This window comes from Mustela nivalis (genome assembly GCF_964662115.1).
Source record: "Mustela nivalis genome assembly, chromosome: 7".
Classification (NCBI taxonomy): Eukaryota; Metazoa; Chordata; class Mammalia; order Carnivora; family Mustelidae; genus Mustela; species Mustela nivalis.
In genome coordinates this window covers 88,705,477-88,844,051 of record NC_139026.1, presented here as the reverse complement: position 1 = coordinate 88,844,051, position 138,575 = coordinate 88,705,477, and the positions used below count along the sequence as shown (strand labels likewise).

At 40.8% G+C, this 138,575-nt stretch overlaps 3 protein-coding genes and 1 long non-coding RNA gene across 14 annotated transcripts; 2 read left to right on the top strand and 2 right to left on the bottom strand.

Annotated features, from left to right (window-relative positions):
• The first annotated feature begins 17,391 nt into the window (after positions 1-17,391).
• On the top strand, positions 17,392-55,550 carry SLC11A2 (solute carrier family 11 member 2). Of its 7 annotated transcripts, none has more exons than XM_082741263.1 (17): positions 17,392-17,483; positions 34,421-34,492; positions 36,178-36,326; positions 36,865-36,990; positions 37,420-37,539; positions 39,023-39,129; positions 39,664-39,734; positions 39,843-39,910; positions 41,287-41,442; positions 42,129-42,287; positions 43,581-43,667; positions 44,382-44,501; positions 44,661-44,810; positions 45,364-45,437; positions 46,015-46,168; positions 48,134-48,187; positions 54,300-55,550. In XM_082741263.1, the coding sequence occupies exons 1-17, from the start codon at positions 17,438-17,440 to the stop codon at positions 54,375-54,377; spliced, it is 1,791 nt and encodes a 596-aa protein (XP_082597389.1). In that variant the 5' UTR covers positions 17,392-17,437; the 3' UTR covers positions 54,378-55,550. The 7 variants fall into 7 exon arrangements, with proteins under 7 accessions (XP_082597389.1, XP_082597391.1, XP_082597392.1 ...); XM_082741265.1 differs by lacking the exon at positions 17,392-17,483 and adding an exon at positions 18,595-18,794; XM_082741266.1 differs by lacking the exon at positions 17,392-17,483 and adding an exon at positions 18,596-18,799.
• A 2,463-nt stretch (positions 55,551-58,013) lies between these two features.
• On the bottom strand, positions 58,014-97,790 carry LOC309869733 (HIG1 domain family member 1C). Of its 5 annotated transcripts, XM_082741324.1 has the most exons (5): positions 75,228-75,311; positions 74,636-74,685; positions 73,813-73,914; positions 69,136-69,270; positions 58,014-58,926 (listed from the first exon to the last, which is right to left on the bottom strand). In XM_082741324.1, the coding sequence occupies exons 3-5, from the start codon at positions 73,904-73,906 to the stop codon at positions 58,862-58,864; spliced, it is 294 nt and encodes a 97-aa protein (XP_082597450.1). In that variant the 5' UTR covers positions 73,907-73,914; positions 74,636-74,685; positions 75,228-75,311; the 3' UTR covers positions 58,014-58,861. The 5 variants fall into 5 exon arrangements, with proteins under 5 accessions (XP_082597450.1, XP_082597452.1, XP_082597449.1 ...); XM_082741326.1 differs by lacking the exons at positions 74,636-74,685; positions 75,228-75,311 and adding an exon at positions 96,982-97,790 and having other exon boundaries at positions 73,813-73,912; XM_082741323.1 differs by lacking the exon at positions 74,636-74,685 and having other exon boundaries at positions 75,228-75,805.
• On the top strand, positions 71,892-75,488 carry LOC309869742. The gene is made up of 3 exons (XR_014314341.1): positions 71,892-73,333; positions 74,460-74,613; positions 74,939-75,488. It is a non-coding gene; the product is annotated as an uncharacterized lncRNA (long non-coding RNA).
• Positions 97,791-108,814: 11,024 nt separating the features above from the next.
• Positions 108,815-136,632, bottom strand: TMPRSS12 (transmembrane serine protease 12). Its single transcript, XM_082741314.1, has 5 exons — positions 136,381-136,632; positions 135,515-135,710; positions 128,803-129,074; positions 111,547-111,689; positions 108,815-109,326 (listed from the first exon to the last, which is right to left on the bottom strand). The coding sequence occupies exons 1-5, from the start codon at positions 136,607-136,609 to the stop codon at positions 109,075-109,077; spliced, it is 1,092 nt and encodes a 363-aa protein (XP_082597440.1). The 5' UTR covers positions 136,610-136,632; the 3' UTR covers positions 108,815-109,074.
• Between the last annotated feature and the right edge of the window lie 1,943 nt (positions 136,633-138,575).

The following is a 138,575-nucleotide window of genomic DNA, read 5'->3' as shown; positions in this document are numbered from 1 at the left end:
CTACAGGTCAAAGTTCACCGTACGTCACGTTTGTTGGAGAACGCATGCGCCTCTCCTGAGTGCTGATTGGTGTCCATGGACGGCCTGTCTGGCGCTCCTCAGGCGAGGAGCCAACGCTAAGACTAAGTGGAGAAAGAAGGAGCACGATTGGACGCAGCCAGGACTTCCTGGTTTAAAGGCGCCGGAAACTGGCTATCCCCGAGGCAGATGAGGACGTATGGTGGTGGTTGGGTTTGTGGTCTTGAGGACGTCCTCTCACTGAGGGCCTGCTGATCCCTCGCGATTCCCTAGGGCTTTTTGGCGCCGCCCTTGTCCTCTGTACGTACCCCGGGCTTCCGGGCCCAGACGCGGTAGGTGCCGGGTGCCAGTGCCGCATTGCCTGGGGCCGCGGCGCCTCCTGGGGGCTGGGGAGACCTGCTGCTCCCTCTAGTGGTGGCGGCCGAAATAGGCCGGGAACTGTCCAGTGCCAGTGAGGTGGTCAGGGTTGGAGGCCTGGGAGCGGCCCCTGTGCACACTCAGTACCTTTTTGTTTCGACGCCGGTTTCCAAACTAGGTTTGTGGGGATATGCCCTTCCTTAAGCGCCTCCTGAAGACCAACGTCGGGTTTCAAATGTCACCTTTCTGAGAGGCTTTCTCTGACCACCCTATTTAAAACAATGTCCATAATAAGGCACACCCCCCCCCCCATCATCTTGTATAGCACTTACCTCTTAACACTGTTTATACATTTGTTTCCTTCTTTGGCCCCCTCCAGGAACTAGACAGGGCAAGTACCTTCTTGCCTTGTTCACTGTTGTACCTTAGCCTTAATACTAGGTGTCATTCCTAGAATGTAGTAAGTACTCAATAAATATTTATTTTTTTAAAGTGGCCAAAACCCCAGAGTGGAGCCCAACACCGTGATCGAACTCACCACCCTGAAATCAAGACCTGAGTCTTTTTTTTTTTTTTTTAAGATTTTATTTTTTTGACAGAGCAAGATCACAAGTAGAGAGGCAGGCGTGTGGGGGGGGGGGGAGGAAGCAAGCTCCCTGCTGAGCAGAGAGCCCCATGCGGGGCTCAATCCCAGAACCCTGAGATCATGACCTGAGCTGAAGGCAGAGGCTTAACCCAATGAGCCACCCACGCACCCAAGACCTGAGTCTTAAGATCAAGAATCCGGGTCTTAACCAACTGAGCCATCCAGGAACCCCTAGGGGCTCAATAAATATTCTTGAATAAGTTAATTAATTACTGAAACTGGGAAGGAGTCTTAGAAGTGGCACTTAGCTGCCTCTGAGAGTTTACAGCCTCAAGCACATAATACTTACCTCCATAGAGTTGTAAAAAACATCACACTTGGAAACAGGATCCAGGTTCAAGTCTTAGCACTGCCATTTCCTTTAGTGTGTGTGATCTTGGACATGTCACTCATAGCTCTGAGTTTATTTCCTCTGTAATAGTACTTATAACAATTCTGTGAAGATCCAAGAAGAAAATGGTTATGAAAGATCCGTATAATGCTTAATAGGCCAGGGAGCTTTATACTAGCATGGGCTGTTCATGACTGTACCACTCATGAAGTCAGAGACTGTTCTGTAATAACGATCTCTACAAGTGTTGGGGAGATGAGGTGCGTGAGACAAGAAGTTGACTAAAACATGATCTCTGTCTTCAGGCAGTGTCTTAAGTTCTCTCAACCTCTTTGTACCTCAAGAATGTTCAGCTCTACAATTCTAGAACACTCCTGGAAAGAAGGGGAAAAGATCAATCAGAGACAGTTTTGTGGAGGAAATGGGAAGGTATTGTGTCTGGAAAGATGGAGTAGAGGGAAAGCATTTCATGCAGTATAACAATATGGCAGGATCAGAGGAATTCCTTCCTTCCCTAAATACGTGTTTATTGTATAGTGCCTCTCCTTCCATGCCCCCTCACTGCAGCATACACCCAGTGAGTCTTGCTGGTTCGGTCTTCTATTTTTTTTTTTTTTTAAGATTTTATTTATTTATTTGGCAGACAGAGATCACAAGTAGGCAGAGAGGAGGAAGCAGGCTCCCTGCCGAGCAGAAAGCCCAATGCGGGGCTCGATCCCAGGACCCTGAGATCATGACCTGAGCCGAAGGCAGAGGCTTTAACCACTGAACCACCCAGGCGCCCCCTGTCTTCTATTTCTTTAGTCATCCAGTTTCCTCCTCTCTTCTGTGCCACCAGCCGCCTCTGATCTAGAAGACTGGATCACCTTTCTTACTGGTTTCTGTCATCTATTAAATAGAGGCCAAAGGCCTCTTTCCAACAAGTTTTCCATTCCAAAGCCAGAGAAAGCTTTGAAAATTGCAAATCTAAGCTTGTCACTCCCCTTTATAAAACCTTTCAGGTTTCCTCACTCTTAGGATAAAGTTCAGACTCCTTAACCCAACCTACAAAGCTTTGCATTATTGACCTCAGCCTATCTTCCCAGCCTCATCTCATATCTCATGGTATCCTTACCCCCTTGGCTTTCTATGCTTTGAAACACTGGCCTTTCAGTTCTACTGTAGGCTAAGCAACTTTATGCTCTGGGCTTCTCCACATGTTGCTCTTTGCTTAGAGTTTTTTTTCTTTCTTTTGTTCTTTCCTTCTTTGAAGATTTTATTTATTAAGAGAGAGTGTGAGGGAGCTCAAGTAGGAGAGAGGCAGAGGGAGAGGCAGTAGGGAGAGGCAGATTCTATGCTGAGCAGAGAGTTTCATGTGGGGCTCCATCCTATGACCCTGGGATCATGACCTGAGCCAAAGATAGACACTTAACTGACTGACCCACCTGAGCACCCCTGCTTGGAGCTTCTCTCCTTTCTCTCAGCTAGCTGAAATGACAATAATAGCTGGCATTTATTAAGCAGGTGCCATGTGCCAACATTGTTCTTAATGCTTTACATGTGTTAAGTCATTTGAACTTCAGTATAACTTTATGAGGTAGGTACTATTGTTAGCTCCACTTTATAAATGAGGCAAGTGAGGTTAAGTAACCCACTCAAGATCTGAGTCAGTATTTGAACCCAGATAGACTGGGTACATGAATTACTGCCGCACTGTATATAAATAGCTCTGTTGGAGAAACTATTTTATAATCCCACAGATTTAGGTTCCTCTATTACTCCTCTATCTTGTAGCTAGGTACACTTATCCTTAATGGTACTTAAATGATCATAATTAATTAGTTTTGGCCTTATATGTTGATTGACTATCTTCCCCACGGGATGCTAAGGTATCTAGTCCCTAGCACAGTGCCTGGCACACAAGAAGTGCTTGTTAAATATTTGTTAAGTGAACAAATGTATTATATATCTGAATATAAGGTATACTTTTCCTCTCAAAATAATTTTTCAGAAAGGAAGTTGCCTTGTAATTTGTGTTCTCACAAAGACTCTTGTTCTAGTCCACGATGTCTGTTTTATAGATTTTCTTTTGAGTCAAAGGGTTTGGGGAGGATGATCCTGAAATAACCTCATTTAATGCTAGTTCTTTTTTTTTCCTTTTAAGATTTTATTTATTTACTTGAGAGATTGAGAGAATGAGTGGGAGGAGGGGCAGAGCTGAGAGCCCTACTCAGAACTCATTCCCAGCACCCTGGGATCATCACCTCAGCTGAAGGCGGATGCCCAACTGACTGGAGCCACCCAGGGCCCCAGCTGATGCTAGTTCCACAAGCTTTTAGCAATTGGAGATCACTGGATGGAATTACTTATAAACAAAAAAGAGGCAAAAAAAATTTAACATAGATTTAAGGAATTATTCTTGGCTTAGGACTTTACAGTTTCAAGTGTTAGATCTTATTGTGAGTAAGCCTTTTAGAAAGCCACAGGAAGAGGTTATATTGTGGATGTCAGGAATATATATGCAGAGTATGAATTTAGAAAAAAAGCTGTCCTCAAACAATTTGGATATATGTGAGGATGGTGTGAGCTGTAAATTGAGCTGAGTTGATCATCTGAGTTGATGTAAAAATGGCTTGAATGATGATAAAGTTTGAGTGAAAAGCGGCACCTGGTGGCTCAGTGGGTTGGGCCTCTGCCTTTGGCTCGGGTCATGATCTCAGGGTCCTGGGATCCATCGAGCCCTGCATTGGCCTCTCTGCTTGGCGGGGAGCCTGCTCCCCCCCCCGCCCCGCCCCCGCCTGCCTCTCTGCCTACTTGCGATTTCTCTCTCTGTCAAATAAGTAAATAAAATCTTAAAAAAAAGTTTGAGTGAAAAAATGTTCTTTCTAAATAAATATTTTATGTGCGATTTTAAATATGTGTTGCTGAATAATATTAATATTTTCACTAAATTAATAACTACTTAAAGTAGACATTTGACTATTTCATATATGTGAAGTTGACCAAAACCCTTTTTTTTTTTTTAGTTCTTCTCTTTGGGAAAACAAGGCATTGCCTTATATTTGGGCACATATGTTAAAATTTGCAATACATTTTATTAAGTGTTGTTTATTAGGTATTATCAGACACAAAGATGGGCCCAAATATATATAGAGAACAAGAAGAAAATTAGCTGAAACAAATGGTTGTGTACTAGGAATAGTTCATCTGTTCATTCATCTCACAATTACTGAGCATCTCCCACAGGCCAGCCATTGTTCTTACTGCTCAGAATAAGTCAGAGGTCAGACAGGTAAAGATTCTGGCCCTAGTATAGTTCATATTATAAAATGATCGAGAAATGTGTTTGGAATACTAAAGTGAGGCTTCATTTCTAGGGGCCTCATGTGTGAAGACTAGAGGTTTAGATTGGAATGGAAAGGATTAGAGAGTCCTACTGCATTTTGCCCAAAGGAATGACAAGATGAAGATGATGTTTTATAAAAATTAGTCTGCAGTGGTGTCAGGGATGGATCAGAATGGGAAGGGACTGGAGGTTAAGGATACCAAAAAGGTTATTATAAGGATCTGGACAAGAGAAAGTGAGGAACCACTAGAATATCCCAAAATGGTGACCACCTTTAAATGCTCCAGATTTGCAGTGTGAAAATGGGAATCAGATTTGAACTCCCAAGACCCATGTGATTTAGTTAGTCATCAGAATTTGGTGTTCATTTTACAAACATTTGAGAGTCTACTCTACAGTAGTTCTGCTAGATTCTAGGAAAACAAAGGCAAATTAGAGGCAGAAGTTTCAAAGAGTTCAGAGATTTAGTAGAGAAGACTCCATTCAAAAATTATTGTGCTATCATGTGTTAGGTGCTATAACAGAGAAATGTCCAAGGCACAGTGAGAATTAAAAGAAGGAGTAGTAGTTGATGAATTCTGCCGGTCAGGGGTGGGGCATCCAAATGAGAAGAAATAGATCATGGAAGATAAATTGGAGATTGCCTGGCGGACAAGTACTGAAGGAAGGGCTTTTTGAGAAGAAGGAGCAGCATGTCCAAAGATAGGAAAGAAATGAGACTTAAGGGAAAGAGAAATCTCTTTTGCTAGGAGAAATTCTAATTGCAGTGATTTGCCAACTTTAGATACTAATTCATTGAGTCTGACAGGCTGCCTTTGGCAGGTTATTCTTCCCAAGGTAATAATAATAAAAAAAAAAAAAAACCCACAGGATGAAAGACTTTTAATAACCAGTGCTCAATACAATTTTATGATACCCTATCAATTCTGAACAAGATGAAAACTTAATTGCCTTTTTTCTTATCTATTAAGAATGTTGTTGTGGGGTTGGTGCCTGGGTGGCTCAGTTGGTTAAGCCTCTGCCTTTGGCTCAGGTCATGATCCCTGGGTCCTGGGATTGAGTCAGGCATTGGATTCCTTGCTCAGTGGGGAGTCTGCTTCTCCCTCTCCCCCTTCTGTTCCCCTGTTTGTGCTTTCTCACTCTCTCTCTCTCTGTCAAATAAGTAATCTTAAAAAAATGTCAGGGGGGCATGTGGCTGGCTTAGTTGGTAGAGCATGTGACCCTTGATCTCAGGGTCATGAGTTTGAGCCCCACATTGGGTATAGAGATTACTTTTAAAATAAAATATTAATATTTATATATACATATATGTATTTTTATATACTAGTTAATATATATATTAAGTAGACTCCACACCTAACATGGGGCTTGAACTTATGACCCTGAGATCAAGAATTGTGCACTCCACTGACTAAACCAGGCAGACATCCCCCCAAAATAAAAATAGAGAAAATAAAAATGTTTGGGGGGCACCTAGCTGGCTCAAAGAGCATAAAACTTTTGATTTTGGGGTCATGAGTTCAAGCCCCTCATTGGGTGGAGAATACCAAAAAAAAATTTTTTTTTAATTTTTTAAAAGGAAGAGAACACAATACTATAACATTCATTTATGTATCTACCACCTAAAGTCCCATTTCATTCCCTTTTTGACCATCCTTTTTATATCAGTCCCCTTTTAATATTTTGAATATATATATTATAATATATATTTGCATATTGAATATATATTACATATGTATGAACACATGGATATAATATATAATTATATACTGACTATATCTTATAATGTATAATATATATTTTTGAATATACATATACATCTGCACAAATAATATATGGACTTTTATTTATTTATTTATTTGACAGAGACAGAGATCACAAGTAGGCAGAGAGGCAGGCAGAGAGAGGAGGGGAAAGCAGGCTCCCTGCTGAGCAGAGAGCCTGATGTGGGGCTTGATCCCAGGACCCTGAGATCATGACCTGAGCCGATGGCAGAGGCTTTAACCCACTGAGCCACCCAGGCGCCCTGTAATTGGCTTCATTTGGCATTTGTTTTTTCACTTTTATTTATTGATATATTTTCAGAGAGAGAAACAGAGATAACCACAGAGATAGCGAGAGCGAGCATGAGGAGGTAGGAGAGAGAGAAGCAGGCTCCTTGATGAGCAGGGAGCTGGACATAGGGCTTGATCCCAGCACTGTGGGATCATGACCTGAGTGGGAGGCAGATGCTTAACTGACTGAGCCATCCAGGTCCCTGTTCATGTGGCATTTGTTTTCATTTCCCTCAAATTTGTTTTCAGAATTTATCTATGTAGACTAAATTCATTAATTTGAGCTGCTGTGTGGTATTCATCACACGAACACACTCCAATTTGTTATTCTATTTGTTACTACAAAGATTTATGTTGTTTCCAATGTTTCATTATTACATTACAAACATTCCCTTATAGGGAATGTCCTTGAACAAATCTCCTTGTTCTTATGTTTTTTTTTTTTTTTTGACATTTATTTTTTTATTTTTTATTTATTTATTTATTTTTTACTTTAATAGCTTATGTATGAAAGTTTCTGTTAAGCAGTGTTTTCAGAGTGTTTTTTTTAAGCTGATAAGAACAGATACTACACTTGATCTTAGCCAAAAGGCTGAGAAGCGATCAGAGTGGTTTTTTTAAACCATAACTCATAGGGGTGCCTGGGTGGCTCAGTGGGTTAAGCCGCTGCCTTCAGCTCAGGTCATGATCTCAGGGTCCTGGGATTAAGGCCCGCATCGGGCTCTCTGCTCAGCAGGGAGCCTGCTTCCCTCCCTCTCTCTCTGCCTGCCTCTCTGTCTACTTGTGATCTCTCTCTGTCAAATAAATAAATAAAATCTTTAAAAAAAAAAAACAAAAAAACCATAACTCATAGTATGAAATACATTTTATATCAGACTCATTTCCTATACGAAGCAAGTTTAGTGAAGTAATATCTACTTGGGTTATATGCACTCTATTTTCTATTCTATTCCATTTTTGTAAACTGCTGGACATGACTCACTAAATTGATTTCATGACCCACTCATGGATTGAGAACACTTCTCTAAGACAATAGACTTTCTGCATCAAAGGACACGTACGTTCTAGACTTGAGTAAATATTTCCAGGTTGCTCTCCAAAGTGGTTGTGTCAATTTTATAGGATACGCAAGTCCTAGCTTCTCACCAACACTTACAGTGGTCACACTTTTAAATTATTGCTAATCCAAGTGATGTGAAAGGAATCTCATTGTTAGCTTACTTTGTATTTTCCCAAGTAGTGGAGAGGTGGAATAGTTTTTTCCATGTATTATTGGTTATTTGAATGTCTCCTGGTAATTACCTATTTATACCTTTTGTTCATTTTTTCCATTGGGTTGTTTATCCTCCTTTTGTTATTACCGGTTTATGGAATTCTTTCCAGATGCTAGATATCAATCATTTTCTGATAGGCATGTATGTTGCAGATACCTTCTCCCTATCTCCCCATCTGTCATTTGTATTTTAACCTTGTTTAGATATCTTTTGAGGGACAGCTTGGTCAGTTGGTGGAGTATGTTACTCCTCATCTCAGGGTGATGAATTCAAGCCCCACATTGGGTGTGAATCCTCCTTAAAAAAAAAGAAGTATTTTTTTCCTTTTTTTGCTAAGCAAAGTTTAACATATAACACATTATTTGTTTTAGGGGTGTAGGTCTGTGATCAGTCTTACACAATTCATAGCACTCACCATAGCACATACCCTCCTCAATGTCCATCACCCATCCACCCCATCCCTCACACTCCCCTCCCCTCCAGTAGCCCTTCGTTTGTTTCCTGAGATTAAGTGGCTCTTGTGATTTGTCTCCCTCCCTGGTTCCATCTTGTTTCATTTTCCCCTCCCTTCCCCTATGATCCTCTGTCTTGGTTCTCAAATTCCTCATATCAGTGAGATCATCTGATTAATTATCTTTCTCTGACAGATTTATTTCACTTAGCATAATGCCATCTAGTTCCATCCACATCATTGCAAATGGCAAGATTTCAGGTTCTTTGATGGCTGCATAATATTCCACTGTGTGTATGTATATATGTATGTGTGTGATATATGTATATGAGATATATATATAGATATAGATATATATATCACATTCTTTACCCATTCATCTGTTGATGGACACGTAGGCTCTTTCCATAGTTTGGCTATTGTGGACATTACCGCTATAAAACATTTGGGTTCACGTGCCCCTTCGGATCACTACATTTGTACTTTGGGGGTAAATCTTTAACAGTACAGTTGCTGGGTCATAGAGTAGCTCTATTTTCAACTTTTTGAGGAAACTCCATTCTGTTTTCCAGAATGGCTGCACAAGCTTGCATTCCCACCAACAGTGTAGGCGGGTTCCCCTTTCTCTACATCCTCACCAACACCTTTCGTTTCCTTAAAAAAGAGATTTTTTTGTGTACAAGTTTTTAATATTTTTGTTAGTTTTATCAAAATTGGCTATTGTAACTTCTACTTTTTCATAAATTGATCTTTTCTTTTTAATTTTAAAAGATTTTTATTTTTTTGTCAGAGGGAGAGCGAGCACAAGCAGGGGGAGAGGCAGGCAGAGCAGGCAGAGGGAGAAGCAGACTTCTTGCTGAGCAAGGAGCCCAATGCTGGACTCGATCCCAGGACCCCGGGATCTTGACCTAAGCTGAAGACAGACGCTCAACTGACTGAGCCACCCAGGCATCCCCCATAATTTGATCTTTTAAATTCTATCTTAAGATCATAAAATATTATGTATTTTTACAGATAATTTTGAAGGTTTTGTTTTACAATTTTAGGTCTTTAATTCACCTGGAGTTTCTTTTTGCCTGTTCCTTTTCTGTCTTCTGAAACGTGGTAGTCATTTGACTCTACCACATGTCTCATTTCAGTAATTGTCTCTGGAACCCTAGGTACCTTATCTCCTCCTCCGTCTAAGTCTTTCTCTTAGAAATATCAGAACAGGAATATAAATGACCTCCAGGCTAAGACAAGTAGCTGTTTAAAGCCCTGTGAAGAAGAAGTAAGGGGCAAAAATGAGGTAAAGAGAGTCCTTGGGAGGAATCTTTGCAAGAGATGAAATGCAAGGATGGTTCATTCTTCACAGCAGGAACCTGAGGCTCCTAGAAGAAGAACTGGGCTTGCAGGGAGAAAGAAGAGTGTCTCAGAGAGCTGGCCCTGACGGAGAAAGATTTCTGACAGGATCCTTGCATCCTACTTTTGAAACCCTTCCACATCTATCCCATCTGCTCTCTCTTTTATTTAATTTTATTTATTTATTTGAGAGGAAGAGTGAGAGACAGAGAAAGCACACTCACAGGGGAAGAAAGAGAAGCAGACTCCCCACTGAGCAGGGAGGCTGACCTTGGGCTCAATCCCAGGACCCTGGGTTCATGACTTGAGCCAAAAGCAGATGCTTAACTAACCGAGCCACCCAGGTACCGCCCCCCATCTAGTTTCTTATTTTACCTCTCGTCCCTACCTGAAAGTCCTGTGAACTTCTTCTGTCTTGCACTAGAAGACTGTGAAGCTAAGGTATGTTATGAGTCACATGGAAGTTGGTGAATCTGAGATTAGAACCCAGGTCTCCTGGCCATCAAACTGAAGGTTTCGGCTGAGTCCAGTGGAAGCCAGTTTGCAAGAAAAGACTTACAAGAGAGGAGGTTGGCGTGTCCAGAGGAGTTTTAGTCCAAAATTACAACAGGTAGCCTTTGATTTCTAGTGTAATTTACAGTCATAATCATCATCAAAAAGCCTTTATCAGTGTCTCCTTGTAATGGGCAATTAAGGTAGACATTAAACTAAATGGAGAATATATATTTTCATGAAATGGTCTAAGAATTCATATGCTATGAAAATTAATAGAAACAGATAAGCAGAGGATATATCCATCTGACAATTTAAAAAAAAAGACCAATCTAGCTTCCATGGACAGTAAAGAATTAACATCAAACATGCCAGAAGTCCGGTCAATTCAAGGAGAAGGGCATCGCTAGATGAAGAGCAGTGCCAAGTAGGGATTGGTTATAGGGGTTCCAAGTTCAGGGAAATTGTCACCAATCAATTAGGGAGGGCAGGTGTCTTGCTTTCTGACTTCTCACACTCCTTTCCACACCCCCCCCCCCCACGCACACAGGCCCCACCCCAAGCTTTTCTTCTTCCAGAGGACATAACCATAACCCTTGCTAAGGACTGAGATCAGAGGAATTTTTCCTTTGTATTAGTCCTTGACTTTGGATAAGGGACCTTTACCCAGCATCAGCAGGAACCACCCTCAGGAGCCACTTTGTGCTGCCTGGCACGTCCACAGCAATCAGAGCAAAAGGACGGGGTAAGAAAACTAGAGGGAAGTTCTCCCCACCTGGCGTTGGTGGGGTCACCCAGGACCTCTGCCACCGGTCTTGCTATTCACTGTGGTACATGGGTCATTATCCCCACTGACACCACTTACTGAGCTTCCCCTGGGTCCAATATCTTCTGTACAGTGAGGTTAAACAGAAGAAACCATGAAGTCTTTCTAAACTAATTCTATTCAGCTTTAGAAACTTGGTCACCCTGAATCTCTGTCATTCTGAATCTCTGACCCCACCCATACAGAAGACTCTCCACAATCTCTTTTTCAGTCCAGGTGACTCAGGTAGGGCTGACCACAACCCCTAACTCTAAGGGTCAGCTTGTGTCCTAGGTACCCCTGGGCCCCGTTTTCAGCTCATGATACCTACCTGTGCTAGGTATCAGACAGAGCCCTCCCTGACGCTTCTGCTGGAACAGTAAGGAAACCTGCAAGTTGCGAGGATCACATCAGTCCAGAGCTGATGGTGGCTATGGTTCCACTATGCAAGGAGAACCTGCATGAGAATGAGATCATGCTAGGACTGATGCAGAGTCCAGAGTGAGAGGGAGTTAGAAAGAGACAGGTGGATGGTGGCTTGGCGATATTTGAGTCCTCAGGTCCAGCCCAGCTCAAAGCTGGATGTGCCATTAGATTTCCCACTCATCTGAGGATGCTCAGTTCCCTTTGAGCACAACTGGCCTGAATGGGTTATGGCTGTCACTCACAGTTAAAAGTCAAGATGAAAATCATGCCTAGTGCACATTTATTTCCCCCCCCCAGGACACATCTAACCGTATAATTTGTACCACATCAGTTTTCACTTGTTTACTGGATAACACATGTAGGTTTTTACCTAAAATTTTGTAACATGTCTATACTTCACAAAATAATCTTGTGTGTCTGTGTATATAAAACTTAACTTTTAAAAATGATTTTATTTATTTATTTGAGAGAGAGAGCAAGCGTGCAGCATGCACACGATGAGGGGGGAGGGGCAGAGAGGGAAGGAGAGGCAGGCAGACTTCCTGCTGAGCAGGGAGCCAAACGTGGAGCTTGATCCCATGACCAGAGTCTAAGTCAGACACTTAACTGACTGATGACGAAGGCACCCCTGGAACCTAATTTTAACATAGTTATGTGAGGTGGGATATATGTTATTCTTTTAGTTGGTCAAACTGAAGCTTGGAGAAGTCTAGCAGTTCATTCAGCATCACACAGCTAATAAATGTAGGTCATCTGAATCTAAATCCCAGGCCTATTCTATACTCTTCATCTGCTTAAGTATTTGTAGGGTTTCTTCATGAATTTATTTTTCCATCTCTTGTGCTCACTTAAGATATGACCTTGGTGTTTGCCTTGAGTCCCTCTTTTACTCTCTTGGGCAGCTTCGTGCTATGAGTCGGACTCAGAGTAGGGGGTTGGTTCTCACTGATTATAAGATTAAGGGTTTGCCAGATCTGCTTTCTCTCATCAAGGAGCTTGTAATCAGCTGACTGAAATAATGCATATGTATTACAGTGGTGTTTTTCCACCTTTTTTGACTGCTAAGGTAAGAAACTACACGCACATTATTAAAGTTTAACGAAGCAATATCTACCTTAGTATGTGTGACAGTCTTTGATGTTTCCTGTTTCTTTCTTTTCTTTTTTTTTTTTAAGATTTTTTTATTTATTTGTCAGAGAGAGAGAGAGGGAGAGAGAGCGAACACAGGCAGACAGAATGGCAGGCAGAGGCAGAGGGAGAAGCAGACTCCCTGCCGAGCAAGGAGCCCGATGTGGGACTCAATCCCAAGACGCCGGGATCATGACCTGAGCCGAAGGCAGCTGCTTAACCAACTGAGCCACCCAGGCGTCCCTCCTGTTTCATTTTTTAAAAATTCTGATTGTGACCCACTAAATTGATTTTGTCACTCAATAAGATGGATTGAAACCCAGTTTGAAAAGCACGGTTATGGGTTACATATATGTAAAGTCAAATTTTAGCTGAAGCTCAATATCACAAATGTTTATTGAGTGCCAAGGATGTGCTAAGTGTATTGCTAGGTGCAGTGAATGATATAAAATAAAGCATGTATAGCTATATGATGCTCATAATCTAGTGATAGAAAGTAGAGAATAAACTCAAATAATTAATAAAAGGAAAAATACGAGCCAAAAAAACCCCTACAAAGATTCAGGAGCAGTAGAAGTCACATCCTGTGAGAATCAGGAAAGGATTTAAGGAGCAGGTAGCATTTGAGTTAGGTCTTGAAAAGTGGATACTAGAACTGTGAGTCAAGGTAACAGACCTCAAGGAAAGAGGATACAGGGAATAATGGCCTTTGGGAATCACAGTCAAGAAGGAAATGATGCTATGGCTATGAAGGGATGTGACCATAGCCTTGGAGTCCTCCCTGAGGATACACTAGTGAACAATACGAAGTCCTGACTCTCAAGAAGAAATCAAATAGCAAAAGCAATTCAGTGGGGATAGTGCTGTGGAAAAGGGAAGAATACAGCATATTTCCCTGTGCATCATAGGACTACATAGAAGCCAAGCCTCACTCAGACACTGGGCTCATGGAAGGATTTTGGAGAAAGAAGCATTTAAAGTGAGACCTCAGTGGTGAGTAGGAGTTAGCCAGATGAAAGATGCATAAGCCAAGAATGTTCCCACAGAAGCACAACATTTTGAAAGGATGGGGAGGCAAGAAAGAACACTGGTACATTTGGGGAACAAAAAATTAGAGGGAGCATCCTTATGAGGTCGGTATCATACCCGACCTCTTCAGATAAAGAAACGAAACACCAAGATTTAATAACATGCATGGTTTCCTAGCTGGCTAGCCCTGGAATCAGGATCAACTTTACTCTTAAGAGTTTGTTCTTTCCATTATTCCAACCTGTCCCACAAATGTGTCTAATGCTGGGTGGGCCCTGGTACTATTACACTGAAGTTGCAGAGATTAGATGGAGTTATCAGATTAAGGACTGAACCTAAGGAATGCCTACATTAAAGGAATAGGAGGAAGAGGAGAAATATAGGAATTGAATAAAGTCAAGGAAGATCAATCCAAATAGGAGAACTAGGGGCACCTGGCTGGTGCATTCAGTTAAGCGTCTGACTCTTGGTTTTGGCTCAGGTTGTGATCTTGGGGTTGTGAGACCCAATCCTCTGTCAGGCTCTGCGCAGAGTCAGCTTGAGGTTCACTCTCCCTCTCTGTCTCTCTCTGCCTCTCCTGTGCATGCTCGTTTCTTTGCTCTCTAAAATAAATAAGTCTTAAAAAAACAAAACAAACAAAAAATAAGATAAATAAGTCTTTAAACAAAACAAAACAAGAGAACTACCCAGCGAACAGAGTATGATGGAATCCAAAGAAAGAGTTGGAAGAGCAGTGGTACATTTCAAATGTGACAAGAGCTGAAGAATTTCTGACCATAGATGGCCAATGATGATATCATTTAGATAACATGAAAGTAATTTCCACAAAGGGTGGAAAAATAAATGAGTGTTGAGGAAGTAGAGTAAGTGCAGATCACTTTTTCAGAAACACTGATTTTGGGTTACAGGAAGAATTAAGAAGGGAAGTCAACTTAGATGGAGGCAGCAAATTTATTAGGAAGTGATCTTAAGATCACCAGTAAGGGAAGAGAAGGAAACAAATCTTCACAGAAGGAGTTCGGCTGTGATGTAGGACAAAGGCTTAGCTAACCTTTAGAGCTGTCCCTGTTTAGGGATGAGAAGTTTGAATCATCATACTCTCACGTAAATCAGTCATTCAGTGTGGGCTGCCTGAGAAAGGGGCATGACAGGACAGCTGAGGGCCATCTGCCAGCAGCATTCCCACTTCAGACAGCTGGTGTCTTAAGTCCTTCATTCTCAAAGGGAGTCCTGCCTGTGCATTCCAGTGTTTATCACAGGAATAGCGTTACCAGGCTAGCAGAAGTCAGGGGAGGAATATTTTTAGGATAGGTAAGACCCAACTTTGGAAATAGATACACACATAGAAACAGATGTATCCTAATTATTATTCTGTAATGCCCTGTCAGGCAACATGTCAGCCATAACATATTAAAAAATGGGCTTATACATTTATGAAACACTTCCCATGGAGCTGGCCTTTGGTAGCAGCAGGTGTACAAAGATAAGATAATCACCCCTGTTGAGAAGCATACAATTTAGTGGGAGAAGAATGCACAAAAGCAATAACCTTGTAAGGGGCCGTGCTTATCTTTTTTGTGGTTGTATCTGTACTACCCCACGTAGGCCTGGCATATAGTAGGCTGTCAAATATACACAAAATGAGCCAGTGATAGAGTAGAATAAGAAGTCCTTGGGTAGAAGACAAAATGTAGGGCTAATGCTGCCTGGAGGAGTCAGGGGGGTATATTTTAAGGAAAGCTTAATATTAGTGATGATGATGATGATGATGATAATATTATTATTAATAATAATAATAAATAAAAAGAAGGAGAGGGGCGGGAGGAGTTAAAATCCAGGCAGCTGTTTCAGAGAAAACAAAAGCATTAAAAAGAATACTTGGAGAGTGAGTAGAAGGTAGGCATGGAAAGAAAAGTCTTCTCTTTCAATAAAGGGCACACATGAGGCAAATACATATTAATATCTATAAAGAAATGAGTTGCCTAGGGTGGTAATGTGGAATGTTCGGGGAACTTACAATAGGATATTATGAGAGATCATTTTCAAACTAAATTTGCATGAAAGGGAATTGTTTTAGTTGTACACAATACAGGCAATACGGTGTGGTAGTTGAGTGCTGGTTCTTGAAGAACAGATTTGTGCTCAAAGCCCAGTTCTAACTAGATGTATGTACTTAGGCAAGAAACCTCCTTAAGACTTAGGTTCCTAAACTGCAAAATACAGTTCCTGCCTTACAAATCTATTGTGAGGATAATTCACATTCATGACATTAAATACGGTGTTTGATATAGATACGTAGTAAGAGTTTAATTAATGGCATAGGAATTGCAGACCCGCAATGAGTAGAGCATATATATTGGCAGAAATTGCTGAGTAAAGGAAACAGGCGCTATGGTAGAGTCTCATTGTAAAATCCATTCCTATTTTTGGAATTCCTAAACGAAAATAGGGCTTTTTCCTCCAACGTTTTAGCCCGTGGATGACTGCATATGTACTTCTACTTTCTTTTGAAGGGGATTAAATTGGTGGCCTATCCCATCTAAGGCAGCTTAATATTAGGGAACTTGTCTGAGGCAGAACAAGGATAGAGAGCAGGTCAAGTTGTCATGATATGACTTTAAGTGCTTGTGTGCATCCTGGAGCAAAGAGATCTTCATCTGGGTCCAGGGCAGGAGATCCATAGATTCTTCTCCTGACCCTATGGCTGTTCTGAGGAGGAAGCAGAACCACTTGCTAGAAGCTTACTCTGACTATATAAATCTTAATAAATATATACTCTTTTCTTTCTTTTCCATTCCAAGATATTTCTTTCTATCTTATTGCATATGTTTCTCATGGCATTAAGCAGATTTTTTTTAAAACTATCAGGAAACTTTCTGAAGGCAGCAACTTCTTCCTCCCAGTATCCCACCTCATTCTCCTCACCCACCCCCTTCTCTCTCCTTTCCACCTGTGCCTCCAGCTGGCCTACTAAACTATTTGCCAGAGGCATCATTTCCTCATTCTTTCAGTTCCCCTTCTCCCAGATTGAGAAATTCTTGCTCTGGATTTGTTTCTTTCTACTGTCTCGGGGTTTTTTTGTTTTTTCTTTATCTTTTCCATCAGGCACCCCAGTCCTGGGTTTGCATGGCTTTGTGGTCCGTTTAAGGATCACTGATTAACCAGGCTGATGCCAGCAGGTCCCTCAGAGCCCAAGGAATAGGCTGGGCGGTATTTTTACCCACACACTGAGACTCCTCATAATTGCATCACTGCTGCACACACCTATGGAAAATACTGGTAGCCTGTCGGGCTTGGGGTTAATTGGTTTCAGCTCACACCTTAGGGGAGCAGAGTCCTTGCACACATGCTGGCCCGGTACCAGTGCCCCAACTAGCTTCACACTAAGGGGAGTGGCATCCTGAAGGAAGGCAATTCCTTTTACCCCACCCCTTTCATCCACTGGTACTCACAGGTTGGCCTCCAGCTCCTCCCAAACTGATCAAAGATGAAATCTTAGAATAAAAAAGACTCAATTAGTTGTTCATTAATATCCAGGAGTGGCTGATATATGATGCTTCCTTGTTCATGGCAGGTCAAAGATGAAATGTGATCAGGCTTTGAAGGTGTGGCTTGCCTCTTGAAACTCCCCGCGGTGTTTTTACCAATGTGCTATTGCTCAGGGCAGCCAAAGCGCCCTTATCTAACCCAGGGAGGCACGCTTGTCTGCATATATAGGGGCAGGAGCCGACACTGGGAAAAGTCTAATCCAGTCTGCACAATGAAGAGGCAACCTAAGATGGAGGAAGCTCCACACTGTGAGCTCAGTAAGTAGCCAGCAAGTGTGCAAAAGCCCAAGGAGGTTGCTCAGCTGAGCAGAGCTGGCAGGGTGACAAGAATGGCTCTAGCCATTTTACTTTCTAGTTGCAGCGGAGGTTCCCAAAGGAGGGGTTCTGGTCTGGAGGGACTTCATCAAGTCTTGCTGAAACTACCCAGATGTTTTGTTGAGAGATTCGCTGAACTAATTTGTGCATTTTCTTTTTCTCTCCAGGAGAAATTCTGTATGGAAACCAGCCTGTATCAGATAACTGATGATGCTCGGCCCACTTTTTTTGTCCCTGAGGTTTTTTTTACTTTGTTCTTGATTTTGATTTTTCTTTTTGCAGTTCACTCTCCTATCATCCTCTCTTGGACTCTTTTTTACTACCTAATAAAATTTTCTCCTACCAGTTTTTACATGAAGAAAGAAGTTGGAGGGGGTGATGCTTTTCCTTTCTAGGTCTACAATTTGGTTAAATTAAGCTTGGGTATCTTTAATGCAAGCTGTAGGGAGGTGTCGAAATGTTTCTGGATGGTCTAAAGGACACTGTTTAAAGTGAGGGTGGCTTGTCAGACCCATTTTTCTTGCCTCTACAGCACTACTAGTCTGGCCATTATCTTCAGGGAAAGACTGGCGCGTGAGATTGAGGCTGGGGCTGGAGTGGGACTGCTTTTAGGTTGATAGAGATAAAGCCTGGGCGGGGGTGAGGGGGGAAGCGAGATAGACAAGATGGGAGCAGGGCACCTGATTCGCCGTAACTGGCGGCACTAGCTAGTGTTTCGCGGTTCTCCCAGGTGTGGATTGCTTTTGGTGAGGCAGCAGAGGCTACGATGTGGCTCCGGGGACGACAGGAAATGGTCCTGCGGGGTTGGCTAAACTTTAGATGGTGGTGACGTATCTCGCAGGGCAAAGTCTACAGAAAAAAAGGGCTCCACCGCCAGTATCTAATGTGAGGCAGCGGCTAACTACGGTGGGAAATTTACGTGTCCCGGGACCGCCCGCGCCGTGGGAAGCTCCAATTCCACACTCAGCGATTCTGCCGCGCGCAGGCAAAGGCCCCGCTGGAGGCACCTCCCGCCGGGGCTGCCGTGGCCCCGCCTATACTCTGACCCCGGGGCAGGCGGAGCCTCGGGACGCCGTCCGCTGGCCACGCGCGCCTGCAGCTGCGGGGAATACGAGGAATCCAGCCAATAGGAATGTGCAACTGCGGTCCTGTCGGCCAATCGCGGGGCGTGTAGGGGGTTGGCCGGCTTGGCGCTAGCTCCCGGGATATGGAGCGGCCAGCGTGAGGGCGTCTCGTCAGGTGGTTGCGGAGCCGGTAAGGCGAGGGGCAGGCGGGGTCAGGGGTCACGCGGCCGCACCACATTCCCCAGGCGGGTCGGGAGGGCGCAGGGCGGTCGGACGGTGGGAGCAGGCGCCGGGGCCAGTGTGGGGCGCGCGGGGCGCCTTGCGGAACAACGGGGGGCGGTACGGGTCGGGAGGGCCTGAGGCGCGGGGGGCCAGACGGAGCAGCATTCTTCCGAGAAAGATGGAGAGCGGGGGGCGGGAAGCGGACGCTGGAGGTTGTGGGGGCCTCGTCCCTTCCGCGCCGAGGCCTAAGAGAAATGGCCGAACCCCCGGCTGGACCTGCCGCCGCGCGGGAACCCGTGACCCAGGGTGCGCTAACCCGTTTCAGGCCGCAGAGGAGGCGACGGGCACGGGGCAAGGTCCTGGCAGCTTCCTTATCTGCAGAGCCCTGGGTCCGCGCCCGCTCCCGAGGCCTCCAGCCGCTCCTCTCCAACAATCAAGTTCACTGTAGTGCAGCCGACACCGTGGAGCGCTTTCGAGTGCAGGGCCTCGGGAGGCCGCTGAGTGCTCGTGTGTAGATTGGTTGTAGGGCTGTTGTGCGCCTGCCAGGCTCCAGGTACTACTCCAGGGGGCATTGTGGCACACGGTGTGTAAGTGGGCTGTACGCTCTCCGGCCGGTCGGTTTCCTAGATCCCTACTTTTAAAGCTATCAGTTGTATTTTTTTTTTTTTTTTTAGGATCTTATTTATTTATTTGACAGATCACAAGTAGGCATAGAGGCAGGCAGAGAGATAGGAGGAAGCAGGCTCCCCGCTGAGCAGAGAGCCCGATGCGGAGCTCGATCCCAGGACCCTGAGATCATGACCTGAGCTGAAGGCAGAGGCCCTAACCCACTAAGCCACCCAGGCGCCCTGTCGCTTGTATTTTGATAGTCCGTCTTTGGATTCCTTTACACTTTTGATATCCCCAATGACCCACCTCATGGATCCGACGATTTCAAAGAGCATCATTAGGGGAGAAGTTGAGAAACCTGTGCGTAATCCTATTGTCTGTTGCCTTCAGAGGAGTGCTGTGAAGTTAAAGGAACGGGGTGGCATATCTTTTTCTTTTTTTTTTTTTTAAGATTTTATTCATTTATTTGACAGAGATCACAAGTAGGCAGAGAGGCAGGCAGAGAGAGAGAGGAGGAAGCAGGCTCCCCGCTGAGCAGAGAGCCGGATGCGGGGCTCCATCCCAGAACCCTGGGATCATGACCTGAGCCGAAGGCTGAGGCTTTAACCCACTGAGCCACCCAGGCGCCCCTGGGGTGGCATATCTTTAAAGTGGAAGACAAAAGGTAAAATTATGTGGTAGGAGAGGCAAGGGCAGATAGGCTTGCAGAAACTTTGGCTGGCCATAATTTTAGTGAATATTGGTGAAACTGGGGGACACTGTTTATCTTGATCCTGTGAAACCGAAGGCCCACCAGTTTGCACCACTTCTTGGCTGTGTAACCCTTTGAGCAAGTTGCTTATTAGCTTCTTGATTCTTTTGTTTCCAAGTACTTAAAATGGGGATTGATAATATCAGTCTTACAGGGTTGTTGGTGAGTGTAAAGTAAAAATACACATAAGGTGCTTAGAACAGTTCTTGGCATGTAGGAGTTTTTATTATCTGTGCCTTCCTTCCCCTAAAGATTCCAAACTAAGAAATTCTGACATTACTACTTACTTAATCTTTGCTCAGAATCCTGAGCCTATCCTGAAAGAACCCTTAGGCCCTTGTTTTCCATCCACGGCAGTAATGCTGACCTGAGGGTATAGTATAATTCCATATGATTAGAGGCTTTTTACTGGGTGTTTATTTTTAATCATTAAATAAGGTTGGAAACTATCGCTGTACTAGGAATGTCTGTGATAGCTGTGTCGGGTAAATGAAACCTCAGAACTTCTTTGGCTGTTTAGTTTTTTACTGGAAAATATTTCATTTACAGTCTTAGGCTAGGCACAGTTTATTTTGGATCCAATACCAGAAAGGCCTGGATTGCAGCATACTTGGTTTCTCATGTTTCCGGGATGGCTGTGGGACTCAGGAGGGGAATTTCTGGGCAGCCTGGCTGTATTTCTTGTTAATGAATGGGGAAGCTTGGTATGAACCTAATCTTTAGTGTTAGGATGTCAGCAGTGGTTTCTTGGATTACTCTATACAGCAACTACTAAGCAGCTTTACTTCAGTTTCGACTCAAGGAAGTGAGGTTAGTGGTTAGAGAATGGTATGGATAAAAATAGCATCTTTTGGGTGGGTGCTGTGGAGTCAAAGACCTCTTTATTCCTTGTCGTCTCTCCATGTACACAAATACATATATCTGCTGACAGATTTATACCCTTTCTATGAGCTTAAAGTTCCAAGTTTTCTTGGTGTTATCTGGAAGGCGCTAGTGGAAGACTGTACTGTCTTCTGATTCTTTCCTTCCGTGAAAGCTGCTGTTTATACACATATCATAATCACAAAAGGAGAAACTCTATATTTATGAAAAAGAGCATCGCTGATTGCTGCAGTATGCTGGCCCGATTTGGGTGAAGTAGGGATGCTATAAGTTCACTTACTTAGCTCTAGAATGAGACAGTTTAGTAGTTCTGTAGGGTTGAAATTCGAATGTTGGCTTGTTGAGAGTAGAGAACAGTGTCTTTTTGCTTGTGCCTGGATAAAGAGGAAGGGGTGTGACATCTTCAAAGAGTTGAGTGTTTGAGGCAGAAAGGGAAGCATTTTTTCCCAAGTATTGTCATTTTTGTCATCTGAGTCTCTCTGGTTTGAATAAAATATTTTGGAAAAGAAGGTAGGGAGTATTTGAATATGCAGAATATAAGAATTTGGAAGACCTTGACCCTTGTCATCTCACTCATCAGATGCCATTTATTCTTTTGATAATTTAACAAACATATATTGAGCAATTAACATTTATTGGCCCATGAAGACACAAAGAAGAGCCCTTCAGGTATCATCAGGAATATGGTGGATAAAATGCAACATTGTTTGTGTTATAAAGTATAATAATACCAGAATGGAATATAAAACATTTGGCTGGGAATGATAAAAATGTATTTATTGTCTAATTCTTCCACTTTTAATTTAAGGCTGAAGTAATTTACATTTTACTTATTTATTTGACAGAGATCACAAATAGGCAGAGAGATAGGCAGAGAGAGAGGGTGGGGGGGGAAGCAGACTCCCTGCTGGGCAGAGAGCCGGATGTGGAGTTCAATCCCAGGACCCCAAGATCATAACCTGAGCTGAAGGCAGAGGCTTTAACCCACTGAGCCACCCAGGCACCCCAGTAATTTACATTTTTTAATGTAAGGACCAGTTTCCAGTGAAAACTTAAATTGGGAAGTTAGGGTTCTCAGTCGTTTCTTTGTGCTTATTGCTAGTAGGTCATCTTATATGGGTTGTTTTTGTTAGGTCTGGTCCATTTGTCACTCATGATCAAGTGTCTGTTAAAACTCCTTGGTAATGAATGGAGAAGGCTACAAGTGAATTATTAAAAATTTAACAGGCTCCAGAGAGCAGAAGGAGGCATATGTGCAGCCAGAGAATCTTGTAGTAATCTTGTAGGAAATGTTGTCTGTCTGTGCATATAATTTTTATTTGCTTTAAGAAAAGACATGTCAAGGAAAATATGTACTCAAATTGTTAAGGCCAGGTTACATTCAAGGGGATGATGGAATAAATGAGTAGTTCAATAATAATCATTCTTCACATTTGCGAGAGAAAAATTGAGCAAATGTGAAGGCAAAATATTTTTTCTGAGGCATGAGTGGGTATAAATTTGTTTAATAGACTGTGTTACTTCAATATAAAGGGGTCTTTGAAATTGTTCACAGAGCTGAGAGTTGTGTTCTAGGATCCATGTTTGAGGCCGTGAGGTCAGGGTGGTTCCCCCAAAGGGAAATACACTGCTATGTATCTCTGGTTAGGGGGAAATCAGAGGAAACTCTCTATGAGAACTGAGAGGAACAAAGACCAAGCTATGTAGAAGGAAGACTTCAGTGAGCCTGACGTATGAGCCATCAAAGAGGTATGAAAGCTAGTTAAGCCTCAGCAATGGTCAGGGAAAGTTCTGTTTCGTAGGTATCAAGCCCTTCTAATTCTGAAGTCTCTGGTGGATGAGTGATATTTTTGTCTAAGCGATCAGTACTTCTTGAAGCCTGGCCACACTTCTCCCAGCTGTTATCATCTTTGACAGCCAGCCAGCCAGTTTCATTATCAACTGTCCTCTTTCTCCCTATATCTGACTCTTTCCCTCTTTGCTGCTTAACATTTTCTTTTTCTTCTTTTTTATCGTTAGATGTTCTCAATGTCAGGTTTTTCTTTTAACTCTAAACATAGATTCACAGACGTCCAGCTCAGGTGACAACCATAGACTTGATGTTGATTTGAAATTGTAGTCTCTGGTAGATTTGAGATTCTCTCAATTTTGATATTATTACTCAGTATACAAAGTCAGTAAGACAAAGAACAGCCTAAGCTGGTATCTTAATGGCCATTGTGTCAGAGTGAGAAAGACATACACATACAGAAACCCTGGTGTGTATTAAGCACATGATGCAATAGGAGTACTGTTTGTACCTTATGAACTGGGTGTGTTCCTGTAGCTTTTGGCTGAAAACATTCTAATATGAAGACATTCTCTACTTAGGTAGTGAGGATTAGAATTTTGAGACCTTTTTCTTAAACTGACACCACAGGGACTTTTCACTTTGTTCCTTCACAGAAGTAGGTGTAATCAGTTCTCAGCCTATCTTTTCTTCATTTTATCATTTTTTATCAAATTCATTTTCATAAGAGAAAAATAGGACACTTACACCTAAATTTTAAAAATTCTAAACTTTACATCCTCAAGAATAATTTAGAAATTCACATGGCTTTTTAAAAAATTAATTATCATAATTGACATACAATGTAGTGTCAGGTGTACAACAGTGATTTGACAATTTTATACATTATAGGATACTTACCACTGGTAAATGGAGTTACCATTTGTCACCATATAATGTTATTACAATATTATTGACTATATTCCCTATGCTGTACTTTTCATCTCCATGACTTGTTTTATAACTGGAAGTTTGCTCCTCTTAATCCCCTTTCACCTATTTTGCCCATGTTCCCTCCCACCTCCACTCTCATAACCATCAGTTTGTTGTCTATATTTAAGAATTTGTTCATTGTTTTGCTTTTTAGATTCCACATATAAGTGAAATCATATGATATTTGTCTTTCCCTGTCTGACTTGTTTCTCTTGACATAATACCCTCTAGGTCCATTTGGGTTGTCACAAATGTCAAGATGTCATTCTTTTTTATGGCTAAGTAATAGTCGTGTGTGTGTGTGTGTGTGTGTGTGTGTGTGTATTTATCACCTTTTCATTATCCTTTCATCTACCTATACACGCTTGGGTTGCTTCCATATCTTGGCTGTTGTAAATAATTTTACAGTAAACCTAGGGTTGCATATATCTTTTTGAATTAGTGTTTTCATTTTCTTTGGGTAAATGCCCAGTAGTGGAAATACTAGATCATTTGGTATTTCTATTTTTAATTTTTTTTTAAGATTTCATTTATTTATTTGACAGAGGGAGAGAACACAAGTAGGCAGAGAGGCAGGCAGAGAGAGAGGAGGAAGCAGGCTCCCTGCTGAACAGAGAAGGGGCTCAATCCCAGGACCCCGGGATCATGACCTGAGCTGAAGGCAGAGGCTTAACCCACTGAGCCATTCAGATGCTCCTCTATTTTTAATTTTTTGAGGAATCACCGTATTATTTTCTACAGTGGTTATACCAGTTCATATTTCCACCAACAGTACACAAGGGTTCTCTTTTCTCCACATCATCATAAACACTTGTTTCTTATATTTGATACTTGTCATTTTCACTGGTATGAGGGGATACTTCATTGTGGCTTTGATTTTCATTTCACTGATGTTTAGTGATATTGAGCATCTTTTCATGTGTCTGTTGGTCATCTGTACTTATTTGGGAAAAATGTCAGTTCAGGTTCTCTGTCCAATTTTGATTTAATCAGATTATTTTTGTCTTCAGTTTTTAGAAGTCCTTTATGTATTTCGAATATTAACCCCTTATCAGATATATCATTTATAAATATCCCTTTCTGTAGGTTGCCTTTTTGTTTTGTTGACATTTTCCTTTGTTGTAGAAAAGCTTTTTATTTTGGTATGTGTGTATATATATATACACACACAAAAGCTTTTTATTTTGGGATATATTATATATATCTCCCTGTAACCATATATATACATATATGTATATGGGGATCTGTATCCATATATCTATATATCTATATATAGATCTCTAGTTTATTTTGCTTTTGCTTCCCTTGCCTGAGTTATATCCATAACTATGTTGGTAAGGCTGGTTGTCCAAGAGATTACTTCCTGTATTTTCTTTTAGGAGGTTTATGGTTTCAGATCTCACATTTAGTTCTTTAAATCATTTTGAGTTTATTTTTGTGCATAGTGTAAAATGGTCTAGTTTCATTCTTTTGCATGTTGACTGTCCAGTTTTCCCAGTGCTATTTGTTGAAGAGACGGTCTTTTTTCCATTGGATGTTCTTTCCTGCTTTGTTGAAGATGAATTGATCATATAGTTGTGGGTTCATTTCTGGATTTTCTGTTCTTTTTTTTTTTTTTTTTTAAAGATTTTATTTATTGTGCTCGCTTCGGCAGCACATATACTAAAGATTTTATTTATTTATTTGACAGAGAGAGATCACAAGTAGGCAGAGCAGCAGGCTGAGAGAGAGGAGGAAGCAGGCTTCCAGCTGAGCAGAGAGCCTGATGCCAGGCTTGATGCCAGCACCCTGGGATCATGACCTGAGCCAAAGGCAGAGGCTTAACCCACTGAGCCACCCAGGCACCCCTGGATTTTCTGTTCTGTTCCACTGAACTGTGTGTCTGTTTTTGTGCCAATAACATCATCAGGGAAATGCAAATCAAAACTACAAGGAGATATCACCTCACAGCAGTCAGAATGGCTAAAATTAATGCAGGAAGCAGGTATTGGTGAGGATGTAGAGAAAGAGGAACCCCCTTACAGTGTTGGTGGGAATGCAAACTGGCGTGGCCTCTCTGGAAAACACTATGGAGTTTTCTCAAAAAGTTAAAAATAGAGCTGCCTTGGGCGCCTGGGTGGCTCAGTGGGTTAAGCCGCTGCCTTCAGCTCAGGTCATGATCTCAGGGTCCTGGGATCGAGTCCCGCATCGGGCTCTCTGCTCAGCGGGGAGCCTGCTTCCTTCTCTCTCTCTCTCTGCCTGCCTCTCTGCCTACTTGTGATCTCTCTCTGTCAAATAAATAAATAAAATCTTAAAAAAAAAAAAAAATTGAACTGCCTTACGATCCAGCAATTGCACTACTAGGTATTTATCCAAAGGATACAAATATATAGATTCAAAGGGTTCAGTTAGGGATTTCATTGAATCTGTAGACTGCTTTGAGTAGTATGGATATTTTAATGATATTTCTTCTTCCAATCCATGAACATTGGTGAATCTTTCCACTTTGTGTCATCTTCAGTTTATCAGTGTGTTGTAGTTTTCAGAGTACAGGTCTTAAACCTCTTTGCTTAAATTTATCCCTAGGTATTTTATTCTTTTTGGTGCAATTTTAAGTGGGATTGTTTTCTTAATTTCCTCTTTTGTTACTTCATTATTAGTGTATAGAAACACAAGAGATTTCTGTGTATTAATGTTGTATCCTTTGACTCTACTGAATTCATTTCTTACTTGTAATAGGGTTTTTGTTTTTTGTTTTGTTTTTTTTTTTAATTTGACACAGAGAGAGAGAGATCCTAAGTAGGCAGGGAGGGAGACAGAGGGAGAGAGGGAAGCAGACTCCCTGCTGAGCAGAGAGCCAGATGTGGGGCTTGATCCCAGGACTCTTGAGATCATGACCTGAGCTGAAGGCAGAGGCTTAGCCCACTGAGCCACCCAGGTGCCCCTGTGATAGTTTTTTGCTGGGGTCTTTAGGATTTTATGTATGTAATATCCTGTCATATGCAGATAGTGCCAGGTTTACTTATTTACCAATTTGAATGCCTTTATTTCTTGTCTGATTGTTGGAGCTAGGACTTCCAGTACTGTGTTGAATAAAAGTGGTTATAGTGGACATCCTTGTCTTGTTCCTGATCTTAGAGGAAAGGCTTTCAGCTTTTCAGTATTGAGTATGATATTAGCTGTGGATTTGTCATAAGTGGCCTTTATTATATTCTGAGGTATGTTCTATACACACTTCGTTGAGTTTTGATGATGAACAGATGTCATATTTTGTCAAGTGCTTTTTCTGCATCTATTGCATCTATTGAGATGATTGTATGGTTTTATCCTTCTTTTTGTTAATAAGGTACAACTATTTTCAGATATCCAATTGGCAGATATCAAACTACCTTTATATCCCTGAAATAAATCCCACTTGATCATGATGAATAATCCTATTAATGTATTGTTGAATTTGGTTTGCTGATATTTTGTTGAGGGTTTTTGCATCTATATCCATCAGGGATGTTGGCCTGTAGTTTTTTGTGTTGTTTTTATTTAAGATTTATTTACTTGGTTGTGGGGGTAGGGGCAGAGGAGAGGGAGACCATGAGAATTTCAAGCAGACTGCCTGCTGAGCACAGCCGGGGGCGGGGGGGTGGGGCGGGGGGGGGGTGCTTGATCTCATGACCCTGCGATCTTGACCTGAGCCAAAATCAAGAATTGGATGCTTAACTGACTGAGCCCAGGTGCCCCTGAAGTGTTTTGTTTTGAGTGTCTTTGGTATCATAGGGTTATGCTGACCTTGCAGAATGAAATTAGAAGTTTTCCTTTCTCTTCTATTTTTGGAATAGTTTGAGAATAATAGGTATTAACTGTTCTTTAAATGTTTGGTAGAATACATCTGTGAAGCCATCTGGTCTTAGACTTTTGTTTGTTGGGAGTTTTGATTACTGTTTCAGTTCCATAACTGGTAATTGGTTCACATGGCTGTTCTCAGCTGTTTGTTTCCCCCTCATTCCCAGTGAGGGCAAATTGAGTTTTGGAACTAATGAGGTAGATATCCTCAATGGAATGACTCCGAAAATGGAACTTATTTGTTGACATAGAATGAAAAACAAAGAAAGCAATAATCTCCTTTTTTTTAAAAAAAAAGTGGCTAGTAATCTTCCTTATTAAAATACATAGGGTTTAGGGTGCCTGGGTGGCTCAGTTGGTTAAGCAACTGCCTTTGGTGCAGGTCATGATCCCAGAGTCCCAGGATCGAGTCCTGCATCAGGGGAGTCTGCTTCTCCCTCTGACCTTCTCCCCTCTCACGCTCACTCTCACTCTCTCTCTCTCAAATGGATAAATAAAATTAAAAAACAAAAAAACACATAGCATTCAGGAAACAATTAGCTCTCTTCAAACCACTTGAATTTTTCAGAGTTTTGTTGACTCCCAGTCATCCAGGACAGGGGCTTACTTTCATGAAGAACGTCTTATATGACATAGGTGTTAGATTAATAATAGTGGTTTAATAGAAATATCAAGTACTTTAGCCATAAAGGAGACTTTTAGGGAAAAGGATTTTAGAAGGATCCGGAAATTTTTACATTTTCTTCAAGACAAATGGAATTTTTCATTTTATGACAACTCCTTGTTACTCTCAAATAAACAACTCAGGTATCACTTTCTAAAGCCTAGATCTCTTGCATCTGGCAGTTTTGACTGTGTCACCAGCATGTTGCTGGCACTGAAAAATTGTCTAAGAGAAGCATCAAGAGAGAGAAGAGGTGGCTTTGCCAGTCAACTTTTATTTTATTTTATTTTATTTATTATAATCTCTATTTTTTCCCCCAGAGAACAATTTTTGTTCAGTGTTTAAGGACTTAGCTCCCTACAATGCCCACTGGTCTAAATTGGGGTGGAAGTGTTTGGTCCTTCCCTCTTTTGCAAGAGTGATTCCTGACTACCTTGCTGTGAGTTTTGCCAGTCAACTTAAAAATTCCTGTTCACATTTATTTAACTAGTCGCTACCATGCAGACACTTCTGGTTCCCTCTATGAGAGTTCTTTTCCTACTTTAATGCGGTCTTTGATTTTATTCATATAGGGAAAGGGAGGTAAAAAGAGGGGATGAATTAGAGGACTGTTCAAAGACATTCCTCTTTAAACCTTATAATTAATTTTAGGGAGACCTTTGCAATGTTGGACACAGCTCTGAAATCAGTGAAATAATTTTGAGGACTTTGTTGTCCATAGGAGAATTTTACAAGAAGTATTTCAAATTCAAAAAAAATTTTTTAACTATATGGGGAAAACAATTTAAGTTACATGTTTTTTAGTATTCGGTATTTCAGTATTTCAGACTTTCTTAGGGGCAATTTTTAAAACAGATTTGGGCTATCTCAGTGGTGTTTTTTGTTTGTTTGTTTGTTTGTTTAATTTATTTGAATGAGTGAAAGAGCACAAGTTGGGGAGGGGCAGAGGGAGAGGAAGAAACAGGCTCCCGGCTGAGCAGGGAGCCCAATATGGGGCTCTGTCCCAGGACCTATCTGTCCCAGGGATCATGACCTGAGCCTAAAGCAGATGCCCAACCAACTGAGCCACCCAGGTGCTCCTATCTAATTTGTTGTTTTTTTTTTTAATTGTTTTTCTAGAGTTCTTGTGAGTGGTAAGAGAGCACATGAATTCATGTTAATTAGATGTTCAGAATCGATTATAGCTAGTTTGTGTTTGGGGGATACCCAAATTAAGGAGTCAGGAAACGCTTTCTTGATTACATTACATTAAGTTACATTCACATGTAACTCCAAGTTCATAATTTCCGAGCATGGCTCTTTGGGCACTAAGGCAAAGTAGTAGTAAGGTAAGTTTTAGACAGTGTATGCCTGCCAGCTGGATAGGTATAGATCTCTGATTAATTCACTATGGAAGTTTTGTCAGAGTTCAGCTAAACACTCTGAAAGTGTTCAGAAGTGTTCGGAAGCTGAGTGAATCCAGCTGAGTGAAACCTTTATATTTAAAAAAAAAATAGATAATACAAGTACATGACAAAGTTTTTTTTAAGTGCAAAATGGTATATAGTGTATATTCAATGAGAGGACTCCCTTCACCTGACCTCATTTGTGCTCCCCCTCTCCTTCTCTTTGGGGACAGCATTACCTGTTTTTGGCATGTCCCTGGGGGGTAGTCCATACATGTAAATGTGTGTATTCTCTCTCTTCTCTTCTTCTTCTTTTTTTTTTTTTTTTAATTTATTTGACAGACAGAGATCACAAGTAGGCAGAGAGGCCGGCAGAGAGAGAGGAAGGAAAGCAGGCTCCCTGCTGAGCAGAGAGCCCAATGTGGGACTCAGTCCCAGGACTCTGGGATCATGACCTGAGCTAAGGGCAGAGGCTTTAACCCACTGGGCCACCCAGGGGTCCCTCTTTTTTTCTTCTTAACATAAATGATTGTATACCATTCTAAACATTGGGTTTTTTACTTGAAAACATTTCTTGGAGATTGTTTCCTATCAGTACATTTAGATTTGCGTTATTATAATAGCTGCATGGCGTTCCATCCTTTATATGTACATAGTTTATTTAACCAGTCTTCAACTAATATCTAGGTTGTTTCTAGTCTTTTGATACTACAAACAATGTTACAGGAAATTTCCTTGCACATACTTTCCTTGTGTGAGTATTTCTTTAAGATCCATTGTTAGAAATAGAATTGCTGGGTCAAAAGGTATGTGCACTTTTGGCATTTTAAGACAGTGTAATTTTATTAGCCTTTTTATCTTTTTTTTTTTTTTAAGATTTTATTTATTTATTTGGCACAGAGAGATCACAAGCAGGCAGAGAGGCAGGCAGAGAGAGAGGAGGAAGCAGGCTCCCTGCTGAGCAGAGAGCCTGATGCAGGGCTCGATCCCAGGACCCCGAGATCATGACCTGAGCCAAAGGCAGAGGCTTTAACCCACTGAGCCACCCAGGCACCCCTAGCCTTTTTATCTTGCAAAACTTTTTTTTTTTTTTTTTTTTAAAGCAATCTCTACACCCAGTGTGGGACTTGAACTTGAACTCATGAACCTGAGATCAAGAGTCACATGCTTTATTGACTGAGCCAGCCAGGCACCCACTTGTAAATCATTCTTTTAACATTTTTTGGAGGGGGAGAGGGAGGAAGGGCAGAGGGAAAGGGAGAATCTTTTTTTTTTTTTTTTTTTTTTTTTTTTAAAGATTTTATTTATTTATTTGACAGAGAGAGATCACAAGTAGGCAGAGAGGCAGGCAGAGAGAGAGAGGAGGAAGCAGGCTCCCTGCTGAGCAGAGAGCCCGATGTGGGACTCGATCCCAGGACCCTGAGATCATGACCTGAGCCGAAGACAGTGGCTTAACCCACTGAGCCACCCAGGCGCCCGGAAAGGGAGAATCTTAAGCCGGCTTCGCTCTGGGTGATGTGGGGCTCCGTCTTACAACCCTGAGATGTGATCTGAGCTGAAATCAAGAGTCAGACACTTAACCGAGTGAGTCACTGAGGCACCCCCTTTCTTAACAACTTTTGATAAGGAATGGGATAAAATACTTATATTACATTTAACCAGGAGTGCCATTTTTTCTGTTGTTGATTGCTGTTTGACAGGAGGAAACTTACTGGATTTGGAAGAAGGTGACACTTTATGGTCGAGGGTGAGCTAGATATAAAAGCTATCTTTTTTTTTTTTTTTTTTAAGATTTTATTTATTTATTTGTAAGAGAGAGAGAGTAAGAGCGAGCACAGGCAGACAGAGTGGAAGGCAGAGTCAGAGGGAGAAGCAGGCTCCCTGCTGAGCAAGGAGCCCGATGTGGGACTCGATCCCAGGACGCTGGGATCATGACCTGAGCCGAAGGCAGCTGCTTAACCAACTGAGCCACCCAGGCGTCCCTATAAAAGCTATCTTAATCATAATTATCAAAGTATTGCTGGATTGATTCTGGTTGCTTGTATTTCATCTTGATCTTTGCTTTAATGTAGTTAAATGACTAAAACAACCTGGTGGTATGGTCCTGGAGAGCAAAACTGTTTCAGTACTAACTGCTTCTGTAGGGTCTTAAATTTTCATGGAAATTAAATACTGTGTAGCTCACCAAGTCTAACTAACCCACTCTGTTTCCTGCCCTAGTTATATTCTGTAGACAGTGGAAGCAATAGAGTTTATAGTTTGTTGGCTAAAAGTTTTGATGAGAAAGAGGGAATCTAGAATTGTTTTTTCTTTCTTGGAATAATTCATTCCTGAGATTTCGGAGAGAAGACCAGACTTCTTGTATTTATTAGCTGTGTATGTAATTAATATATAAATAATCCCTTAGGATACTAATAACAATTGTTTAAAATTTTATCATGAAATATTTCTGCCTAAAATTATTTAACTATCACTTTTTTTTTAAGGTTTTATGTTTTTGAGAGAGAGTGAGAGCATGAGCACAAGTTGGGGGAGGCAGAGGGAGAAGCAGACTCCCACTGAGCAGGGAGCCTGATGTGGAACTTGATCCCAGGACCCTGAGATCGTGACCCAAGCCAAAGGCAGAGCTTAACCAACTCACCCATCCAGATGGCCCTAACTACCACCGTTATTTGTTTGTTTTTTAAATATAACTTAAAGGCTTATTTTGGGAAGGAAATTTCCTCAGATGCACTAAACACTTCTGTGACTTACACAGGATGTCAATCATCACTACAAAAGTAATCTAATGTGATCAGTTCTTGGTGAGTAGGGCCACTTTAGAAGAAACTTGAGTTATGCGTAATATAATTAATAATGATAAAATATTAATAACATTATTTTTAATAATAATGTTCTCAGAGTTGATCAAAGTATAAAGAAGGGCTCTTTGCCTCATATGAAGTGGCCCAAGACCTTTTCCTATGAGAGTTATAAAGTCCCAGAGCTGATTTGTGATATCTAATTTATTAAGGCTTAGGATAACCTGATAACCTGGCTTCTTAGAAGTATATGTAAAATAAAAGTATAAGGGCTCTGGATGGGGCCAAGGGGCTGAGCTGTGATTGGACCAAGTGTCTCCTGCTGTTCTCAGTGGTCAGATACATAACTTCCATTCAGATGAGGTGCTAAAGAGGGTTTGAATGTAGACAGTGTTACTGGCATCCACTGGCTGGTGTTTAGTTATCTGGTGCCTTAAAACCTGATAGGAAGGACATGGCTAGTTGTCCACTGTAACAAAACACTTGATATTGGTGATTCTAGAGAAAAAAGATTATGTTTTCCAACTTAGCAAGTGGTGATATGTCTTATATCTGGGAAGATGGATGAAACCTAGAATGCTCCCACTCTGATAATTCTTTAAAACAGATACAGAATATATTGGTAGATTATTGAGAAAAAAAAAAAAGAAAGTAGAGAGGAAAAGACTTTCTACAGTAAAAGATAACTAAGGAGAGGCTTTTTAACTTTTTCAGTAGGATCATTCTTACTGGGATTTAAGTGGGGGTTGGGGCTAACAATAAATATTACCTCGTCTTTCTCCTTCTAAATTTTTTTTTTTTTAAGATTTTATTTATTTAACAGAGAGAGAGAGAGAGATCACAAGTAGGCAGGGAGGATCTCAGTAGGCTCTGAGAGAGAGGGGGAAGCAGGCTCTCTGCTGAGCAGAAACCCCAATGCAGGGCTTGATCCCAGGACCCTGAGACCATGACCTTGAGCCGAAGGCAGAGGCTTAACCCACTGAGCCATCCAGGTGCCCCCTCCTTGTAAATTTGAAATCAACTGAGAAGTAGATTCCTTAATCAGTAAATTGAAATGTAAAAAAAATCAGCCTTATTGGTGGGGTTGACTGGAGAATATTCCATAGATCTGTGGCCAAATGGGCTTATGACCATCCCCCCCCCACCCCCCACAGTTAAACTTGACCTAACAGGGTGATAGACTCTGGGAAAACTGCTCATCCTTAACTCCCTTCCACGATAGAATTGCTGGATGGCATCCTGCAGACTATGTCTAGTCCTCCTGATGCCTCATCTCTCCCTGAGTGGCCAGGAAGGGACAGCCATAATGATTAGTTTCTTCTTTCGGTTGTTGAAGGGTTAGGGAATGAGAAACATTATAGGGGAAGTCTCTCTCTCCTCAGGGAAATATGAGGCTGGGAAATAATGGCCCTCCACGACAGTACGGTGGTGAGGTGCTTTTCTCCCCCCTTTCCAGAAAATTGAATCATGAGCTTAAATTGTTTCTTAGATTAAAAAGAGTAAAAAAAAAAAAAAAAAAAGAGTCATAGATCTTTGTCCTTAAAAACTTGTAAAAGTTGGGGAGAAATCAGTCTGGTTTTAAATAAATATTTGACTTAATCTAGAAGCAAAGGCAGAGACTGGGGGTTTGCTTAGTAGCCTCTTTGTGGATGCTTATTAAAAAGTATTTGCCTACTTCCCTGAAATACTTTTGCTTCAGTTTGGTTTTAAAGTTGCTAGCAAAAAGTGATTAAGACTCTTTAATTTTTATTAACTATTTCTTAATAATGCTCTAAAAGCTGTAATTATTTTCAAGATTCTCTAATTTAGAAGAAGAATTACTCTTTTCATCTAGTGTGGGGTCAGTTATACAGAGTAGCAAAATGTTGGTTCTGAACTTACTATTTTGTTCTTGCTCATTCCTGTCTCCCTTTTCTCCTTTCTAGAATCCTATTCTAAGAATTCGGACACTCAGGCATCTACCATGGTGTTGGGTCCTGAACAGAAGATGCCAGATGGTAATTTATAGCTGTGTTATTGTCTGATTTTTACTTGGAATTTGGTTTAAATCAGTAATAGAAATTGACCATATTTTCCTTCTTATTATCTATCACAACAAAAATTGTCCTGAACTCTTCCCTAGCTAACAGTATCATCATAGAGGCCTGCTCCAATCAGGTCCAATCCAGTCACCATCCAGTAACTTAAGCTGTAAAAGATAACCATGAAGATCTGTCTCATATCTTATTTCCAATTCTGAGATGAACCAAGATTAGCTGCAAGTTTGGTTTCTGTAGCAGTAATGCTTCCAAGGGCAAGTGTTCACAGGCCTGGCATAAAAACCTTTAGAATGCTTTGGCTCTTCACAGCACTGGGATATTTACATTAAGGAACAGTAAAATACTGAGCAAACGCACTTAACTGTGTAATCCATTAGAGGGAGTTTTCTAATTCTTTCTAATCTAAATTTCCCCTTTAGAATTTTTATTCCTTTTCTTTAAATTTCCTCATAATTCAGAGCCACTTCACAGAAGTGGGTCAGCTCCCTATAGAAAGAAGCTTTTGTTTTTCTAGTTGGATGTTACAGGGATTTCTTGGAAACCCTGACATTAGAGCTCTTTGGTTTGAAATTGCCATTTGATGGCTACCAAACTCGGCTTTGTATTCTTCTGGCAGATTAGCCCTTTTCTCCCAGACCCTTCCCTTACCAGCATTTAAGATTACCGGCAAAATGCAGGACCTGGAAATGCTGATAAGCAGTCTAAGATGAGCCCTCCTGTCACGAGGGTGCCCACACCCCATGACCTGAAGCTCTTCATGGCAGGCCTTAGTCAGGAGGCAAAGGATTCCTGTTTGGTGGTTTCCCTGCAGCTTCAGATTTTAACCTAACTGTGGCAGGATTTTTCAACTTCTACATTTTTTGAGAAGCCTGACAGAGGTGTAAAGTCCGAGGACCATTCTTTGGCTCAGTCCTACCAAATAATGGATGGGGGTGGGGGCCGAGTAGGGTAGTAACTAGATGGATCTAGTTCTGTTCTTCTGAAAGTTAGGATTTTAGATTACGAGGGTGGCTAGACTGGGAATGTTATATTTTGAGCCCTAGGCATCAGTGTATTTAGAAGAAAATGAGATGATACTAAAAGTTGCCAACCAGGAATGCAGAAGTGTGAAAGTAGGAAAACCATTGTGAGATGAGTGTTAAAACTGACCCAGAGCAAAGTGACTTGGGAAGAGGAGTGAGAGGGAGCTTTTTTTACCATAAGCTTTTTTTAGTTTCCTGAATTTCCATCCATGTGAATGTATTGCCCTATAAAGAATTATAATTATTCTATATTAAAAATATAGATGAAAATAAAATATTGGAAATAAATTGAGTAGGGCCAGGTTGGTCTTGTGCATTTAGGTGTTAAAAAGATTTGATTTAAAAGTTACTAAGGAGTGGCGTCTGGGTGGCTTAGATGGTTAAAGCCTTTGCCTTCAGCTCAGATCATGATCCCAAGATCCTGGGATGGAGCCCCACATCGGTCTCCCTGCTCAGCAGAGAGTCTGTTTTCCCCTCTGCCTCTCCCCTCTCCCCTGCTCATGCTCTCTCCCTCCCTCTCTCTCAAATGAATAAATAGAATCTTAAAAAAAAAAAGTTACTAAGGACAAGTTGTTAGTGTATTTTGTTCATTTTTATTTCTTCTCAAATCTGTTAATTTAGATGATATTTCTGGAGACCATGGGGACTCTCCCAGTCTTGGTGCCCTCAACCCTGCCTATAGTACCTCATCTCTCCCCCAGTCCGAGGAGCACTCACAGGAGCCCTTTACCACCTACTTTGATGAGAAGATCACCATTCCTGAAGAAGAGGTTAGTGACAAATCCTTGGAGGAAAACGTTATTTAGGGAAGACTTAGGAGTGGAAAGTCTGCTGAACAACTCAAGAGCAGTGGCTTCAGATCTAATTTTGCAAGCAGTCTCTGAAGACAACTTTTGTAATCAGAGTAACTGTTTATAGTAACTTTCAGGAAAATGAGGACCTTGAGAACAGTTGCCACATTGTTCTAGTGATTATTTTTTGATCTAGAAAGTATGAATTTCATGTGTTTTACAGTAGCTTTTGTCCCTTTTGAGTGGTGGTTGGGTACAAGGGTATTGATACTCATACTCACGTTTTAGAATGAGAGGCTGGTGGATGGAAAGAGCAGGTAAGGGAAGGGCTCTTATTTGGACAGAGAAGTGGCCAGGTTATTGATAAGAAGTGGGTAAGATGAAGTTGAAGTTGGGCACACCCAATATGCAGAAGCTGATATTGTTGCTTTATATGTGAAAAAAACAAAACAAAACAGATAATTAGATCAGTATTTTGGAGGTAATAATTAGTTTGATCTCTTCCTCTCTTGTATAGTATTCTTGTTTTAGCTTTCGTAAGCTCTGGGCTTTCACGGGACCCGGCTTTCTTATGAGCATTGCCTACTTGGATCCAGGAAACATCGAATCTGATTTGCAGTCTGGAGCAGTGGCTGGATTTAAGGTGAACATCTAGTCCTCTCCCTGCCCCTGTTAAACACATGCAGTCCACCCTCACATTCTTTCCCCCTTCTCTGCCTGTTGGATATCATCAGCCTTGGCAGTTAGATGCAACTTCATTGGCAGGGACACTTGGGTGAAAAGTACCTTGCCATCTGGTTTTTAAAATTTATTTTATACACATAGTTAGCTTTAAATTTATTTTCTTTTATCCAGTCACATAGTTTGCCTTGAACAAGGGAGAAATTAAGGCTCAGAAAGGTGTGAGATGACCTAGCAGGTTATGTGCAGAACCTGATACAGATCTCCAGGTCATTTGATTCTTGAGCTGGGCTCTTTCCTGAATGTATTTCTCATTCACATTGCCAAACAACGAAATGGAAATACTCCAGTTGTATAATGAGTGTTATGATGGGATTTTTTTCTTCTCTAGTTGCTCTGGGTTCTTCTTTTGGCCACCGTCGTAGGGCTGCTGCTCCAGCGCCTTGCAGCCAGGCTGGGCGTGGTCACGGGGTTGCATCTTGCTGAAGTGTGTCATCGTCAGTATCCTAAGGTGAGTCATGTAGTGTCCTGTTTGTCACTCATCTCAGAGAAACGTGTGTGTCTGACAGAGTGTGCTGGCCTCATGGTATATACTGAAATAGTGGAGGACTTAGTGGTCAGGGGCCCTGCGGATCAGTTCCAGGGGAAATTCTGTAGCCTCTCTTGCTGTCAACTCATGGTTCTGTACTTCTTTAGAATTTAAATTGAGATTCATTTTTAGCCAGAAAGCTTCCTTGGAAAAATTCAGTTAGAGTAAATATTTACCATTCATTCCGCCTTCTGATATCTAGCAGTGCCCAGCGCATGGAGGGGTGGGAGTGCTTTAAGCACTTTCGTTCATACATCCATATTCCTAATACACGTTATTTTCTTTTTTGTTTGACTTTGTCATCAATTTGAAAACTAATGTATTCTCTTTTACTATAAACTCTATGTGGCAGGATCTTTGGATTTGTTAAGAATTATTTTTCAATTGACCCTGACTCTGGAAGTTACACTGTCTTCCACAGCTCTTTTCTGGACATTTTGGGCCTTTTCTTATTGCTGCCTAAGGCAGGAATGGACCCTATGTCTGGAAGATAGTTTTAATCTAGCTTCATCTTTAGATAAGATAATGATCTGCCTCTGGTTTGTCCTAAATGTATAATCTCCTTTTCTGACTCCGAAAAGCTATCCTTATCTGCTTTATCCCCCCTTATATGCTTCTCAGAAAAAACCTTAGTAATTTATAATTTCTTGTAGTTTCTCTTCACGTATATTAACAGTTATTTTTTTGTGACCATTTTTTATGTAGTAGATACCTGAAGCTGTTGTGTTGGGTTTGGGTTTTTGTTTTTGTTTTGTGTTTTTATTTTTTGGTTTTCTCTTGGCCTCTGTGAGCCAGTATTAACTAAATTTGTCTTTCAGCTGGATCGTTTGACCAGATTAGGTTCCCGTTTTGTTATATGCCACTCTGTTTCAACCAGTTTGCTTGGAGTCCCTTTACATATTTGTCCTTTTTCATTTGCTTATATATTATCATTATATTAAGGTTGACCCCAGCCTCTTCATTTTTATTTTATCTCTTCAGCCATGGTCAGGATAATTGTCTTCTGTGGTCATTTTCTCTTCTCTCCTGAACAATATTTTGACCAGATTAGCATCCTCATTTTCCCCTAAAACTTTTGGATTGTTTTTAGTCAGGAAATTAAGTGGAAATTAATGATCAGAAACCATTCCTCTATTGAATGGAAGGTAAGAGAAAAGATTAGGATCAGCTGCTGTCCTGACCTTGGCTCATAGGCATCACCACATAGAAGCACCCTTGCTTTCTCCAGCTTGGGGGTACAGTGCAGTGACAGGCCAGGTGGAGCCCAGTTCTGGTACTTCATCTCTAGACTGAAGCCTTATGGAGGACTGTTGATGGGTCAGTGCCAAATGTGAATTCCAAACTATAGGGACAGTTCTTAAAAATGATTAATTAGAACTATGTCTTTCTGCTGTTTGGTATTTAGGTCCCACGAATTATCCTATGGCTGATGGTGGAGTTGGCTATCATTGGCTCAGATATGCAAGAAGTTATTGGCTCAGCCATTGCCATCAATCTCCTGTCTGTAGGAAGGTGAGAGGGTTTTCCTCCAGAAAGTAATATTTTGCTAGATTTCAAAGCAAATGTAAAAACAAAAACCAAATTAATTTTCAGTTTTCAAGATTCAATTCAAGTATTATTTTTTCTGTGGAACCTTTCTGGAGCCACCTTCTCTCCCAGCAGCTGTAGGCTCTGTATGTTTGTGTTCTCATGTTGGGTTATGCATCCCTCTGTTTATACAGTGTCTGACATGTGTGTTACAATTATGTATTTGTATATCAGTTTGTCCCACTAGACAGTGAGCTCCTTGAGGGGTAAGACCCATACTTTTTAGCTTTGCATCCTAAATGTCTGACTTAGTAGACAATGTTTGAATGAATGTAGTTTGTTCATTTGGTGCTGTGATCCTAAACTACCCAAGGCCTGACCTCCTGCCACTGTCCCCTCTCCCACGAGTCCTTACTTCTCCAAGTGTTGTGTATCTGGAGAGCTGTTGGAAAGAAAGTGGTTTTCAACCACTAATCTCCATTTCTTCCCATTAATCTCCATTTCTTGTCTCTGACCTAGGGTTCCTCTATGGGGTGGAGTTCTCATCACCATTGCAGATACCTTTGTATTTCTCTTTTTGGACAAATATGGTAAGGAGACTGGGAATGGAGGGGTCAGTGAAAGGAGCTACTTCCCTTCATCTGGCTGGTGGAGAAGCCTGCCTTCTGTGAGCTCACTGTTGCATTTTTCCCCTTTAGGCTTACGGAAGCTAGAAGCATTTTTTGGCTTTCTTATCACCATTATGGCCCTCACATTTGGATATGAGGCAAGTGTTGCAGGCTATTCATTACTTTTATAACCAAAAGAGAGGGGGTTGTTTTGCCTTTTCTTTTAAGCCTGTATAATGCTAGGATGGTTTAATTTTATCACATGTGTTAACAAAAAGCCAGTTCAGCCTAGGCCAATTTTGAAGAGATATGATCTGTAGAGACTAGTCTCTGGGAAAGCCTGCTGGTCTCCTAGGTCAAAAATGACCAGATTTTGTAGGACTTCTAGACTAGACTCCCTGGTTCCAAGTTGGCTAGCCCCATTACAGAGCAGCCTTAGAGAGAGTTAGGGAGGGAGTGGAAGAGTTCTGGTTTTGCTTATCCTGGCTTATACCACCTGCAGCTTGAACTTTCTCTGTATTCCAAGTTAATGAACTATAAAGGATATAGTGGATGTTTCTTGGTTTGTTCCCCAACCCAGATACTCCTAAGAATCAGTACCATTATAGGCAATAATGGTAGCTTTCTTTATTTTTTAAGATTTTATTTATTTATTTGACAGCACAAGCAGGGGGAGCGGGAGAGAGAGATGCAGGCTCCCCGCTGAGCAGGGAGCCCCATGTGGGGCAAAATCCCAGGAGCCTGGGATCATGACCTGAACCGAAGGCCACTCAGGTGCCCTGATAGTAGTTTTCTATGTCCAATTGTTATAAACTCATTTTTTCTCATTGGCCTGGTTGAACTTCTAAAAGTACATCTAATCTGGGATGCCTGGGTGGCTGGTTCAGTTGGTTAAGCGTCTTGACTTGATTTTTTGGGTCGGATCATGATCTCAGGGATCGGATTCTCTCTTCCACTGCCCCTCCCCCTGTTCACACTCTCTATTTCTAAAAGAAATAAAATCATTTTTAAAAAGCACATCTAATCTGTGAGTAGATTATGTAATAGATTAGTCTAAGGCTTCCAAGAGAAAGGCTGAACCAGGAAAAAGTATGTATGAGAAATATTTATGAATGTGTCTCAGCATACATTAGTGGCAAACATATTTTTAGATAAACATAGGTGAATAGAGGAATAAGTATGGAAAATCAAGAATTGACTATATTCTTGGGTCTGCCTCATAGGAGCCGTTGTGAAAATAATGTCAGTGAGGCCCTTAGCAGCCATCTAATTCTTTAGAATATTAATGACATTCTCTACACATCTACTTTGTATATCTAAAATATGATGTGAAATACTTGGATATCCCAGGCCTGAATTCTTGGACCTCTGGAAGCAAGTCCCTCATGCTGCTTTGTTTTCTGATGGTTCTATATTCCTCATTATTCTAGGTGGTTGTTGAAGAAAGTGTTGTAAGGAGCAATGGATGCTGAGTGTTTCCTAGTACTGTGTTCCTCTCCTGGTCTCATATTCTAATAGTTATGTTGGTATGTAGTATGTTACAGTGAAACCCAGCCAGAGCCAGGTACTCAAAGGCATGTTCCTGCCATCCTGTTCAGGCTGCCACACCCCACAGATCGAGCAGGCTGTGGGCATCGTGGGAGCTGTCATCATGCCACACAATATGTACCTGCATTCTGCCTTAGTCAAGGTGAGTATGTCCCTTATATCTGTGTTGTCCGATAGTTTATGCTTCCTTTAGTTGCAGGGAACACACACTTAGTTGAAAAGCATTAGAGCCCTAAAGGAGAGAAAGGTTTTTCCATGGTTGGATGTTTATAAACTTTGCACACTCAGACTCTGTTTTTGTCACAAAGGTGACCAGAAATAAGTGACCCCACAGAGAAACTGGGACTAAAATTCTTCATAAAAGGTCGAAAAGTGCACCAAATCTCTTGTGTTTAAATCCCAAAAGATTAAAAAAAATCCCAAGAGACTCAGTGACCTTGAGGAGATCAGGAGTAAAGAGCCCAACCAAGATTTTATCAGTCATCTTATACTATAGTTTGCTGGGAGATCTCAGAGACCTTTATAATGAAGGTTGTTAGGACTGAAAATCAGGTGGTTTTTTTATGTCAGTGGTTCTTCTAGCCACAGTAACTGCGAGCTCAGTAGCACATAGTCATCATTTCCTGTTTGAGGAACGTGCAGTGTTGTCAGAGGGTCATGAGGTCCTTAATCACTGAGCCAGGATGTAAGTAAGTTTTCTCACATTTCTTGTGAGAAAATGTCAGTTGTTTGCCCTCTAAATCTTTCAGCTAACTCCAAACTTATGAAATAGTACAAAGAAACTTGTTCTAACTAATCAAAAAATGACTTTGACGTTTCTGTCTCTAGTCCAGACAGGTAAACCGAGCCAATAAGCAGGAAGTTCGAGAAGCTAATAAGTACTTTTTCATCGAATCCTGCATTGCTCTCTTTGTTTCCTTCATCATCAACGTCTTTGTCGTCTCAGTCTTTGCTGAAGCATTTTTTGAAAAAACCAACGACCAGGTGGTGAGTAAGCCAGGGTCATGAGTGGTAGTGAATGTGAGGGTAGTGAAGGCCGGAAAACAGGAAGAGTGACAGGGACTTGGAGCTCAGGGGAAACAGATCTCCAGGTTTGGGGCTGCCCCCTCATCATGGCACTATTCAGGGTCCAGAGTCTGGGGATAGGCCAGGCCTGGACCCATGTTTCCAAGCTATTGGCTCAGAAGGGAGTTTGCCTCAGAATAAAGATTGCCTCACGCTGTTGTGTTCGTGCCTTCATGTCTGTTTGGCTCTTTGTCATCATCCCCTTTTGTTTCCTGTTTATCAACTGCCAGCCTGCTTGCCAGTCCGGTATTTGGAGGTGAGGACCGGTAGGGAGGAGTCAACAAACAGAACGCAAAACTGACTAAGATACTCTCTTTTGTATTTTTTTTTTTTTTAAGATTTATTTATTTATTTATTTGACAGACAGAGATTACAAATAGGCAGAGAGGCAGGCAGAGAGAGAGGAGGAAGCAGGCTCCCTGCTGAGCAGAAAGCCTGATACGGGGCTCGATCCCAGGACCCTGGAATCATGACCTGAACTGAATGCACTGAGCCACCTAGACACCCCTCTTTTGTATTTTGAATACTCTATTGTCTTAATTCCTGATGGCCTATCTATAGGATCTCTGACTTCTTTAAGATTTTATTTATTTGGCAGAGACACAGTGAGAGAGGAAACACACACAGAGGAAGTGGGAGAGGGAGAAGCAGGCTTCTCACCAAGCATAGAGACTGATGAGGGGCTCGATCCCAGGACCCTGGGATCATGACTTGAACTGAAGACAGACACTTAACAACTGAGCCACCGAGGCACCCCACCATGCACACTCTTAACTCAGTATATTTTTTTTTCCCAAAGATTTAATTTATTTGTTTGATAGACAGAGATCAGAAGTAGGCAGAGAGGCAGGCATAGAGAGAGGAGGAAGCAGGCTCCCTGCTGAGCAGAGAGCCCAATGCGGGACTTGATTCCAGAATCCTGGGACCATGACCTGAGGCCAAGGCAGAGGCTTTAACCCACTGAGCCACCCAGGCGCCCCAACAGTAAATATTTTTGATAGCATGAGGGTGTAGAAGGATTATGGAAGAAGACCGTAAATGCCATTACTGCCAGTCCCTGCTCTCATTACAACCTGTATCCAGTGTCTTAACTTCCAGCCTATGTCTCCTAGGTGACTTGCATGTGACCTGTAGTTTGTGATCTGTAGGAATGCCCTTCTGGTCTGGTCCTTGCCTCAAAAATAAAAGTTGCTCCTGAACTGCTTTGTGTTCCAGATTGCAGTCTGTAGAAATAACAGCAGTCCCCATACTCACCTTTTTCCTGATGATAACTCAACACTGGCAGTGGACATCTACAAAGGGGTAAGCCTTTTCAGATTTGTAATCACTGCTCCTGAATCAGTATTTTTGGCATAGTATCTGATAATTTTCTGTGGGTTCACTTTGGAGCTAAAACTGTCTTCTCTGGAGTGTCATTTACTTCAGAGGTCTAGGTGCCAGGCAAGCATTTTTGGATTATGTGGGAGGGAATAGAGGATCAGCTAAAAGATGAACTGTAGAGTTATGGTGGTAGTATACTGTTTTATAGGATGTTAACTGGGGGGAGACTAAAGAAAGTGCTCCTGGTAAAGTATTCTTTATTGGAACCTCTCAGTCCCTTTTAATGCTGGTTACATTATGAACCTCCCAAGAGTAGAATGCATAATTTATGTAGTATTTCCCAAATGTATTTGACCTTTATCTTCACTCCTGTTACTATCTTCCAGAATAGTGTGTTAAGTAATATAATTGGGGAATTGTTGTGTAGACTTTCTTTCTTTTTCTTTTTTAATTTTAAACATATTTAAGATGTAAGTTGAGGATGAAGGCTTTAGGAACTCGGAGAAAAGACTTAAGCAGAGGAATGAAGGAGTATCCAGCAAAATTTAGGTCGAAGGCCCCTAAAATGAGGTCAGGTCCTGAGTCTGGCTTCTGCGGAGTAGGGCCCAGCACAGCACTTGCTACAGAGCAATTTTGTTTTGGTCATTGTCTAAGCAGATCATTGACAAAAACATCTTTCTCCCTTGCCTCCCCCAGGGTGTTGTACTGGGATGTTACTTTGGACCAGCTGCTCTCTACATCTGGGCTGTTGGGATCCTGGCTGCAGGACAGAGCTCCACCATGACAGGAACTTACTCTGGCCAGTTTGTCATGGAGGTATGTGCTGTTTTGACTGGTATAGAGTAGAGGAAGAAAACATTGATTGCCCTTTGTGACATCTTCTTAATCCCATGTTTCTAGGGTCTTCCTGAACCTCCCAAACCTTTTTCTGTTTCCTTTTCTAGACATTTATCCTGCTTCTGGGTTTTCTTCCAGGGATTCTTGAACCTAAAATGGTCACGCTTTGCCCGAGTGATTCTGACCCGCTCTATTGCCATCATCCCCACTCTGCTTGTTGCCATCTTCCAGGACGTAGAGCATCTAACAGGGATGAATGACTTCCTGAATGTTCTGCAGAGCTTACAGGTGAGGAGGGAGCTGGGGGAAGCCCCATCCCATTTAATCAGGCAGTGTTATATATTGCTGTTAGGTACCAAGCCTGTAGTGCTGGGTCCTGGGAAAAATTCAGAGGAAGAAAGAGGCACAGTCTCGGTAAATGTATGGAATCCCTGGTATCTGAAAAGCTTTTAGAAATGTTTTGGTTTGTAAAAGCCTATTGAATGGGAATTATCTGCTATAATTATATATGGAGTATAAAATTACTGTTTTTTAATCCAAGCAAACATTAAATAACATAGGACATGGCTAGGTCCTATTGAGGTTAAAAAAGCAAGACAGATAGGAATGTTTATAAAGACACTGGATCAGAATCGGTGTCCATCCACAGAATAAAGACGTAGGATCAGACGACTCCATAGGTTTCAACATAATGCATGAGCATCTTGGGATAATAGGAATAATTTCTCATGAGGTAGATGAGACAGGTTATTATGTATTTCCGATGTGCTAACAGTGCTACTCTTGGGATAATACCAGGATCTCCAGTAGCCCCATCTGATCTCCATTCTTTCTCTTCCAGCTTCCCTTTGCTCTGATACCCATCCTCACATTTACGAGCTTGCGGCCAGTAATGAATGACTTTACCAATGGAATGTGAGTGTACTTCTCAGTTCCCCAAAAATATGTGGGGAAGCATATCTTCATTGAATAGACCAGTGAGAAAATGAGTCAGGCGGGGGAAGCACATGTTTTGAGAGGTGAATGCTAGAGCTGCCCCTTAGTTTTTGGCTCAGAGAACAGAGACTATGAATGTAGTAAAGAAGGCAAGCACATTTTTCATTTCTAGCATGAGAAAGTTCCACTCTTAGGGCTTTAATTCTTTAGCTTTGGTCACTGAAGTGTAAAGCACCTTAATTCCATGTTAAATGAGAAAAGCATAAATGAATACCTTTTATGTACTTCTTGAAAGGGTATGGGGTATTTGAAATTATTTGTTGCTTTCTAGGTACTTGAGACTTGTTGCATTTTTAGGGACTTAAATATTAAGGATTACTTGATAGTATTTCCCCCCCCCCTCTATTGATGTTTTACTTGGGACATGGTAAGAATAATTTTCAGTGCATTTTGAGATGCCTCTTAACTCCTGTCCTGTCTACTCCACAGGACAGTGTCCTTTTCTGCTTGTGAATGGGTTAGACTATTCCCCCAGTGACTGATGATTCTTTTACAGAGGCTGGAGGATTGCAGGCGGGATATTGGTCCTTATTGTCTGTTCCATCAACATGTACTTCGTCCTGGTTTATGTCCAAGAACTAGGGCATGTGGCACTGTATGTGGTAGCTGCTGTGGTCAGTGTGGCTTATCTGAGCTTTGTGTTTTACCTGGTAAGTCTTTTCAGAAGGGGGCAGGGGTGTAGGTATCAGACATGGTAGAGATGGGGCTTATGAACACCAAAATGAAAGTATCCAAAAGAGCAAAATAGCAATCTTTTTTCTTTTTTTTTAAAAGCACATAACAAAAAAATAAAAAAAAAATAAAAGTCCTATCTCCAGGTTATGAGACTGTTTATGTGAAATTGTTAAGTCACCTGTGGTTCAAAATATTTTTAACCATAAAATTTATTTTGGCTCTTAAGAGCTGTCATGTTACTTCTGTCTGGTTTCCATTCTTAGTAATTCCTGATAAGAGGGGCACCTGGGTGGCTCAGTTGGTTAGGCATCTGCCTTCAGCTCAGGTCATGATTTCAGGGTTCTGGGATCAAGCCTCATTTCAGCCTCCTTGCTCAGCCGGGAGTCTGCGTCTCCTTCTCCCTCTGCCTGCTCATGCTTGTGCTCTCTTTCAAATAAATAAATTAATAGCTTTTTAAAAATTCCTGATAAGAGAGTATCGTGTTTTTGAAGAATTAAAAGAATAGTATATAGAAAGTAGAGAGTGGCACAAGATTTTAATAGCTGTCTACAAAAGAAAGAATAGTGATATTTTCTCATTGAATTACTCTAGAGTTATTTAAAAATGTTGGTTATAAAAGCATCACTATACAGAAAATGCAGAATAATGTATTCCAAGATGATCATTTTTTTCCCCCTAAAAATCAGGGGTAAATTATGTTAAAAATGGTGATAGTAGTTGTGTTAGGATATTTCCTTGATGGATATATTCTTTTGTCTTATTTTCTAAATCTTCTGTAACATTACTTATATTAATGGAAAATAGTTGTAGCAATAAAGACAACAAACCCACCTCCCTGTTCTCTACAGGTTTCTCTGAAAAATGCATATGTGGAGGCTTAGGGACAGCAGAATTTGTACCATATATGCTTCAGAGAATAGTTAAGGATGGAGGCTGGAGACCTGCTGATCTTTTTAACACTTACCTAGTCCCCATGCTAATATCTGACACAGGTTAAGTACTCAATTGAGAAAATAACTTTAGTGACTATTGAAAAATTAAGCCCTGGATTGATTTATTTTTTCTTCTTTCCTCCCTATAAACCTTGAGCACCCTAGGATTATGCTGAACCTATATTCTAGGGATTTACTCCAAGAAAACCCAAGTAACTGAACGTGTCCTTGACAGGAATTATTTTTAAAATTCACTGTAGAAGTTAAGGGAATCCTTCCTTCCTGCAGATTAGCTCTGAAGAGACTGAGTTGTCCTCAGGTAGCCTGAGACTGTTGAGGTTGTTGAAGACCCATTTTTAGGTTGGGGACTGATTCTAGGGTTGGTTACTGCTATTAAGCTCCCAAACACATACTTGAGCAGTTTGGGGTGCTGTCCCAGTTGTATTGGTCTGTCAATCATTACCTCCAGCTGCATCATGAGGAATGGGGTAGGACTGAAGAAACATGGTCTTCAGGGAACTCCCAGTTGGACAAAAGAAACAACAAACAAAGCAGTAGGAACAGGGAACTCAATATTGAAAATAGTAATAGTATGAAGAAACTTTGTTGAGAAAAGCAGATTCCAGGATGTTTTAATGGGGATGTGGGGTTGGGAGAATGACTTGTGCAAACTGGGTGGTAGGACATGAGCAGAGTTGGATGTTCAAGGAAGAGAGCAGGGGGACGCCTGGGTGGCTTAGTTGGTTAAGTGTCTACCTTTGGCTCAGGTCCTGATCCCAGGGTCCTGGGTTAGAGTCCTGCATCAGGCTCCTTGCTCAGCAGGGACCCTGCTTCTGCCTGCTACTCCCCCTTTTTGTGCTTTCTCCCTCCCTCTCTCTCTGACAAATAAATCTTTAAAAAAAAAGAGGAGAGCAGGTTTGTATCTTGAGCAGTGCAGTGTGAGCAGTCATGATGGGAAGAGGGATCTGCAGAGAGGTTGGCGAATGATGACCATACTTTATCTTTCAGGGTTGGCAATGTTTGATTGCATTGGGCATGTCCTTCCTGGATTGTGGGCGCACGGTAAGCATCTCCAAAGTCCTGCTGACCGGAGAAGCCACTGGCAGCTATGCTAAGTAGACACTGGATCAGTCTGTCTGTCTTCCACGGGTAGCCATCAGAGCCAGTGTGTTTCTATGGTTTACTGTGTGAACATAGCCAAAAGTATGTGCTGTTGCACAGAGTGCATTTAAGACTCAGCTCTTTGTTGGGAAAGACTTTGTTTCAGTATATGTTTGAAAAGATGGAAATTTTTTTTTTTCTTCCTGACCTTCTAACCTGGGAACTGCATTAGATAGAATCTTTGAAAAACTGACATGTGCTGCTATCATTCCAACACTAACTCTTAAGTAGCTGCCCAAGAGCCAGCTTGTTTTATCCTTTTGAGAGATAATCCTATATGCATTATTCTTAACCAGGCTCTGTATTAAAAAAAAAATATTTGAGAAATGTATTAAAGTTTTCATAAGACAAATTACAGAATGGGTATGCAGGTTTTGTTCATAAAAAGATAAAAGGCTGAGAAATACTTTTCTTATGCATACCCTCTCAGTTATTTTAATTATAAAAAAAAATAAAATCTCAACTAAACTGGTTTCATCCATATTAAATATAAAATTATGAAAAATCTACCTCCTTCGGGTTCAGGATTCTTTTAACTTATTTTCATTTTAAATTTCTTGGTGGAAGTTAAGAGGGATGAGAAAGGATAAAGATGGTGATAAACAAACAGCAAAGCTGGCATGTGGGTGTTGGTTATTAATCACCTTAGAAAGTCACTGAGCAGATTTTCTTCAGAGATTGAAAGCTTATCAGGATTTTCTTTCCAGTCCCGATTTTCTTAACTTTCGTGTTAATACAGAGCTTTCCTGATGATATTTACTCTTGAGTATATAGATTTATAAAGCTTTCACCTTCCTCATTCAGGAGGTTGGTTTTAGAAAAAAGATGGTAGCATTTATGAACTGACATTCTCATGAGATTTTGGAATGAGAAAAGACTTTAAAGGAAAGAAGAGTCATCTGTTTTATTCCTAAAAGACACCTCCTACCAGAATTGTCATGGTTTTCCGAAGCATGCCCAAGACAACCTGCAAGGCAATCTCGGGAGCTATGGACCTAACTGTTGGAAAGCTCTGTGTCTCTCAGCAAGTCAGTAGGAATCACTGTGATTGAAAGTTCTCTCTCAGCAAGGTTGCACTGGGCTACCTCTCTTCAGCCATTCCCTCAGAGGGAAAAACTTTGAGACCAGATGGTGGAGCTCTGGAGTCAGAGGACATGGGTCCCTTCAGCATGAAGCTGCTTCTCTTCAGCCACTGCTGACATTTTTACATATGGAGCCTGAGATTATGTGATTATATCAAAGCAAATCACATTTGTCTGGTGGAGATAAATAATCAAGTCTGCTCTAGCCATTGACTTGATGAGAACAGTAATGGGAATGGCATTGAATGGCAATGACTTCTCATTTTTGGAGCTTTCCTTCTAGATTCCTGGTTGATTGACCTTCTCTATTCACCTGAGCCCCTAAACGCATTATTGCTGATACCAGGCCAAGAGTATAGACTGGATGGACTTTTATAAGGCATTAAGGGTAAACCACTGTGTATCACTGACCGTACCTTACTTTAGGCCCTCAAGCACAGGATCATGAAAGAGAAATTTCCCTCACTGTTCCTCCTCACATCTGCCCCTGTCCCTGTCCCAAACTGGTCATAAGGGCACTCTGTGAAGATACTGGGGGTTGACATCTTAATCTCTCATCTGGCTGGGCTAGGTAGAGGCAAAATTGACAAAAAAAAATTCTTTGTAAAGACAGTATAATAACACACACTACCTTTGCCCTGAATCTGGGTGGGTCCAGTCACTCTCAGAGTCATAAGACTTAGAAGTTCAGGTAAAGCTGCTTGTTTTCTTTAAAAAGTTTTGTTTATGACTTGAGATGATGGAAAATTTCTTCCCAGTTAAATGGCATTTTATAATACTATGTGTGTAATGTTTGACAGTGTTAAAAATACTCAATACTGTATTTCATTTGATCCTGTCAGAAAGAAAGTGTACTTCAGCCAGTACTCTGGGTGCAATAAACAATGCTGTGAAGTCTCCCAGCGCCAGTGTGCGCGCTGTCTGTGTCGGATGTTAAGTGGTCCTTGTTTTCCACAAGTGTGACATGAAGTCATTGTGCTGTCACAGCACACTGGGAGTTAATGGATGGGGAAGAGCTGGAGTTTGGCTCCTGTAAGGTCCTGCTAGTAGTATAAGTGGTTACAACTGAGCTGTTAGTGCCCATTTAACTATGTAAACTTGGTTTGTAATTAAAAGATTTTTTTCCTTTTCCTGTTTGGTTTCCTGGGTATTTTTTTAACCTTAAAAATACTTCTGGGGATGCCTGGGTGGCCCAGTCAGTTAAGTATCTGCCTTTGGCTCAGGTCATGACCCCAGGGTCCTGGGACCAAAGCTCAGCATCGGGCTCCTGGCTCAGCAGGGAGCCTGCCTCTCTCTCTGCCTGTCGCTCCCCCTGCTTGCCCTTGCACACTCTCTCTTTCTCTGCCAAATAAATAATAAAAATTAAATCTTAAAAAAAAAAAAAAAGAAAAGGGACGCCTTGGTGGCTCAGTTGGTTAAGTGGCTGCATTCGGCTCAGGTAATGATCCCAGGGTCCTGGGATTGAGTCCCACATCGGGCTCCTTTCTCAGCAGGGAGCCTGCTTCTCCCTCTGCCTCTGCCTGCCTCTCTGTCTGCCTGTGCTCACTCTCTCTGACAAATAAATAAATAAAATATTTAAAAAAAAAGAAAAGAAAATACTTCCGAGATACTGCAACATCAGCCGCCACCTAGATGACATTTTAAGCCCACATTGTTAGTGATTTTCTCTTCTAAAGGGATGGAGATGCAAATAGTTTTAGTCCTGAGAAGACTTTCAGGACCCCAGACACCAAACAGTCATACCAGTTTACCCACTTAGTCACATAGTTTTGCTGCTTCTAAAGGTCACATCGTTGCAATACTTAAAGTCCAAAAAAATTGTTATTCTGCATTTCTTTGCCCTGAGTTGAACATTTTTCTATCTGTAGTCTTGTTTCGCCATTGAAGTAAGCTTTTATGTTCCGTATGTATGATGCCAATAAAAAGTATGAGTATTTGAAAAGAGAAACCAAAATTGTTTAGCTTAAAAACTGAAAGCATTTTGGCAGAACTGATATAAATGGAAAAACTGGCACCATTTAATAAAACAAAGACAAAGCTCAGGCATAGTAAACTGCAGTTCCTGTCACCATATAAACAACAGGAAAATCTAAGTCAGCACTTCATTTATCCCAAGGTTGGCACAGAACTGCATTTTCCCTTTCTCTGTTGTAAGCTTTTCCTGTGTGTCTTACAGGAGACAGATACTGAAACACGATAGAAGTAATCTGGGAATTTTGTTCTCCATGTTATCCTGCCTCATTTAGCTCTCCCTTCTTAACCTGGGTTTAAATTCAGAACTAAACTAGGAGGCAACAATTTGAAGATCTGATTTGAGACATTTCTTTTAGCTCCGCCCTCTGGAATGCTATCTGCTCCTTTATTGGACAGGACCAGTGCATCTAAATGTATCCGCTTCTCTTGGCATCTTAGCTTTTATGAATGTTAAAAACCACTACCATGTGCTAGTCCTGGTCTGAGCACTCTTATGACCTCGTTTAATTGTTAACAACAAGAGGATCCGCCTCTTTATTGATAAGGCAACTGAAAGGCCAAAAAGTAACTTCCCCACATCACATCGCTGGTGAATAGGCAATGGGCATTTCGACTTGAATAGCTTAACTCCAGAGCCTACACTGTCATTCCCAAACCATGCTATATAATACATAGTACACATTTTGTGCAGGGTTAAGACACCAAGCTGGGTGTTTGGCAGGACCAGGAACATATCAAAGCATTTGTGTGATACTCTAATTAGTGATAGAATATGTTTCAGCTCACCATTTGCCAGCTGGTAGACTAATTTTGTTTGACCTTTGCTATATTTGAAACAACTTTGAATGCTTTTTAGTAAGCACAGAAAATAGGCCATGGCCCTCTGTGATTCTACCTCAGTAGTAGCTAAGAACTATTAAGCTTACTCATTTGCACTACCTCTCTGCCCCTGACAGTATTTAGCCTACTCCTGGGTCATTTGGCCCCATTTCTCAGTGTCTCAGAGCAATATGACAAACTTCTCCGATGAGGAGGTTTTGTCTAGTAAGTCATCTGAGTGACTCTGGGGATCACAGGACTAATAATGCCACTCTTGCCTACTACATAATGAGGAAGCCCACCACCTCAGCTCTTGTGAAAAGGCTGCAGTGAATTTATAGTGTATATGACAATCGCTCTTGGTTACCAACCTGAGATGTAAGACCCTGAAATGAATAAGGAGGCTTGTCTGAAGAGTTGTCTCTCTGCCCCCAGGCCACTCTTAGTCACTGTTCTTAGAACAGTTTTATCTTGGGCTTCATCTGGGGTCATCTTCACACAGCCATCACAAGCCTATGAGGTATACGGGACAATTTGTAATACATTAAAAAATTACATTTGTTGAAGACTAACGGCGTATTAATGTACTTGGTATTCTCAAATGTAGCATTTATTCCTATTTTTACAAATAAGTAGGATAAGGCTCCAGAAGTGTACATGAACTTGCTCAAGGTCTGCTCCTCTCAAGTAGCAGAATTGGCATTTGAACCCAACTCTGGTGACTTTTCCACTATACTATAATAGGGATGTTTTCCTTCTATGGATTTATAGTCTACATTCTGCATTAATATACAGGCTGTTGATGCCAAGGGGTGATAACTTTCCTAAAACCCTAAGTAATAACAGTAAGGCTAAAATGAGATTCAGTGATTGTCTCAGTGTATGTAGAGGAGAGAAAAGGAGTAAGCAATAACTTCACAGATCTCAAACAATAGGGATTCAGAAAATAAAGGGGGATGTTGCCTGGGTGTCTCAGTTAAGCATCCTACTCTTGATCTCAGCTCAGCTCTTGATCTCAAGGTCAAGAGTTCAAGCCCGGTACAGGGCTCCACACTGGGTGTGGGGCCTACTTCAAAACAAAATAAACCATAGGGATTCAGGTTTCCAGGAAGGCGGTCTGGCCATATTTTAAAAGCAGTCCAAGTAATTTCAGTTCAGCCTGACAAACATTTGAGACCCATAGGTCATTTCCCTCTCTCAGCACTTTTTTTTTTTTTTAAATGAAAGGCTGTTCTCTGCTCAGGTGCCAAAAGATCGTGAGGCCAGCCTGGATAATATGGCTCAGGATTTAGACTGAGCTCAGGGTTTAGAATTAGTGTTTAATTCTAATAATTTAGAATTCATATTTCATTCTAATATTTGATTTTCATTATTTAGAATTTATTTGATTTCTAAAACAGTACCAGAATACAAAAGCACTTGGTGTGTTGGCTCTGAATGTCCTTATCAGAAGTAGCCATCCTGGGATGTCTGGTTGGCTCAGTCAGTTAAGCAGCTCAGGTCATGATCCTGGGGTCTTGGGATCCAGCCACAGAGTCAGAGTTGGAGTCTGGCAGGGAGCCTGCTTCTCCCTCTCCCTCCACCCCTCCCCCTGCTTGTGCTCTCTCTTTCTGTCAAATAAATAAAATCTTAAAAAAAAAAAATCCAGCAGCAGCCAAGTGTGTCAGAAGAATAGTCAAAGTGCAAATTTTGCTGAGGGCATTTGGCACTACCTCAATTCTTAACTATTTCAGTACCTAGCTATTTTATGTGCCATAAACCATTCATGTATCTATCTGCAAGCCATTTCTTTTCTGAAATAAAAACCAATATAGTAGTACTGGAAAAAAGCGTCTTTTGATGTGCTGATTATAGGTCCTCATGCACCAGTTACAATATTTAAATACTTGCAAATCACGGGCACCTACGTGGCTCAGCAGTCCATTGAGTGTCTGCCTCGGGCTTTGCCAAGCTGGCTGTGGTCCTCCTGGAATAGAACACCACCCCCCCCCCGCTCAGCGGGGGTCCTGCTTCTCCCTCTGTCTGCCACTCTCTCCTGCTTGTGCTCTTTCTCTCTGTCGAATAAATAAAATCTTTCTACATAAATAAATAAATACTGGCAAATGAGTCTAACTCTTTTCCGTTTTTTTTGTCCTTAGTACCATCTGGGATTGACGGCTCAGCCTGAACTCTACCTTCTGAACACAGTGGATGCCGACTCACTTGTGTCTAGATGACTGACAGCCCGCGAGACTGTATAAGAACTACTTTGTCTTAATCCTTTTGTGCCAGGTGTCCTGTTAACATATCTCTGTTAGTTCAGAGGTGAGTTTTGTTCAGATGTTTTGAACAAAAGGTAAAGATTTCCTCATGGGAAAGGACATTAAAAGCTGACAGCTGTTAAGTGTAGGACAGAGACCCACCCACCTCCCCTGTCCTACAATAGCCAGAGCTCAATGATTGGCCTCTTGTGGCCACACACCCTATGGGCTTGTGTCTTGACTTCTGGCATTTAAAAATATATATGTGTATATATTTATGTAAACCTGAACATATCAGTTTGGGTAGAGTTTTAAGGTTATATAAAATTGATAGGTCTTATTTTTTTCAAAGACAGTATTCAGATAAATCAGATATTTGTTTTTCTGGGTCACAGGTGAGAAAGGAGAGGGAGTAATGCTCTTTTTTGGAATGACCTGGTCAAATTAACTTACCTTTTAAAGTGATACTTGACTATGGCCGGTTAAATTACATGTCAGTTTTAATCGACCAGACCCTTAGCAACTACTTCATACCAGCACATCATTTCTAAGGAAAACATTTCTTCTTTTCAGCATTCATATTTGGTCTTGGTTATTGATGTGCTTCTTAATTATAATTATCTCTGTTGCTTTTCTTGAAATCTTACTGGAGGAATGATGATATTTTCCAAAGAGCTTAATACCTTGTAATAAGATTCAGAAACCATGCTATAACCAATGATCAGTTTTCCATGTGACATTGTAACTCAGCCCATTTTACCATTCAGGTTTTTATGTATAAAAAGAAGAAACTTCTAACATTTACTTTTATAAAGATGTTGATGGACCTATTTGTTTTCTTTCTAATGTTTAGAGTCCTACCATGTGTTTTCTTCCCATTTTTCCCATCAAAACGCCAAACACCATTTCTGGGTCCAAAGTCTGTTTCCAGGAATGGCTAATATTTCTAATGTTGAATTTCCCTGAATGCTAAGCATTTTATTGTGAGATATTTATACCAAGTAATAAGAGATTAGAACTAGACTAGGACCAGTTCTCATGTCATAAACTGCCTGTCTACATGTGGGTTATAGATTCTTTTTGACCCCTGTTCTTAACTAGGACTTTTTTCCTTAAGATTTTTATAATAAAAAAGTTAATACTTAAAAATTGAAAGATTTTGCATAATTATCTGATTGAAAAGGAGATTTTCAACACTGGGTCATATTCCTGCATGGAACTACAGTTGGCTGGAATGAATGGCAGCTGTCCATCTCCATGGACTATACTGCGGGACAGCACACACACTCCTTCACTTCCTTCTAGCCACAGAGGCATTCTGGTTGCAAATACTGCAGCTTTTGTATGACTTTGAGCATTATCTTCCTATTTCAGCTTCAAAGGTAAATATCTCATTTGTCTTATTTTAAAAGTTAGTGCTTTTCAGTACGTTGTTTTTTGTTAAATCCAGACATTCCTTATCTTCATTTATAAAGACCTGGCCCTCCAAGTGGAAAGTTTTCTAAGATGGTACTTTAAAATTCTTGGGGCCCCTGTGTGGCTCAGTCGGTTAAGCCTTTGCCTTTGGCTCAGGTCATGATCCTGGGGTCCTGGGATCGAGCCCTGCATCGGGCTCCCTGCTCTGTGGGAAGCCTGCTTCTCCCTCTCCCACACTGCCTGCTTGTGTTCCCTCTCTCGCTGTCTCTCTGTGTCAAGTAAAGAAATAAAATCTTTAAATAAATAAATAAATAAATAAATAAATAAAATTCTCTCGTTTCTCTATCAGGGGCCCTTGAAACTTCTGGTAAGAGTAGTGTCCTTATGCTGTAGGTTAGCATCCTTCCGATCTTAAAATGAAACTGAATTAGCATCAATAAACAGCTTTCACTTGAAGAAGAGATTTTTAAAATGAGTTTCAGTATTTTAGATTCTTTATACACAGATAAGAACTCTAGATGGACCAATTTAGATTTTCCTCCCTTCCTGGGCAATTCAGTTTCATTACTAGTGAGTGTTAGGAGGAAAAAAAAATAGGTTTTAAAACTCCTGTTTTGCCACTCCTAAAAGGATGAGGTGCTCAGTTAAACAGAGACGAAGCACTTGGGGGATTCTTTAACTCATCTCCCTCCTTTAGCTATATGTTACTAGGAAGAGACTCGAGTGTACAAAAGTTTATAAGTATACCGATCAGGTCATATAACTCCTATAATAAAAAAATTTGATAATCTGAGTTATGCTAAAACCAGTAGAAGAGACTGATTTCTAAAGAGGGAGTCTGGGGTATACTTCTTTTCTAAGTGAGGAACATTTAATAATTCTCTAATTTATGATTTACAAATCTGGATTTTTCTTTTCCTTTTTTTTTTTTTTTAAGATTTTATTTATTTATTTGACAGAGAGAGAGGGAGAGAGAGAGAGTGCAAGCAGAGGGAGTGGGAGAAGGAGAAGCAGGCTCCCCACTGAACAGGGAGTCTGATGCAGCACTTGACCCCAGGGATCATGACCTGAGCTGAAGGCAGATGCTTAACCAAGTGAGCCACCCAGGTGCCCGTAGATGATTTTCCATTTTAATTTAAACACAATTTGTGAGTTCTCATGCATAGCTACTCTTAGTAAATAAATACCTTGCATTTCTTTTTTCAAGCAATAAATATATCACTGAAGTTCTCTCAGAGTAAAATTAATAAATTCTGGAACCTACTGGGTTTTATGAGAAAAGCCCATTTCTAATTAAACACTTAAGTCTATTTTTATTTTTTAAAGATTTATTTATTTATTTGAGAGAAGAGAGAGTATAGTGAGGGGAAGGGGCAGAGGAAGAAGCAGAGTCCCTGCTGAGCAAGGAGCCTAATGTGGGACTCCATCCCAGGACCCTGGGACCAACTAAGCCACTGAGGCACCCCCTTAAGTCTATTTTTAATGTAGAGTCTATATTTAGAGAGTAGAATCTTTTCAGTAGCCTGATTAGAAATATCTTTTAATTGTGTAATCATCTTGAAGGATGATGTTTCTATGCCAGCTGTTCTCAATTTCCCTAACCTCCATGGAACATAGTAGATCTAGCTCTGGACTATTTAGTGGAATAAAGTAATTGGATTCTTCCTTGCCTATTTTCCAAAGAGGACAGTGTTGACCAAAACAGGTACTAGAAGAGCCTCCTGATAGGTAGATGACAATTTTAAAAATTACTACCTGTGCCAATGGAGAGTAGTGTATATAATACACAGAACAATGGGTTAGTATCTGGAATGCAGACGTATTTTCAGATATTCTTACATCTTTTCCTTTCCCAAATACTAGACTTCACCTTGCTGTCAGATTAACCGTCCACTACAGGAGACATCAAGGAAAAGGAAATCACCATCACAGATCATTTTATAGTACGTTCTTGATTTTATTTCAGTGAATACTTTTTTCATTTTGGGTTTTTTTTTTTTTTTTTCAGGCTTGGAGTTTTAGGGAAGTAGATCTGAGTCATAACAGTTGGGACTTCAACAAAGTCTAGTTAATTTTTTTAGAAGCGTGGGCAGTTATGAGGAGTTTGAGGTCACAGATAGTTAACATTTAATGTCTGCTTTGGTTTCTGTGTCTTCTAGTGTCAGACCAGATTAGCAATAGCATTAGACTAACTCCTTTCACCCCCATAATTGCCATCTGGGGGAAAGGGATTTTTTTTTTTTTTAGCAATTTACCTTTGTGCTCCTATAAAATGTTTCAAGAAGTATAAAAATGAATACATAGATATATTTAAATGTTAAACATTTATGTTTGTGGCAAAATAGTCATGTTTTTAGATTAGAGTAAGGTACACAGTGGTAAACCAAATTTAAATAACAACATGACCATTCTTCTCTTATAACTATTTGCTGTTCTTGAAAAGAATTTATGAAAGCTCTAATTACTTTGCCCTACACAGAGAGAATAAAGTGATGAATAGAGTATTACATTTAATATGGATATAGATAATTTTTCTGTAGCCACTATTATAAATTCTAATTTTCATATTGGTTTGGCATAATATAGATTATTTTCTGCCACTAACTAGAAAGTAAAAATTCTAAAAGTCAGAAAATCCTATCCTAGGTTCTGAAAGACAACAAGGAATTTTTTTTTTTAAAGATTTATTTATTTATTTACTTGACAGAGATTACAAGTAGGCAGAGAGGCAGTCAGAGAGAGGAGGAAGCAGGCTCCCTGCTGAGCAGAGAGCCCGATGTGGGGCTTGATCCCAGGGCCCTGGGATCATGACCTGAGCTGAAGGCAGAGGCTTTAACCCACTGAGCCATCCAGGCGCCCATACAACAAGGATATTTTTGAGTTGACTGTGATTTTTGATTTGGAAATCAACTTTGTAAACAATTGAGACTTACTATACAAGGGTATGAGAATCCTGTCTCATTCTTCTGCAGTATAATTTGCTACATATTGAGAATTCTTCATAATGAATAGTTTTCAGAAGGCTTCTTATCTTAGATGTAGCTTCATTTTTTGGACACACTGAAGAACCGAGGTCTGATGTAATCTTTATACATAGAATAGAGAACACCTAGAAACAAAAAATATATATCAATACAGTATCTGTGGAAAATGAAGGCTGAATTTCTTCCACTTGTATTTTTCCAAAACTGTCCCTCAACTTATAAACAAACAAATGTCTTCCATCTTATTAACTTTTGGCTTGGATCATATAAATGGCTCCAGACAAACCAACCAATCCCAAAAAGTTAGACCCCTTTAAGATCCATATAAATCTCAATCCAAATTTATAATATGTCACTATGCCACCCTAGAATTTGAATTTTAAAATATTGGTGCAAAAGTAAGGAGAGTGGGGAGACTTGGCTAGATAATAACATAGAAATAATAGATATCTCAATCTAGCACACCTCTCTTCAGGGCCTCCTTGTGTTTAGTGTCTTGAGGGAAAAGAAGGTAAAGGGACAGAATCCTTGCTTCTAAAGGTTGGCAGTCTAGTGGGTGAATTAGGTAGGAGTTTAGGCTGAGAGGTCTTCCAGACAAAGGTCTACCAGAAGTTTAGGCTGAGAGGTCTTCCAGACGGGTAAGTAGTCAAGGGAAATAGCCTGAGGGGTAGAGTTGTTTCATTGTGTTGCAGGAACGTCAGCAAGTGTTTGTATCCACAGTAGGTTAAGGAGTCTGCTCATCTCCTGCTCCGTCCACATCAGTTATCAAGACACCAGCTATTTAGTACATTGTCTAACCTAAATTCTTTACTTCCTTTCCTTCTGCCTTTTTTTTTTTTTTTTTCCTGACGCTGTTCGTGTCTTCAGGGAGCGCACAGAGAAAAAAGGATGGGTGAGGTTGTTCTCGGGGCACCCTGTAGCTGGCTGAGGCAGCTGTCTGCACAGTTTCCTAACACAATAGTAGTAGAACCATCACAGATGTATAAAATCCAAGGCAAAAACATCTTTACTGGATGCACTGTGGTATCTATGGAGACATTCTCAGATGCAGAGAGAACTGCAGAACTCATTTCCCTGTGCTTATTAGACACAGGTAAGGCTTACCTCTTGCCTGCCTCTTAAATGTTGGTATTTCCTGGAGTTCTGATCTCAACTCTTTTCTCACCTCATTCACACCTGTGAATGCGTCACTGGTAAGCAAGTTAGAACCCTCTTTTTAATGTGAGACCCATATATTCATTACACCATATGTCTAATTTCCACATACATAGGTAGGTGGCTGCCACACTTCTGAATTATACATAAATAAGTTGAGCATGCCCCTCAAAGTGTTCATTTATTTATAAACAATATAAATGTACTATGGCTAGTCTATATATGAGTAAAGCTTTTTTTGTTTTTAAGATAAAAATATTTTCTTCCGGGGCGCCTGGGTGGCTCAGCGGATTAAAGCCTCTGCCTTCCGCTCAGGTCATGATCTCAGGGTCCTGGAATGGAGCCCTGCATAAGGCTCTCTGCTCAGCGGGGAGCCTGCTTCCCTCTCTCTCTCTCTCTCTCTCTCTCTCTCTGCCTGCCTCTCTGCCTACTTGTGATCTCTTTCTGTCAAATAAATAAAATCTTAAAAAAAAACAAAAAAAACCCCAAAAAACCAAAAAATTTTCTTCCCGCATACCCATGGATCTCCTTATACATTTCCTAAAGTAAGAGTACTCTAATTTGGAGACATCTGCCATAGGCATCTCAGTCAGTATAATACAAAATTAAGAGTTCAGGCCCCAGAGTTGATAAGCCAGGCGATTATTAGCAAGAATTTTTTTCTCTCTAAGACTCCATTTCCTTATCTGGAAAGGGGATTATTAGTAAATAAAGACTTTGGTCTTTGTTCAGAGTTCCTACAATAGAGTTTCTAAAATGCTTAGAAGTTCACAGATAGAGAGGGGCACTGGGGTGGCTCAGTTGGCTGAGCATCTGCATTTGGCTCAGGTCATGATCCCAGAGTGCTGGGATCAAGCCCTGCATCAGGCTTCCTGCTCAGTGGGAAGCCTGTTTCTCCCTCTCCCTCTGCCTGCTAATTCCGCTACTTGTGTGTGTGCGCTCTCTCTTTCTCTCACTCTCTCTTTCTGTCAAATAAATAAATAAAATCTTTAAAACATTTTTTTCAGATAGAGGAGTATCTTTGTTACTCATGGGCCCCTTGGATTATACCTGAATTTATGTTAATGGGATGACCTACAGTGGCCTCTCAGGATCCTACTTCAGGATGTGGCTAGTCATGCCAGAAGACCAACCATAGGATTAGAGGGTTCTTAGCCCTCCAGGGAGGGGAGTAGGGCTAGAGATTGAGTTCTGTCGTGGGGCCAGTGATTCAGTCAATCATGCCTACATAATGAAGCCACAATAAAAACTCTGGATGCTGAAGCTCAGTAGAGTTTCTCTGGTGGTGGACACATGGATGTGCTGGAAGGTTGACATGCCCTGATTCCATAGGGAAAGGGTAGAAAGCTTTGAGTCTGGGACCCTCCCAGACCTTAGCCTACGTGTCTCAATTTGCCTGGTCTTGATTTAGATACTTCATAATAAAACTTTAGTCAGTATAGAGCTTTCCTGAGTTCTTAGGTTGTTTTAGTGAAATGTCAAACCTGAGGGAGTTTTGGGAACCCCTGAATTCACAACCAGTTAGTTAGAAGTTGCAGGTGGCCTGGGCACTCCCTAGAGGCTGGTCTCTGCAGTAACAGCAGTCTCTGGGAAGCTAAGGCGTGCTGTGGGCAGTTGGCAGCGGTACAGGAGCGTGCTAAGGTGCACCCGGTGGTGTGAAGGAGGTGCTTATTAAGATTAAATCCCTGTGGTGTACACCTAACAACACTGCGTGTTAACTATACTGGAATGAAAATAAAAGCTTAATGAAGTTAACCTACAAAAAAAGATTGAGATAGTGATATAGAAAGCAGAATGGTTGCACAGCATAAACACTCATTAATATCAGCAATTACTGTTTTGTCCAATATGCACTTATCCTCCCACCAAACCTGTTCTTCTTCATTCTTTATACTAGTGAAGGCACACCTTTATCTGGCTGCCCAAACCAGAAGCCTAGAAATCATCCTTGACTTCTTCCTTTCTTCCTTCCTTCCTCCTTCCTTCCTTCTCCCAATCGTTTAGTTGCTGAGTCCTGAACGTTTCTAGAATCCACCTCCTCTCCATTTTTACTATTCCTGCTTTAGTTCAGACCTAGTTCATCATCTAATTGACTTCTTCTCTGCCTTTGTTCTCACCCCTGCTTTACAAATCCTCTAATCATTTTCCTTTTCCTCATAGTGAAATAGAATACGCATGGAAAATGGTAGACACAATCTAAATGACCCGATTAACAGACAGTTGCAGAGGCAATTACCTGGAATTGCAGGTCAAGAAATAGAATATGGGAAGCATCTTGGGAGCCCCCCAGCTTTCCCTCTCTGACCATACCTCCTCCTTTCCATAAATAACCACTGTTCTGTCTTTTCTTAGGGTGACCCTCTGTTCAAACGGTTTCACATTGCCTGCGTTTGGGCAGGCGCCTTTCTCAGCTGCTATCCTGACTACTATACTCCCCTTTTTAAAACTTCCACTGAATGTGTCCTCTAGTTAACGCCTCAGCTTGTAGACATTGATCAGGGATTTGTTTTCTATCAGTTTTGCTGGGCTGTAATTGCTTTTTTGCAGGGACAGAATTTGAAGGGGAAAGTAGAAGCTGCAGCTGCTGTGTTCTTCTTACACTTGTAGGCTTGGTGCAGGGAGCCAGGTGCTGGCTGTTGCTCTTCACCTGCTGGCTCACCTTGACATTGTTGGACAACAGTCAGACCCACAGATCCTTCAGCAACTTCTGGATCTCCTCCTCTTAGCTTCTTCAACTCCTAGGCCAGTGGATGAACTCCATGATTGAGGGTCCAGCTTCTCCTACAGGTCACACCATGATCAAAGCTGGAGTCAGTAAGAGACTGACCCAAGTTTCTCTTTGTGGGTTCCAGCTCTTCCCTGAAGATCGCAGTTAATTTTTCCTTCCCAACTGCTGCCTTGTTAACTTTAGGCCCCAGCCTTAGGAACATAAGCAGTCTAATATGGACTGTTTAATCAGCTCTCAAAATTGATTAGGGTAGGGGCGCCTGGGTGGCTCAGTGCATTAAGCCTCCCCCTTCGGCTCAGGTCATGATCTCGGGGTCCGGGGATAGAGCCCCGCATCGGGTTCTCTGCTCAGCAGGGAGCCTGCTTCCCCCTCTGTCTCTCTGCCTGCCTCTCTGCCTGCTTGTGATCTCTCTCTCTGTCAAATAAATAAATAAAAATATTTTTTAAAAATCTTTAAAAAAAATGGTTAGGGTCATATTTCTATTAAAAAATCCCTTTTTAGGGCGCCTGGGTGGCTCAGTGGGTTAAGCCGCTGCCTTCGGCTCAGGTCATGATCTCAGGGTCCTGGGATCGAGTCCCGCATCGGGCTCTCTGCTCAGCAGGGAGCCTGCTTCCCTCTCTCTCTCTGCCTGCCTCTCCATCTACTTGTGATTTCTCTCTGTCAAATAAATAAATAAAATCTTAAAAAAATAATAAATAAATAAAAAAAATAAAAAATAAAAAATCCCTTTTTATATATCACTACTGATAGTTTTGCTTCTCTGATCCTGACTGGTACAGATTTGGGTACAGGAGCTTCCAGAGGAGCATAGCCATGAGGGTAGGTTCTCTGAATTGGTTCTGGGTCATCTGGAATTGGTTCTGTGATCTGATTTGGATTTAAAGATATTAATGGCCTTTTTTTTTTTCCAGGAGTAAAGAGGATGCTAGCAGTCTAAGGCACGCAGTAGTAAAACATCTTTTTAGATTGTCACCTATAGAAAACCTTAATCAGGTATCTATAGAAAACGGGCTTTGGGTGATCAGGTATTTACTGTATGAGAACATTTAGTGGAGATAAGAAAAATAATTAGGCTGGTTTCTTCTAAGTGTGCTGGAGAACTTGGGAACACAAAATGAGGGACTCAGGGCTTTCAATTCCTTAATCCAGGTGCTTTGAGGGACCTGAAAGCCTTATGACTTTCCAGAAAGAAACTCAGCTCCCGTAGCAATGAGGCTGATATTTTTGAAAAACATACAAAGGAACTAATCCTGATGGTGACTAATCATAACAATAATAAAATTCCCAACCTCACAGAATCTCTTATGTCAAAGTTAGGGCATTGCTTTGGGAAGAGTGGGATTAGGAAAATTGAAAATTAGCATAATTTTCAATTAATAGGATAGGATAATTAATTCAATTAATAGGATAATTAGGATAAATAGGAAAATTGAAAATTAGGATGGGACCTATGGGCAAGTTTCTGTGAAATAGGGTCCTTGAACCCCTGTATGACTGAGACTCCTTTGCACTCCTTCCTGCGAATGACTAAAACTTGGAATGAAAGTTAATCTCCACTAAATGAAGTTGGAATGCAGAGCTTTCTTGGTTTACATCCAGGGTACAGCAGAGATTCTGCATTGGCAGTCATTCTTCTTTAAGGGGGCAGTTTTGTTCCCCTTGGCAATGTCTGTAGGCATTTTGGGTTGTCACACTCGAGGTTGGTGGGTGCTGTTTGCCTGATAGTTGCTGGGGATGCTGCTAAACATCCTGTAATGCACAAGACAGCCCCCCACAACAAAGAATATTCAGTCAAAATGTCAGTAATGCTGAGATTAAGAAACTCCACCATTAAGGAAGGTATCCAAAGGCCTAGGGAGATTGGAATGTTAAAGTGGACTTATCCTCCTCCCTCAGCCCCTAAATATATCTATTTCCTTCACCAAGGCTATGTGAAATACATTTGTGAAGGGAGTCTCTGGCATCCTTGGAGAGTTCTGTGACTGTCTTCTGTAAGCCAGAAATGACAGTGGGAATTGCTAGGCTCCCTGAATTCAGTGGAGATGATGGGATCCTGAGTGGCAGGGCCACGTGGCATCATTTAAGCGACAGAGACAAGGAGAGCATGATGTACTATAATGGGCAGCAAAGACCAAACTGTAATAAGCATAGTCTAGGCCACAAAGCTCTTTGGCATTGGCTAACTGATTATGGTATCCCTAGACATAAGAGTGGCGGGCAGTGCATACGCAGAAAATCTCCCAGTTTGGTGAGTAGAAGTCTCACTTAAATCATCATTGTAGACAGCCATGGCCCCCGAAAAATTCTCAGACTGAATCACTTTATGGACCCAGAGTCCCTTGAATAAAGGAGAGGTCAGATCTCCTTAAGAAAAGACCCTGTTATACAGCCAAAAATATAAATACTGTAAATACTCCATCTAGCCTTTCCTAAAGGGATCCATGACCACTCACCAAGGTGCCTGTGCATGAGGAAGGGCAAATAATCACATTTGTGGGAGATTATTAAGTATTGGCTTTGAATTGATACTGATGCTTTGAGAATTAGGGTGCTCTACCAGCCAAGCTAGAAGTTTCTGGAGGGCAGGTGGTCAGTTGACCTGGTGGGACCCTGAATTATTTCCCTAGTTCTGGAATGTGTAATTGGAATGGACAAACCCAGCAAATGTCAGAGTCCTCCCATCGGTTCCCTGACCTGTGGTGTAAAAGCTATTATGGTCGGGAAAGCCAACCATAAGCCATTCTACTTGCCTCTACCTACCAACAGAGTAAACCAAAGCAAAACTGCATTCCTAGATGGATTATAGAGATTAGCACCATCATGAAGGACTTTAAAGATCCTAGAGTGGTGATTCCTACCGCACAGGCATTCAGTATGCCTCTTTTGCCAGAAGACAGGTGGATCTTGGACAAAGATAATGGATTTCTATAAACTTGATCACTCTGACTGCAGCTGCCGTTCAGGTGTGGTTTCATTGCTAGAGTGTATTGGTATAAACATATTTACTATTTGGTTTTCAGCTAGTAATCTGGTTGATTGTTTTTTTCCTGTATACCTTTTAGTGTGCGTTCACTCAGTTGGGCCAAGAGTATACTTTCACTATTCTGTCTCAAGACTGCCTGAAGTCTCCAGCCTATGCCATAATCTAGTCTGCAGGGACCTTGATCATCCCTCCATTCCACAGGACATCATGCTAGTCCATTACATCGATCTGATCTATCAAGGGGAAATTAGGTTACTGCTACAGAATACAAATAGGATAAGGAGGTGTGTGTCTGGAATGCATTTCTTCTGGGGCGTTTTTTAGTACTTCCATGTCCTGTGATTAAAGACAATGGAAAACAATACCCAATATAAGCAGGATGGCTAATGGCCTTCATTTAGGAATGATGGTATGGGTCACCATAACCTTGTCAAATAACCTTGAATAGCCAAGGTGCTAACTGAAGGCAAAGGGAGTATAAAATGGCTAGAACATGGTTATAACACCAGGCATGACCATCCGACCAGTTATAGAAACAAAGTCTGACAGCTATGAATATTTCTTCCTTATTTTGATTTGAATACATTTGTGTATTCATTAACGATTTTTTTATTTGCCACTTCCATTTATCTACCATCTAATGGAAGAAGTGCTAATGATAATTATCCTTATATTTCAGGATTTAGCTTTAGGATATCAAAGGGAAATGGGACTCTGCTCAAAGACAAATCCACACCACTCAAAGATGGAGAAAGGGATTTTTGTGTCTCCTTTTGGGAGAGAATTAGCATGTTTTTGGTTATACATTGAATGGTTGATTTTGCCATTGTCTTTATTTCAAAGTTAAGTGTATTAAAAGAGGTGTATATGGATGCCAGGTTGACAAGAGGTAGACAAGGGTGAATTTGTATTGTGTCAGCTTAGCTAAACTGTAACTACATTTTCCAGATTTCATTTCTTTTTATTCTGTGAGCTACTGCAGAAGGGACATTTTGCATACGATTTAGAAGGCAGAAGTGAAGCAACAGCCAAATACATTTTATGCTCGGAAGGCACTGATGCAGCATATCTTTGGTTATCTTCTGGTCCCCTTCGTTGGCATGGGGCAACAACTAGGGAGTACAGCTACTGTGGCTTCTGCTGAATTTCCTCCTTCACCTTTTCTGACTCCTTGGCCAAGTCCCTGTTTAGTAGCTCCCAGATGAAGGGCATCATCTTGTCCTCTGTCACTGCCGTCATCGAATTTAGAGGCTTAGAGATGGTGAGAAATCCACAAAGGTTCCAAGCAGTTCATCATGTGTGTTCCCAGCTCATCCTTGCAAGTTCTAGATTTTTTTGCTTCTCTCACTTTACATCTTGTGCTTGCCCACTTTGGGCCCCAGCTGCTGATACATATGCAAGAGCCTCACAATCATGTAATGCCAAATGCCTATAATAAATGTCTCCTTCTGTATTACAGCTGGTAGCTCTGCTTCTCTCCTCAAACCCTGACTGACTCACTTACCACACCAAGCTACGTCCAGTCCTAGTAAGGTGCCATGCTCCTGTGCCTTTGTTTTGACCTCTGTCTCAAATCCTGGTCTCCTCTCTGCCTACCTAATTCCTCCACGTGCTTGGCTCCTATAGTTTACATCCTGAGAGACGCCTCCTCGGGACTCTCCGCACTCGTTCAAGGCTCCCCTCTGTGTTATGCTTCCAGAGCAACCTGTGCTATCTGTCATGATATCCATGATTTTATACCGCCATCTTCTGTTCTTGGTCGTTCTCCGTAAGGAGCCTGACCACTCTGAGAGTGGGGACTGAGTCTTATTTCTGTATCTCTAGACTGGCACAGGGCCTTGCACATAGCAAGTGCTCAGTAGCTATTTGCTAATAGCTAATTGATGAAAATGAGCACTATAGTTCTGTAGTGAAGTTTCTTGTATTTTGTTCAACACCTGCATATCACAGCTCATAGTAATAAGATGTAACCATGTAACCCCCTACATGCAAAGCCCCACACACATCATTCCATAATCCTAGACCCATTCTTAGGCTGACTCTACTCTGCACAGCATGAAGGAGAACTAGGAACATGGTGGCTTGTTCTCATTAATGTAGACGAAAAGAAAGTTAGATAATTTAGGTCCCAAAGTGGACTTACTGAGAGAACTATCTGGTTTAGCCATTGATGTATTAACCAAATAATTTTACACCTGTTCTTTGGATGCGACTGTGTTTAGTATTGCTTAATTTATAGACTAATTTAAAAAGGTTTACCCATTGCTCAGACTGGGAATAAAAGGAGAACAGATGTTGAGGCTTGTGGGCTCTAAAAATGTATTCTTCCCAGTTAAACTAAATTAATAATTATACCTGCTGTTCATGTAGCCTGGGAACTATGACTTAGGTGAGTGATAAAGGCTGGAGTCTAGAACCACTGCTTTAGTTGGGTTACCTAGGGTATAAACTATTCACTGCTCCTTTCACTATACAAGATAACAGAACCCATAATCTGGTTCTCTACATTTTTAAAATTAAGCTCCCTACCTTTTAAAAATTTTTTAGGTATAATTGTCCTACATTATATTAGTTTCAGGTGTACAACAATGATTCATTATTTGCATATAATGTAGTGATCACCATAGCAAGTCAGTTAACATCTGTAACCATGCATAGTTACAGAATTGTTTTCTTGTGATGAGAACTTCAAAGATCTACTCTCTTAGCAACTTTCAGATATACCAAACGGTACTATTAACTAGAGTCACCATGCTGTACGTTACATCCCCCACATACATTATTTTTTATTTTTATTTATTTATTTTTAAAAAAGATTTTATTTATTTGGGAGTGAAAGAGAAGGAGAACAAGTGCGGGGGATGGAGTAGGAGGAAAGAGCAAGGGGAGAGGGAGAAGCAGGCTCCCGCTGAGCAGGGAGTCCCATGCAGGGCTCGATTCCAGGATCCTGGGATCATGACCTGAGCCAAAGGCAGACACTTAACTGACTGAGCCACCAACCAGGCACCCCTATTTTTTATTTTTTAAAGGATTTTATTTATTTATTTGAGAGAGAGAGCATATTCAAGGGCAGGGAGGGGGTAAGCGACAAGCAGACACCCCACTGAGTGAGGAGCCCAGTGTGGGGCTGGAGCCCAATGAGGGGCTTGATCCCATGACCCTGAGATCATGACCTGAGTTGAAATCAAGAGTCAGGACACTCAACAGATTGAGCCACTTGGGTTCCCCAGGACTTACCTCTTTTATAACTGGAAGTTTATACCTTCTGTCTACTGTTTTTTTTTTCTTTCAGTGCTTAAAATACCAAGAGACTAAAGCCTCTTACAGGGAATCAACTTCAAGTGAGGTTCACTGTCTTTCTTACCCTTCTTCCTCCATTATATCACCTTGACCCAACATTCATTTTCTAAAATAAATTAAAATATTCTCAAAGACAGCTGAATATAAGACAGAAATTAAGCAAGTTACCTAGAGTCACAGCTCCTACAACAAATCCTTGGGCAGCAACTCTCATATGAATAAGATGGATGGACATTTTCTGATCTTTTCTGTACTTTAACTTGTAAAGACCATAGGACACCACAGTCATAAAGCCTGCTATTCCTGTAAATTAAAAAAATGAGGTTATGTGAATAGTAGGCTAGAATCCCCAAGATTTAGAGAGCTGAATAGAAGAGTGTCTAAAGGGTCGGCACTTGGAAGATAAGCAGGACAGATACCAAAGGATACATAAGAGGAACGATACTGGATTAAAAAAATAGACCCTTAACACTAATGGATTCAATATTTGCAGTTTTGACTCTTCCCAGAAAAACCTCAATCCTGTAGTGTAGTAATTTCTAATGTTCCTGAGGCATAATTTCCTGTTGTGCATGGCTTTTATTTGGGACAAGTCACTGAGCCAGTGAGCAAACCAACCAAACCTCCCAGCATGCATGCCTTTCGAATGTTTGGCTTTACTCCTCTCTGCTCCTTATCAAATAAGGAGGAAATCTAGTGGTAACAATTTTTTTTTTTAAAGATTTTATTCATTTATTTGACAGACAGAGATCACAAGTAGGCAGAGAGGCAGGCAGAGAGAGAGAGAGAGGGAAGCAGGCTTCCTGCGGAGCAGAGAGCCCGATGCGGGGCTCGATCCCAGGACCCTGAGATCATGACCTGAGCCGAAGGCAGCAGCCCAAACCACTGAGCCACCCAGGCGCCCCTAGTGGTAACAATTTTGATCTTCTGTAAAATGAGATACTTAAATTTTAATGAGATGAAAGGTATGAATATTTGCATAAGAAGTATGTAGCTGCAGAAAGATCTGTGACTCTAGAAAACTCCAGAAGCACACAAGTATTTCCGTATTCCCTGCAAATATCACGGGGTGAGGATACTGCTGTGACAACCAAGATCCTATATAATTGACTCTAAGACAGAAAACTGATAAACTGAATAGGAAAGATTCCAGAAGGAGATTTAAAACACGGTGAGAACTTAATTCATGACAAATCAAAATAACCAAATAACCAATAAGGGAATAGTTAGTTGGTACAATTTTTTTAGTATAGAGAACTGATTTGAATGTGTATCTCACAGCAGATCCTACAAAAAAATTCTGCATGAGTTAGAATTGAATGTAAAAAACAAAACAAAAATATCAATAAAAACTAGAGGAAAACAGAATAGCATATTTATAACATCTGAAAGAAGGTAAAGTAGCTTTAGAGAAAATGGGGAGGACAAAATGCCATATTTTGACAGAGGACTAGAGAAGACTTCACATAATAAAAGTATGGGTCTATTTTTTGGGTTCCCTCTTCTATCATGTTGATCTGTGTATTTATCCCTCCAGCAACACCACCCTTTCTTGATTAGGTAGCTATCTAGTATGCCTCAATATCAGGTACAGTGATTTCATCCATGTTATCCTTTAAAAAAATTTTTTTAACATTGTTTTAGCCATTCTAGGACTTCTGCCTTCACATATAAATTTTATTTTATTATTTTTTTAAGATTTTATTTATTTATTTGACAGAGAGAGATCACAAGTAGGCAGAGAGGCAGGCAGAGAGAGGGAGAGGAGAAAGCAGGCTCCCCGCTGAGCAGAGAGCCTGATGTGGGGCTCGATCTCAGGACCCCGAGATCATGACCTGAGCAGAAGGCAGAGGCTTTAACCCAGTGAGCCACCCAGGCGCCCCCACATATAAATTTTATTTTTTAAATTTTTTAAAAATATTTTATTCGTTTATTTAACAGGGAGAGACCACAAGTAGGCAGAGAGACAGGCAGAGGGAGGGGGAGAAGCAGGCTCCCCGTGGAGCAGAGAGCCCAATGTGGGATCATGACCTGAGCCAAAGGCAGAGGCTCAACCCACTGAGTCACGCAGGCGCCCCCACATATAAATTTAAGAGTAAGCTTGTCTTACCTACAAGAAACCTTGCTGGGATTTTGAAAGGTATTACACGAAACCTGTAAGTCAATTTGGGGAGAACTGACACACATTCTTTGTATTTATATTCTTCTTTACTATATATTTAGTCTTGCAATCCATGGACACAATACTGCATGTAGTCTTCACATTTATTTAGGTCCTTTCTGATTTCTTTCATTAACATTTTGTAATTTTCAGTATACAGATTATATACATGTTTTGCTAAGCATGTATGTAAGCTTTGGAGTATTTTCATTTTCTTTGGAGTGATTATGAATAGTGTAATGTTTTTATTTCAGTTTCCATATGTTTTTTTTTAAAGATTTTATTTATTTATTTGACAGACAGAAATCACAAGTAGGCAGAGAGGCAGGCAGAGAGAGAGAGGAGGAAGCAGGCTCCCCGCTGAGCAGAGAGCCCGATGTGGGGCTCGATCCCAGGACCCTGGGATCATGACCTGAGCCGAAGGCAGAGGCTTTAACCCACTGAGCCACCCAGGCGCCCCCAGTTTCCATATGTTTGTTGTTAATATATAGCATGCAGTTGGTATTTATGTAGGATAGCAAGTTTTGATTAGTTGTGTTGGCACACGTGTGTCTCTACGGGTGGGTGAGGATATATTCTTTCAGAACCCATTTAATAGATGGAAGTAAGAGAATAATTGCATTTATGTGTATATTTTATAGGCTGATTAGCAAATGAAATAAAAATTAAAATGACAAACAAAAACTGCAAAAAACAGTAATAGATACATTGACAAACAGGTACCATGCTGAAAGCTCTGTAAGTTTAGCCCCATCTTAAGAACGCTGACAATATATAATAAGTGGTATTAAACTGAACGTGCTTCCTGCTCTGGAAATTCATATTCCTGGGAAATAAGCAAGAGAAACATCAAGAAGTTGACACAAAGCTACACTATGTATGAGGAAAAACTGGACAACAGCAAAACTAAATAACAGCAAACTGAAATGACCCAAACAGAGGGATGACTGCCATAGCTGTGAAAAAAATATTAAGTATGGGCAGTGCTAATACACAGAAATGTACACACGAATATGTTAAATGAAAGGAGCAAAAACAAATGATCAACACAGAGCTTCAGTATATATGTAATGTATGCACAGACCTTAACAGTGATCATAAGACAGTTTGAAACAGTACAAATAGATTGTAATGATGGAAGTTGTTTAATAAATAAAAATGTTTTGTAAGTTCTCTGTGCAGGACACTATCCTGCAGCAAGAAATACATAGTAGATATTATTAAAATAACCACAGCTAAACTAATCATCAATATATATTCAAATTTTATCATTTATTTATCTAGCAAAAACTTGATTCTCTTCCCTTATCAAATCAAGGCTCTGTTCTTAGTTAAATTGGTTTTGTTTCCTTCAGAGATGAAAGTCAGAACCTTTACTGTTTTCCGTATAGTGTCTCTGTAGTTTGTATATAATTGAATTTAGCTGGAAACACTTTTATCTTTCTACTTTAATCACCCTAAATGTCTCTGGAAAAATAATTTAATTTATGATAGGCACAGTGATTAATGTCTCTTCATGATAGTGATCTGTTCAAGTGGCACCTAGTTCTATGAATTGTTTTTCTAGTTAAAAATGCTAGAAAGATGAATTAATCACTCTAATATTATTTGCTTCCATTTTTTATGGATGCTATTATCAAGTTTTAATCAAATTAAATTCTAAACAACATATTATAATAAAGTAAAATTTTGATTCTTTTTTATATGCAAATAATGACATGAAGTTGCTAGATTTGCAGGGACAAGGAAAACCCAATAACATACCTATTGGGAAGGTTTTAATGAATTAATCACTTACGTCAGTATAACTTACATAATGTAAGTCTTATTTAAATAAATTATTTTAATAGTTTCCAGACCAAATGAACACTAGGAAAGAGTCATGGCTGCAGAATATAATAATGCTTAGATTACCTTAAGCATCCAAAAGAAGAAACAGAAAGCTTAGGTTTTAAAACATAATATTGGTGCTTAGAATTTTTTTTTTAAGTCCAGATACATACAGTATTATTCCAAATGTAAACACACTAAGTCTGTGTTGGGGAAGGATAAAGAGGCTAAGACCAGGTCTAATTATAATAACACTTCTTTAATCTAGAGTTTACTTAACCATCAACCTCAACATCTGGAACACATCAGGAAACCAGCACAAAGGGCCATTGAACTTGAACATCACAAAGTTCATGCTCTCAAGTGTACAGACAGGTAGGTAGCCTAGGCTTTCATTCAGAGCCTCCTTACTCTGAATTGACTCACAATTCTTTTAAACTTGTGTATCTAGCTTCTGATGCCACAGAATACTAGAGGCAGAAGTTTTTGATTGTACTTAATATTATATGGAAGAAACAGAAAAATCTGTAAACAATTGGGTATAAGAACTTAAAGGTTGGAGTTAGAGGACAAAGACCCCTATACATCTCGGTCACTAAGACTTTCAATATAATAAGCTGATGCTGCTGATGATCTCGAGTCATCACAGAAGTATTAAAGCTCATTCAGTGTGGTCCACTTAGAGTGGCTAGGAATTAGTAATTTGAGATAGACCTCTAATGAATGGGAGTTAAAGAAATAAAATTACCTGAAAAACTTTAAGTGATAGAAAACATTTCATTTCTCAAAGATACTGGATAAATGCATTGTTATTACAAACAGTTCTCCAGTATCCAGTCAAGGCTTGTACTTACCTATGGGGACAAAGGGGGAGTCCTTAGATTTCCTGATCAGTCGGGAGAGTTGGCCTTCTTCCTCATCTGCTGACCACTGGTTATCTGCAGACATTTTTCTCTCTAGTAACAGGAGGGGATAAATGTGGTTGCTGAAAATCATTAAAAATCCATTTATCCTCTCCCAGTATATTGTTGATCATATGTTCATCTGTCTTCAATTTGCTTGATCCATGCCTGTCTGCTCAATTGAAATAAACATGATGTTTCCTTCACCCTTTTCATTATGGAATCATTTCATTTTGTTTGGGGTAAGGGGTAAAAGTAATGAGAGGTGATGATAATCAAATTCCATGAATACGGAATAAAGACAGATCATAAACGTGTTATTCAGTCTCTTTTCACTGCTCAGCATTTGAGATCATTGGGAACCTCAATCATTGGGACTTCTTCCACAAACAGTAAGAGAATACTTTTACAAAATGCTATTGTAAAGAACAATGGCAGTGCCAACATAGGCAAAATTACCTCCAAATTTACAAGTGATGGGAGAGTGATCACTGCAACTCTTCAGAATGTGCAGAGCATTATAAAGTCATTGAGATATTTACCAAGCACCTACCACATGCTATGCTAGACAATGGAAATAATCTTCCTTGTCTACACAGGAATGAGGGAAACTTGCAAGAGCAACTAGAATCACAATCACCATGGTTAGCAAGCACCTCAGTCCATTATCCGTGCAACCCACCATTTTCATCTAAAAACTCAAATACGGTGACTTCATCCTATGAATCAGCTTTCATCAGAAATTGTAACCTGGTAAGTGGCCTAAGAACCATACCTTTGGGAAACCACACCACCTGCTGTGTCCTGGTGTTCCTTCACAGGAAGCTGTAGATCAGAAGAGGCTTTGTAAGGCCAGGACACGTATATGTTCAATTTCCCACTAATTGACAATAGGAAAGCCCAGAAACAACGCTGTCCCACCCCAGGGGGGTGTGGCCAGCTGGTATTGGCCGAGGTTTCCACATCCCTTGCTTGGAAACTCACTAGTAACAGCACCTGGACCACAACACTAGATTTTCAAATTAAAGAACCAGTAAGTCTTTGAAGAACTTCTTTTCCTTTTACTCTGCCTTCACAGGGAGCTCCCAACTTCCCTCTATGGCTCTGAGTCTCACTACCTGACTCCAGGACCCCAAATCAAGAGCAAAGTGGGCCCACTGTTACAACACTGGGCATGGGTGGCAGTGGGCATTATTAGCCATCTGAGACCAAGAGTTTGGTCTTTAAGGAATATGCACTTGCAAGAGGGGCACCCACTGGGGTCTGAATCCCGGGTTGAGGGGCCACGGGCCTGTCTGGGGTCACCTGGAGGCCAGACCCTCACACCTGTGACTGCTGGAGAGCCTCGAAGCTGCACGAGTGCCCACCTGTGAAGGACGTGATGTCACTACGCCCTTGGCCAATCTGAGGGCCGGGCAGGTAGGCGGGCAGAGGAAGGTGCTGAGTGAGCCTCTGCCTTGCGTCTGCGCCTGCGCCTGCGCATGCGCCGGAAGCACGAGCCTGGGAAGGGCTGGTGGTGGACGCTGCTTTGGCGTCCGCTGTACCCCGAACCTTCCAGCATTTGAGGCCTTGGGGAAGTCCTGGTTCACCGCCTCTTTCTGACTGCAAAGATGAGCACAGAGGACCAGGTAGCATTCATGGTTTTTTCCTTATAACTTTAATTCTTCAAGTAAGTTCAAATTTACAGAGAAGCTCCCAGAATACGACACAGAACCTCACGTTCGACACCCAGGTTCCCTTGTGTTAACACTGAGCCTCATTCGATTTATCATTTTTCCAAAGACAAATTTCTCCCCTTCTTCCTAAGAACCATCTGAGAGCAAGTCGCGTGCTGATTCACCCTACCCCCTAAAAACTTCTGTAGGCATTTGGGGCATTCTTTTCTGTAGCCATAGTACCATGGTCAAAATCAGAGTATTAGTGTTGCTGTAATACTATAAGCAAGAGGTTTTATTCATATTTCACCAGTTAAGGTCCCAATGATGACCTTAATGACAACTTTTTTTCCCATAGTCTAAGATTCATTCAGGAATACATACTGTGTTTGGTTGTCAAGTCTCTTTTCCTTTAACTTGGAACATTTCCTTAGTCATTGTACTAGTCAAGATTCTCTAGAGAAACAGAACCAATAGGAGATATATATGCATACATACATACACATATGCCTATATTCATGTATATATACTTATAGATGAGATTTATTGTAGGAATTGGCTCGTGTTTGTGGGGGCTGAGAGGTCTCATGATCTGCCATCTGCAAGCTGGCAATGGTGTAAGTCCCTGTCTAAAACCAAAGGCCTGAGAACCAGGAGCACTGATGTCTGAGGTCAGGAGACGATGGATGTCCTGGCATAGGCAGGGAGCAAATTCACCTTTCCTCTGCCTTTTTGTTCCGCTCATGCCCTCAGTTGATTTGTTGATGCTCAGCTGCGTTAGTGAGGGTGATCTTTATTCAATCTACCAATTCAACTGCTAATTTCTGTGGGAAATGTGCTGTCTGCCAGTTTCTCTACTGTAAAGTTACCATTTTTTTTCTCTTTATACTAAATAAGTATTTTGTGAGGAGATACTTAAGTATTATAAAAATACAGTTATTTATCAGACTTATACACATTAATTTCAGCACCCATTGATGATCCTTGCCCGAATCAATTAATATTATGTTTCCCAGATGGTAATTTTATAAATCCATCATTCTTTTTATAATTTTCAGTTGGCATTCTAATAGAAGGAATTGTTTTCCCTTCTTCCCTATTTTATTTTTTTAAATGTTTAAAAAAGATTCATTTATTAGAAAGAGCATGCACGTGTGCACATTCTTAGGGGGTGGGGAGCAGAGGGAGAGAGAGAATCCCAAGGAGATTCCCACTGAGTATGGAGCCTGGTGCAGGGCTCAATCCCACAATCCTGAATCCATGATCTGAGCTGAAATCAAGAGTTGGATGCTTGGGGCACCTGGCTCAGTCATTAAGCGGCTGCCTTTGGCTTGGATCATGATCCCAGAGTCCTGGGATCGAGCCCGACATCAGGCTACCTGCTCAGTAAGAAGCCTGCTTCTCCCTCTCCCACTCCCCCTGCTTGTGTTCCCTCTCTCACTGTGTCTCTGTAAAATAAATTTTAAAATCTTAAAAAGAAAATTGGGTGCTCAACCAGTTGAGCACCCAGGTGATCCCACCCCTGCATTTTTTTTCTCTTTTCCTATGTAATTATTCATTTATATCAGTTTGGACTCATGACTATCAACTTCATTCAGTGGCTTATAATCCATTACTATCATTATTTATTTTGAAGGTCTCATTGCCCCAGATTTGGCTAGTAGGAGCCCCTTTAAGCTGGCTTCTATGTCCTATTGACATGACCCCATCATTCTTCAAGTATTATTCTTTATATTCTGGCATAACAAGGTGTTCCAGGCTAACTTTGTACTTTTTCTGCCCCAGCCCTGAAATCAGCTATTTCTTTATGGAGCCCGGATTCATTTTAGTGGAGAGTGGTATATAGAAACCAAGTTCTGGGCATTAGAGGTATTCATTGTTACTGGAGTGTCATTACTTCTATACCCTGTCAGCAGACAGAATTAGGATTTATATCTATGTCTATTTCTATTCCTATGTATCTATATTAAAATCATAAGGCAGTAGTAACATCTCCATGTTCAACCCAGTGCCACATGGTTCATTCTAGTCTTCCCCTTTTCATATTTGTGATTCCTTTCTCTCTGAGAGAACTGGCTCCTACTATGTTCAGGATATTTATTTATTTGCTTAATTCTAGAGCACACAAAAATTCATTTCAAAAAATTCAGAATTTCTGACCCATACTTCTGTGAAAAACAAGCCTATTAAATATTTTTATAGTTCTTTTTTGTCAGAGGGAAAATAGTCAAAATACAGTCTTCAAAAATCACTTGGAATGAAAACACATTTCTACACAAAAACTTGTGTGCAGATATCCGTAGCATCATTATTCTCAGTAGCCAATAAATGGAAGCAAGTCAAACATCCATCATTTGGTGGAGAAATAAAATGTGATATGTCCATACAATGGAATATTATTTGGGCATAAAAAGAAATGAAATACTGTTATGTGTACCTAATAGATGCATCTTGGAAACATGCTAAGTAAAGAAGTCTGTCACAAAAGACCGTATGATGTGTGATTCCCTTTATATGAAATGTCCAGAATAGGCAAATCTATAGAGAAAGAGAATAGATCAGTGGTTGCCTAGAGCTCTGAGACAGTGGGGGGAGAATAGGGAGGGACTGCTCATGGTTACAGAGTCTTTGCAGGGGTTAATGAAAAAACTGTAAATCAATGGTGATGGTGGCACCTGGGTGGCTCAGTCAGTTAAGCATCTGCTTTGGCTCAGGTCATGATCCTGGGGTCCTGAAAACTAGCCCCTCGCTGGGCTCCCTGCTTGTTGGGGAGCCTGTTTCTCCCTCTCCCTCTGTCTGCCACTCCCCTGGCTTGTGCTTTCTCGCTCTCTGTCAAATAAATAAATAAAATCTTTAAAAATAAATGAATAAATAAATAAATAAATAAATAAATAGATTGTGATGATGGTTGCACAACTCTGAATATAATAAAAACCAGTAGGGGTGCCCAGGGGGCTCAGTCAGTTAAGCATCTGCCTTCACTTCAGGTCTGATCTCAGGGTCCTGGGATCAGGTCCTGCATTGGGCTCTGCACTCAGCCAGGAGTCCACTTAAGAATTCTCTCCCTCAGGGCACTGGGTGGCTCAGTGGGTTAAGGCCTCTGCCGTCGGCTCAGGTTGTGATCTCAGGGTCCTGGGATCGAGCCCCGAGTTGGGCTCTCTGCTCCTCTCTCTCTGCCTGCCTCTCTGCCTACTTGTGATCTCTGTCAAATGAATAAATTAAAAAAAAAATCTTAAAAAAAAAAGAATTCTCTCCCTCTGCCCTTCACTGGTCATGCTCTTTCTCTCTCAAATACATTTAAAAATCTTTTTTCAAAACCCACTTAATTGTATACTTTAGCTAAATTTTATGATATGTGAATTCTATGTTAATAAAGTTGTTTTTTTTTTTTTTAAGTTACTTGGAACAAAAGCTACTTGGGGTGATTTTTTTTTCCCCCTCCTGTATCAACATGGTTAGGAATACAGTTTGTAATATAATTAGATGTGTGTGTGTGTGCTTTAATGATTTTATTTATTTGATAGAGTGAGAGAGAGTGCATGAGTGGGGCAAGGGGCAGTGGAAGAAGTAGGAAGCCCAACAAGGGTCTTGATCCCAAGACTCCAGAATCATGACCTGAGCCAAAGGCAGACGCCTAACCAACTGAGCCACCAAGGTGCCCCTACAATTAGATGTTTTTTAAAATTTTTCCATCTTAGGGTCCCTTCATTTTTCATTTTATTTTACATGAGACATTCTTTTGTGTATTTTATGTAAGACATCAACATGGTTCCCAAAATCAAAACTAAAAGAACAGCTAAAAGAATACAGTTAATTATGTATCACTTCTCTCTCCCCTTTATTTTTACTCTTTTCCCACACACCCATTATAGACAACCAAGGGTCTCCTTTAGTCTTCTGAAGTTTCTTTTTGCAAAAATAAACACGTACAAATGTGTTTTCTTATTTACCCATCTTTTTTATGGAGAAGATAGATAGTTTTACCTAACATCCGTAGATAGTTTTACCTAACATAGCTCTTATTTACTTAACAACAGCGCCCTGAAATCACATGCTATCACTTCATAGAGCTTCTGTGTGTCTTCCTGCCTTACAGGTGTGTGGAACTCCACTACAGAAGCTGTAATTTATTCAAGCATTCATATGTACGAACACCTAGCTTGGGAACATTGCGAGCAGTGCTATAATGAATTATCTTGTGCATCTGTGTTTCATATTATTGAAAGTGTAGCCTTAGGATGAATTTCTAGAGGTGGGATTGCTGAGCCAAAAGGTAAATGCAGGTATATTTGCTAGATATTGCCAAATTCCGCAAGAGGTGTACAAAGTTATATTCCCATCAGCATTCTCTGGAAATGTCCATCTCTCCATGGCCTGCTCAACTGAATGTGTGGTCAGACTTTTGAAGTCTTTTCTGATAGGTGAGAAATGGTATCTCACAGTAGTTTTGAGTAGCATTTCATGTGTTGTGAGTGAGCTCCAAAATATTTTCACTTGTTTAGGGCCATTTTTGATTATTAAAAATCGTATGTTAGGTTTCCTAATTCTAAAGCTCCTGGAAAATTTGGGGAAGGTTGGACAATATCCTCAGGCTCATCAAAGGATTCTGAGTTAAGGGATTAATATTGAAAGGCTCCAGAAATAGAAATGGTCTTTTTAGCATGGGGAGATTTGTCAGGGACAAACATGAACTGTCTTATAAAATGCAGCCTAATTTTCTTTTTGAAACCTAGAGTGTACAGATAGCCATTTGCTCCTTGTATCCCTCATTCAATTCTTCCCACAACTATTTGCCATTCCGCAATGTTCTCACCTCAGCTCTATGTTAGTCCAGTCGGGCGCCTCCCTGAAGGGCCTGCTATCATTTACATATTTGCCTTTTCTTTCTTGTCCAGTCTAGCTGAGATGGTGGGTAGAAAAATTCCTCCTCTTCCCCACTCCCAGATGTATCCACATCCTAATCCCCACAACCTGTTGGATGTGTTATGTTACATGCCAAAGGGAAATTAAGGTTGCAGATGGAATGAAGGTTGCTGTCCAGCTGACCTTGAGAGGGGAGGTTGTTCTTGACGTCTGGGCGGGGCTGATATAATCACAAGGGCCCTAATAAGTGAAACTGGGAGGCAAGAAAGTCAGACAGTTTCAGAAAGAGATTTGAAGATGGAGAAAGGGACCATGTGCCAAGGAACCCATGCAGCCTCTAGAACCTGGAGAAGGCAAGAGAACAGATCCTCCTTAGGGCCACCAGAGAAAACAACCCTGCCAGCACCTTGACTTTAGCCCAGTGAGACCCATTCTGTCCTCCAGAACTGTAAGATAATACATTTGTATTGTGTTAAACCACTAAGTTTGTGGTGATTTCTTATGGCAGCAATAGCAAACTAACGTGGCTCACGTAGGCCTGGCACAGTAGCAGCCAGTCTGCCCCAAAGGCCCCGAGAGGGTGTTGATGGGGAATTGGACAGGACAGCTCTGTGGAACTCCACTAAGGGAAATCCGTAGGAACGGAAAGGACTAAGAATGGAATCCTGGGGAGGTAGAGGGCAGCAAAGGAGCTGGAGCTGGAGCAGCCAGAGGGTCAAGAAGATACACAGGAGAAAGGAGGAAGATCTCAAGAAGGGAAACAAGAATCTGATGTTACAGAGCTCCTACAGGCCTTTATATTTGGAAAACAGCAGTGAGTTTGTGGAGAACAGTTTCAGATAGGGCCGGAAACCCAATGATAATGGTTTGAGGAGTGAGTGGGAAGTGGGGAAAAAAAACCCCAAAACTGAATTTGGTATTTTTAAGAGATTTGACAGGGAGAAAAAGAGCATAATAGTTTCAGGAGAAAGCAAAGCTAAGTTTTTTTTGTTTTGTTTTTAAGTTTTTGAGTTTGTTGTTGTGTTGTTTGGTGTTTTGTTTTTATTGGAGGAAGGTGGTGTGGATTTTAGATAATTTGAACATAGGGGAAGAGTGAAGAAGCAAAAGGATTATAACTTGGTAGAAAAAAGACCTGAAAGGGATGACTCCAGAGCCCAGGGCTGGCCTTGCAGCTCTGGTCAGGAAGGGGCATCTGTGAGGTTCTTAAATTTCCAGACCCACTGAGTGGCTCTCTTTATGTTTTTCCTTCGGCTGAAGTGAGCAGTGAAGTCCTCTGCTGAGAGGAGACGTGTGGAGATGAGCATAGTCAAGGTTTGGCCCCTGTGGCAGCTGCGGGTAAATCTCAAGACTTCTGAGCAGCCCTGAAAAGTCTAACTCAGTTCTCATACTCTGAGGCAGCAGAGGAGGCAAATGGCTGAAATTGTTCGTGCGTTTCGCAGAGATTGAGCGCTGCTGATAGGAAGCCGAGTTAAGTCTGGTGTCCTATCCCTGAGAAGCTTCCCAGTCAGGCATGGGGGACAGATGAGTAGTGTCACACGGCAGCACATTGTGGGGGTGGGAGGAGGAGGCCTGGGCTTGGCTGAAGGGCCTGAAAATCAACCTGGAGAAAGGAGGAAGTTCTTTTTGGAGAAAGTGACTTACGGGATATTTTAGAGAACAAGTACATTTGAGGTGAAGAGGAGAGGGGGTAGGGGTATTTGAGGCAGCAGGCATGGCCTGTGGAAAGGTCCAGAACACACAGCCCACATAGCACAGGGTGCAGAGCCAGGGGTGGGAGTGGCCTGTAGAGGACCTACCTACACGGCTAGTGGGGCCAGATCATAAGAGCCTTGCATTTTAGGCTCAGGATTTTGAGGTTTCATCCAAAAGCCATGAGAGGCCATCAGAGGATTTGAGGCAGGAAGTGACTTTTAAATTTCGGTTCCAGAGAATAGCACCGAGGACAGATGGGAGGATTGGAGGGGTCAGGCTGAGGCCAGTTAATCCAAGTAAGGAGGAATGTGAGCAGATATGTTGGGGGAAGAAGGGAAGGAACAGAGTTTGACTGGCTGTGGGAGGTGAGGAAGAGAGAAAGCCAGGAAGATGTCCTGGTTTCCAGCTTGAGTGAGAGTGACAAGAATAGTTTTGCCATTTACTCAAATCTAAAAAAAAAAAAAAAAAAAAAGCAGCAGCAGATTAGGGGTAAAGGAGACCCCACAGTCAGAAATCGGCAGGTTTGTATGGCAGTCGGAGAAGGAGGCATGAGTAGGAGTGTGAGGATGGACTGATTTTTGTCTGCTGTCCAGCCTAGTTCAAAACGGGACACCGTACTGGCTGGCAGCCAGAGACAGCCTGAGGCAGGGCAGCAGCACTAGAAGTCTCTAGGCTGAAAGCTAGGTTTAGTGGGGGTGGTGAAAGGCTAAAGGCTCTTTCAAGAATAGGATTACAGCATTTGAATTTTCATATGCGGCAATTTGGAAACAATGACCAGGAGCAAGGCATGTCTGTTTTCCTCTAGAAATGGTAAGTTTATTTGTAGGAACATTTTTCCAGGGAGAGGATCCAGACCTTTCATCAGATTCTCAAGAAGTTTCTTAGGCCCCTATAAAAATTAAGTATTGATACCTGGTGGCACCATTTTTTTTACCTCATCCTCACACTTTCAGACATAATCTGTCATCCAGGTAGGGGTGTGCACTGGCTGTGTGAGCAAAAGGCAAACGTTTCTTCAGAAAATTTTAGTCAGAGTCCCAGAAGTCCTCCTTCCCAGAATACGAAGGGAGGGAAATAAAAGCCCAAGAGCAAAACTGCGGGCTGATTGTGAATGATTTATTAGCTGTGCCCACTTTCTCCCACATTTTCTCCCACTTTCAACATTTGGGCAGATGAGGTTGCATGGATTGATAAGCAATTTGACATATGGCAACATTTATATTTACAAATAAATATTACATATTTATTTTAATATTGCAGCATTTTCTTCTTCTTTTTTCTTTTTAAAGATTTATTTATTTATTTGACAGAGAGAGATCACAAGTAAGCAAAGAGGCAGGCGGAGGGGGGGGAGCGGAACAGGCTCCCTGCTGAGCAGAAAGCCCTATGCGGGACTCCGTCCCAAGACCCTGAGATCATGACCTGAGCTGAAGGCAGAGGTTTAACCCACTGAGCCACCCAGGCGCCCCGTTCTTTTTTTTTTTTTTTTTTTTTTTAAGGTTTTTAGATTTCTTTGTTCCTAAGCTTTGGTGAACAATAAAATTGAAAAGAAACTCTTCTTCTGGGATCAGAGTAAATGATCTGTTCCCATAACCTGAGAGGTGAGATGGAATTTGAACTGAGCGCTGCTGCTTTCACGGTCCTAATACTGCCTGGTTAGCCTGACAGGTAAAATGTGAGCTGACAGGTATTTTACCTGCAGGTAAAATAAAGATTAAAGGGATTTGGGGAATGACGTTTGCATTTCTAGCACTCTGTGTAGAAGTTCTTTGCAGCATCTCACATAGGTGCCAAACTTTTTATTGTTAGATGCCAAAATTAGAGCTTTGACAAGTCATTTTTTGAAAAAAAATTTAAGGATTTTACTTATTTGACAGAGGGCAGGAGCAGGCAGAGAGATAGGCAGAGAGAAAGGGAGAAGCATATTATCTGCTGAGCAAGGAGCCTGATGCGGGGCTCAATTCCCAGGACCCCGGAATCATGACCTAAGCCGAAAGCAGACCCTTAACCCACTGAGCCACCCATGCACCCCTATGCCAAGTTATTTTTTATGGGAGAATTCTTTAAAATTGTGCCAAGTCTCCTGTGGGGCTTCTGGGTGGCACAGTTGGTGTCCAACTCTTGGTTTCAGCTCAGGTCATGACCTCAGTGTTGTGGGACAAGCCCTGAGTGAGCCCCGACTTGGGCTCTGTGCTCAGCAGGAAGTCTGCTTACGTTTTCTCTCTCTCTGCCCCTCCCCCCACCCCACTTGTACTTGCATGCCTGTGCACTCTCTCTCTCTCAAATAAATAAACAAATAAAATCTTAAAGAAAAGGTATGCTGAATCTCCAGAAAACATGGTATATGATAATGCAGTTGATGGGAATTCCAGGACCACATTTATAGAAGTAAAATATCTCTTCCTACACAGCAAGATAAACTCCATTATGTTCCTCTCACAAATGCTTACGGAGGCCAGGCTCTGACCCAAGTAAGGCACCATGTGAAGAAACTCCAGCACACATGACCATCAATTTGATAGTTTATAAAGCACCTCTTGTATTTATGCCCTTCATCCTCACAAGAATGCCGGGAGCTGGGGCACCTGGGTGGCTCAGGTGGTTAAGTGGCTGCCTTGGGCTCAGGTAATGATCCTGGAGTCCTGGGATTGAGTCCCACATCAGGCTCCCTGCTCAGCGGGAAGTCTGCTTCTCCCGCTGACCTCTCTCCTCTCATGCTCTCTCTCTTTCATTGTCTCTCTCTACCTCTCAAATAAATAAATTAAATATTTTTAAAAAAAAGAATGCCGGGAGCTGTAGGGGGTGGTCTCATCTTATACTAACTGAACAAAATATTGGTAAGATGCAGTGATGAGATCTGGATTCAAATGTTGACCCCAAACCCCGCGAAGCTGGGAGAAGTATTGAGATATCTGTTGACAGGTGCTCCTAAACATTGCTGAGCAACCTCAGTTCAACTTCACACTGAGGAACTTCCTTTATGATGTTGAGCTATAGGAGTGGCTAAAATGTTTGGAAATTATGGGTTTGAAGATGGGTGGTGAGGGCATGGAGACCCGTTTGAAGCATTTTCTAGCATGAGAGATTGTGACTTGGCTCAGATATTCGTGCTTTCCTAGGGAACCACTTGTTTGTGCCCCAGGAAAGTTATGAGCTTCCGTTTTTCCATCCTAGGTTGGTGGTGGGGGGGTGAAGGAAGGCAAAGAAGGCTGAGTTCATTGCAAAAGGCATGTTTTCCCACTACCATATCCAGATGTAGTATCTTCCCCTTACCTTAGAGCTACTTCTCTGCCCTATCCCTGAATCATGCAATACCTAGCAAGTTCTCATGGAAATGGTTTGTCATTCCATCCGTCCACACTCGGTCTGTATGTATAGTCAGCTGGGGCTTAGTTCTCAGACCAAGATGGCAGCTGTGAAAACGCAGTAGAAGGGACCATCTGAGAGGTATGTAGAAGAGGCAGGGCTTGATAATGAATTAATTGGTAAATACTTTGGTAGCACCTGCTATCTAGTAAGCACTGTGTCTGGCATGTAGAAGAAAGGAAGAAGAGACTAGTGGTATGAAATAACAGCCATGGGTATTACTGAATGCTAAGAGACTTCTCTAGGAGGAAGCTACTTGAAATAGCCAGTAAATGCTTTCTAGAAGGGCATCTCTTTATCTGGTTCTTGGGAAATAATTATAGGTTTTGAAGAAATTAGAAAGTGTTGTTTATTTAAGGAAAGACACAGCGAATTTTGTTTTTTGGGGTTTTTTGATTAACATATAATGTATTATTTGCCGCAGGGGTACAGGTCTATTAATCATCAGGCTTACACACTTCACAGCACTCACCATAGCACATACCCTCTGGAATGTCCATAACCCAACCACCCTCTCCCTACCCCCCTCACCCCAGCAACCCTCAGTTTGTTTTGCGAGATTAAGAGTCTCTTATGGTTTGTGTATCCCTCCCGATCCCATCTTGTTTCATTTTTTCCTTTCCTACCCCCCCAAACCCCCCACCCTGCCTCTCAAATTCCTCATAACAGGGAGATCATATGATAATTGTCTTTCTCTGATTGACTTATTTTACTCAGCATAATACCCTCTAGTTCCATCAACATCGTTGCAAATGGCAGGATTTCATTTCTTTTGATGGCTGCATAGTATTCCACTGTGTATATATGTATATATACACACACATACATATCTTCTTTATCCACTCATCTCTTGATGGGCATCTAGGTTCTTTCCATAGTTTGGCTGTTGTGGACATTGCTACTATAAACTTGAATTTTGTTTTTGATGTGTTCAATTCTCAATATCAAAGGAATGGCAAAAGTCTGAGGTTTAAGAATCTTTTTCAAATAGGTGATGGCTCACAACCTAGGATTATAAGGCATGCTCAAGGGATTGAAACAGACTGACCCAAGTAAGGCACCATGTGAAGAAACTCCACTGTCGTTGGTCTTTCATTTCCCTTGAGTCTTGTGGGACCATTCACAATAAATGGCCCCCCTATAGGGACCTGGGTTCCAGAAGACCTCAAGAAGCACTGCAACATCATGCGGAGGCCTGAGCTTTGGAATCAGGTAAACTATGTAGGTATGTATACTGGTATGACCATTCCCCATGTGGCTTTGGGCAAGTGATAGAACACCCACTGGTCTCATTTGTCAGTTGTAGGTAATTTCCCTGCCTTGTAGACTTATGAGTACTACATGAAAATAATTGTGGTAGGGGTGCTGGGTGGCTCAGTTAAGCATCTGCCTTCGGCTCAGGTCATGATCTCAGGGTCCTGGGATTGAGCTCTGCATCAGACTCCCTGCTCAGCAGGAAGTCTGTTTGTCCCTCTCCCTCTGCCCCTTACCCCTGCTCATGCTCTCTCCCCCTCAAATAAAATCTTAAAAAAAAAAATCGTGTAAAAAGTTGGTGCCTGGGGGCACCTGGGTGGCTCAGTGGGTTAAAGCCTCTGCCTTCAGCTCAGGTCATGATCCCAGGGTCCTGGGATCGAGCTCCACATTGGGCTCTCTGCTCAGTGGGGAGCCTGCTTCCTCCTCTCTCTCTCCCTCTCTGCCTGCTTGTGATCTTTGTCAAATAAATAAATAAAATCTTAAAAAAAAAAAAAAAAGTTGGTGCCTGGCATAAAGAATGCACATAATACATGGACAGTTATATTGTTAGCTATTAGAGTCATGGAATAAAAGGATCATTCCAAGGAAAAGGTTGACATCAGTGTCAGACACATTTTAAAGACTGAGAAGGACACAGTCTGAATTAAGGCTGTTGGATGTGAGAGGTTTTTATTTTTAGAATGGTAAATTCTGAATGGCAATTTCCCTTGGTTCTATGTAATTCTTTACAGGTTTCCAAATACTTTCTTTTAGGAACAAAATAATACCTTTCTTGGTCAGCCAATTGCTCTGTTTTTGTTTGTTTGTTTGTTTGTTTGTTTTATGTTTGTCGACTAGAAATTGAGAACATTGGTCACTCTGCATTCATTTCCTGTGCCCTCAATGAACATGACCTCTGTTCTTGATTCCAGTGGTTCCATGGTTCTGATTATTCTTTAAAGTAGCTTGAATACTTTTGGTTTTAGGTACTGAAGTCATTTAAATGATGCTTACTAAACAGTTTTGTTTTGTGTGTTTTTTTTGCTTTTGTTGACATTGGGCAGCTGTGATTCATTCCACTCTCAAGTGCCTTAACAGATTAACAAGAATTTCAGTTGTGTTAAGTTCTGTGTTTTCTAAAGCAACACTGAAGGGAAAGTCTTCTCTTAAGGTTCAAGAGTCCAAAAGGAACTATTATGCAATGTGCACTTCACTTGCTATTCAAGTCTGAAGTATATAGGAATTCAGAAGAAACCATTACAATATTAGAAGACTTAGGACCATAATGTTTTATAATATAAATAAAAGCAATTTCAATGGTGTTTTGTTTTGTTAAGTTGAAGTCAATTATCGTGCTCATGGATCCCGGGGCTTAACTAGATAAGGAAGAAGCTAATGGAAAAAGTAGTTCTCCTTCCCAATTCTCCCCACCAGCTATGCCGCCTGGCCCTGCCAGTTCCTCAAACAGATTGTGTTTCCTCCTTTTATTTGTCTACGGCACAAGCTGTTCTCTTATGCCCCAGTATTAATATCCTCTGGAATTCAGGTTGGATATTACTTCCTCAAGAAAGCCTGTGGTCCTCCTCCCTGGCTGGGTCAGATTCTAACTCTCTTGAATGTGAAGGCTTGAATGTGAATGTGCTTCACTTCGTTAATTCCTCACAATAACCCTGTAGGAAGATAGTACCCTCATTGACAGGTGAGGAAGGTGACACAAGAGATATAACTTGTCCGAGGTCACATAACCAACAAAGGACACAGCCAGGACTTGACGTTGGTCACTTTGGTGCCAAAGCCAGTGTCGTTGGTTTTTCATTTCCCTTGTTGTATAGCCTCTTGAGAAGCCAGCATTCTCAATGTGGTGCTTTGTGACCTACCACAGGACAGAAGGCAGAGGGTCTGACCTAAATGCGATGTGCTTCTAGGGGCCGCCTGTGGTGTGCCTGCTCCGAGCATGCATTCCTGCTGTTCCCAGTCACTGGCCCTGTTTTCATTTCGAGGATATACAGCTCTCCTTGTCTCAGCTCATGTGGTCTGGGTGTGCTCAGCCCCAGGAATGAGGCGCTGTGACCTGCACTTGAGCCATGCGGCATAATCCATCGGGTCTAAACATTAGAATGGGTTCACACATGGCTTGTGCTCCGTATTGTCAACTCGAGACAACTGAGACCCAATCCATAACTTTGGTTGGAGTTTTTGCAAGAATAGACTTGATCTTTCCTACTGGTTGCGGACTCTGAAAGCATGAAGATTGGCACCTACTTCTACTAGGGCAGACAGGAGGGCAGCTGTGACATCAGGGAGTTTCAGCTGAGCCTTGCTCAAGATGTGCCTGAGGCTTTCTGACCCTGTCTTTTCACTAACTTGAGTATTTAAAGCCCTTTTTCTACTTAAGCCTTTTTTGGTTGAGAGCTGTGCCACTTGCCATCAGAGAAATCCTAACCAGCACGTTGGACATGTTTTACGTTTTTCTGTTTCCATTTTGCAGGGGCTTAGGTCACTTCCATGGGGTGTTGGAATGGCCATAAACGTGTGTCGTCTTGGCCTGGGGAGGAAAGCAGTGCATAGGTAACACGGCCCCAATCATGTCGAAACAGGTTTTATAGTTCTGGGAACTGGGGCTTCTAACACCTACTCAGTAACTTGTGGCATATGAGAAACTCCTTTTTTTTTTATTTCTCCATGTCTTAGTTTTGTACAGAATGTGAGGATAATATTTTCCATGCCACTTAGACAAGAAGGAATTGGTAAGAATGTGTCTAGTACTTTGGTATTATCTTCCTACATGCTGGTAACATATCAGCATGTCAATGCATGGTTTTTACAATTTCTCAGTCGCTAGAGTAACCTAACCAATAGTGAGGTGGCTGATTAAGGAGGGTCCTCCTTTGGGGAGACTGTAGAGGGAGGAGATTGCTGTTGTAGAGCTCAGGAGGCCTTAGACGAAGGTCCCAACCTCACCTTAACAGTAACTGCCTTCACATTCGAGAGAGCTAGAATAGTTAAGTGTCCTTTCTTTCTTCTCTATGGATTTTATAAGTGAGGGTCTTTGGGCTTGAACCTTCCAAAACTCACTCTGATCCTTCCCAAATTGCTTTCTCTAAAATCCACTAGCTACCTGATAGTAGAAAGAAAAATCTATATGTTCAAATAGCTTAATTTTCCCCTCCAAGAGACATTAAAAAAGTGAAGCCAAGCCAGCAAAGACACAAACCATTTATTTCCATCTCTAAAATCAATGTGAATTTATTGATTGATTTCATATTTAAAATAGTCCCTTTGTAAAGTCATTATACTTTATAGAAAATGTACTAACTTTATTAAAATACACACAGTTGCTGAAAATGCTATTCTTTTTTTTTTTTAAAGATTTTATCTATTTATTTAATAGAGAAAGACACAGTGAGAGAGGGAACACAAGCAGGCAGAGAGGCAGGCAGAGAGAGAGAGGAGGAAGCAGGCTTCCTGCTAAGCAGAGAGCCCAATGTGGGGCTCGAACCCAGGACCCTGGGATCATGACCTGAGCCAAAGGCAGAGGCTTTAACCCACTGAGCCACCCAGGCGCCCCTCAACACTTGTTTTCAAAGCACTTATGATTTTCAGAGGTTTCCACGATGGCAAGGAACAAAGAAATCATCTCGGGACAGGATTGGAAATTTGGTCAGAATAATCCCCCAAATATGTATCTATTTCTCTACAGACTCCCAGGCTGCCTAGGTTTTAGGGGGTCTTACAAAGCGTACCTAATTAAACAAGGTTTTCCTAACTACAGTTGGCCTACAATTTAAGACAGGAGACAGCAAACTATATGCTACATAATAAGGAAAATGTACTCAAGAATCTTAAGTGCCTCGGCTATTTTTCTGGATACACTAATATGTCAAGTACAATCTTTAAGTACTGAAGATTGCATTATATGGTAATAAAAAAAAAATGAAGACTGGAATGCAGGAAAATAAACGTCAGTGGACTGCGGGAGTAAAAACAACACTGGGCAGAGCTAGGTGTGGCTTCCTAGTCCATTAATTCTGAACACCAGCCCTGCTGATACTAAGAACAACAAACAGATTCAGATTTCTCTTTCAGAAAGACCTGGGCTGTTGAGATTTGGATTTTCAACTAATCAGTATTCCCTGGTTCAGTCTGTGAAGTTTCAAGATCTTGTCACTTCTCCCTTTTCAAATCCTCTTTTGAGTAATTTCACTGCCTCTTAGCACCAAGCTCTCAAAGAGAGGGGTGAAATGAAAATCTGCCAGGTAGCCATATAAACCAGAAGGATTTTGAAGTTATCCCATAAACTAAAGTTTGGGGATAATAGTAAACTTCAATTATGAAAGCCCAGCGTTTCCTTTTAAGGGAGAACCCTGTTTTGCTTTGGCTTGGTTTTGATTCCCTGGGAGACAAAAGAAAATGGCTGAAGAAGTTATAACATAAATTCTTAAGGATGAAATGCAACTTTACCTTAAAAACAAGAAAAAAAAAAGTTTTCTTTCTTCCAATTAGTAGTTGAAGTGTCAGAGTGTAGCCTGAAGCTATGAGCTGTTCAGCCCTCTACTCCCCACTTAGGCTACTTGATGGCATAGCCACAGATGTGGGGGCGCACCAGCTCCCAGGACAGCGGCGCCCAGAAGTGCTGCAGCTTGAGCTCGGAGAAGCCCGCCCGCTCCAGCGCCTTCCAGCTCTCTCTAGTCAGGTGGCACCCGTCAAACAGCAGGTACCAGGAAGGATGCAGGATCTGTTGCCAAAAGTAAATCCAGGTTGAGCTCTCAGCAGCTACATGCTCCAGGAAATAGAAAGCCCCGCCCTGAGAAAGGAAAAAAACAAACAAAAAAGCCCCACAGATTTTAGTTTTGGAAGAACAGGTTTATAAGATGATGGAATCTTCAATTTCGGTGGCCCTAAAGGCTAACTCTATGAGAAGGCATGGATAAATGAGCACTTACTAAGACACCGTTTTGGCCAATAGTCTCACCTTCGGTCTAGTTTTATCCAGAGCTGCCAATCTAATGGAATTAACATGTATTTTCTGTTCATAGAAGTGATGCATAATGACAACTAAACCTGGTAGCAGTTCCTATATGCAAGGTATGTGGGAACTGCTGCAGGTTTAGCTATCATGATGCAAGAATGCCTATCACACATCAACTTGCTTGATCTTATGATAAACTTATTTGGTAAGTATTATCAGTCCTATTTTTCAGATGAGGAAAGTGAGCCACAAAGAAAATGAGCAACTTGCCCAAAGTCACACAGCTTGTAAATGTCAGATCAGGTTTGGTTTGACCCTGGACATTCCAGCTCATAGAGGCTAGTAATACTGACTTGACCATGGGACACCTGGGTGGCTCAGTGGGTTAAGCCTCTGCCTTTGGCTCAGGTCATGGTCTCAGGGTCCTGGGATTGAGCCCAGGGTTGACTGGGCTCTGCTCAGCAAGGAGCCTGCTCCCATCTCTCTCTGCTTGCCTCTCTGCTTACTTGTGATCTCTGTCTCTCTCTCTCTCTGTCAAATAAATAAATAAATAGATAGATAGATAAAATCTTTAAAAATACTACCTTGACCATATGCTGACCTTAGGAAATGAAGAAGTTTAAATAGAAAAACAAGCACTGGGGTGCATGGGTGGCTCAGTGGTTTGAGCTGCTGCCTTCGGCTCGGGTCATGATCTCAGGATCCTGGGATCGAGCCCCGCATCGGGCTCTCTGCTCCGCAGGAAGCCTGCTTCCCCCTCTCTCTCTCTCTCTCTCTGCCTCTGCCTGCCTCTCTGCCTACTTGTGATCTCTGTCTGTCAAATAAATAAATAAAATCTTTAAAAAAAAAAAAAAAGAAAAAGAAAAACAAGCACTGTTCTATCATCTCAATATAGCTACTGTTAAAACTTTGTGTGCACACCGTATGAATATGTATCTTTTCCCTAAAACTAGGACTATAATGTACCTTCTGTTTTGTAACCTGCTTTATTTGTGTTTTCAAATATTATTCTAAAATGTGATTTAAAAGCTCTTTAGGGATGCCTGGGTGGCTCAGTTGGTTAGGCAGCTGCCTTCGGCTCAGGTCATGATCCCAGTGTCCTGGGATCGAGTCCCACATCGGGCTCCTTGCTTGGCAGGGAGCCTGCTTCTCCCTCTGCCTGCCTCTCTGTCTGCCTATGCTCGCTCGCTCTCTCTCCCTCTATCCCTGACAAATAAATAAATAAATAAATTAAAAAATAATAATAAAAAAAATAAAAGCTCTTTACACAGTATTTCATAGCACTGCAGGTACCATCTCTTACTTATTCTCATTGAAGTTATTTCCAACTTTTCATTATTGTAAATACTATTACAGTGACTATCCTTATCCATACATCTCTGTGCCCATCTCTAATTATTTCCAAATAAATAACTTGCAAAAAAGGGGAACTGCTGAGTCAAAAATCTGTTACTTCTTAAAGATTTTACTTATTTACTTATTTTAAGATTTTTATTTATTTGAGAGAGGGACCACAAGAAGGGGGAAGGTCAGAGGGAGAAGCAGACTCCCCACTGAGCAAGGAGCCCAACTGTGATGGGCAAGACTGGATTCCAGGACCCCAGGATCATGACCCCAGATGCTTAACCGACTAGGCCACCTAGGCACCCAAGTCTGTGCCTTCTTAAAGCTATTGGTGCAGGTTGTCAAACTGCCCTTTGGAAGAGGCATTGCAAGTTTACATTCATACCAGCAATGGGTGTGATTGCCAGTTTCCAACAAACTCCCATCTATACTTTTTCCTCTGTATCCTGCCAATTTGATGGGTGAAATGGTATTTCATTTTCAATAATATGCATATCTTTAATTTCTTAATATATATAACATTTTTTTGCTAAACCTTATTGGTGATTTGGACTTCTCTTCTGCTTGATCTGTTGATGTCTTTTTTCAGTTTTCTAATAGGGTGTTGAGTTTTCTTACTCCTCCCATCCAAGTACTAACCAGGCCCGACCCTGCTTAGCTTCCGAGATCAGATGAGATCGGGCGCGTTCAGGGTGGTATGGCCGTAGACGAGTTTTCTTACTCCTTAGGTAATTTAGTATAAGACCATATATGTTCCCCCCAGTTTCTTGCCTTTTTTATTTTTAAGGAATCTCTACACCCAACGTGGGGCTTAAACTCACAACCTCGAGTCCCACCTGGGTGGCTCAGTCTGTTAAGAACCTGCCTTCGGCTCAGGTCAGGATCCCAGGGTTCTGAGATCGAGCTGCATGTTGGGCTTCCTGCTCAACGGGTTGTCTGCTTTTCCCTCTGCCCCTCCTTCACTTGTGCTCACTCTCTTTCCCAAATAAGTAAATAAAATCTTAAAAAAAAAAAAAAAAAGAAAGTCACATGCTCTATCAACTGAGCCAGCCAGGCACCCAAGTTGTTTGCCTTTAAAGTACAAAAATTTTTAATGTCTCTTAAAAAAAAATTTTTTTTTTTTTTTACTTCATCTGAACATTTTTCTTGGGTTCTGCTTTGCAAACCTGTGGGAGAGTCTGAATCCACACCCAGCACTGCCTGAGACTAAACAAGCATGTCTTATACTTTTATACCATTGTCACGAGGATGTAAATTCTATGATGAATTAAAATACTGAAGCATCTAAAAGCATTACTGAAGCCATGGTACCACTGTGTCATTAGGGATTTTATTCAGGGATTTTTATTTATTATAAATGTGGGTGCAGTGTAGACACAGTTCTACATTATCAGAAGGACTTTGGAAGTCTTCTCCCCTTCTACCTCTGTGGGGAGCAAATCCCCTCCAAAACCCGTGGTGACAGTCACACTCTGGCTACTCTAGTCTTGCCTATCCCAGACAGGCAGCTGAGAGGGGGCAGATAAGACCTGGGTTGAGGGGGACACCTGGGTGGCTCAGTTGGTTAAGCGCCTGCCTTGGGCTCAGGTCATGATCCCAGGGTCCTGGGACTGAGTCCCACATCTGGCTCCTTGCTCAGTGGGGAGCCTGCTTCTCCCTCTGCCTGCTGCTCCCCCTGCTTGTGCTCACACTTTCTCTTTCTAACAATAAAATAAATCTTAAAAACCTGTGCTCAGAATGGAAAACCTGGAATTTCCTGAGTGGTTTAAAAAAATTTTTTTTTTCCGTAGACGAGAACAGGTAGACAAGAGCAGGAGGCGGCCCAGGTCTAGGGAGGCTGATGTCACCCTTGGGGTAACACAGGTTAAGCTAGAGATGGCATGTCACCCGTACAGGTGATGGTTGAATACAGTGATGAATACAAAGGTGCGGGGTCAGAAGAAAGATCTGGGCTAGATGTTCACATTTGGAAACCATCTGTGTATGCATGGTACTGGCAAACTTAGAGATGGGCAGAGGAAGAACAGCCAGTAAAAGTGGTGGAAGTGTTGAAGTCGGAGAGATAAAAAGGCCCTAATGACAAGCGCTATATGGTGCAAAAGGGAGAATATTTGCGTTAAAGAAAGTCAGACCTACTAGCTGTGTAACTTTGGGCAAGTTTCACACCATGAAGACAGTATCTGTTATAAAGGACTGTTGAGAGGGTTAAAGGACAGTGTAATACAGCTCCTGGTCAAATGCAGCAGAGAGCCAGGGCTTCACAGGAGCTAGGGAGGACCATCATGAATGCGATCTCATTGAGAGTGCTAGAAAATACAGGGAATCGTTACTTTGTAGGAGTAATGCTGTAGGCAAAACACTTACCAGCCTTACCCATTTACTGCCCAGCCTTAGGATTCAAGAACCCAGCACTTGAATATAAGAATCAGAACATTTCAGGGCACCCGGGTGGCTCAGTTGGTTAAGTGCCGGACTCTTGATTTCCGCTCAGGTCATGATCTCAGGTTCGTGGGATCCCAGCCCCATGCCCAGCTCTGTGCTCAGTGTGGAGTCTGCTTGAGATTCTCTCTCTCCCTCGGCCCCTCCCTCATGTGCTGTCTCTCTGAAATAGATGGATAACTCTTTGACTAAAGTGTTTTAAAAAAAAGTTTCATGTCTATCATTCCCACTACCATATACATGTATGTGTGTGTGTGTGTGTGTGTTAGCTCTCACACAGTGGGCTTATACACTACGTAATAGTCTATGCTTTGATTGCTTTTTTTCATGTAACATTATCTCTTGGGGATTTTTTCATATTAACATAGATAGCTCTTCTTTTATGCTATGTGACCATTTACTTGAACAGCCTCCTACTGATGGACATTTAGGATAATTCCAGTTTATGCTATTACAAATACTCCACAGAATGTCTTTGCAAATAGGCAAGTGTTTGCATATTTGTGCAGTATAGCTATAGGATAAATTATTACTGGATACAAGACTGTGTTCACTTTAAGTTTTGAATATTATCAAATTACCCTCCAAAGAGGGCAGTGCCTCTAGTATGGGGTGTACTGCTTCCCAAACAAACCCCAATACCATATTGACCTTAAAAGCCTCTGACATTATAATAGGTAAAAAAGGTATCTTGTGTTGTATTGTGTTGTATTTCTTTGTTTGGAAGGCTGAGCATTTTTGTCATATAATTGGCTTGCTTTTTCTTTTCTTTTCTTTTTTTAAAGAGGGCAGGATGAAGTGAGAGAGGGGCTGAGAGAGAGGGAGAGAGAGAATCCCCAGGCAGATTCCACACCCAGCTCCAGCCCGAGGTGGGGGCTGGATCCCACTTCCCTGAGATTAGGACCCCAGCAGAAAATCAGAGTCCCAGTGAGCCACCCAGGCACCCCTGTAATTGGTTATCTGTATTTACATTTCTGTTCCCATTTGCCTATTTTTCTCTTGTGTTTTTCTTCTTTTTAAAAAATCCTATCGGGCGCCTGGGTGGCTCAGTGGGTTAAGCCGCTGCCTTCGGCTCAGGTCATGATCTCAGGGTCCTGGGATCGAGTCCCGCATCGGGCTCTCTGCTCGGCAGGGAGCCTGCTTCCTCCTCTCTCTCTCTCTGCCTGCCTCTCTGCCTACTTGTGATTTCTCTCTGTCAAATAAATAGATAAAAAAAAAAAAAAATCTTTAAAAAAAAAAAATAAAAAATCCTATCGATCTCTTGATTTGTAATGTCTTTTAAAATGAAGGAAGTTAATCTTTTTGTCTGTCATCCCTGGCAAATACTTCTATGTTTTGGTACTTTTTTTTATTCTCTGTAGTTTTTTAAAATTGATGTATTCAGAATCAGTCTTTCCCTTTATAGCTTCCTTCTGACTCTAAGGTTTTTAAAAATGCAACAGTGCCTTCTCTAGTGGTTTTACTTTTTATGTTTGAATGTTTGAGCCACCTGAAATTGACAAAACTGCCCTTGGTGATGTGGTTACCACTAACTAGTCCCCCTCACAACCCCCCACTCACCGGCCTCAGCACTCGGCGCACCTCCTGGAGGAGGCGCTCCTGGCTCTCCACGGAGCACAGGACCAGGGTGCAGACCACCACGTCCACAGAGCCATCAGCCACCTGCGGCATGTGCTCCCCTGCGGCCACCACGAAGCGCTCCAACTGCAGGTGTCGGTTCTCCGCAACGCTCTTGATCAAGAACTTCTCAAAGTTGGGGTTAGGGTCAACACAAGTCACCCGGCATCCAGGCGGGTAGAACTTGAAGTTGGCCCCAGTGCCGCAGCCTACCTCCAGCAGGGACAGCTTCCCAGAAGGGCCCACAAAGTCCTGCAGGTTGCTGAAGAGCTCCCGCTTCTTGCTTGCCATCTGCTCGTTGTAGATCACGGTGAACCTCTGCATGAAGTGGGGGAACCATTTTTTGCATATCCAGTTCCACAAGCCCAGGAAGTTCAGCAGGAACATGGGAGATGCCAGGATGCAGACAAGTAGCCTGAGGATAACGATGGTAAGCGCCATCACTCCAAAGAGAAAGACCAGTTAGCCCTGGACCCTTTCTGGCCACACTCCAAGGACAATCAGCCACAGAGGAAAAGAACCGGTTGGGAGAGAGAGACGCAGCTGAAGTCACATCATGGGCGAGGGGCCCATTTCACCTAATTTATAGGCGTTTGGCAAAAGATTCAGCTTAGTTTTCACGAAGCCAAGGGAGAGGGTTCCCAGCTTCCCTTAGAAGGAAAGTTGATTATAGTCCCTTAACTCCAAAGCAGTTCTCCTTCTCTGCGAACTACTGCGAGTTTCCTGCGGGAGTTTTCTCTGCACTTACGCCCGCCCTCTGGGGTCCTCCAATGACATCTGCAAAGAAAACAATCTGTGGGTGGAGCCTGGTGAAACGGAACCGGAAGGCTGCTGGCAACTGTCCCCGTCTTGCTTACCCTTTGGCCCCTCTCCTTCTGTATTTTAAAACAGGAGGTGATTAGACGCGCTTGCCTGGCCACAGTCAATAAGAATTTACCCCTTTTGCATTCTGGGCTGAGGCTCTCAGACATTCCTAACTCAACGGGGTTATTTTTAAGTCACTGTTTCAGCTCCCCTCTGGTTCAAAGGGCGAGTTTGAACTTCAGACTGTGTGGGACTGCTGCATTACTCAACTAATTTAGATAAAAATCGTCTCCAGAATATTCATCCTTGGGAACCTAAAAACCGAAAGCACACAGAAAGTAGTTTGAAGCAGTCATCTGTTTTTAATAATAAATTAAAAAAAAAAAAAAAAAAGTGAGCCCTGGCTTTAGAGTAGGTCTGGGAAGGCAGAAATTTTAAAAAATAACAGTAACATTTACTTTTTTCTTTTACTTTTTGAAACATTTTATTTCTTTAAAGAGAGAGCGAGCATGAGCAGGGGGCGGGGGAGGGGCAGAGAGGGAGAAGATATCTAGCTGGTTCTCGGGACTGGGGAGCCCTGGGCTGGACTGATAGCATGACCTAAGCTGAAATGAAGAATTGGAGGCTTATCCACTGACACACACCACTGCCACCCACCCACCCACCCCACCACACCACAGGCCACCCCTGTGGCTCTGGTAACATTTACTTTTTTAAACTGGGTGATGGATACAGGAATGTTCTGTTGTTTCACTATTGTTATATCCTTTTTTTTTTTTTTTTTAAAGATTTTATTTATTTATTTGACAGAGAGAGATCACAAGTAGGCAGAGAGGCAGGAGAGAGAGAGGAGGAAGCAGGCTCCCCGCTGAGCAGAGAGCCCGATGTGGGACTCGATCCCAGGACCCCGAGATCATGACCTGAGCCGAAGGCAGCGGCTTAACCCACTGAGCCACCCAGGCGCCCACTATTGTTATATCCTATACATATGTTATATCTTTTACATTTTTAGCAGCTTTTTTGAGGTGGAATTGACATGCAATAAACCATATATGTAAAGTGTACAGCCTGATACATTTTGACATATGTACATACCTGTAATGCCATCACTTCATCAAGATAATGAACACATCCATCACCCCCAGAAGTTTCCCCTTGCTCCTTTGTTTTCCCTTCCTCCAGCCTGCCCCATCCCAAGGCAAGCTCTGATCTGTTTCCTGTTACTAGAGATTGATAGGCACTTCCTAGAATTATAAGCAAATGGAATCAGGCATTACTTGCTTTTTTTTTTTGTCTGACTTCTTCCACTCAGGGTAATTATCTTGAAGGTCAGCAACACTGTTGCAAGAATCCACTGATTTTATTAAGTAGTGTTTTTCCATTCACTTGTTGATGGACATTTGGGTTGTTTGTGGCTATCACACATTGAGCTAACGTGAACATCAGCGTACAGGTCTTTGTGTGGACGTAGGCTCTCATTTCTCTTGGATAAATTCTTATGAATAGAATGGATGGGTTACATGGTAGGCAAATATTTAATTTTTGAAGAAACTGCCAAACCGTTTTCCAAAGTAAGTATGCCATTTTATATTCCCACTGCAGGTGTATGAGAGATTTCGCTGTCCCACATCCTCACCAATATTTGGTATGGTAGTCTTTTTAAACTTCAGCCATTTAAAAAGATACATAGTGGTCTCTCATTATACCTTTAATTTGCATTTCTCTGATGATTAATAATGTTGAGCTTCTTTCAATGGGCTTATTTGCCATTTGTGTGTATTAATTGGTAAGGTGTCCAACTGTTTTGCCCATTTTTAAATTGGGTGAAGAGCAAGAATTCTTTGTATATTCTCAGTATAAGTCATTTATCAAATGTGTGATTTTTTTTCCCTAGTCTGTGGCTTGTCTTTTTAATTCTTTTAGCAGTGTCCCTATCTTGTCGCCTCTCTTCTGCTCCCCCTGCCTCTGGCAATGACCAATCTGTTCATCTATGAATTTGTTGTTGTTTTTTCTTTTGTGGGTTTTTTTCTTTTTCTTTTTTTTTTTTTTTTCTCACACATGTAAGTGAAATCATATGGTATGTGTCTTTCTCTGACTTATTTCACTTAGAATAATGCCATCAAGGGGTGCCGAGGTGGCTCGGTGCATCCGTTGAGTGTCCATCTGACTCTTGGTTTCAGCTCAGGTCATGATATGGAGGTCATGGGATCAAGCCCCAACTCAGGCTCTCCACTCAGCAGGGTGTCTGCTTGGGGTTCTCTCTCTCCCTCTCCACCTGCCCCTCTCCCTCTCTCTCTATCTTTCTCGCTAAAATAAATAAATAATCTTAAAAATTGATTAGTCTTTAAAAAAAAAAAAAAGAAGAATGCTCTCAAGGTCTATCTGTGTTGTCATTTTCTTAGTGTGTCTTTTGATAAAGTCAGTTTGTCCATGATTTTTTTCCCCTAAAAGCCCTTGCCTATTCTATAGTTGTAAAGAGTTAATCTTATATTTTTTCTCTACATGTTTTATAGTTTTAGCTTTTATATTTAGGCTAGGCCTATGATTCTATTAAAGTTTTTTTTTCTTTTTTAATATATGGGATATGAGATAAAGGACAAGTTTAATTTTTTCTAGTTTTGTTGAGATATAATTGACAGAAAGCACTTTATAAGTTTAAAGTATATTGCATAAATGCTAATATATTTTCCAAATGGAAATGTAGTTACTCCAACATAATTTGTCGAAAGGACTATGCTTTCTTCAATTGAATTATCTTGGCAACTTTGTTGAAAATCAATTGCTCATATACGTGTGGGTCTGTTTTTGGGAATTCTGTTCTGCTTTATTGTCTTTATTCCACCCATATGCCAGGACCACACTCTTTTGATTACTGTGGCTTTACCGAAAATTTTGAAATCAGGTAGTTTAAGTTCTCTGACTTTGTTCTTTCTCAAAATGGCTTTGACTATTCTGAGTAGTTTGCATTTAAAATAAAATTTAGACATTTTAAAATTATATAAATACACATACTGTATATATTTTTAATTACAAATTTAATTTCTTTAGTAAATATAGGAACTTAAGATTTTCTTGTTCTTCTTGTGTTTGTTTTTGTAATGTGTCTTTCAGAAGTTTGCCACCTAACAAGTCTAAGTTGCTGAGTATATTCGTATAGAGTTCACAATATTCTCTTCTAATCCTTTTAATGTCTGTAGGATCTATAGAAATGCTTTCTTTTCCATACTGATACTGATAGTATGTGTCTTTTTTTGTCAATTTAACTAGAGGTTTTTGTTTTTTCAAATTTTTATTTAAATTCTAGTTAGTTAACATACAGTGTAATATTGGTTTCAGAAGTAGAGTTTAGTGATTTGTCACTCCCAGATATTACCTAGTGCTCATAATAACAAGTGCCCTCCTTAATCCCCATCACCCATTTAGCACATCCCCTGCCCACCTCCCTCCAGCAACCCTCAGTTTGTTCCTTATAGTTAAGAGTCTCATATGATTTGTCTCCCTCTTTTTTTTTCTTCCCCTCTGTTCTTCTGTTTCCTAAATTCCATATATGAGTGAAATCATATGGTATTTGTCTTTCTCTGACTGACTTATTTTGATTAGCATAATACACTCTAGGTCCATCCACGTTGTTGAGAATGGCAAGATTTCATTCTTTTCAGCAGCTAAATAATATTCCATTGTATATATAGACCACTTCTTTATCCATTCATCGGTTGATGGACATTTGGGCTTCTTCTATAATTTGGCTGTTGTTGATGATGCTTCTATAAACATAATGGTGTATGTACCCCTTCAAATCAATATTTTTGGGTAAATACCTACTAGTGCAATTACTGGGTTGCCGATCAGTTCCATTTCTAACTTTTTGAGGAACCTCTATTCCAGAGTGGCTGCACCAGTTTTCATTCCCCCCCCAACAGTGTAAGAGGGTTCCCCTTTCTCTGCATCCTCACCAACATCTATTGTTGTCCAGTGTTGTTAAGTTTAGCCATTCTGACTGGTGTGAGATGGTATCTCATTGTGGTTTTGACTTGTATCTCCCTGATGCCGAGTGATGTGGAGCATTTTTCATGTGTCTGTTGGCCATCTGGATGTCTTCTTTGGAAAAGTGTCTCTTCATATCTCCTATTTCTTATTTGGATTATTTGTTTTCTTTTGGGTGTTGAGTTCGGTAAGTTCTTTATAGATTTTGAATACCAACCCATTATCAGGTATGGCACTTGCCAATATCTTCTCTCATTCCATAGGATGGCTTTTAGTTTTGTTGACTGTTTCCTTTTCTGTGCAGAAGATTTTGATCTTGATGAAGTCCCAATAGATCATTTTTGCCTTTGTTTCCCTTGCCTCTGGAAACTTACCTAGTAGGAAGTTGCTGTGCCTAAGTCAAAGAAGTTGCTGGCCTGTGTTCTCCTCTAGGACTTTGATGGTTTCCTGTCTCACATTTAGGTCTGTCAACCATTTTGGATTTATTTTTGTGCATGGTGTAAGGAAGTGGTCCAGTTTCATTCTTCCTCATATTGCTTTCCAATTTTCCCAACACTTGTTTGTTGAAGAGACTATCTTTTTTCCATTGGATATTCTTTCCTGCTTTGTCAAAGAGTTTTGCTTTGGTTTTTTGGGTGTTTGTTTGTTTGTTTTGAGTGAGAGGAGGAGAGAGAGAGAGTAAAAGTTCTGGGGTGGGGGTGTGGAGGGAGGGGCAGAGGGAGAGGGAGAACAAGTCTTAAGCAGACTCTATACCGAGTACAGAGCCCGATGTGGGGCTCAGTCTCATGACCCTGAGATCATGACCTGAACCCAAATCCATAGTCAGACACATAACCTACTGAGCCACCCAAGTGCCCTGGTTTCTTTGTTTTTAAATGAAGGACAGTTGACATACATAATACAGTATTATATTACTTTCAGGCATACAGCGTAGTCATTCAGTATTTATATGCATTACAAAATGTTCACCACCATAAGTGTTGTTACCTCCTATCACCATTCAAAGTTATTACAATAATGGAGACGCCTGGCTAGCTCAGTTGGTAGAGCATGTGATTCTTGATCTTGGGAGTCCTGAGTTTAAGCCCTACATTGGGTGTAGAGATTGTTAAAGAAAAAATAATGTAAACTTGGACTAACTTAAGAATTTTTATTTGTACTGCTTAATTCATTTATCAGTATTTCACATATGACCACCTTCCTTTTATGTTTGTAGATTCTGAATAATAAAAGAGGGGCTACAAATATTACTGAAAAAAAAAAAAGAAAGAAAAAGAAACCAAGCCCCTGCCCTCTCAGAGCCCAGCAGTTCAGAATGGTTCCTCATTAAGTAATGAGCAAAAGAAGCAAGGTGCAAGGGGTACCTGGGTGGCTCAGTCATTAAGCGTCTGCCTTTGCCTCAGGTCATGATCCCAGAGTCCTGGGATTGAGCCCCATGTCAGGCTTCCTGCTTAGTGAGAAGCCTGCTTCTCCCTCTCCTACTCCCCCTGCTTGTGTTCCCTCTCTTGCTGTATCTTTCTCTGTTAAATAAATAAACAAAATATTTTTTTTTAAAAAAAGCAAGGTGTGAATGGAGAGGTAGAAAGGTCTTTGCTGGTATAGAAGTGTTGATATTTGCTTGTGTGAATGGAGAGGTAGAAAGGTCTTTGCTGGTATAGAAGTGTTGATATTTGCTTGTGTGAATGGAGAGGTAGGAAGGTCTTTGCTGGTATAGAAGTGTTGATATTTGCTATTTGACTTTCTGATTGTGAAAATGAGGGATGTCCCATCAAGGAAACAAAGTTATTACAACATTATTTACTATATTCCATATGCTTTACTTTATATCCTCATTTATTTGATTGCAGTTAAGTCTGTACCTCTTAATAGCCTTCACCTATTTTGCCCATTCCCCCATGTCCCTCCCTTCTGGCAACTGCCAGTTTGTTCTTCGTATTTATGAGTCTCTGTTTTGCTTGTTCATTTGTTTTTGTAAGACTCTACACATAAGTGAAATCATACAGTATTTGTCTGACGTATTTCACTTAGTATACCTTCTAGGTCCATCCATGTTGTTGCAAATGGCAAGATTACACCCCTTTTTTTTTTTTTAAAGATTTTATTTATTTATTTGACAGACGGAGATCACAAGTAGGCAGAGAAGCAGGCAGAGAGAGGAGGAAGCAGGCTCCCTGCTGAGCAGAGAGCTCGATGTGGGGCTAGATCCCAGGACCCTGGGATCATGACCTGAGCCGAAGGCAGAGGCTTTAACCCACTGAGCCACCCAGGCGCCCCAAGATTACACCCTTTTATGGCGGAGTAATATTCCATACTACAACTTTCTTATCCATTCATCTGATGATGTGTGTGATTCTGTATCTTGGCTATTCATATAGTGCTGCAAGGAACATAGGGGTGCATATATCTTTTTAAAGTAGTGTTTTCATTTTCTTTGGGTAAATACCCAGTAGTGGAATTGCTGGATTATATGGAAAGTGCTGAAGTTTTAATTTTTTGAGGAATCTCCATGGTGTTTTCCATGGTGACACCAATTTACATTCCCACCATTAGTGCATAAGGGTTTGATACTAGCCATTCTGACAGGTATGAGGTTTGGTATATCTCATTGTGGTTTGGATTTTTATTTCCCTGATGCTGAGTGATGTTGAGCATTTTTTCATGTGTCTGTTGTCCATCTGGATGTCTTCCTTGACATATCTATTGTCATTCAGATATAGATATTCAGATATATGTCATTCACATATAGATATAGACATATCTATATGTCTATTCAGGTCATCTGCCTATTTTTTTTGTTTTTGTTTTTTAAGATTTTATTTATTTGAGAGTCTGGGGGAGGAGTAGAGAGAGGGGGAGAGAATCTAAGGCAGACTCTGGGCTGAGCACGGAGCCTGACGTGGGGTTTGATCCCACGACCGTGAGATCATGATGTGATCCAAAATCAAGAGTTGGATGCTTAATCAACTGAGCCACTCAGGCACCGCTGTCTTAAAAACCCCTGACCCTTTTTAAGTCACATCGTGCTTTCTGGGTGTTGCATGAGTTCTTTGTATATTTTGATATTTACCTCTTACTGAATATATACTTTACAAATACCTTCTCCAGTTCAGTAGGTTGCTTTTTCATTTTGTTGAAGGTTTCCTTTACTTTGCAGAATCTTTTTAGTTTGATGTAGTCCTAATTGTTTATTTTTGGTTTTGTTGCCCTTGCCTGAAGAGGCAGATCAAAAAAAAAAAAAGAAGTTGCTAAAATCAACGTCCAGGGATGCCTGGGTGGCTCAGTTGGTTAGGTATCTGCCTTCAGCTCAGTCCCAGGATCCTGGGATTGAGTCCCTCATCAGGCTCCTTGCTTAGTGGGGAGCCTCCTTCTCCCTCTGCCTGCCATTCCCCCTGCTTGTGCTCTCTCTCTTTCTGGCAAATAAATAAAATATTAAAAAAAAATAAAACCAGTGTCCACGAAATTACTGCCTGTGTTTTCTTTTAGGATTTTTACGGTTTCAGGTCTTGCATTTGTGTCTTTAATTGACTTTTGAGCTTGTTTTTCTCTGTGGTATAAGAAAGTCATCCAGTATCATTCTTTTGTCTTTTTTTTTTTCTTGCATATATGCTACCTTTGCACGTGTTTTCCTAACACCGTTTACTGAAGAGACTGTCTTTTGCCCCATGGTATGTTCTTGCCTCTTTTTAAATGACCATATAACCACGGGTTTATTTCTGGGATTTCTATTCTATACTATTGATTTATGTGTTGATTTTGACTACTATAGCTTTGTAGTACAGTTTGAAGTCTGGGAGTGTGATACCTTCATCTTTGTTCTTCTTTCTCAAGATTGATTTGGCTATTCAGGGTGTTTTTTTGGTTCCATGCAGATTTTAGGATTATTTGTTCTAGTTCTGTGAAAAATGCTCTTGGTATTTTGACAGGGATTGCACTGGATGTGTAGATTGCTTTGGATAATAGAGACATTTTAACAATATTAATTAGTGCACGCTAATCCACAGCATGGTATATCTTCCAATTTATTTGTATTGTCTTCAATTTCTTTCATCATTGTTTTAAAATTTTCAGAGCACAGGTCTTTCACCTCCTTAGTGAAGTGTATTCCTAGGTATTTTATTGTTTGGGGTGCACGTCTGTGATGGTTTTCATAATTTCCCTTTCCACTACTTCATTTTAAGTGTAGAGCAATGCAGCAAAGTCTACATATTAATTTTATATTTTGCAGCTTTATTAAGTTCAATTAGTTCTAGTAGTTTTTTGGTGGAGACTTCAGGTTTTTCTTATATGATGTCATGTCACCTGCAAATAGTGATAGATTTACTTCTTCCTTACCAATTTGAATGCCTTTTATTTCTTTTTCTTGTCTGGGACAAGTATCCAACTTGTGCCAGTAACATATTGAATAAAAGTGGCAAGAGTAGACATCTTTGTCTTGTTCCCAATATAAGAGAAAAAAACTCAGTTTTTCAGTATTGAGTATGATGTTAGCTCTCGGTTTGTCACATCTGGCCTTTATTATGTTCCCTCTAAATCCACTTTGTTGAGCGTTTTTGTTTGTTTGTTTGTTTGTTTGTTTTTGTTTTTTGGTGTTTTTTTTAAACATGAATGGATATTGTATTTTGTAAAATACTCTGGCATTTGTTAAGATGATAATATGGTTTTTATCATTTCTTTTGTTAATGTGATATATCATGCTGATTGATTTGCAAACACTGAACATCCTTACAACTCTGGAATAAATTCTACTTGATTGTGGTAAATGACTCTTTTTAATATATTGTTGAATTCAGTTTGCTGATATTTTGTGAGGGTTTTTGCATCCACAGTCTGTTTTGAAGTCTGTTTTGTCTGTTATAAGTATTTCTACCCTGGCCTTTTTTTTTCCTTCTGTCTGCATGGTGTATGTTTTTCCAGCCTTTCAATTTCAGTCTGCATGTGCCTTTTTGTCTGAAATGAGTCTCTTGTGGGTTCCATATAGGTGCGTCTTTTCTTTTTTTAATCCAACAGTCACGCTATGTCATTTTATTGGAGAATTTAGTCCATTTTAGTAATTTAAGTCCATTTGAAGTAATTTAGTCCATTTAAAGTAATTATTGATAAGTACGTATTTTGTTACTGTGTGTCAGATATACTAAAAAAATTTTTTAAATAAAATAAATAAATAAAAATAAAATAAAATAAAAATAAAAATAAAATTGCAGTCTGTACTCTAATAGTCTCTTTTGGTGGTGGGAAATGTTATATAACTGAATTCCAGTTGCCTTAAGTGATCCAAGCTGGACAAAAGATAAGAAAGTACTTGTAGTAATTCCTGCCTAATTAGAAATACATACCTAAAGAGTAATTAAGATATTCTTTTTGAAGTGAAAAACAAGAGCTTGCTGCCAATGTATTTTAGAAGAGTTCCTTAATCTTAACATTCAGGGCTATCAAGTGAATCTGAATGGTACTCAGGTGGTATAAATAGGAAAAGACTAACACATTATGCTGATTGCTATGCAAGCATTACTAAGTAATTCCTTATAAGACTTTGTTAATGGATAACCTGGGTCTCTTTTAAGAAAGAACAGTCAGTATCACAGCGGTGTTGCTTATAAGCCTGTAAAAATCACAGTCTTCGACCTCCTGAGCATTAAACCAGTAGTGATCCCTAAGAGAATTTTTTTTTTTTTTGGAGGGAGAGAGAGTACATGAACTTAGCTGTGTGTGTGCACATGCCCGTGAGCACAAATAGGGAGGGGAGAGACCAAGGGAGAGGGAAAGAAAGACTCTCAAGCAGCCTCCACATTGAGCATGGAGCCCAATGCGGAGGAACTCAGTCTCACGACCCTGAGATTATGACCTGAGCCGAAATCAAGAGTTGGATGCTTAACCCACTGAGCTATCCAGGTACCCCTGCCAAGAGAATTAATAGAGGGAAAACTCAGGTTTACTTTCAGTTAAACCTTCAAATTGGGCTAAAGCAAAACAAAAATACAACAACAAAAAGTGCTTGATTTTAGCTAGTTGAATATAACCAGTGGACCCACCCAGATGGCTCTTAGCTAGTTATATATAAAAACAAGGATAAGGGGCACCTGGGTGACTCAGTGGGTTAAGCCTGTGCCTTTGGCTCAGGTCATGATCTTAGGGTCCTGGGATGGAACCCCGCATTGGGCTCTCTGCTCAGCAGGGAGCCTGCTTCCCCCTCACTCTCTGCCTGCCTTTCTGCATACTTGTGATCTCTCTGTCAAATAAATTAATTTTTAAAAAAGGATGAGAAAATAATTTCTCTTTTACTACATGGGTTCCCAAAGTTCAAAGGAGAAGTGAATTTATTAATAGTAGATACTAATTCAATCAACTTGTTCTTTTGTTTTAATAATTTAATGTATAGGTTAGTCATCATAAAATTTAGCCCAGGCTGGATTCCCTCTTTTACCCAGCAGCATTTTAGCCACCTTCCCTCACAGTTCAGAGAGCCCAAGGAATACAAAATTCAAGCACAGGATTCAAGAAAATAGGTTTAGAAAGTAGGTAAAAGCTCTAAGAAAGTCACATTATAAATTTTTTAAAAAGAAGTGAATTATTCGGGAGGGTATGTGCTTTGGTGAGTGCTGTGAAGTGTGTAAACCTGGCAATTCACAGACCTGTACCCCTGGGGATAAAAATATATGTTTATAAAAAATTAAAAATTAAAAAAAAAAGAAGTAAATTATATGGGGTTGTCTAAATCATCATTCTTTTTTGGCCTAAGGAGGGAAGTATTAATATTTTAAAAATTGTTTCAATTAGAATTTTAAAAATAGACAAATACTTTCTCCAAGTATACCTTAGAACCAGAACCAAGATGATAATTAAAAAATATATATCAAATAAATGGCTTTAAATAAAATCTAACTTAAAAGGAAATGGTTTTAATTTAACAAAAGAACAGCTTTCGTTTTAATTATAAACTCTTTATTATTTGACATTTATATACATAAGGTATCTATTTAATAACTGAAAATTCTATACAAACTCTAGGAAAGTATTCCAAATGTGAAATTATGATTATAACATAAAAAAATAATCAGAATACATCAAAGAAGCATGTAATTCAGTGCCAAATTTATAATTACATATTTAATATATCACAATCCTTTTGTTCCAAAAATATTCACATGAGAACTGTAAAATGGGCAATTACTTGCCAAAAGAATAAGTGATGTTCATTATATAGTACATGGAGAGGGACAAAATGCAAAATAAAGATTCTTCAGAATTTCATTATGGAATTGCTAGTAACACAACAGAACCTGAGGCTACAAGGACCTGTCCAAGTAGAATATTTATGTTAAATATGCCTTTATTGCTTGCCTGGTAGAGGTGATCTGTCAGCCACTTTTGGTAGAAGGATGGCCCACAGTAGACACCAGGAAAATTTTTTCGACCACAGCCATATCCGTAACTGGTAATTCCCATTACAAAAAATCGTTTATGTTCTGGTAAGTAGCACATTAGCGGTCCACCACTATCACCCTATTAAAAAAGTCCCAAAATAGTGTTAGTTGCTTCTAGTAGTCTTTATATGACAGCAAAGCTAGAATAAATTAATCACATTAACCATACACTTATATGAATACACATCTTTAATATACCTTCAAGTTATAAAGATCCATAGGTTTTCAGTCTTCTATTCCAACTCAGGCAGGAGGATTTCAGGCTGGCCTGATATTTAGAGGAGCCCTAAAGCTGGTGAGTTAATTTCCTGTCTGCATGGTTTTGAACCAGAATTGTACAAGTCACATTGTTTGGATTTTTTTTAGTACAATTACTCGGGAGGAATATAATTTAGGAAATGTGCAAAATACTGTAACTACCAGTAGAATACTTCTGTTGCTTAATGCTGAGTGGGAGAAGTGTAACTTTAAGATGGGTAAAAGAGTCTTTAAGGTGCGTGCGTGGTTCGCTAACTAGAGGAGAGGAGGAAACTGGCGGCTTGTAAGAGGGGCCGTCTTTCTACGTGTTCACGTTGGCTGGTGCAGGGTAACAGGAACAAATGGCTAAGGCTCTCAGTTCTACTACAAATCAGATTGTGTCCTGGTTTCTGCATGGCTGTCAAGGTGCCAAACACTATCGCTGAGGACTCTTCTTGAGAGCTTGTTTGGAGGTTCTAGCAGGGGAGCGCAGCTACTCGTATACCCTTGACCGAAGAACGGTCCTCTCCTCTATCGGGGAAGGTCGTCCTCTTCGACCGAGCACCGAGCACGCAGCTTCGGGAGGGACGCACATGGAGCGGTGAGGGAGGAAGGGGACACCCGCCTAGCCAGCCAGATCAGCCGAATCAATCCTGGCGATCAATGGGGTGACAGATGTCGCAGCCAGATCGCCCTCACATCCAACTGAGGACTCTTCTTAATCACCGAAAACATCAAGGATACTGAGATAACGATTTCAGCACCAAAGATTAAAGACTGTATTTCTATGGTGTTTTCAGTTCTCTGTAGAAGGCATTGTATTTTTGGATAATGAGGAAGTTTTGCTTATGAAGACAATTCAATTAGATGAGATTCTCTATGTTTTACTCAGAGAAATTTTTTTTTTTTTTAGTTTTTTAAAGATTTTATTTATTTGACAGAGAGATCACAAGTAGGCAGAGAGGCAGGCAGAGAGAGAGAGAGGAGGAAGCAGGTTCCATTGAGCAGAGAGCCTGATGCAGGGCTCGATCCCAGGACCCTGAGATCATGACCTGAGCCAAAGGCAGAGGCTTAACCCACTAAGCAACCCAGGTGCTCCTACTCAGCGAAATTTTAAAGGAAAAGGACACTGGGAAGATAAACCCTGGATTACAGAAACCAGGATGAGTAGGACAAGGTTCGAGGATGGGGCACTGCTCAGGAATGAAGTGCTGATATATTTAGAAGTAGTGAAGACAAGAGAAATAAAGATTCAAAAAGCACAAGAGACAAAACAAACAAAAAAAAAAAATAGATAAATTGACTTCATAAAAATGAAAAAGCTTCTATGCTACAAATGGTAACATCAGGGAAATGAAAAGAGAGACCACAGAATGGGAGAAAATATTTGCTAATCGCCTATCTGGTAAGGGACTGGTATCTAGAATATATAAAAAAATGCTTATGACTCAATAATAAAAAGATAATTTTAAAATGGGCAAGAATCTGAATAGACATTTGTCCAAAGATCTACAAATGGCTGGCCCATAATTACATGAAAAAATGATCCACATCATTAGTCACCATGGAAACACAAATTAAAGCCATGATGAAATACCACCTCGTACCCGCAAGGATGGCTGTGATCAAGAAGACAAGTGCAGACTAGTATGTGGAGACACTGAAGCCTTCATACTGCTGGTGGGAATGTGGAATAGTGTGGCTGCTCTGGAATAGAATTTCGCAGTTCTTCAAAATGTTCAACATGGACCCAGCAATTCCAGTCCCAGGTGGAACTTCCAAGAGAAACAAGAACCTACTTACACATAAAAAACGTATGCAAATTATACCTCAATAAAGGTAGTAATAAAAAAAAATCCAAAGCAAATTTTGTCTAAAGTGGACCATGAAACCAAGAAAGCAAGAAGATTTGGATTGTTGGTCTGTAGTTAAAAAGGAAAAAAAAAGAGTTCAGTACTTGTAAACTTGATAATTAAGACTTCACCAGAAAGTGATCAAAGGCCTTGATGAAGTTTCCTTCTGGCTTTAGAAAAGATTTCAAAGGAAAATTATTTGGTCTTACCCTGCAAGTATCAAAAATCCCATCTTCATGACCTGCACAAAATGAAGTGTCAGGAATCATTTTCCCGTAACTCCACTCAGAGCCACAAATCTTTCGAGAGATATAATGCACTTCCGCTTCCTGTAACACATCTGTAGCATTACCTGTTAACAACAACAACAACAAAAGTACAGTAAATGATTTCAGAGAGCAGGCATTTGACAGTTAAAATATAAATATATGATATTTATAATATATATGAATATATAGCATTTATTATATAAAATATAAAAATATAAAACGTTCATGTTGAATAGATTTTCTTTCCCAAGTGGCTCAACAATTGTGTAAGACTGTCTCCGTACACGCATGCATATGCCTGAGGAGACTGTGGAAGAATGGTCGACAAACTTGTTCATGGCCATTATCGCTAGACAAAATTGGAATTTCAGGTCATTTTTTTTTTATCTTTGTTTTTCTCTATTACTTGAAGGTCTCTTAGAAGGATCTATATTTTTTTTAAGATATATTTATTTACTTTGGGGGAAAGGGGAGAGAGAGTTTCAAGCACACTTCCCACTTAGCCCTTGTGGGGCTCAATCCCACAGCCTTAAGATCATGAGCCCAGTGGGAACCAAGAGTTGGATATCCAGACAACTGCTCCACCAGGCGCCCCAGGGACTTAAACATTTTACAAAATAGAATTATGTAAAAATTTTCAAGGGGGGCACCTGGGTGGCTCAGTCGGTTAAGCATCTACCTTCAGCTCAGGTCATGATTCCAGGGTCCTGGGATTGAGCCCCGCAGCCGGCTCACTGCTGGGCAGGAAGCCTGCTTCTGTCTCTCCCACTCTCCCTGCTTGTGTTCCCTCTCTCGCTGTGTCTCTCTCTGCCAAATAAAGAAATAAAATCTTAAAAATAAAAAAAAAACTGTCAAGGGCCAATGCTGAAATCTATCTTAGGTTCTAAGTTGTGAGCAATTTTTATTAAGTTTTCTAAGAATGGGAAGTTTTGAAGATGGTCTACATGAAAACAAAACATTTTTAATTCATAGACTCCCCTCAGTTCTCTGCTAATCCCTGAACATAAGTGGTTCTCTGCTACTAAAAAGATAGGAAAATACAGGGCAACACTTCAGGAACTATTAAAGGACAGATTATTATAAGATTTATCCACAGAAAAGCTTCTGTAACAGCAGCATCTGATCTTATGAGCCTCAGAGTTGCAGTGGTCATATGTGGTAGCTGAGTATTTTGTTGGCCCTGCATCCTTCCCCATTATCTGTAGGTGGGCTGATGACCTAACCATTTCATTTTCCTGGGACACTGATTGGTCTGGAAGTATGTATTATATTGTATTAAGGGCAAGTCTAACCAGCTGGAATACTTCTCTAGCACTGTTTTTTGTTTTTTTTTTAAAGATTTTATTTATTTGACAGAGAGAGAGAGAGAGCACAAGAAGGCAGAGGGAGAGAAGGAGGCTCCCCACCAAGCAAGGAGCCCGATGTGGGACTCGATCCCAGGACCTTGTGATCATGACCCGAGCTGAAGGCAGCCGGTTAACCCACTGAGCCACCCAGGCATCCCTTCTCTAGCACTGTTTTAACTGGAGCTGCCAGAGGAAAACCTTTTTTCACAGTAGTCACATGATTGCTTAGTTATAAGTTCAAAGCCACTGCAGCCAAATTTGAACTTTTTGACGACAGGCAGCCTGAGAAAATAGTCTATATGCAGAAAGAACAGGCACAGGAAATTGAAATGAAGTATGTCCTAATGACATTCAGATTCCTAGATAGAGGCTTCTTAGAGGCCAGCCACATGTTTGCCCTTTATTTAAAAATAATTAAAATAATACTGGCTGGGGGCACCTGGGTGGCTCAGTGGGTTGAGCCTCTGCCTTCAGCTCAGGTCATGATCTCAGGGTCCTGGTATCGAGCCCCACATCGGGCTCTCTGCTCAGCGGGAAGCCCGCTTCCTCCCTCTCTCTCTGCCTGCCTCTCTGCCTACTTGTGATCTCTGTCAAATAAATTAAATATATCTTTAAAAAAATAATACTGGCTGTATATAAAAGCATATTTGTAACATAGAAGTTATAGAATATAATAATGAAATGAACACCTGCGAACCTACCACCCAGTTTGTGAGTCTGAACAATATTAACACAAGTATGGTACTGGTGCAGGACTATTAAAAGTAACTAGAGATTTTCAAAGTGAGTAAGACAGCTGAGAAACAGACGTCTGGTTTTCTATTCTGTTTGCCACTTAGAATATCCTTGCGCAAATATAACAGACACTAATTACTGCAGCTTTAAAATAAACTTTGATTTCTGGATGGCAACTCCTCTAACATATTTTTCTTCTGGAGGAGTAACTTGGCTATTCTTAGGTCTTTTAGAATGAGCTTCTTAATTGTCTCAAAACTCATGTTAGGGTTTTTCATTCCCTGTTTTTGTTTTATTTTCAGTTTTTCGGATAGAACTGACATCTTCATGTCAACATAGAGTTGTCCTCTTCAAGCATAAAGTATACCATTCCACTTACTTAAGTATTTTTTTTTTAATGTCTTAAAAACATTTTAGAATCTTTTCTGTAAAAGGCCTGCAGTCTTTTGTTAGGTTGTTTTAAACTGCCTAATCAGTTCGGTATTACTGCACATGTTAACTTCTGTTAACTTTCTTCTCCAACATTTTTTTTTTTAAGATTTTATTTATTTGTCAGAGAGAGAGAGAGAGCACAAGCACAGGCAGAGAGAGTGGCAGGCAGAGTCAGAGGGAGAAGCAGGCTCCCTGCGGAGCAAGGAGCCCGATGTGGGACTCGATCGCAGGACGCTGGGATCATGACCTGAGCCGAAGGCAGCTGCTTAACCAACTGAGCCACCCAGGCGTCCCTCTCCAACATTTTATTATGAGAAATTGCAAACATAAGGCAAAGATGAAAGAATTTCTCCATAAACAACCATTTGCCCGCCTCTTATAGATTCTTCAATATTTTTGTTTCATCTGTTAACTTTTTTTTTTTAAGTTTTGTTTGTTTATTTATTTTAGGGGGGTTGGGGGAGAGACAGAGGGAGAGGGCAGAGAGAGTCTCAAGCCGACTCCATGTTGAGTGTGGAGCCTGGGGCTTAACCTAATAACCCTGAGATTATAACCTGAGTCGAAATCAAGAGTCAGAGGCTTAGGGCACCTGGGTGGCCCAGTGGGTTGAGCCTCTGCCTTCGGCTCAGGTCATGATCCCAGGATCCTGGGATGGAGGCCATATCAGGCTCTCTGCTCAGCGGGGAGCCTGCTTCCCCCTCTCTCTGCCTGCCTCTCTGCTACTTGTGATTTCTCTCTCTGTCAAATAAATAAATCTTTAAAAAAAAAATAATAAGAGACGCTTAACTAACTGAGCTACCCAGGTTCCCCTGTTAGCTTTTTAAAAAAATTCTGTAATTATTTTGGCAACTTTTTATTTAGATTTAATTTCAAAATTAAAGAGAAGTAGTAAGAATAGTACAAGGAAGTGTAAAATGGCTTTTACCCAGATTCAGCAATTACTGACTCTTGTCACTCTTGCATTATCATTAGTACTCTGTATATAAATTTTTCTGAATCATTTGAGAGTAAATGGCAGACCCTGTACTCCTATATTCTTAAATACTGTAGTGTGTATTTCTTTTTTTTTTTTTTTTTTTTTTAAGATTTTATTTATTTATTTGACAGACAGAGATCACAAGTAGACAGAGAGGCAGGCAGAGAGAGAAAGGGGGAAGCAGGCTCCCCGCTGAGCAGAGAGCCCGATGTGGGGCTCGATCCCAGGACCCTGAGGTCATGACCTGAGCTGAAGGCAGAGGTTTAAACCACTGAGCCACCCAGGCGCCCCTGTAGTGTGTATTTCTTAAGAGCAAGGGCAGGGGCACCTGGGTGGCTCAGTGGGTTAAACCTCTGCCTTCAGCTCAGGTCATGATCTCGGGGTCCTGGAACCAAGTCCCGCATCAGTCTCTCCGCTTAGCAGGAAGCCTGCTTCTCCCTCCCCCTCTGCCAGCCCCTCTGCCTACTTGTGATCTCTCTCTCTCTGTCAAATAAATAAAATCTTAAAAAAAAAAAAAAAAAGAGCAAGGACATTTTCGGGGCACCTGGGTGGCTCAGTTGTTGAGTGTCGGCTTCGGCTCATATCATGATCACAGGGTCCTGGGATCGAGCCCTTCATTGGGCTCCCTGATCAGTGGGAAGCTTACTTCTCAGACCTCTCCTGTTCCCCCTGCTTGTATTCCCTCTCTCCCTGTGTCTCTGTCAAATAAATAAATAAAATCTTTAAAAAAAATTTTTTTTCTTACATAACCACATTTTCTTACATAACCATGGTACATTTATCAAGATCAGGAAATTGAACACCGGTATAATACTATTAGCCAATTCATGTTTAATCTCTAAGTATTCTTGGATTTTCCAGCTATCTTTCAGTTATAGATTCATAGTTTAATTCATTGTTTATAGTTTAATTCCTTTAAGTTACATCTCTATGATTTGTCCATTCTGGGCATTTCATCATATAAATGGGATCATACAGTATGTGGGCTGTTAGGTCAAGCTTATTTCCCTTAACATAATGTTGTAGCATGTATTAGTACGTTGTTCCTTTTAATGGGTAGATGATATTCCATTGTATGAATATACCACATTTTGTATATCCATTTATCAGTTGATGGAGCTTTAGGTTGTTTTGTTTTGTTTTTTTTGCTCTTTTGAATACTGCTGCTATGAGCATTTGAGTACAGGTACTTGTGTGGACATGTGTTTTCATTTCTCTTGGGTATATACCTAGGAGTGGAATTTCTGAGTTATATGGTAACTATAGATTTAATTTTTGAGGAACTACCAAACTGTATTCCAAAACCCCTGTGCCATTTTATATTCCTACCAGCAATGCATAAGGGTTCCAATTTCTCTGCATCCTTGTCTACACTTGTTCCTAAAGTTTTGATCATAGACATCCCCATGGGTGTGACATCTGTTAACTTTGAAAAAATTACATTTTCTAACTATTGATAGTGTATCAGAATGAAATAGATTGTGGTAGTTTGGCTGTATATCTGGACATTTTACGAGACTCTCTTAATTTGGTGTGTTTTAGATTCTTTATTGTAAGTAGTTGTATCACCTGTGAATAATGAGCGTTTTGTGTTTACCTAAGACCTATGTGTTTTTCCATCTTTTCCCGGTGTTACTGCACTTGGTAGAACCTCTACCACAACACTGATGGAAGTAGTGATGGTGGGGGAAACTGTTCCTGACTTTAAAAGAAATGTTTATCTGTAATAATGATATTTCCTATAGCCTGGAGGCAGATGATCTAATCAGGCTGAGGAAGTTCACTTCGTGTCTCAATTGTTACGTTTTTAACAGGGCTTCTTCTGCGCCCACTCAGATAATTTTAAAAAGAATCCTTTAATCCATCAGTTAATGAGGGAAACTACCTTAAGAGACTTCTAACATTAAACCACCCTTACATTCCTTAAACTCATCTTGATTATGTTGAATTCTATTTACACTATTCTTGATAGATTCGGTGTGCTAATAATGTGTTTGGGATGTCTGCATTTATAATACTGGCCTTCCTTGTACTCTGCTCCCCTGACGTGGGAATCATATACTGAATTGGGGTGTGTTCTCTCTTTTTGGATTCTTTGGAGGTATTCAAAGGAAATTTAAACAACCTATCTCTGGTAATTAAGGTAGGGCTCCCTTGTTCTGAATTCTGGTGTTTTATTTTTGAAAACCATAATGACTGATTCAGGGGTGCCTGGGTGGTTTTGTCACTTAAACATCTGATTCTTGATTTTGGCTCAGGTCATGATCTCAGGGTCATAAGATGAGCCCCGCCTCGGACTCTGTGCTGGCCATGGAGCCTGCGTAGGATTCTCTCTCTCCCTCCGTCTCTCCTCTTTCTCGCTCTCTTAGAAAAAAAAAAAAAAATGACTGATGATTTCTGTCACTATGGGTTTACCTGTTCTAGAAATTTTGTCTTAATAAACCAGTTGGCCATAAATATAAGGTGGGTGGTCTCCCTCCTCGTCCTCTCTTTTTTGGATTCTATTGTGTCCTGTTGATCTCTGTGCTCTCATTAAAGTAAACAAACCAGTACCGTACCGCCTTGATGGCTATAGTTTTATAGTATATTTTGAAATAAGAGTAACTCCCTCAGCTTTGTTGTTTTTCAAAACAATTTTGGCCATTCTAGGTCTTTTGCCTTTTCATATAAGCTTGTCAATTTGTATGAAAAGTCTTGCTGGGATTTTGATAGGGATTGCATTGAATATATAGGTCAGTCTGGAGAGAACTGTCATATTAACAATATTGAATCTTCCAATACATAAATGTAGTATGGCATTGATTTCTTAGGTGGTCTTTAATTTCTCTATGTCATGTTTTGTAGTCTTCAGTGTTTAGACCTTGCCCATATTTTGTTGACTACAATAAGTGTAGGTGTGGATCTCTCTCATTTTTAAAAAAAATATTTATTCATTAGAGAGAGAGAGAGAGAGAGAGAGTACAAGTGGGGGGAGGGGCAGAGGGAGAGGGAGAAACAGACTCCCTGCTGAGGTAGGAGCCTGACGCAGGGCTCAATCCCAGGACCCCATGGGTCATGACCTTGAGCCCAAGGCAGGGACGCAGCTGACTGAGCCACCTTTTTTTTAAACCTTAACTGGGTATTTATTGAGCTCCTATAAACTGTTTTTCATAAAATTTAGGAGTTTGGGGCCATATTTTCTTTGAATATTTTTTCTTCTCCACTTTCTCTCTTTACCCTTTGCAGAAATGCCATTACACATATCTTGGTCTACTTGATGTTGTGCAACAGGTCTCGGAGTGTGCATTCATTTTTCTTCAGTATTTTTTTCTACATTCTTCAGAGTAGGTCACTTCTATTGCTGTGTTTTAGTTCACTGATTCTTTCTTGTGCCATTTCAAATATCTAGAATTTCTATTCAGTTCTTTCATAAAATTGACTTTCTCCATAGATAGTCCCTATTTGGTAAATCATTTTCATCACATTTCCCCCTTTAATGATTTGAACAATAGTTACTTTACCTTATTGTGCATATTTAAAGAGCTTCTTTGAAGTCTTTAACTGCAAAATTCAATATCTGAGTCTATTCAGAGTCCATTTCTATTGGCCGCCCCTCCCCATAGGTGACACTTTTGGGTGGTTTTTTTTTTTTTTAAAGATTTTATTTATTTATTTGACAGAGATCACAAGTAGGCAGAGAGAGAGAGAGAGACAGAGGAGGAGGCAGGCTTCCCGCTGAGCAGAGAGCCCGATGCGGGGGCTCGATTCCAGGACCTCGGGACATGACCCGAGCTGAAGGCAGGCGCCTTAACCCACCGAGCCACCCAGGTGCCCCTGTTTTTGTTTTTTGTTTTTTAATGCATGTCTTATATTTTTGTTGAAAATTGGGTGGTTTAGATAATATAACAACTCTGGATTTTTATTCCCTCCTCAACAATGCTGTTGTCATTCTTAAAATGATTTACCTGGACTGAAACTGTACAATCTGTCTTCTCTACAGTGTGTGATTGTTGATGTCTCTGCTCAGTGTTTTTAATTCTGATTTTTACCTTTAGTTTAGCTTCATTGGGCTTGGCTCTATATCTGCAGAGTTTAATGGTCAGTGCATGATTTGGGCTGTTGGTGAATGAATCTGTGTGTGGGTTGGGGAATGTGTTAAAAAAAAAGTTCAGTCAGCTTTTTGTTTAATTTTTAGAAGTGAGGAGTGGCAGAGGAGAGGGAGAGAGAGAATCTCAAGCAGGCTCCATGCCCAGTACACACCCTACTTGGGGCTCTATCTCACAACCCCGAGATCATGACCTGAACTGAAATCCAAAGTCAGATGCTTAACCGACTCAGCCATCCAAGGCCTCTTCAGTCAGTTTTCAAATCTACTTTGACTTTCACTTTATTGTGAGTTCTCTCAGATTTTCCCCACACATGTATGGTTTTCCAGTAAACCAAAAATATTTGGAGAGCTTATTGAGTCATTCTATAGCTCTCTCATTTGGGGGATTTTTCTGTCAAATTTCTGACTGTCTTACTGCTGGCTCTATCTAGGTCTATATTCCCAGGCCAGTAGAGCTGTGGATTTTCCCTATTCATCTCTTGCTGCTGAGTCCACTATTTTTTTTTTTTTAAGATTGTATTTATTTGACAGAGAGAACAAGCAGGAGGAACAACAGAGAGAGAGGGAGAAACAGCCTCTCCACTGAGCAGGGAGTCCAATGTGGGGGTTCAATCCCAGGACCCTGGGATCATCACCTGAGCCAAAGGCAGATGCTTAACCAGGCACCCATGAGTTCACTACTTTCATTAGTAATGCTGCTAGCCTGGATTTTCAACTTTTCCAAATAGCGTTCACCTTCTGTGGCAACAAGGCTCTTCATAGCCTTGGTAAAACTATTGTACTGACTAATCTGAGAGGGGAGCTGGGAGAACCCACAAGCAAGAAAGCTGCAAATTCCTCTTTTTACCCAAATTTATAGCTGTTATAAATATTCCTCAATTTGTTGTGTACTTTGGTTGATTTTCAGGACCCTAAAGTAGTCACTTTTGATGATTTTGTCTAATTTATATTTATTTGGGGGAAGAGGATTTGCCAACCTCCCCATACCATCACAGCCAAAATTTCTGTTCCTTTTATTTGTAAATTTATCATAATTAGAGTTCACAGTTTGTACATTAGCTATCTTTGAACTTGGAGTTTTGCTTTATGGCCTGATAAGTGGTCAGTTTTTTTTAAAGATTGATTTATTAGTTTGAGAGCAAGTGTGTGCCTGTGCAAGTGGGGGGAGGGGCAGAAGGACGAATCTTCAGTGACTCCTGCTGAGTGAGGAGCTGGACTCAGGACTTGATCTCATAACCCACGGGATGATGACCTGAGCTGAAAACCAAGGGTTGGATGCTTAACCAACTGAGCCACCCAGGTGCCCCAAGTGGTCATTTTTTATAAAGATTCCACCTACACTTGAAAAGATAAAAGCCTATGAATTTTTGAATGTACTGATTTGTCTATTAAATCAAGCTGGCTAATTATGTTGTTCAAATATTCCAGATTTTTACTAAGTTTGATAAAAAAACAGATTTTATATTGTTAAATAAAAAGAGTTCTATCATAGAGGAGTTACAACATTTGCTGTACAATTCTATTTTTCCTTAATATTATCTGAGTCCTGTTTATTAGGCTCAGAAGTCTAGAATTATTCTATCTTCTTGGTGAGTTGAACCTTTTCTAAATAAAAATGATCTTTTTTCTCCTTTTGTCTTAAAGTCTATTTTGACTGTAATTTGCATAGTGATACTAGCTTTCTTTTCATTTTAATTTACTTGATATATTTCTTTATTGTTGTTTTACTTCAGTCCTTCCATATCCTTACATTTTAGGTATTCCCTTAGATAAGGTGGATTTCCTACTCCCTAATCCAATTTTCTGTCTTTTAACTAGTGGTTTGGTCCGCTAACATTTACTGCGATTATGGATATATTTGGGCTTGTTTCTACTGTCTTATTTTATACTTTCTATTTTTCTCAGTTTTCCTAGGCTTATTTCTCCCTTCTTGATTTTTTATTAAGATGTTGTCTTTATTTTCTTATTCCTTAGGTTTCTTATTCTATTCCAAGTTATATCCCCTATTTGCTTAAATCTAATGTTAATCAGTATGTTAACACTTCTGAATAATACACAGACCTGAGACTACTTTAACTCTGATTACACCATTTGAAACACAGCTCCCCCCCCAATATTTAAGTATCGTTTTTTAAAATCCCACAAATTATACATTATTTTCATTGTATTCCAAGGTTTCCCAGTTTCAGCACTATTGACATTGTAGGCCAGATACTTCTTTGTTGTGGAGGGTGAGAGAACTACCCCACGCGTTGAAGGATGATGAGCAGTAATCCTGGCTTCTACCCACTAATATGCCAGTGGCATACTTACACCCTGCCTAGTGGTAACAAAATTTTCTCCAGACAGTACCAAGTGTTCCCTGGGGACAAAATTATCCTTCATTGAGAACCACTGTTGTATACAATATTTACCTATACAGTTATCTATTTTTTGCTCGCTTCTGCATCACGTACCTCCCTTTTGGTATCATTTTTTTTTTTTTTCTGATCCATTTCTTATTTACTTTGGTGAAAGACTATTGGTGGTAAAGTCAATTTTAGTTCCCTTTTATTCCTCAATGATAGCTTAGCTGGGTACACAGTTGTGGGTTCATTTATTTTCTCTCAGTACTTTGGCCTTGATATTTCATTGTATTTTGACTGTCATTATTGCTATTGAGATGTTTTCTGAAAGCCAACCAGAGTTATTTTGTAAGGATTTTTCTTTTTTTTTTTTTTCTGGCTGTATTCAGACTTCTTTGGGTTTTTTTTCCCCCTACAACTTCATTACAGTGTTTGAAAAGGAATTACATTTTGTTCTGGATATCCATTTGCATTGGAATATCAATTTTACTCATGGATATCTGGATTCATGTTTTCCATCAGTTACAGAAAAATTTCAGCCCAGACCCATTGAATATTGCCTCTCCTCTATTCTCTTCATTTGTTCATTCTTGCACTCTCATTAGATGTATATTTGACTTTCTTATCCCATTTATCTTATATCTTACTTTCTGTCATAATCTCTTCTTTTTTCTCTGTGCCACAGTCTAGGCAGTTTCTTCAGATATATCTTCTGGCTCACATATTTTCTCTAGAGCTGAGTCTAATATGCTTAACTACTTCGGTGAGTTACAAACTTTAACAGTTACATTTTTTTTCATTTTTAAAGATCCTATTTTGTTCTCTCTCACTCTCTCTCTCTCTCTCTCTTTTTTTTAGTGATGGGGGAGGGCCAGAAAGAGAGGGAGAGAGAGAATCCCAAGTACACTCCATACCCAACATGGGCCCCAACACTGGGCTGGATCTCACAATCCTGAGATCATGACCTGAGCTGAAATCAGACTTACCCACTGAACCACCCAGGCACTCCTGGTTCTCTTTTAAATCTGCTTGGTCATTCTAGATAGTCTATTGCTTATTTCTAATTCTGTTTTTTAATTTCTTCAAACAATTTACATATACTTATTTTGTATTCTACACCTAAAATATTAATATCTGAAATCCTTGGGGGAGCTGTTGTTTTATTTCTGTTGACTTTCATTATTATGGCTTTTCTCCTAACGTGTTTGGTGATCTTTGATTGTAAGTGGATATTTGGTTGATTTTAATCTGTGGGAATCCTAAGTATTTTCAGACCTGGTACTAATTTAGTCCATTGAGTTTATTTAAATTATTGTATTTTTTATTAATTTTTTTTTTAAGAGAGAGCGAGGGAGAGCACACACATGAGCTGAGGGGGAGGGGCAAAGGGAGAGAGAGAATCTTAAGGAGGCTCCACACCCAGTGCAGACCCTGATGTGGGGCACGATCTCACAACCTTGAGATCATGACCTGAGCTGAAATCAAGAGTCAAACACTTAACTGACTGAGCCAACCAGGTGCCCCTCAATTATTATATTTTTAAATTATTATCATTGTTTGGTTCTTTTTATAGCTCCTTTTTATTCATATTTTTAAGTACATCTTTTATTTTTTGTACTTATTAAACACCTTTTTATTATTTGATTCCATTATCTGACATTTTTGCAGGTCTTCTTTTGATGTCTATTGTTCCTGATGACTCTTACTCATAATACCTTATTTGCTTTGATGTTTAGTGATTTTTTTTTAACTATATAAACATATATTTTTATCCCCAGGGGTACAGGTCTGTGAATCACCAGGTTTACACACTTCACAGCACTCACCAAAGTATATACCCTCCCCAATGTCCACAATCCCACCCCCTTCTCCCAACCTCCCTCCCCCCAGCAACCCTCAGTTTGTTTTGTGAGATTAAGAGTCACTTACGGTTTGTCTCCCTCCCAATTCCATCTTGTTTCATTGATTCTTCTTCTACCCACTTAAGCCCCCATGTTGCATCACCACTTCCTCATATCAGGGAGATCATATGATAGTTGTCTTTCTCTGCTTGACTTATTTCGCTAAGCATGATACGCTCTAGTTCCATCCATGTTGTCGCAAATGGCAAGATTTCATTTCTTTTGATGGCTGCATAGTATTCCATTGTGTATATATACCACATCTTCTTGATCCATTAATCTGTTGATGGACATCTAGGTTCTTTCCATAGTTTGGCTATTGTGGACATTGCTGCTATAAACATTCGGGTGCACATGCCCCTTTGGATCACTACGTTTGTATCTTTAGGGTAAATACCCAGTAGTGCAATTGCTGGGTCATAGGGCAGTTCTATTTTCAATATTTTGAGGAACCTCCATGCTGTTTTCCAGAGTGGCTGCACCAGCTTGCATTCCCACCAACAGTGGAGGAGGGTTCCCCTTTCTCCGCATCCTCACCAGCATCTGTCATTTCCTGACTTGTTGATTTTAGCCATTCTGACTGGTGTGAGGTGATATCTCGTTGTGGTTTTGATTTGTATTTCCCTGATGCCGAGTGATATGGAGCACTTTTTCATGTGTCTGTTGGCCATCTGGATGTCTTCTTTGCAGAAATGTCTGTTCATGTCCTCTGCCCATTTCTTGATTGGATTATTTGTTCTCTGGGTGTTGAGTTTGCTAAGTTCTTTATAGATTTTGGACACTAGTCCTTTATCTGATGTGTCGTTTGCAAATATCTTCTCCCATTCTGTCAGTTGTCTTTTGATTTTTAATTATAATCCATTTTCATTTAAACTTTATCAGGTGAAATTCTTTTGAGGTCTTAGATGAAATTTGGTTTCTATACAAATGATGTGCATTTGATTCTCTCAGCCATCTAGAGACCTTAACAGTCTATTTAACCTAAATCCTAAGCCTGAGTCTTTCTATTCAGAGTGATTTGGGGCAGCAACTCCACATGAGTGGTATTTGCAATTACATGTTTTCTGGGAAAATTCCTACATTTTTCCCTTTAATGAAGCAGTTTTCCTAGAAATCCTGGGGGTGGGGGTGGAGGTTGAGGATGCTTTGGTTTTATCTTGTTCTTAAAAAAAAAATAAACTTTATTTCATAATAATTAGAGTCACAGGAAGTTGCAAAAGTAGTACAGTGAGGTCCAGGGTGCTCTTTATCCTGAAATGGTTGCATCTGTGTAACTGACATTGGTACAATGTGTGTCATTCCACGCCACTTAATTGTATGTGTTAATTCTTACCATTACCTCCACAATTAAAATATGGAACTATTTCACCATCACAAAGATCTCCTTTAGGCTACCTAGCCTGCTTACACCTAGCAACCAGTAATTAGTTCTCCATCTCTATAATTTTGTCATTTTAGGAATGGTATATAAATGGAATCATATAGAATGTGTCTTTTAGGGTGCCTGGGTGGCTCAATGGGTTAAGCCGCTGCCTTTGGCTCAGGTCATGATCTCAGGGTCCTGGGATCGAGTCCCGCATCGGGCTCTCTGCTCAGCAGGGAGCCTGCTTCCTCCTCTCTCTCTCTCTGCCTGCCTCTCTGCCTACTTGTGATGTATCTCTGTTAAACAAATAAATAAAACCTTAAAAAAAAAAAAAGAATGTGTCTTTTAAAAATGGCTTTTGTTTTCACCTAGCATAATGCCATCTAAGTTGATGCACATATCAATAGCTAATTCCTGTTAATTGCTTATTATCATTCCCAGTTAAGGATATACAACAATTTGTTTAATCATTCCCCTAATTAAGTACGTTTACTTTTTCCCAGTTTGGGGATACTACCAATAAAGCTTTTGTGAATATTTGTGACCAGGTTTTTGTGTGGAAATATGTTTTCACTTCTCTGGGATAAATGCCCAGGAGTGTGATTGCTGGGTCATATCATAAATGTATGTACATGTGTGTGTTTTTTGTTTGTTTGTTTTTTTAAGGATTTTATTTATTTATTTGACAGACAGAGATCACAAGTAGGCAGAGAGGCAGGCAGAGAGACAGGAAGGGAAGCAGGCTCCCCGCTGAGCAGAGAGCCTGATGTGGGGCTCCGTCCCAGGAGCCTGGGATCATGACCCAAGCGAAGGCAGAGGCTTTAACCCACTGAGCCACCCAGGCGACCCCATATGTGCATTTTTAAGAATTATATCTCTGGGGGTGCCTGCAGAGCACAGTTGGTTAAGCGCCCTACTCTTGGTTTCGGCTCCGTTCATGATCTCAGAGTCCTGGAACTGAGCCCTGTGTCAGGCTCGGTGCTCAGCTTGAAGCCTGCTTGGGATTCTCTCTCTCTCTCTCTCTCTCTTTCAGAAGGAAGGAAGGAAGGAGGGAATGATATCTCTGGTGTTTGGTGCATACACATTTAAGATTTCTATGCCTCTTTTGTGGATTTACCTTTTTACATTGTTATGTTCCTCATTGTCCCTAGTAGTTTTATTTGCTCTTAAATCTACTTTATCTCATGTTAATGTAGCCATTCTTGGCTTTTTCTTTTTTTTCTATTCCAGTTTTCTTTTGATTAATGTTGCCATGATATATCTTTTCCCATCCTTTTATTTTCAAGCTGCCTGTATCGTATTTAAAGCGAACTGTGTATAGATGAACTAGACACTGGGTCATGAGTCTGACTGATTCTTGGAGTGTAGCCCTCTGGCTCCAGCTTGCTGAGAATCTCCCCTCACACACTTGAGCAGCTTTGTTCTTCAACACTCTCAGGCCCCATGAGACCACAGAAATTCTATATTCAGTGTTACTGCTGGCAAATACCCTCAAGAGAAAAGCCAACTTCACTGCTTCAGTTACCTGAAGTTCCCATCTTCACATTCAGTCCTTGACCTGTGTATTTTCTCCATTCATAGTTTTCACAGGGGGACGCCTGGGTGGTTCAGTCGGTTAAGCGTCTGCCTTCAGCTCAGGTCATGATCCCAGGGTCCTGGAATCCAGTTCTGCATTGGGCTCCTTGCTCGGCAGGGAGCTTGCTTCTCCCTCTGCCTGCTACTCTCACTGCTTGCATGCATTCTCTGACAAATAAAATCTTTAAAAAATTAAAATAGTTTTCACTGGGAAGGTTGGTGTGTGCATATAATTGACCGTGTTGCTGGAGAGCCAACTCAGTCCTTAAAACAGCTCTCTGACAGGTGTTATTGCTCTCCCTTACAAATCATGACAGTGTATGACAGTGTGAAAGATGGTATAATATAGTGGAAGCAAGAGTTTTGAGGCAGACCAACCTGGGATTGAATTTTTACTCCTCACTTAGCTATGTAACTTTGGGCAGCTTGCTTAACTTCTTTATTTTATTTTATTTATTCATTTATTTATTTATTAAGATTTTATTTACATGTCAGAGAGAGACAGTGTGTGTGTGAGCACAAGCAGGGGGAGCATCGGGGAGAGGGAGAAGCAGGCTCCCTGCTGAGCAAAGTTCCCAATATGAGACTTGATACCAGGACCCTGACATCATGACCTGAGCCAAAGGCAGATGCTTAACCAACTGAGCTACCTAGGCATCCCTCATTTAACCTCTTTAAATCTGTTTATTTATCCATGTCATAGTACTTCTCATAGTGTTATTGAGGGAATTAAATGAGAAATGCATTAAGGCGCTTAGCATTTTATTAAGTACCTAGCCCTGAATTAATGGAAGCTACTTGGATCACTGTTGTTCTAACTGTTGTTAAAGAGTCAATAATTTGCCCATGGTCATTCAGCTAGTACATGGCAGGGCTGAGATTCAGGCTTACGTCTATGATTCTAAAGCCATAGTCTTTTCCCTACACATGTTGCTTTCTTAACTTGTTTAAACAGCATTCACAGAGGAAAAAACAAAGTTCTTCAAAGATCTTTCATACATTTATCTATATCATATCTAAATAATCTACACTTATTTAACTATTTTAAAGTTGAGGGTTTTTTTTTTTAAGATTTTATTTATTTATTTGAGAGAGAGAGACAGTGAGAGAGAGCATGAGCGAGGAGAAGGTCAGAGGGAGAAGCAGACTCCCCATGGAGCGGGGAGCCCGATGCGGGACTCGATCCCAGGACTCTGGGATCATAACCTGAGCCGAAGGCAGTCGTCCAACCACTTGAGCCACCCAGGTGTCCCGAGGGTTTTTTTTTTAAAGTTTATGTATGTATGTATGTATGTAATACCTATATCTAACATAGGTCTCGAATTCACAACTCCAAGATCAAGAGTTGCATGCTCTTTGGACTGAGCCAGCCAGGTGTTTCTAATCTACACATATTTTTTTTAAAGATTTATTGATCCATTATAGAGAGAGAAGAGGGAGTGTCAGAGGGAGATGGGGGGAGAGAGAATCCCAAACAGACTTCCCACTGAGTGGGGAGACTGATGTGGGTTCCATCCCAGAGACCTGAGATCATGACCCAAACCAAAATCAGGAGTCAGACGCCCAATCAACTGAGCCACCCAGGCGCCCCTCTACACATATTTAAATGGATAATTTCCATAAGGAATAGAAAAAATAGTCTCAGCACTTGAACTCATATATTGCTAACTAGACTTTGATTCCATCAAGAACAGTTGGTACTTAATACAGTTCTTAGCTATTCAGGCTGTAGAATAAGGAAGACCTTGATTTGTGCCCTAGCTTCTCATCCACTCAGATCCACAACTCCTGGTCTGTTAAATGGGAATAATGACATTAACCTCCTAACAAGAATATTTTGAAGATAAGATAAAATAATATATTTAGAAAAAGGCCTAAAGCATGGCAAATGCTCCCAAATGGTAACTATTGTTAGAACCAAAGGCAGAGACTATTTTCTACATTTATTTGTTCATAGTTCATAGTAGTTCAACCAGTCAATTATTAATGCTCATTTGTACACTAAAGAAAATATAGGGCACTCAACCTGTTTGATATTAAACAGGGTATTAAATTAAAAGGACACTAAATTTGATTCCTGACAGCCAGAAGCTTATTATTTATGATAAGCAATCCTCTTACAGAGCTGGTTCTATCATCTATGAGTCTCAGAAACCTACAAAAACACTTAGAATCATCATTCTTTCTGAGAATGGTAAAAGGTACAAATATGTTAGCAGGCATAATTGGAGAAAGTCTCTATTTCTGTTTTGGAAGATAACTTTCTCTTTCCTACAAGGAAGAAAAAAAATACAGGTAAAGAAGACATTTCCTTTTCAATGGTTTATAAAGACCTATTGCTCAAACTCATGACATAAAGAGATGAATATACAAAAGGGTTCACCCTCTCCAATAACCAGGAAAAAAATGTATTTATAAAATTCAGACTGTAATTACCTTCTTCTTCTGTTCTTCCCCAGCCACTTATAAAACACTTTGTGTTTTGGTCCAGTTTTTGGAAAACATCAAAAGGCAGACAAATAGGCTGAATATACTCAGTATATTTCACTGCTTTTTTTAAGTGAAATAGTGCAATATCATTTACGTAATTTTCCAAATTGAAGTCTGGATGGATAATGATTGCTTTAACTTTTATCTTCTTGGAGTGTGGATGATGATACCCTTTTATATTATTAGTTCCAATCACAGCTCTCCACATTAAAGGATCTCTGAAAGAGAATAAATGTTATTATAAACATGTTATTTAACAAGGTAAATATTCTCAATCTCCTAGTTTTTTGTTTTTCTCATGTTAGATTAGAATAGAATCCTATTTTCATGTACATGAGGTCACACCAAATAAAAACCAATATATCGTGATGTAGGAAAGGAGAAAAAGATCGGTAGAACAGAGGGTCCCCAGGTTTGAGTATATGACATTTTAATATATGATTAAGGTAGCACCTCTTATTTGTGGACAAAAGAATGAATGACTTGATAAATGGTATTGGGACACCTAGCTAACTAACTAGTTTGAAAAGTGAAATAAAATTAAATCTCTGAAAAACAGTAAACAGTAAAATAAACTTGATATTGATTAAATGTTTAAATATAAGAAATTTTTTAATATAAAGGTCTTTAAGTCTTCTTTTAGAAATACATAAGGTGGTATGTCTGAGAGTTGCTTCAAAATAATTGAAGGGAGGGGTTGGTGAGGATAAAGATGAAATAAGTTCAGGGATGTGTTGATAACTTGAAGCTGGGTGATAGGCTTATGGGAGTTCATGAAACTATTCTCTTTACTTTTGTAAATTTTGAAGTTTTAGAATGAAACATTTGGATATTAAATTAGCATGAGAATTATAAAAATTAAACCAGAAAGAAAATGTAGATCAATACATAACAATGATAGCACTGATATAAAACAGGAAGCAACTAATGGATCATGACAATCTTAAAAAAAAAAAGAAATAAAGAACAAGTAAAAAACCAAACTGAAAAATCTTTTGCAAGTCAAAATCAACAATTAAAACCTTAAGCATTTAATAGTTGTTACATTTGGAAGTGGATTGGGAAGGAGGACTTTTTTACTTTATACATTGTTTATAGATGCTGAAATTCCTTTTCATCCTTCAAATTGGCAAAGTTTATGAGTGTGTGTGTGTGTGTGTGTGTGTGTGTCTGATAACACTCAGGACAAACGACAGTCATAAAAACAAAGGAATACTTATTCATGTGGAATGTATAAACAGGTATCTTGGCAGCATGTACCAATAGTCTATAAAAGTTGCATTGTATTTTGTTTTAAGATTTTATTTATCTGAGAGACAGAGCAGAGGGAGGGGCAGGGGAAGAGGGAGAGAGAGAATCACTAGCAGACTCCTCCCTGAGCACAGAGTCCAACTCAGGATTCGATCCCAGGACCCTGAGATCATGACCTGAGCCAAAACCAAGAGTTGGAAGCTCAACTGACTGAGCCATTTAGGCACTCCAAATTGCACTGTAGATATTTAGCTATATTAAAAATGGTTTAGGCGACCTCTAGAAAGTTTACCAAAAAAATTTAAAGCCCTAGTTCTATTTTGTATAAAAACAAATCACTGCTTTAAGCTACTTTGAAATAATCATTGTTCTTTTCTTTTCCAAACTTATTCAACTTATATTCCTTATTCACTTCAATTTATATCAGACCATAAGATTCAAAAACAGGCTGTGTACACTGAACACTGCAAAACATTGCTGTAATTAAAGAAGACCTGAATTGGGATGCCTGGGTGGCTCAGTTGGTTAAGGGGCTGCCTTCAGCTTAGGAGCTCAGGTCATGATCCGAGGGTCCTGGGATCGAGTCCCACATCAGGCTCCTTGCTCGGCAGGGAGCCTGCTTCTCCCTCTGCCTCTGCCTGCCTCTCTGTCTGCCTGTGCTCACTCATTCTCTCTTCCTCTGTCTCTGACAAATAAACAAATAAAATCTTAAAAAAAAAAAAGACCTGAATAAATGGAAAGACATCCCATGTTCATGGATTGGAAGGCTTAATATTATTAAAATGACAGTACTATCCAAGGAGCACTACAGATTCAGTGCAATCCCTATAAAAATCTCGATATTTTTTGAAGAAATAGAAAACCCATCTTAAATTCATACAGAATGTCAAGGGACCCAAATAGCCAAAATAATCTTGAAAAAGAAGAATGCAGTTGGAGGACTCACATTTCCAGACTTCAAAACTATAGCAAAGTTACAGTAATCCAAACAGTATAGTACTGGCAGATATATACACAGCCCAATGAAAAAGGGTAGAGAGCCCAGAAATACAGCCTTGCATATGGGCTCAAGTGATTTTCAACAAAAGTGTTGAGACAATTCAGTGGCGAAAAGGACAGGCTTTTTCAACAAACCGTGCTGGCAAAATTGTATATATACATGCAAAAGAATGAAGTTGAACACTGACCTTATACCATATGCAAAAATTAACTCAAATAGATAAAGGCCTAAATATAAAAGTAAAACAAGGGACTCCTCAGTGGCTCAGTTGTTTAAACGTCTGCCTTTGACTCAGTGTGAGGGGAGGTCCTTGCTCGGCAGGCATCCTGCTTCTCCTTCTACCTGCCACTCTCCCTGCTTGTGTTCTCTCTCTATCTGACAAATAAATAAATAAAGTCTTTAAAAAAAAAAAAAAACCACTGGAGAAAACCTTCATGATCTTGGATTTGGCAATGATTTCTTAGATATAACACCCAAAACACAGGTAACCCAAAAAATCAAATAAATAAATGGAACTTCTTCAAAAGTAAAAACTTTTGTGTGTCAAAGGACATTTTCCAGGGGCGCCTGGGTGGCTCAGTGGGTTAAACCTCTGCCTTCAGCTCAGGTCATGATTCCGGGGTCCTAGCATCGAGTCCCGCATGGGGCTCTCCGCTCAGCAGGGAGCCTGCTTCCTCCTCTCTCTCTCTCTGCCTACTTGTAATCTCTCTCTGTCAAATAAATAAATAAAATCTTTTTTTTTTAAAAAAAAAAGGACATTTTCCAAGAGAGTAAAAAGACAACCCACAGAATGAGAGAAAAACTTTTCAGATTATATATTTGATAAGGGATTGATGTGAAGAATATAAAAAGCACTCTTACATCTCAACAAAAATCCCAATTAAAATGGGCAAAGGATTTATTTATTTATTTTTAAAGATTTTATTTATTTATTTGCCAGAGACAGAGGGAGAGAGAGCGAGTGAGCCCAGGCAGACAAAGAGGCAGGCAGAGGCAGAGGGAGAAGCAGGCTCCCTGCCGAGCAAGGAGCCCAACGTGGGACTTGATCCCAGGACCCTGGGATCATGACCTGAGCCGAAGGCAGCTGCTTAACCTACTGAGCCACTCAGGTGTCCCGAGGGCAAAGGGTTTAAATAGATACTAACATTTTTTTTTTTTTAAGATTTTATTTATTTATTTGACAGAGAGATCACAAGTAGGCAGAGAGGCAGGCGGGGGGCGGGGAAGCAGGCTCCCTGCTGAGCAGAGAGCCCGATGCAGGGCTCAAGCCCAGGACCCTGAGATCATGACCTGAGCGGAAGGCAGAGGCTTAACCCACTGAGCCACCCAGGCGCCCCTAAATAGATACTTCATCGGAGAAGATATACAAATAGCCAATAAGTACATGGAAAGATGTTTAAGTCATTAGAGAATTGCAAATCAACCACAGTGAAATACCACTTCACACTCATTAGGACAGTTATGATAGTAGCAGTGTAAGTGTAAGTAGTGTAAATGTAATTTTTTCTAATCTGCGTGGAGCACTGGGAAACAGAAGAAACAAATTTAAGAGATACTGTGTAGAGAAAGCAAATTCCCTGGGTCACAGAGCTCTTGTTGATGCCATTATCTGAAAGAATAGAGAAGGAACAGGATTGGAAGAAAGACTTTATTCATTTTCCAACTTACTCAGACAGTGACTCCAGTAAAAACATATATCGTAGGGAGCTGGAAATAGAACTCAGCTGGAAAGACTTGGAGTTTCCAGCACATGGTGATTGCTAAAACAGAAGTAGATGAGACATCTCTAGAAGAGCATACAGATAAGGCAGGAGGATAAGAGTGGAAATGTTGCCATTTAGATGATGACAAAGACTCATCAAGGAAAAGGAGAAAATTAGAGGGGACTTAGAAATCAAGAAAAGAGATAGTTTCTAGGAGAACAGTGGTCAGCTTTGCCACATTATGAAGATCAAATAGGATGGGGACTGAGAAGAGGTCATTGGATTTGGCATGGAGGGGGATCTCTAATAGTGTGTTCAGAGCACAGAAATAAGACTGCAATTGGCATTTTATAAGTCAATGCAGATGAAGCAAAAGGGAGTCTCTCAAATAGAAGAGAAGGGTTCGTCGATAGGTTGCTTGGGTTTTTAAAATAATGATGGAGTGACCTAAACATGCTTGAGGATTATAGGGAAGAAACCATGGAGAAGACTGAAAAGTACTGGAGACAGTGAGGTATAATGCTACAGCACAGGTTGAAGAACCTTTGGGTTGGGGGGCTGTTATTTAACAGCAGTGTGAGCGTGGGCAAGTTACCACATCTCCCTCACCTCTGGATCCCTCAAGTGTAAAACAGAAATGATAACAGCTATCTCAGAGAGTTACTGGGAGGGCTTTTTTTTTTTTTTTAAGATTTTGATTTTATTTGAGAGCGAGCACAAGCAGGTGGAGGGGAAAAGGAGAGGGAGAAGCAGACTCACTGCTGAGCAGGGAGCCTGACTCGGGACTCAATCCCAGGACCCTGGAATCATGACTTGAGCCCAAGGCAGACACTTAACTGACTGAGCCACCCAGGCTCTCCAGGGCTTTTTTTTTTTTTTTTTTTAAACACAGAATTATACGTAACATCCTTAGTACCTAATCTCAGAGCAAGTCTTTGATAAATGCTTGTTCTAAGAAGGAAAAAGGGATAGTTGATGGTGCAAGGTTTAGGAAATGAGGGGGACTGGAACAGAATGTAGCAGTTAGTCCTCTGAAAAGTAGAGAATATGCCTCAGTAATGTCTATTGCCTCAACAGCTAGACCAGTCCCTAGCATATAACATACATTCAGTCAATGTTGAATAAAGGAGTAAAAACATCAATAAGATTTAGTCTTGAGAATTGTTAAGTGGAATATGACAGTATCTTCAAATGCTTGGAGGAGGATTTGGGTTAAATATATATGGCTTCAGAAAGCAGATTTTTAAAAAAACCAAGACATTTACTTCAACATAAAAACTTCCTAAGAATTAAAGCTGTCCAAAAATGAAATTATATTCTTCCCAAGGTAGCATTCCATCATCACAAGAGATGTCTCAAATCGAGATCCATAGGGGATAGTTATGGTTATGTGTGTGGGTTTTCATTCTGGCAAACCTGGAGTTGATCCTTGATTTTGTTGCTCTCCAGCCATGAGCAAGGTACATGAGAATGTCTAAATCTGGGATGTATGGGAGGCTCAGTCGATTAAGCATCTACCTTTGGCTCAGGTCATGATCCCAGGGTTCCAGTATCAAGTCCCACACTGGGTTCCTTGTTCAGTGGGCAGCCTGCTTCTACCTCTGCTTTCTTTCAAATAAATAAAAAAAAAAATCTTAAAATAAAGATAGCATTTTAAGGGTGCCTGGCTGGCTCAGTCAGTGGAGCATAGCATAGGACTCTTTATCTTGGGGTCATGAGTTCAAGCCCCATGCTGGGTAAGGACTCCACCTAAAATAAATAAATAAATAATAGCATGCTGTACAAGCATTGTAAAACACCCCTGAAAGAAGAGAATCGATTCCAAACTCTGAAACTCTTCTTCTAGATCTCTTTCTGTACCCTTAATTTATACCTTAGTATCTTATTATTTTTCTGCCTCTATTCCTCAGAAGGTAAGTTTATAAAACTGAAATGTATGTTTGAAAAATGTAGTATACAGGGGCGCCTGGTGGCTCAGTCAGTTAAAGTGGCTGCCTTCAGCTCAGGTCATGATCTTGGGATCCTGGGATCAAGCCCTGTGTCTAGCTCTCTGCTCAGCGGGGAGTCTGCCTGCCTCTCCCTCTGCTCCTCCCCCATTCATGGGTGCATGTGTGTGTGCTCTCTCTCAAATAAATAAAATCGTAAAAAAAAAAAAAAAAAAGCTATGATCCAATGGTGAGAAACAAAAACACATGGTTATCATATAATAATTTTAAAAGCTAAAGACAATTGTCATTATTTAAAGCACAGTCTGACAAATTCCCATAGGCCAAATCTGACTGTCTCCTATTTTTTAATAGTCCATGAGGGGGAAAAAATATTTTTTATACTCTTAGACAGCTGGAAAACAAAAACAAAATACTATTTTATTCAAATATCAGTGTTCATTAATTAAGTTGTATTGGATCACAGCACACTTATTCAATTTTGTTATTGTATTGTCTCTGGCCACTTTGGTCCCATAGTGGCAGAGCGGAGTCATTGTGACCGAGTCCTTAACATTTTTACTATTTTACTATTTTACAGAAAGCATAAACTTCTGATTTATAGAATTCATTTCAACAAACAGTGTACTAGTGTAAAGCATTATGGCTACTTGTAAACACACAGCTTAACTGAACATGGCTGAAATCAAATGGTCCTCTACTACTACAAAGTATCCCCCAAGAGAATAAAATAGAGGAGTTGTGCTCCAAATACATACCTAGTGTCCTTAGTGCAGTGGGCAGCTGTGAGGACCCACTTACTTTTCACTAAGCTTCCCCCACATATATGAGCAAGAATTTTGCCTGATTGAATCTGCAGGCTAACTACCCATGGCCACGCGCCAGTTTGAGCTGCTGTGCCCCCTACTATCCTGGACCCTTCCAATACATCTGCAAGCGGTGCTGTCCCACAATCTAAAAATAAAAATCATATATTATTTGTTATGAACATCTGATGATAGTATTCCTAATCTTAACATGCTGACAGAATCTTTTAGATTCCTATTCAAAAAACAGATAAAGCAATCTGGATACCTAAGGCATTCCCATATTTTGAGGAAAAAAAGAAATTTGAAGGAGTGTTAAGACAAATATGCCTTAAATGATCACTACAAATAGAAAAGCATTAAATCAACACAGTTCGTTAAAACTATTCCCCCAAAATCTAAAAAGAAAATAAGTGTCTCTGACCAGGTGTCACGTTGCTTCTGGGACAAAATGGCAATTAAAGAGCCTGGGACTGGTGAAGCAACTTCCTAATATTTGCTATTTGACTTGTTGGGTGAAATTTTCTCAAGTGTAGTAGGACAAGGTCACCCACCAGCCTTTTCAACTTTGAATTCCTAACCTTTAAAGTGGGAATGACAAACCTCAGAATGTTTTGAGCATAAACAGCAGCAGTCTACAAGCGTATGGCATTTTTGCTACGATGACTACTACACTGTCATAATTAACCAGACTGCGTAGGTCTGTACATTTTAAAGGCAGCTGGGCAAGCAGAAAAGGAGGGAGCCAAATTCACAAACTACAGAAGCGGGGAGCACGCACAGGAGGCTGTTCAAAGAGGGGAATGAACGGATACTACCCTCTGCGGCCCCCGCTTCCTTCGGGGCCTGGAGTGCCTTCCGCCCTCCTTGCGTGGCCTCCCGCCACCCAGGGGCACCGGCCTGCTCCCACCAGGAGCTGCGCCCAGCCCTTCGGGGGAGTGAGTGGAGTCCCGAGTCGGGGAGAGCGCTCCCCACGAACAGCAGTGCGGCGCTCAGGAGCCCCAGCCCCATTTGGGAACTCCTAGTGGGCAAGATGGCGGCAGGCATGGGCTGCCTGCGTGGGCCGCGAGCTGGAGGCCTAGAAGACAGGAGCGCCGACCGGCAGGCTGGTGCGTGGGGTGGGAGGGCCAAGCCTGCGGAGGAAGCCAGGGGCGTGGGGGCGGGAGGCCTGGGAGATTGGTGCGGTTGCTGGGATGCGTGAGTCCTTTGGGCGGTATCCCAGTTGGCGTCCACTCATTGGACAGATGCCGGGGAGGAGCCTGCGCCCCGTCGGCCTCTAAGTGCTCATTAACGGGCCAGACCCACTGGCTCGTGCCATACAGCTGGGCTTTTGTGCTGGGAGAGGAGTGGAGAACAACTGGGTCCTGCTAACTCAGACTTGTAGGGCCCAGAAGGCTTCCAGAAGTAAGGGCAGCTACACGGAGGCATGTAGGCTGGGGAGGGGAGACAGAAAGCAGACGACAAAGCAAGTGCAGAGGTTGGGATCTGATAGGAGACAGACACCAAAGAACCCAGATTCTGTGATAGATATCTGTCTCCTTATTGTTCCGTAGTAGTTTTCTTCATCCCATCACTTCAGGGTGAGCTGATAAAATCAAATGGAAGGACCTGCAAAGTTAAGGACAGAAGCTGACTGATGGTAACTACGTGCACTCTGGCTCTCCCACTCGCTCGCTCGCTCTCTTTCTCCCCTCTCTCCCCCTGCAGTCCCTAGCCTGAGAGATTATTCCTGGCCCCTCTCAGAACCCCTGAGATGCCCTCTGACATTCTAAACTATGGGGAGAGGACGCGGATAAGTGGCTCCAGTTAACTGAACAACTGAACAAGGAGGCATCAGCCTCACACTGTGCACGCATGCTGAGATATCACATCACAGGAGGGCTGCTAAGACCTGGCCCTCCCGGGGCACCTGGGTGGCTCAGTCAGTTAAGCAGCCAACCCATTTTCTGAGCGGGTCATGATCTCAGGGTCGTGAGACAGAGCCCCGAGTTGGGCCCTGGGCTGGGAGTAGAGCCTGCTTAAGATTCTCTCTCTCCCTCATTCTCTGCCCAAACCCCTCCTCTAAAAAAAAGAGAGAGAGAGACTTGGCCCTCTAACCCAGAGAACATTATAACTTGGCCAGCAGAGAAATCATGTGGAAGACAAGTAAGTGGTGACACCTAAACCAAATACAGATTCAGACACAAGGGATTGGTGTGGGCTGTGACAGTCTGGGAAGGATCCCCGAAGGTGGGGGGTATGAGTTGGCCTAGATTGAGGGGAAAGATCAAGAGGAGGAAGGATGGGGCGCCTGGGTGGCTCAGTGGGTTAAGCCGCTGCCTTCGGCTCGGGTCGTGGTCTCAGGGTCCTGGGATCGAGTCCCGCATCGGGCTCTCTGCTCGGCAGGGAGCCTGTTTCCTCCTCTCTCTCTCTCTCTGCCTGCCTCTCTGCCTACTTGTGATCTCTCTCTGTCAAATAAATAAAGTCTTAAAAAAAAAAAAAAGAGGAGGAAGGAGATGTAGTGAAGACCAGTCCCATGTCAATGTGAAAGGGAGAGTTTACCCGTCCTCTGCCTTTTTGTTCTATTTGGGCCCTCACTGGATTGTATTGAATGACACATGTGTACATTGGTGAGGACAGATACTCTTTCCCCCCATCTGTGGATTTAATGCTAAGCTCTTACAGAAACACTCTCACAGACACACCCAGAAATAGTGTTTCAGCAGCTATCTGGGCATACTTTAGTCAAGTTGATACATAAAATTGACGTTCACAGTAATAATAATGTAGTGCGTAAGTATGACTTTACTATTGTTTTTACTGTTTGCTATTGTAGAGACAAAAGAGAGAAGCCATGCCTCAAAATTTTCCACCAGGATATGTAAGAGAAAAAATAAAGTTAAAGACTTCTTCCAGATTTTGTATTTGATTTGATTCTGTTTTGAGTCCAGAATCAACATGTTTGGCCCTTCTTCCCTTTCACGAAGTCATTTAATTTGGTTTTTAGATATGCAAGAGTAAGCCCGGAACTTGC

Coding starts and splice junctions, on each gene's coding strand:
- TMPRSS12 (XM_082741314.1), bottom strand. CDS start 136,609: ATGCCTGCCGCCATCTTGCCCACTAGGAGTTCCCAAATGGGGCTGGGG. Junction 129,075..135,514: donor CACTGCACTAAGGACACTAG/GTATGTATTTGG, acceptor ATTCTCTTTCAG/AGATCCTTTAATGTGGAGAG. Junction 109,327..111,546: donor GGATTTTTGATACTTGCAGG/GTAAGACCAAAT, acceptor CTTTTTTAATAG/GGTGATAGTGGTGGACCGCT.
- SLC11A2 (XM_082741264.1), top strand. CDS start 19,081: ATGGCCGAACCCCCGGCTGGACCTGCCGCCGCGCGGGAACCCGTGACC. Junction 39,130..39,663: donor AATCTCCTGTCTGTAGGAAG/GTGAGAGGGTTT, acceptor TCTCTGACCTAG/GGTTCCTCTATGGGGTGGAG. Junction 44,811..45,363: donor ATGTTCTGCAGAGCTTACAG/GTGAGGAGGGAG, acceptor TTTCTCTTCCAG/CTTCCCTTTGCTCTGATACC.
- LOC309869733 (XM_082741326.1), bottom strand. CDS start 97,479: ATGGCGCTTACCATCGTTATCCTCAGGCTACTTGTCTGCATCCTGGCA. Junction 73,913..96,981: donor TGCGCCGAGTGCTGAGGCCG/GTGAGTGGGGGG, acceptor CTGTTACTAGAG/AGAAAAATGTCTGCAGATAA. Junction 58,927..69,135: donor TGTAGGAGCTGTGACTCTAG/GTAACTTGCTTA, acceptor TTTTGTTTCTAG/GTGTTCTCTATTCTATGTAT.